The 136,407-nt window shown below is 39.2% G+C and overlaps 5 protein-coding genes across 6 annotated transcripts in view; 3 read left to right on the top strand and 2 right to left on the bottom strand.

Annotated features, from left to right (window-relative positions):
• castor2 (cytosolic arginine sensor for mTORC1 subunit 2) overlaps nucleotides 1–11,820 on the top strand; it is a 79,113-nt gene extending 67,293 nt beyond the window's left edge. Inside the window, exon 9 of the mRNA XM_039756902.1 lies at nucleotides 6,884–11,820. Within this exon, the coding sequence (XP_039612836.1) occupies nucleotides 6,884–6,949 (66 nt within the window). The 3' untranslated portion in view covers nucleotides 6,950–11,820. The remainder of the gene's footprint in view (nucleotides 1–6,883) is intronic.
• A 2,972-nt stretch (nucleotides 11,821–14,792) lies between these two features.
• On the bottom strand, nucleotides 14,793–30,631 carry rcc1l (RCC1 like). Its single transcript, XM_039756901.1, has 12 exons — nucleotides 30,521–30,631; nucleotides 27,674–27,991; nucleotides 27,438–27,567; nucleotides 25,488–25,616; nucleotides 24,677–24,743; nucleotides 21,203–21,254; nucleotides 20,898–20,982; nucleotides 19,970–20,151; nucleotides 19,701–19,788; nucleotides 19,181–19,354; nucleotides 18,655–18,740; nucleotides 14,793–15,016 (listed from the first exon to the last, which is right to left on the bottom strand). Exons 2-12 carry the CDS (start codon nucleotides 27,977–27,979, stop codon nucleotides 14,939–14,941), a joined length of 1,377 nt encoding a protein of 458 aa, XP_039612835.1. The 5' UTR covers nucleotides 27,980–27,991; nucleotides 30,521–30,631; the 3' UTR covers nucleotides 14,793–14,938.
• Nucleotides 30,632–37,962: 7,331 nt separating this feature from the next.
• mdh2 (malate dehydrogenase 2, NAD (mitochondrial)) lies at nucleotides 37,963–49,143 on the bottom strand. The gene is made up of 9 exons (XM_039756900.1): nucleotides 48,973–49,143; nucleotides 47,934–48,102; nucleotides 47,603–47,686; nucleotides 46,045–46,154; nucleotides 44,698–44,823; nucleotides 42,890–42,967; nucleotides 42,415–42,514; nucleotides 38,947–39,098; nucleotides 37,963–38,244 (listed from the first exon to the last, which is right to left on the bottom strand). Exons 1-9 carry the CDS (start codon nucleotides 49,033–49,035, stop codon nucleotides 38,113–38,115), a joined length of 1,014 nt encoding a protein of 337 aa, XP_039612834.1. The 5' UTR covers nucleotides 49,036–49,143; the 3' UTR covers nucleotides 37,963–38,112.
• A 236-nt stretch (nucleotides 49,144–49,379) lies between these two features.
• Nucleotides 49,380–73,305, top strand: LOC120531463 (serine/threonine/tyrosine-interacting-like protein 1). The gene is made up of 9 exons (XM_039756898.1): nucleotides 49,380–49,430; nucleotides 51,973–52,087; nucleotides 52,574–52,635; nucleotides 54,954–55,053; nucleotides 55,223–55,356; nucleotides 58,138–58,283; nucleotides 60,803–60,900; nucleotides 61,384–61,496; nucleotides 70,578–73,305. The coding sequence occupies exons 2-9, from the start codon at nucleotides 51,985–51,987 to the stop codon at nucleotides 70,707–70,709; spliced, it is 888 nt and encodes a 295-aa protein (XP_039612832.1). The 5' UTR covers nucleotides 49,380–49,430; nucleotides 51,973–51,984; the 3' UTR covers nucleotides 70,710–73,305.
• Nucleotides 73,306–81,389: 8,084 nt separating this feature from the next.
• Nucleotides 81,390–100,518, top strand: LOC120531462 (E3 ubiquitin-protein ligase TRIM39-like). Of its 2 annotated transcripts, none has more exons than XM_039756897.1 (5): nucleotides 81,390–81,501; nucleotides 93,749–93,835; nucleotides 93,921–94,028; nucleotides 98,667–98,741; nucleotides 100,103–100,518. In XM_039756897.1, the coding sequence occupies exons 1-5, from the start codon at nucleotides 81,423–81,425 to the stop codon at nucleotides 100,318–100,320; spliced, it is 567 nt and encodes a 188-aa protein (XP_039612831.1). In that variant the 5' UTR covers nucleotides 81,390–81,422; the 3' UTR covers nucleotides 100,321–100,518. The 2 variants fall into 2 exon arrangements, with proteins under 2 accessions (XP_039612831.1, XP_039612830.1); XM_039756896.1 differs by having other exon boundaries at nucleotides 99,791–100,518.
• The last annotated feature ends 35,889 nt before the right edge of the window (nucleotides 100,519–136,407 follow it).

Raw genomic sequence — 136,407 nt, 5'->3', positions numbered from 1 at the left:
AAACGCCAGCAGTAGCCTGTCTATGAACTTAATTTAAAGTTTAGGTTTACACCGTGCTTTCTTTCCGAGCTGGCAACACTCATGAATATATGGTAGTATATGTCACTCGCTCGCTTCTTATTGTTTCGCTGCCTTCTCAATTATATAATGCATGTTTTCTTGAGCGCTTTTTTGAGGTCTTCCTGGTTTTCTATGTACTGCGTGATTACGTGGGAGGCGTGATGATGTCACACGAAACTCCACCCCCACGGCGTTGAAGCTCATCTCCATTACAGTAAATGGAGAAAAACTGCTTCCAGTTATGACCATTACGCGTAGAATTTCGATATAAAACCTGCCCAACTTTTGTAAGGAAGCTGTAAGGAATGAACCTGCCAAATTTCAGCCTTCCACCCACACGGGAAGTTGGAGAATTAGTGATGAGTCAGTGAGTGAGTCAGTGAGTGAGTGAGTGAGTGAGGGCTTTGCCTTTTATTAGTGTATATATATATGTGTGTGTGTAGACTCAAACCGATTATAACAGCAGCAATCCAAGCTATGAGAAAACACTAAAAAGGAGGCGTGTCAGATGTCGTGGTACATTTTCTGATGCAGCTAGACGAAAACAACTTCGTGACGCTGCGGCCAAATACACAAAACAATTACTTTGACAATCATGTTACGCTATTTTCAAAATGTTTCCTTTTCTTTTCTTTACTTCTTTAACACACTACTCTCGCAAGCGGCTGGTATTTTGCTAGTTTTTAATAAACCCATCCTCGAACTGCCACCTTATCGTGGTGGAGGGGTTTGCGTGTCCCAATGATCCTAGGAGCTCTGTTGTCCGGGGCTTTATGCCCCTGGTAGGGCCACCCAAGGCAAACTGGTCCTAGGTGAGGGATGAGACAAAGAGCAGTTCAGTAGACCTTCTATGGTGAATAAAAAATTTGGACGGCATTTTCCCTTGCCCGGATGCGGGTCACTGGGGCCCCCCTCTGGAGCCAGGCCTGGAGGTGGGGCTGGATGGCGAGCGCCTGGTAGCCGGGCCTGAACCCTATGGGAGGGGCCAAGGAGGTCGGGTGCAGTGTGAGCTGGGTGATGGCCAAACGCGAGGACCTTGGCAGTATGATCCTCGGCTACAGAAGCTGGCTCTTGGGACGTGGAATGTCACCTCTCTGAAGGGGAAGGAGCCTGAGCTTAGTGCGCAAGGTCGAGAGGTTCCGGCTAGATATAGTCGGGCACACCTCAACGCACAACTTGGACTCTGGAACCAATCTCCTTGAGAGGGGCTGAACTCTCTACCACTCTGGAGTTGCCACCGGTGAGAGACGCCGTGCGGGTGTGGGCATACTTATTGCCCCCCGACTTGGAGCATGTACATTGGGGTTTACCCCTGTGGACGAGAGGGTAGCCTCCTTCCTTCAGGTGGGGGGACAGGTCCCTGACTGTTGTTTGTGTGTATGCGCTGAACAGCAGTTTGGAGTACTCACCCTTTTTGGAGACCCTGGAGGGGGTGCTAGAAGACATACCTTCAGGGGACTCCCTCATACTGCTGGGAGACTTCAATGCTCAAATGGGCAATGACAGCAAGACTTGGAAGGGCGTGATTGGGAGGAATGCCCACCCCCGATCTGAACCCAAGCAGTGTTTTGTTATTGGACTTCTGTGCTCGTCACGGATTTTCCATAACGAACACCATGTTCAAGCATAGGGGTGTTCATATGGGCACTTGGCACCAGGACACCCTAGGCCTCAGTTCAATGATCGACTTTGTGGTTGTGTTGTCGGACTTGCGGCCACATGTTTTGGACACTCAGGTGAAGAGAGGGGCGGAGCTGTCAACTGATCACCACCTGTTGGTGAGTTTGCTTCGATGGTTGGGGAGGATGCCGGTTAGGCCTGGTAGGCCCAAACGTGTTGTGAGGGTCTGCTGGGAACGTCTGGCAGAGTCCCCTGTCAGAAGTAGCTTCAACTCCCACCTCCACCAGAACTTCGACCACGTCCTGAGGGAGGTGGGGGACATTGAGTCCGAATGGGCCATGTTCCGTGCCTCTATTGTTGTGGCAGCTGACCGGAGCTGTGGCCGTAAGGTGGTCGGTGCCTGTCGTGGCGGCAATCTCCGAACCTGTTGGTGGACACCGGCGGTGAGGGATGCCATCAAGCAGAAGGAGTCTTACCGGACCATTTTGTCCTGTAGGATGCTGGAGGCAGCTAATAGGTACCGACAGGCCAAGTGGAATGCGGCTTCGGTGGTTGCTGAGGCAAAAACTTGGGCATGGGAGGAGTTTGGGGAGGCCATGGAGAACGACTTTCGGACGGCTTCGAGGAGATTTTGGTCCACCAATCGTCGTTGCAGGAGGGGAAAGCAGTGCAGTGTCAACAACGTATATGGTGGGGATAGTGTGCTGCTGACCTCGACTCGGGACGCATAGACATCAGGGACAGTGCCTCTGGATTGGCAGACCGGGGTGGTGGTCCCCCTTTTTAAGAATGGGGACTGGAGGGTGTGTTCCAACTACACTCCTCAGCCTCCCTGGAAAAGTCTATTCAGGGGTTCTGGAGAGGAGGGTCCGTTGGATAGTCGAACCTCAGATTCAGGAGGAACAGTGTGGCTTTTGTTCTGGTCGCGGAACAATGGACCAGCTCTACACCCTTAGCAGAGTCCTGGAGGGTGCATGGAAGTTTGCCCAACCAGTCTACATGTGTTTTGTGGACTTGGAAAAGGTGTTCGACCGTGTGCCTCGGGGAATCCTGTGGGGGGTGCTCTGGGAGTATGGGGTACCAGACACCCTGATAAGGGCTGTTCGGTCCCTGTACAACCGGTTTCAAAGCTTGGTCCACATTGCTGGCAGTAAGTTGAACCTGTTTCCAGTGAGAACTGGACTCTGCCAGGGCTGCCCTTTGTCACCGATTCTGTTCATAACTTTTATGGAAAGAATTCCTTGGCGCAGCCAGGCTTTTGAGGGGGTCCGGTTTGGTGGACTTAGGATTGCGTCACTGCTTTTTGCAGATGGTGTTGTCCTGTTTGCTTCATCAGGCCGTGATTTTCAGCGCTCTCTGAATTGGTTTGCAGCTGAGTGTGAAGTGTCTGGGATGGGAATCAGCACCTCCAAATCCAAGACCATGGTCCTCATCCGAAAAAGGGTGGAGTGCCCTTTCAGGGTTGGAGGCGAGATCCTGCCCCAAATGGAGGAGTTCAAATATCTCAAGGTCTTGTTCACGAGTGAGGGAAGAATGGAGCGTGAGATCGACAGGCGGATTGGTGCAGCATCCGCAGTGATGTGGGCTCTGCATCGGTCTGTTGTGGTGAAAAAGGAGCTGAGCCGTAAGGCAAAGCTCTCAATTTACCAGTCAATCTACGTTCCTACCCTCACCTATGGTCATGAGCTATGGGAAGTGACCTAAAAAACGAGATTGTGAATACAAGCAGCTGAAATGAGTTTCCTCTGCAGGGTATCTGGGCTTTCCCTTAAAGATAGGGTGAGAAGCTCAGTCATCCGGGTGGGGCTCAGAGTAGAGCCACTGCTCCTCCGCATCGAGAGGAGTCAGATGAGGTGGCTTGGGCATCTGATCAGGATGCCTTCTGGACGTCTCCCTGGTGAAGTGTTCCGGGCACGTCCAACCGGGAGGAGGCCCCGGGGAAGACCCAGGACACGCTGGAGGGACTGTGTCTCCCGGCTGGCCTGGGAACACCTTGGGATTCTCCCGGAAGAGCTAGAAGAAGTGGCTGGGAAAAGGGAAGTCTGGGCTTCTCTGCTCAAGCTGCTGCCTCCATGACCCAACCTCGGATATGCGGAAGAAGATGGATGGATGAATTTTGACTAAAATTGAAAAAACTTTATTAACATTAATAGTTAAGGAGCTCTACTTTGGTTTTGGCTGAAATAGAAGTGAATGAAATGAGTCACCTCTTGTAAGTGCCGTCTTGCTTGGTTTAGTGTTAATCATATTAGAATTTCACCTGTGTGTAGTGGATCTCAAACTCTGGTATTTTGAGGAGGTAAAAAATTGTTTTGGTGTGAGTAGTTAATAATTCATGCCCTGGCTCCACTATACAACAGTGCATAAAGACTACAGGTGTGATTAAAGTTTTGCAGTCTTTTGCCATTGCTATTTTTTCTGACTGGTTGCAAAACCTTTTGCAAAGTTGTATATTACACTCTTGAACCACCCCGTCTGTGTTTGTTTGATTAAATATTTTGTAGCAAAATCAATAATTAATGTAGAATCCATTAAACATACGTCTAAGGATAATTTGCAGAGTGAGTGGAGTGTTCAGTATAATGGTAGTGAGAATGGGAATTTAATCTAATAATCATTCTATGAAATGGGAGTTGGTTACAAGGGCAGTGTGAAACTGAAAAAAGACAATTATGAAAAAAAACCAAAGCAACACCCAGCTATGTGGATACAGCCCCCCCTTTTCTGGCAGTGTACAACCAAGTATAATTTTAGAGCAGCCAACTCCATTAAAAACTTTAACCAATCAGTAAACTACCATACACCCACTCACCCACCAGTTTACCGCACATAAATAATACACAGGAATACCTTACTCTCAGTCCCACACAATCATGCATAGGTGCTTGCATTACATATATTTTTGTAGGCTTCAAGCATACGAAAGAACTTGTAATCCTGATCCAAGTTAAATTCCTTTGCACCTCTCCATAAGCATCTTTTGTTTTTTAAGTGTGTCAATCAGCACAAGCAGCAAGCAGACTACTGTCTCATCCCCCCTACTGATGGAGCTCAACTCCGGCAAAAAGCTCTCCCAGCTCAAGCCTTGTTTATCTCTGTGTGAGGTGCCTGGAGTTGTATCGGATAAATATATTGTTATTTGGAACACATAAATTTCATGTGTGTTCCTTGTCTACAACGATCTATGAGTAGGATGACAGGAAATGTGAGAAATGCAAGAAATGTTCGACACATACCTAAAACACAAACTTTTTTTCATGTTTTACTACTAACAACAAAAGTTTGACATGAATTGTGTAATGTGTGAAGACTGAAGTCCAAATATGAAATAAACACTTTCACAAAAGGTACATGTATAACAAAACAAGTGTGTTTTTATTCAAGAATATAACCGAAGAAAAAGAAATCGAGTTAGATAGATACTTTATTAATCCCAAGTTAGGGTATGACGCTGACTCGACCGCTTCGGTGGTACAGCGGTAAGAACAGCTGACTCCTAATTGAGAAGGTTTGATCCTGGCAGCTTCCCAGAATTAACGATTTGAGTAGTGAGCTACTCTTATTGTTACTATTATACAATAAAAACATATATTTGATTTGAGTCTGTAACAGGCGGTGTAAGGTACTTGTAAAGGTTAGCGTTTTTTTATTATTTAATTTTATTCTCTGAGTCATGTTTATGCTCCCCTGATCTGACACTGCTGTTTTGAAATAAAGACATGCTATAACAAGATGAGCAAGGCATGCCACGCTTGCCAAGGTATTGTGCAAAGTTCTGTTTGTTCAACTAAAGGCACCTCACACCGAGATAAACAAGGCTTGAGCCTGGGAGTGCTTTTTTGATTTTTGCCTGAGGGACAGCAGTCTACTTGCTGCTTGTGCTGATCAACACATTTACAAACAAAAGACCCTTATAGCGAGGTGCAAAAGAATTTAAAGTGTGCCGGGATTACAAGTTTTTTTGCAGGCTTCAGGGATTCTAGTGTTAAAGCATATTAACAGTTGTGAGGCTCCAGTGTGTTTGGGGTCCAGCTGTCTGTGGGGTTTTCAAGAGTCAGGAAATGGTATTGCTTTTTGTTCCTTTTAAGGTAATATTGTTGTGGAACAAAGAACCAATCATTGTTTAATTAGGAGCTTACCAATTTTTACTAGAAATATCTGGAAACAAAACTTCCTTAGCATTTCTCCTGAAAGAATGCATGACAGTCTTTTTCTCACAGATTGATACAGCCTAATACTGAAAGTGGAAAACAACAATGTATAATATATAACATATAAAAAGGAAAGCATGCAGTGTACACAATAGCAATATTATGCAGAATTAAAATGTATATTATTATGAAAGAATAATATTTCATAAACAGTTATGCATATGAATGCCAGGCTTGTTGAATACATAGACCATAGTGACATTGAACATTGATTGAACTTCATTACTGCCTATGTTTGTATGTATGTATGTATGTATGTATGTATGTATGTATGTATGTATGTATGTATGTATGTATGTATGTATGTATGTATGTATGTATGTATGTATGTATGTATGTATGTATGTATGTATGTGTGTGTGTGTGTGTGTGTGTGTGTGTGTGTGTGTGTGTGTGTGTGTGTGCATGCATGCACACAAAATTTCTTTCAGTATCCTAAACAGTCAGAGGATTCTTAGAGGTACATCCTGAATCTGTGCAGAGCTATTCTGGAGAACAGATGTAAATGATTTTAAATGTGATGTTTTTTGCTTCAATGTAATCAATCTGTCAGCATGATCTAATAGCAGAATGCATGAAGACTGTAGGTTGAGTCCTTTACTGCAGTGCTCTATTGAATAGATTTGCAGACCTCATGTTTTGTTAGTATCAAACAGTGAAGATATTTGTGTCAGAGTTGACTGCTTGTTTAAAAGTGATTATGTACTGTTTGCTGTTTTAAAAATGTGCTTGGTTACAGAGATTATAATACAATAACAAAATATGCATATCAAAGAACTCTTAAGGGCAAGAATAACTTTTAAACCATTTTTTTCATGCATGTTAGCATTTTAATAAATACCATCTTCCAAACTACTTTTTCCTTAAATATTAAAAAATATAAACATGTTGATTACTGTTGTGTACACTCCAATTATTTATTAAAGTGAAACTGGAATATGACTTTGCTAGTTTAAATAGAATTTCCTATATGTTTCAATTTCATCCAACAGGTCCCTGAAGAAAACATTCAAAGTGTAATCAGCGCCTTGCAGACCAGCAGTGATCAACGGAAGTAATGAGAAGTGGTGGCAATTTAGGAGGGAAGGGTAGCCTTCTGATATACAGCTCTTTATCTATAAAAGACTGAACACTCTTAAAAGTGCCAAGAGGCTATGTGAACGAAGAAGGAAAAAAGGCCAAAACAGGCAAAAAGGCCTTATCTACCCAGCTCTGCACTCTCTTCCAAACTGTGCTAGTCTGCCACACTTGTCTGAGCCCAAAGCTAATATTACTGTAATGTTGCTCAATTCCCTCCACATCACCTTTGTTTTTGTAATAAGATGACCTTCCGTACCAACTTGCCTGTTTTGAAGAGCACGGAAAGATGGGCTGAGAGGGAGATTTGGAATGGAGGGAAAAAGCGCCTATTCTCTTTGTGTTTTGGTCTTATTTCTCCTCTCTACTTGGTGTTTTCTACATCTTGGTATTTCTGAAGGGGAGATCAGCCAAAGGAAACTGCTCAGGCCCTGGTCTGCACTTTATATCTGAGGCTTTGTTGCTGGATTACTGAATACACAGACTGACCAGCTGTCCCCAGAGAAAACCAGACAGTGTTGAATTATTTTTGTTTGGGGAGCCCTTAGATGTGGTTGAATTACGAGATTAATATTTTTAGAGTAAATCTAAAATATTCGATTTTTTTATGAAGCCATACAATAGGATAACAGATATTTGAATAAATAACGTGTTAGGCTCAGGCTCCTGGTGACATGTGAAAACTTGTGTACTTAAAGCTAACATGCAACTCTGGTGGTAAATTGAAGGTTATTTTCGAAACTGGAAATAGAACACAATAAGAAGGAAAAAAAAAACAACAAAGTGCTGGTACTGAATATTGTTTTTTGCAAATAAGACTCAACATATCAGTTCTCAGAGTTGAGTACGGTGCTGGTGTTTAGTCTAACAAAGCACGATTTACAAATGAATTGGGGTGTCAGTATGACTAATACTCAAGCCGTTTTCTAATGTGATTCAACACAAGTTGACAACCTTGTAGCCATGTACTGTGTGCTTTACTTTTCTGCATATTCTGCTTGTGCCATTGCTTCTCATCAGATTGCTTCAAGAATGAGGTTGTCGAGCAGAACAGAGACCAACATTAGCTTAGTTCTCATCTGATTTGGACAGTTTATACTATAGGTTGGTGTTTTAATAAGTAATCAAAGCTTCCCTATCACAGTGTGTTACTTGTAGAAGAGAGAAATATTGTTCAGGAGAGGATTCTTTTCAAAATGAGAGGAGTTAAAATACAGTGTACCTCCTCGGATAAACCTAAAAGCAAAAATTATAGATAATGCAGAGAAGATAAATTTACCTATCAGCCAACTTGAAAACATCATATAGTCCATTAAAATAGAAGAAATTCTGCACTTTTTAAATGGTGTCCAATGTTCTGATGTTTAGTAGTGTATTGTCCTGCCCTGATGGGGACAGAATGTAATTTATTATGGGGCTGCACTAGCACACATTATGATCAAAAAAGTCTTTGTGGATAGTATTGTCCGTTTTAGGTGCCAAAACAAGATCCTCCGTAAAAGCTGCTAGTTTTGTTCCAGTTTTCTAATCAGATTCCAGATCTATCCTTTAATTCTTGAATTAGGTTTCTTTAGCATCCTAACTGGTTTGGAAAAATGTTCATGTACATCTGTTTTGTTTTTTTACACATTATTTAACATTTTACCTTTTGTACTGCCCAGTTCCTTGGATGTTTAGAACATGTTTGAATCCTTCTAAAAATTATACATTAAGTACCTAAAATCGGTCCCCTTTTCATTAGTTACATTGGATAAGTATGTTCTTTACAGAATGGCTTGCTTCTCTTTAAAGTGCCTGACAATGTCTTATATCTTATAAATCTGCTCCAAAATATTGACATAAGAAATAATGCAAGTATTACTTTAAGAGGCATATAAAAGAAATGGGCATGGGGACAGTATTTTAAGTTGTCCATGTTGCTTTAACAGTAAGTAATACAACTAAAGAAAGCTTTTCATATACTGTACACAATATGTTGTAGTCTACTCATAGTAGCAAGAATGAAATGTGACCTTTTATATAAAACATTAATTAGATTAAATTAAACATCTGCAGAAACTGAACAGTTTTGAGAGTGTGAGTCAACATTTTCAGACCCCAAAAACCAGCTTTCATGCAGTTTAAAATTTCTAAATGTGAAGGAAACCTTTTTTCCTTTTAGCAGTAGTATATAGCTTTAACTATTAAGTGGTCTTTGGCCACAAGCCTCTTCTGCATCATCCAACCTAATATTCACTTTTCCCATTTGAAAAGGGGTTTCATTTTCTGTTAAAAGTCAATTTTATATACAGTGATCATATCAGTGATAAATAACTTGGTAATTCATTCTCATTTTTTTAACATTTGAAAGTTTTGTAATGCACACACATCATTCACTGAAGAAAGAATTCAAATATAAATTAATAAATCCAATTCTTTGTATAAAAAGCCATGGTAGCAATAATGAGCTTTTCAGGATATCTTAGAAGAGCTAGCACATACATGCCTTTGCACTTCATACAGACTGTGAACAGAAACAGGATACTTTTTGTTTTTCAGAATTCCTAGTTAATCTCTTGTGAAAAAAAAAAATAACCATCTCAATAAAAAAAACAGCAGCCTTTTAATATTTATATTTTAAAATTTATATTCTACTTAAAGAACAATTTATTGAACACAAAAACAACAGGTAATCTTGTTTGTGAGATCTCTGTAACAAAGCAATTATTGCTTTTTGAGATGCTAATGGAAATAAAATGTGAAGAGTTTATTGTTGCAAAAAATAAGGTACGGTGTTTACTTCCACTGCTATTTGCTTTTTTAAATTTTATTTTAAAACGGGGACATATTCAGACATATTCAAAATGTGAATATTAAATTTACACTGGTGACTGTTGGCACATAGAAGTTAGCTGAAAGGTTAGGTTTTAATAATTCCATAAATGAAACAAAAAAGAATCTTAAGTGTCAGTTGACCTCTAAAAAGTCTTTCTGTTCTTATTCACATTTAGGTATTGAACTAGAAATTTTGTATGTTACATTGAATATTCCATTAATTAAAAGCTGATGGTTGTCTGCTTTGCACAGCTCTAGTCCAGAATGAGGCGTGTGTGGTCAGGTCTGTGCTAACTCGAGTACAATAAAGTGGTCATCAGATTTGCAGAACACATTCTAAGAGAATATGCTCAGCATAGCGGGTGGCAGGCTGAACCAACAGTGGGCAAAGGATGGTTTCAAACAAACATTGTATGTGTTACATTTAAAATACAATATGATTTTAACATTCATTTAATGAATAGTTTACACTTGAAAGTTTCATTTTTTTTTTGTTTTACAAAAATTAACTTAAAAAAGGATTTTAAAATGCAGTACAAATCCTCCAGACTCTTTTCTTTTCATGTAGAGGCAATAATAAACTCAACAAATGAAGTATTAGACATGAATAAAAATAAATGCATTAGTGTGCCAAAAGCATCTTTCGTGATGTAAATTTATATCAACAGTACATGAAGTTAAAGAAATTCAAATTGGAGAATATTCATTTTTAGTCTATATAGAATTACAGTTTTAAAGATTATAAATATTAAACATCAGATGCAAAAGTTTAAACACACCATATTTATCATATTTCATGGTATGTTTGTGTCTTTGATTAATTTTTATTCATTCCAGATCGAAAGCCCTTTTTTCACCTGTTGTCTTCTAAGATACAGAACCTGCATTGTGTATCCACTTACAGTGTCCTTTATGCCCAGATCATGCCAAGCTGGTGCACAGTACCATTGTGATGGAGACATGCAGGCAGATTGACTCCCTTTACTTAGGGTGGTTTCCTGATGATCGTTTTCTGGTTACGTCAATTTGTCAGGTCTACCTCGATGCGTCTTATGGCGTTTTCAAGTAACATGGGTGTTATCCAGCAGTACATGAGAGTGAGGGCCACTCTTTTGACAAATGACATTTTTACTAGGTCACACTGAGCTGGGGTAATTGAATTGTAGTCACTTTAAGGTGGGTCCTGGTAGAAGTAACATTAATACCCTCTGCCTAGAATGCCCACGGGAAATTAATTAACGTTAAGACTTAAAGAATCCAAGAAAAGTAACAATTCAAACAGTTGACTAAAATGTCAGTTAATGACAGTAAAGCATGAATGTTCTGTTTTAGTCTTATTTTATTAAACAGGCAAAGGAAAAACTATAGATTTTGAATGATGAAAGGGAATCGGTGGAATCAAACATATCAAGAAAGGCTGCTTGACCAAGTCTGTCATCTGATAAAATGTAATGATGTAGACCGTGAGAACAAGTGTGATGTCCTCCTATCCTAGGTGTGCTCTTCTTTGCATTAGGTATTAAGGCATCCTGTAGTGGTGATAAACTTTCAAATGCTCTCTCTAGTTTAGAGGAGTGTTCTTAACAGTATTCTAGATCACAATCTTTTTATTTTTATTTTCCCACAATGCTAGAGAATTATTTATGTATTGTACACAAGTCCAAATTGAATGTGTTACCTTTTACAATAAGCTGTGTTTTGTGTTTTGGTTTAAGTTCGAATTAGAAGCCCCAGACATAAGGTTTTATAACTGAAAGTTAATGCATATATGCAGCACTTTAGATAAATGCAAAAATATAAGGAAGGTAAAACACTACTAACTGACCGGCTGGATACAAGTCACCATTACAGTTACATTTCCAAGAGAGAACATGTGAGTGAGAAATGAAAGAAACCTTTACCCGCTTGTCCAGGTATATGTGGATATGTATGTATTGGTTTCTCAAGGAAAAATGCTGGTGTGCTTTGATTTCTCTGATTTGCTTATTTTACCTTTTGGTGACAAATACAAAGAAAATAAAAACTGTATGAGTATAAACTAAAAGTATCTTGTTACTGCTTTTCTGGGGGTTATGCAGGTGCTGTTAACCATGAAACATCAGAAGAATGCATATCCAATGACCCTATGTACAACAAAGCATATGAGGAAAATGGATCAATGGATGCTTCATTGTGATTACATTAGTTTTTACAGCAGTTTTATGTAGCTTCACTTTAAAGAGGCAGTGGTTTACGTGAGAGGTGCTGTCAGTCAATGGAGCTTGCAGCAACTGAGATCTTGCATTTCAAGAGGTAAAGAAGTGAAGACTTCTAGCATGTCGTCAAAGTGACCACATAAATTCATTCGGAGCACAAGAAGGGAAGTGGAGTTCAAATTTTTTACCTGGTTACTGTTGGTGTGCCATCTGCGTGTTCTCTCCATATCTGTGTGGGTCTTCCTGCAGGTCCCAACAACACTTGAAGTAGCAATTCTAATGTGGCCTGGTATGGGTGAGTGTGGGCATGTGCATGATTATTGTGTTCTATTCAGTTTTGCTGGGAAGTTCCAATTCCCCATGTCTGCCGTTTGGAATAAGTGGGTCCCGTAAATAATTAGTATGTACAGACCCTATAAAAAGGTACTGACTTCTTGAAAAGTGTCCACATTTTATTGTGTTATAACATTGAGTAACACTGGATTTAATTGGGCTTTTTGACACTTAACAGAAAAAAGACTCTAATGTCAATGTGAAAACATCAGTGCAAAATGATCCAAATTAATGACATCTAAAACAAAAGAATTGATTGCACAAAAGTTCAAGTCAGTATCTACAGTAGCAGAGTTACCTTTGGCAGCCATGACAACCTTGATGCCTGTGGACACAGATGTCTGTCTCTCTGTTAGCTCTGCACATCTGGACACTACACGTTTTCTACCTTTTTCTTTGTAAAACTATTAAAGCTCTATCAAGTTGCATGGTGATTGTCAGCGAACAGCCTGTTTCAAGTCCAGCCACAAATTCTCAGCTGGATTGAGGTCTGGACTCTGACTTCAGCACTTCAGGATATTAAGATTGTTATCCCTGTGTAGCTTAGACATTATTCTTGTCATTCTCACTCAACTTTAGTTATAGTCTTAGTCCAGGGGTGTCAAACTCTGGTCCTGGAGGGCTGCAGGTTTTCATTCTGATTATCTTCATTAGTGACCAGTTTTTGCTGCGGATTAACTTTTTACCTTAGTTTTAATTGATGTGACTCAGGCCCCTTAGTTGTTTCTTTTTCCTTAATTAGCAGCCAAACAATAATGAGACACAAAACAAGACGCCACATGACCAGCTCACCTGTGCCCATCACACGATATCTGAAAATAAAGAAAGGTGGAGGTCTCAGTAAGGTTGATCTCCAAGGTCACGAAAACATTGGTGGTGTTCTTACAAAAAAAACGAAAATCAACAGTTTTGGAAAAGGTCTTCTGTAGCTGAATGAGAGCAGCAACAAGCTGAGGAATTAAATGAGTTTAGTTAACAGCAAGAAGTGGATTCTCATTAAGAAATTGGTTGGATTGCAACTGGTTGGACTTTGAAGCCCCAATTTAGCTGGTCATCTGTCAGCTTATGTCATGTCTCATTTCTGTTTGGCTACCATTTAATGATGGAAAGAATCAATTCAGAGGACTGAATCCTTACAAGCAGGGCAATTAAAATGAAGAGAAAAGAAGTTACGTAACAGTGAAACCTGGTCACCGAGTAGGAAAAGGGTTAGAATGCAGGCCTGCAGTTCAACGTCCATATCTTAGTCACACACAGCGTGTCTAATTATCCTGTAATTAAAAAAAAAAGTTAAATATTGCAACTCTTATTTGATACAAAAACTTAAAAATTTCCCCCCATTGTAAAGACAATTATTCTGTTGACAAGTATAAAAAATGCCAAATGAAATCCTCAATGATTCAATGTTTTATAATTAAAAATGTGAAAACTCAAAAGGGTAAATTATTTTTTGAAAACGTTTTCTTTTACAGTGTTCTGGGTAGGCCACGGCCCATCGAGACAGTATTGGGTGCAGTAGTGGACTGATGGCACAAAGGGTGCCAGCCACACTAAAGCACGCTCATTCATTCTGGGTGACAGAACACTTTAAAATGCACATCTTGTGGATGCAGGAGGAAATTAGTAACCACAGGAACAACGTGCAAACTCCAGAGAGTTTCTTTGTTAGCATTAATGACTGCATCACTACAAATGGTGTTGGATTATAACTTGCAGTATGTAAAACTTACTAAATCTGCCCTTTTCCTTTCCCATGTATAAAGCAAATTTCAATAATATAAAATCATGCATAGATAAAAAAAACTGTAGCAGATGACACAGTCTTCTCATAAATACTTCTAGTCTACTGGCTATTGAGACGGGTGAACATTTCACTATGAATTATCAGCTCTTCACTGCAGATCAACTTGATTTCTTCAACTAACTGCCTACATCTTTACGTGTTTAGTGAACTGCAGCAGACAAACTCAAAGTCCATGGAACTCTAAAGACAGAAGAACTTTACACTACTGTCTTCAAATCCGCAACCTGCGTGTCAAATCAAGGTAGTAGTTAATTAGTGGGCACAAGAGTGAAGGTTTGAAAATGAAATGTCATGTACAAAAGGAAATAAAAAAAGCTAATGACAATACAATCAAAATTAGAGTAAAGGCAAAAACTGACCGGAAAAAAATTCAAAAGTTTGAGAACAAGTGCCCCTTGTATCTAAGCGGCATCTATCTAATAATCAGTCAACTCTTGAGTTATTGTGTCATTTGGGTGGTTTACTACAGTTCAATTCAACTTTACTGTCATTGAAAAGCAGTTTTTAGATAAAAGGGCCAGCAATGCCGTGCCAGGCAATAAAAAACTGAAAACATAAAATAGAAAAAACTATAAATGTGCAAATATGGCAAAGAAAGTAATTAAGGAAAGAGAAACAAAAAATACAACAGCACTGGCAGACAAAAGAGGAAAAAATGGAACAAAATCAGGCATCTCATCCTTTTGTTTCAGCAGCATTTATTTTATAAAATAATATAACCAAACACATTTACAGATATTATCTTCATACAACATAAAAAGGCACACATAAGAGCTGGAGGTCTGGGAGCCGCTACTTCTTAGAACTCGCCTTCCTGTGGACTCTCAGACTAGTGACTGGACAATTGCCACCATATGGTCCACTCCACATGCGACATCCACCACCTCCCCTGGCAAAGTTACCTGAAACACATCAAACGTCTCCAAAGTCACACTTCATGAGCTTTGCATTTGTGACAATTAAAGTTAGTGAAGCGATTAAATGGCATGTATGTGTGTGTGTGTGTGTCTGAATGGAACAATACCTAAATTTGCAGGATCTTTTACCAAAACATTGCAAAGTTCATAAAACATCATAGGATTTCTTTTAATGCTGCTAAGGTGAACACTGGCATACTTTATGAAATTTACAGTACACAATATGAAGGAGTACAACCCCTCTGAAAGCGAACAAATCCAGCTGTCTCTCTCTCTTTATATACGATGGCAGTGTGTCAACACCACTGGTGCACCGGGTACCAGTAAGGCAAGTCAATTAGAATCAGGAAAGTTTTTGTTGATAAAAGGCCATGTTACAAAAATGAGTAACACCTTCTTAAAAACTACATAAGGAAGCTCCAAGCTATGTTTGCTGAGGCTAGGCAACAGCACCTGATCAGGACATGAGCCTGCTGAACCATCGAACTCACACTTATGATCTGTTAACGTTCGATTAAGAGTCGTGCTTCACCTACGTACTGTGGCCTGAAGTGTTTGGAGAGCGGCAGGGTTAAGTGAGATACTTTCAGGTTGAAGTTATTTCTTTACCTGAGTGGTATGTACTAATTTGCCACATAACATTACATTCTAAAGTGAAACATTTTTTATAAATTTTAAAAATACTTTGTTCTTGCAGTTTACAATGGAGCCGAATGGCAAACATTAAATGGGTTAAGCTTACCAAATGCATCCAATTTTTAAGGCAAGAATGTTTTGGATATTAATTTGCCGCTTTGTATTATACATGCGTTGTAAAACTATGTATCTGTGTAGCTTCAGAAAGGAAAGAAAAAAATTAAATATTTGAGAGAGTTGGCCATTTTAAAAGAAAACTGGACCTGCACCTCACCTTGCTGATTGTCTCTCCCCAACACCACAACCTCTCATTCCCCCGGGGGCACCGTTTCCTTTCACTTGTTTTGTGAATGCCAGACACGCCATTATCATTTTAAGAACCAGTTCCTTTCTGGTAAGTGTTCTTTCCTGATTTATACAAGTAAGCTAATATTTTAAATCAGCAATGTGGCAGACTATGAAGATGAGGATATGTTTAGCATAATCATTGAATCACATTTAAATGTGCCAGAATATATTGATAAGAACTCCAACAGATCCCAGAGGAAAGAACAGATGGAGAGCAGAATTAGGGAGGCAGAAAGAGCAAAACATGCAGCTGGAAGATATGGCAATGCAACAAACAAGTGGCGATTGGTGGTGGAAATATGAAGTAATGGCCACTGAGGAAGAGTGCCTCCGTTGCAAGGAATGGGACTTGCTGCTTTCCACCTTGCTGAGGGGATGAGGCCACCTTGTTAAGCTTGGCTGCACTGTGTTACTGATGAAGACAAATTTTCAGCTATCATCAGTCACAGAGTTCTGGAAGACTTTTTTGCATTTTCCAAAACTGAACTGAAAGAAACAATCAAGACCCGAAGGACCAAATGGGCTGCTCTCAGTAGAGTAAGTCTGCTTATTGATCTTACCTTTTGCATATTAAATGCTTATTTTACACACTGATGTATGAGGGATCCGTGTGACCGTAAGGAGATTCTTATTTATGGCAGGTCTGACTTCAGTAGCTCTTCACATTCAGCCAAAGGGCTGCAAGCCATAACTCTAAGAAGGAAGTTTTTGGAAACTATAAACACTTTGTTTTATAAGTGTGTTTATACCCTGGATATAAGTATTTTCAAACAATTTACTTTGAAAGAGAAAATTGCTCTAAACAACTTCAGACACTTTGGTTATTCGTGCTGATTAACTTCTGTATTTACGTCTAAACTCCGGCAACAGTAAACAGACAAGCACACAGATAGTGTATTCTTGCTATAAGAAACATAGTTCTAAGAATCAGGGATAAAATAATTGTTTCTAGTTTTCTTAAGTTAAACACCTTTTCTGCTTCAAAGTGGACATATTTAGTAAGTGTTAAGGCTTTTTAGCTCATCTATGGACGTCTGTAACCTTAAGCCCCCCTTACAACTGCAGGAAAAGACAAAGGTATTTTTAAAGTTCATTAAATAAAAAAAAGACTTCACTTTACAACTCAGTTTTATGTGGAAAGTTAATAAATACCATGATTGTGAAGAAATAACTTTGACTTGAAAAATGTTGAACTTATTATTTAAGAAGAATTATTTCATTATACAAAAGAGGCCAAGGTTACAAGCAGAACTCTTTATTACTGTTATTAGGTCAGCTACAGTATGGATTTGTGACAGTCGCCCTGAAATATTCAGGTCATTGTCATACGCTGCCACCTCATGATGAAAGTATTTTGCAGAGAGAAACACAGGAAATCTGCATGGGCCTCAGAGCTGGCAAAAGCTGTGGAAAGTCAAACTGGCACCATACATTCAAACGCAGCCTGCACAGAAGTGAAGTGCATGGTTGGTGTCCATGCAGGAAGCCACTGCTGAAGCAAAGCACAACAAAGCACTGTTTAGTCTTTGCCACGTTCCATAATAACAAAGGCAGAGACATTTGGGAATCCATTATTTGGTTTGAGGAGATCAAAATCAATCTTTTTGAAACAGAGAGCACCCAAAACGTATGGTGTCACAAGGGGGAAGGAGTATAATGAGAAGTGCATGGTTCCTGGATGGATGGATGGATGGATGGATGGATGGATGGATGGATGGATGGATGGATAGATAGATAGATAGATAGATAGATAGATACTTTATTAATCCCAAGGGGAAATTCACAATGGATTATGGACGGTTGTGGTAGAGCTCCCGTTTGGGGAAATGCTGAAGAAAGGGTTGGAGAAGTGTACTACATCACTGGCGCCATGAAGGCACAGATGTCCTGCAAAATTTCCACATGATAGCTGCTGCATTATTAAGGAAGAACAAGGGGAAAATGCTGGAGTGGCAAAGTTTGTCTCATGGCCTCAGTCCTACTGAGCACCTGTTGGGTACTCCCCATCAAACATCAAGGAGGTCACCCTGCAGTATTGGAACAAGGGAGACATGACGATACACCGTGAACGTGTACACTCAATGCCGAGAACGGTCACTGAATACTAGAATATTACATACAAGGATGCACTCACTGAGTTATGCAATGTTGTCTAATTTATTTAACAGGCATTGGGGTGACATATCTTTCTGAGCAGAGTATATGTTTAATAAATTTAAATTTATGTTTTTCTTTCTGTGAATTGTAATATTAATCATTTAGACCTTTATGTTGGGGTTGTACTCATTTATGCTGAATACTGGATGTATTTTTTTTTTTAAATAGTTGTGTTAGATGTACTAACATTTTCCTCAAGTCCTGGTCAGCTCAAAACAGATGTGGAGGCTTTACTGTCCATACCACACATGCCAACTATTGTACCAAATTTAAAAATATAAATATACCAATTCTGCAACCAAGGGTCAATGATCTGGGAATGATTGCCAGCCAAACCCTTTACCATGTTTAGCCAGTGGAATGCTGGAAAACCATATTAGAAAAATTATGGAGATGCACTGTATGTAACTGAAGGAATCGTAAGCTGAAAAATATCAAAAAAGTATCTTCACACCCAATTACCAAACGGTAAAATCTCTTACCCGCCATGGAAAATACTGGTCATCTTGCCTGCCAACACCCAGACAACCTCGGAGATTTTTGCCCCAAACGAATAGCTCACCTCGGCCTGTGAGAATAAAATATTAACATTTAGGAATAAGTGTATTTTTACATAAACACACTTGAGATGGTCAAAGCTGAATGGAATTATCGCATAAGTTGCAAAGAATTTTAGCAACAGCCAACTGTGGGTCTCCTCTGTTAGTTCTGCTCCTGTGGCACCAAGGTGTCGGAATCCTTTCAAAGACACCAAAGCTATCAGCTGGGGTCCTTTGACCAGGCATGAACCAACAGAATAGACTTGTGCACAGACATTACTGCTAGCTGTGACCCCTTAAGTAAATTTTACATGGACAGAAGGCACTCAGCAGAAACAATAAAACTTCTTTTTACTCCACAAACAAAAAAAAATATATTAGTGAAAAAAAATCTGAAACATGTCAGTGCTGGATTTCTAATACTAATATCAACATGTAACTTTATTTGTGCTATGTTTTTGCTCTGTACCTGTGATGGCTGCAAAGTGGTGGAGTCCACAGCGAATCTGAGTCACAAAAACATCCTGGTTGTGCTCAGAACCACCAAAGAGGCTTTGTGGAATAAGCTCAGGTGTTCTGGACTCTGACAGGTTGGGACCCTTACCCAGGATTCCATAACCCCACACAAACACATGACCATCTTCTGCAGGACAAACACAAATAATAAAATTCAGTTCATCCATAGAAGGTGTGGAAAACAGTAACAAACACCATTAATACACATCACATGAAAACATAAGATATAAATCTTACATTCATTTGAACTTTGTAACAATTTGAGCTAACAAGGCCTCACATGTAAATCACATTCAAGGAAGTTAAGGGACTTGTCTCTGAATTGAAAACAATGCAAATGTGAATTATAAATAAACTTCAACAAAAGGCTCAGAGATACAGAGCGCTGATGTTGACTGTTTTACTTTGCACTTTGGCTAGGACTGGCACCTCATCTGTAGATTAAACATTCAAGCAATGAAGAGGAGACTCACCGCTGAGCACTGCCACCTGGGTTCCTCCGCAGGCTACCTGCTTTACCCGCCCCATCTCTGTGAAAGGCAGCCTCCGTGGGATATTTACCTACAGGCACAAAGGTGACACGATTATTTCATATTAGACTTTGCATTTGCAGTCAGTCATGTAAAGATAAGAATTTGGCAAGGTCCTCAGGCCAAGACAGTACTAAAAGAAGTTCTGACAAAAACTCAGCCCCCTACGTTCACCACTCGGGTTAAACTTTTCAAATATTCCAGCACAGTACCTGAGTAGACTCTGTGATTGCAGAAAGCTGTAAGTACTCTGAATTTCCCCAGCCAAACAGCTCCCCCTCTTGGGAGATGGCCAAACTGCAGTCTCCATAAGTTGTCACTTGCTTTACTTGAACACCCTCCAGATCACCACCCAACTTCTGAGGCTGACTTGTCATATTGTGGTGCCCGAGACCTAACATATGAAACAATAACAGAAGTAAAAAACTAAACAAGTATAACATTTTTTCTTTGGCAGCTGCTACCTATGCTCAATTGACACCGGGAACGCAGGCAGCCCACCTCTTTGTTGAAAAACATCAGTGGCATAAAATTTTATGTCAGTTTCCAATTATGTACTGGCAGAAGACCATTTCAAACAATGATTTTTTGGGCATGAAAGTTGTTTTTATAATTGGATATACGATGTAAGCAGATATCCTCCTCCTGGGACATCCCATATCTTTAAATGTTCTTTTAATTTTCAATAATACATTATGCTATTTTCATAAACATTTTCTGAAGGTCCCTGTGACTAGAACAACATAACACCAATTAATAATGAATTTTAAAACAAACAGACTTTGCATTGCGTCATATACAATACTAACTACAACAAAACAAAACACACCACTCTCTGGCTAGCTCAATCCAAATCAGGGTGCTGGAGGGCTGGGATGTATTTAAGCAGCAGTGGAAAGCAATTCTAGAAGTAACACCAGTCCATTACAGGACGCTCACTCACACCCAGCAACACTCAGGCCACTTAGATTTGCTAAATAATCTGACAGACGTGACTGTGGAGAAAAATGAAAGAGGAATAACTTTTGCAGACAGTGATCAGATGTGGGATTTGAACCCAAAACACTGGATCTGTGAGGCAGCACAGCTAACCAATGGTCAACCTATAATACTAACAGAAGTTGCTTTAAAATAACGTACCAGTCTGACCATCGGCACCCCAGCCACAAGAGTATACTTTGCCAGTTTCAGTCAAGAAAAGGCTGTGGTCCTGCCCACAAGCCACCTACAAATTAGAGAGAAGAGGCAATATAATTTCAACCACATGGAAATAATTGCACTTTACTCTGTTCCATTTAGTAAATCTTTAAAAATACATTATTGAGTTCCTCTTCATACTTCATGCTGCCATTCTTCCTTCAGTCCATAACATTATTCATGTGGTTATAGTGCATCATAAATAAGCTAACATTCCTTACCAAATCTCCAGTGATTTCACGACTTACCTGAACTACTCTGCTGTCAAACCCCTGCACCTTATGGATTACATGGCTGCCGCTGTCCAAGGAGACAACAAAAATGACACACAGCACAATTAGGCATCTCACACATGGCCAATGAGAGAAGAATAAAATATCTCTCTCTATATCTATACTATATATATATATAAAAAAACATACCCGCCTCACACTGTATATCTATATTTATATATATATATATATATATATATATATATATATATATATATATATATACTGTATATATATACTGTATATATATATATATACACATCTGTATATATATATATATATATATTTATACACTGTACATACATATATATATACTAGGGGGTTCGCCCCCTGCTCGCTTTGCTTACCAACCCCACCGACCCGGCCTGCACTATGTGCCAGCCGCTTTGCATCTCTGCCGCTCGCATTGTGAAGAGAGTGGCTGAACGCACCCCAAGGAGACATGGTCGCTCCTCTGAAAACCCCTCTTAAACGGTGATACAATGGGAAACAAATACAGTTTTTTTTTTTTAACCTCCTCTTTGCTCGATTAGCTGCTGGCTTGCTGCTGCTGCTGCCATAAACATTTGCATCACGTGCGGTGCTTCAAACATTTAAAAGCCTGTACAGCAGCTGTCCTACTCTTTTTCTAACAACATCACAAAGTTCGATAAATTCTGAAAAGAATGACACCAAACATATACTATATATGTAGGTTTTAAAATAAGCTAGATTTAAAGCGTGACAAAAAATGTGACAGAAAAACGTTGCACAAAATTGTTGCACTTTTAGGGTTAGGATTTTATATATATATATATATATATATATATATATATATAATATAAAAAGTAGATATAAATGTATATATATATATACACTGTGTGCACAATTATTAGGCAAGTTGTATTTTTGAGGATTAATTTTAATATGGAACAAACACAGTGCTATCAGTCAATCCAAAATGTTAATAAACCTGAAACCTGAATGTTTCACAACGGAAATGTGAGTGTGAACATCATCAGGGGAATACATATGTCGCACAATTATTAGGCAACTATTAGTGTGCAGATTTATTATGCAACTAAAGGAAAAATGAAAATTTTCCCATCTCACTTGTTTATTTTCATCTGTTATAGTGAGAATAATAAACAAACACCTCAAAATTTACAAATAAACATCTCTGACATTTCAAAAAATAAATCAATCAATCAATGACCAATATAGCCACCTTTCTTTCCAATAACAGTCATAAGCCTTTCCATTCATGGAGTCTGTCAGTTTCTTGATCTGTTGACGATCAGCTTTTGTGGAGCAGTGACTACAGCCTCCCAGACACTCTTCAGAGAGGTGTATTGTTTTTCTCCCCGTAAATCTAGCGTTTAAAAGTGCCCACAAGTTCTCGATAGGGTTTAGGTCAGATGAGGAAGGGGCCATGTCATTATTCCTTCATCTTTAAGGCCTTTACTGGCTGGCCACGCAGTGGAGAACTTCGATGCAAGTGATGGAGCATTGGCCTGCATAAAAATCATGGTCTTTTCCTGTATCACTGTTTGAAGAAAGTGTCTTCAAAAACTGGCAGTAGGTTTGGGAGTTGATTTTGAGTTCATCTTCAATGCAAAAGGTCCAACTAGCTCATCTTTAAAAATACCAGCTCATACCAGTACCCCACCTCCACGTTGGAGTGGAGCTCTGTGCCCATTACTGATCCACAGGTCCATCCATCTGGTCCATCAAGAGTCACTCTCATCTCATCGGTCCATAAAACCTTTGAAAAAATCTGTCTTCAGATATTTCTTGGCCCAGTTTTGACGTTTCAACTTATGTTTCTTGTTCAGTGGTGGTTGGGTTTCAGCCCTCCTTACCTTGGCCATGTCTTTGAGCACTGAACACCTTGTACTTCTGGGCACTCCAGGTAGGTTGCAGCTCTGGAATATGAAAGTACTGGAGGATAATGGGTTCCTGGTAGCTTCACGTTTGATTCTTCTCAAATCTTTGGCAGCTAATTTACGTCTTTTGTTCTCAACACGTTTCTTGCGACCCTGTTGACTATTTGCAACAAAATGTTTGATGGTTCTGTGATCACACACCAATATCTTAGCAATTCCAAAAGTGCTGCATCCCTCTGAAAGACTTTTTACAATTTTTGACTTTTCAGAGTCAGTTAAATCTCTTTTTTGGCCCATTTTGCCCGAGGAAAACTAGCTGCCTAATAATTCTGCACACCTTGATATAGGGTGTTGATCTCCTTAGGCCACACCCTCCCTCATTACACAAATACACATCACCTGACGTGCTTAAATCCAATAAGCATTCAAGTTAATACAGCTTGGAGTTGGAATATACGCATTAAAAATGATGATATGGTCAAAATACTCACTTGCCTAATAATTGTGCACACAGTGTATATATATATATACATATATATATATATATACACTAGACATTAAGCCCGTTACAATAACAGGCGCTAGAACAGTAATGGATAAACATTAGTAGGAACAGTCTATATTAAATGGCAAGGGACCTTGTATGTGGCTGTAATATGCGTCACTGTATCGTGTGCCTTTAATTTTCTCTCTCAGTAATGCTGGTTTGTATTTCCGTAAAATGCCTGTAATTTTGTCAGACAGTAATACAGTGGAACCGAAGTAATTTCCCCCATAGGATTGTATGTAAATACAATTAATCCGTTCCAGACCGTATGAACTGTATGTAAATATATATATTTTTTAAGATTTTAAGTACAAATATAGTTAATTATACCACTGAATGCACCGCGTAATAGTAAACTAAATGTAAAAACATTGAATAACACTAAGAAAACCTTGAACAGCAGAGAAAACTAACACTGCAAGAGTTCGCGCTATAGCCTTATGACCAGCTCCCTAAAAACACCTTTTTTAATGAGTTTTAAGCACAGGGATTTGAAAAATCCGTAATCTAATAAAAAACCAAGAAAAGTAACATTGCAACAATGCACGCGTGCGCCTGTGTGTGTGTGTGTGTGACTCTGTCCCGTGTGTGCGTGCGGGCATACGTGTCCGTCTCTGTGGCGGGCCTGCCTGCGTGCGTGCGCGTGTGTGTGAGTGTGTGCGTGTCTGTCTCTGCCGCGGGCCTGCCTGTATGTGTGTGTGAGTGTATCTCTTGTGCGGGCGTGTGTACGTGCCTGCTTGCCTGCCTGCGTGCGTGTCTGTCTGTCTGTCTCTCAGGCGGGCCTGCGTGTCTGTCTGTCTGTCTCTCACGCGCACGCACCTGTGTGTGTCCCTCTCTCTCTCTCTCTGCACACACAGGGAATGCACAGGAAGAGACTGAACTAGTGCCGTGTGGCCCCGCGCATGCGCACTTCACCAAAAGACACACACACACGGACACCTGGACGCACACGGGGGTTTTATTAAAGAGGATATATATGTATACACACAGAAAAAAATATGTAAGAACTTGCTACTGCAAGTGAGGCTCCACACTTACCTGTACACTTCATCTTCCACAATCTTCCGTCCACACTGCCCATATGCATTGTTTCCCAGACTAAATACTAAAAGACAAAACAAAGAAGCTGAGAAAAATGAGCTCATAATAAAGTGAATCATCAGTTGCCCAACTTAAACAATGGCAATATGCAAGTTACGTTTTCAATTTGTAATGTATGCTTTTAGATGTCTGAACTACCTAGTACACTACTGTCCTTTATTAGATCACAAAATGTCTGCTGTACCTTACAGCTCCAATGAAACATGTTCATGCAGTGAAAATAAAACAGAAAGGCCCATAAAACTCTTTCACTTAAATGCTCTGATGTGTACTACCAAGGACCTGCAGTATATAAAGTGTTACATATACACTGGTGTAATACTTGGTTTTGCACCATTGCTTTATTTCATTAGTACAGACTTGGACACTCTGGAAGGTTTACTTGGGTCATGAAAACAAAAAAAAAAAAAAACAAAACACTCAGCTTTTACAATAATCTGTAAATCGTTTTGCTGATATTAACTCTTCACTAACCTCAAATAAAAGTGCATAAACATACACCATAATCTGTGGAACATGCAAAACTGAGAGGTTAGTAATTCACTTGGGGTGATGTTCTGGGGTGCACAACATGAAACCATTTTGTAAGACAAACAGATTACAAATGTTAAAAACACTAACAAATGGCAAGACTCGCAGTGAGACGCAGCAACAGCAGTATTAGGGGTCAGCAAAGGCCCAGTGTCCAGAGCACATTGATGCATGTATTGAAACAGTGCAGCAAAAAAGAAAGATACAAGCTACTTACCTCCTTCTGCGTCAGTGAGGACTAGTGAATGAGCTCGGCCACAGGCCACTTGAGTGACTTTGCTTTTCTGAGGTTTTTCCAAGGGAAGCGGGACAGGTGACGGCTCAAGGACGTACTCGTAACTTTGACCTAAAGGACAAAAAAGTACACGGAGATCAGCACCGCTTCAAGTGCTCGACACTTCAGTCTGACAGGCAGCACTTCTTTGCATGGGAAATCGGCAACATGTTGTACTTTAAAACTCATTTCTTATTACAATGCCACTAGTTATCAGGGCTGCACAGAAAAAGATTTTTAAAATTTTATCTCATAATGGCTTCTGAGACTTTGTGAATTAGCTAAAAGAAGGGGCAGGCAGATCTATTCCATTGTAAAAATGATCCATGATGTCCTGCTTAGTTAAAGGTAGAAAGAATATCACACTCTCCTGTACAGCATGGGCAACACTGGCAAAAAACAACTGAAGTACTGGGTGGGGCGGCCTTGCTCACCTCTGTCTTATGTGAACCAGCACAGCAGGCTTTCTCAGACTTCTTGTCCTGACCACAACAAATGAAAATCCAAGGTGATGACTGCCATGGATCTCATCCCACAGAAGGACCACTTTAAAGGATACCTGGGTGGCATTCAAATGCCTCAGACGTAAGAACCATACATCACTGTACTTCTTAATTCTCACACTGAACAGAACATGAAGGTGTAGGTGAATACCACAAATGTGAAGAAATGAAAGCTTCCAAAATAAACAACTCCATATTCAGCAGTAGCAAGGGGTTTCAGAACGACAGAGCATCGAAATGGGCCAAGAATGACCAAGGAAACACGAAAGCTCACGTTCTCTCCCTCGCCAACTTAAGACAGACTGGTACTTCATCCTGATGCAAATGTGCAATAACTTTTTTCACTTTTACCATGGAAAGGGGCGGGGGGGAGAGATGTTTTCATTTTATTCTCGCCACGAGAAAACATTTCTTACTTCAGTTCTTTGTGTTTCAGCCATCTCTAAACAGATACTCATCACTGCAGCTGGACAAAGTAAACTTTTAAAAAGCGACCTCAGGTTTCTAAACCAGTATTTTCAACTTTCATTCCACTAAGCAGGACTCCAAGATCTGAATGTGGTCAAATCTTTCTGGCTGTAGTCAGGGGTTATGAACAAAAAAAAAAAAAAAAAATATGTGCAGGAAGGGAGGTTTTGGGGAACCGATGGTAAAACAACACAACATTCTTAACCGAGCTGTCTCACTCCAGGAACGTGATCTGTGAGGTCTGAGCTAAGCTCAGTGAATGGCACACTTCTATGTGAGTATCATCACATTAGCCCTGTCCCAACCTCCAGCTCCTACAAATGCCTGGATTAATACACCGTGTTCATCCAATTCTGGGAGATAACAGCCCTGGGCTCCACCCTGAACTTGGCACCAGTCCATTATAAAGAGCAGGTTTAAAAGAGTTAAAGTCAGAACATTGGTTAGACAAGGAAATGATCAGAATCCAATTTCTTTGAAGTGCTCATTCAACCATCCATCCATTTTCTAACCCGCTGAATCCAAACACAGGGTCACGGGGGTCTGCTGGAGCAAATCCCAGCCAACACAGGGCACAAGGCAGGAACCAATCCCGGGCAGGGTGCCAACCCACCGCAGGACACACACACACACACCAAGCACACACCAGGGCCAATTTAGAATTGCCAATACACCTAACCTGCATGTGTTTGGATTGTGGGAGGAAACCGGAGCGCCCGGAGGAAACCCACGCAGACACGGGGAGAACATGCAAACTCCACACAGGGAGGACCCGGGAAGCGAACCCGGGTCTCCTAACAGCGAGGCAGCAGCACTACCACTGCGCCACCCGCTCATTCAACCAGATCGTGTTAATTACCAAATTGTGTTATTAGGCACAATCCAGAGATGGAGGTTTGTTATGGCGGGTCTCCATACTTACTACGATCTCGTTGGCTGCTTTGGAAGCCCAGTTGAGAGTCTTTGTTGAGTCCCATTCCCCACACTTTATTGAGGTCTTGTGTTTTAGAAGACAACAGTGTGAATCCATAGCCACAAGCAGCTGAAGAGATCTGAAGAACAAAAGGCCAAGATATACCGCAACACCACACATGAAGTTGTCCGCTGTTACTCGTCGTAACAACCAATGCAGGGTTCTGTCCTCTGCCTGATACTCACCTTAGCATCCATTTCCAGTCTGTAAGGGTTCAGCTGATACTTTCTGGGTTTTTTTCGGCCACTGTCAGGAACGACAAAGCTGGGAATCCCCAAAGCTCCTGTGTAACTGAATCCCCAGACAAATATGCGCTGCTTCTTTCTAACTCTTTCACCAACATACTTGTACACTGGTTCTTCACCTATATGTGGGTCTGCCAATTCTGATCTGCTCTGGGAGTAGCGCTGTTTGGTAGTCTTGCCTCTGATTTGGTTCACCACAGCTTTGAAAGTTTCCCGGTGAAGTACAGATAGCCTTGCCAGGGCCATGTTTGACACTCTCTGTTGAAGTGAAAAGGAGAAAAAAAGGGCAGAATGACTGTGTGATAGCAATAAAAAAATGAAAAGGTGAAAGCAGATTTGACCAGTACTCCGCAAACCTGTGAATGGGAATAATTGAATGTGTTTATGGTACAGCTTTCTTCATATATTTTAAGATAGATGTACCATACAAAAGAATAAAGAGATGTAGGAGATTGAAGACAGGACTCTTTACCAATGGATGAGGGGAAAAGACGGGTCTTCAATTCAAACCTGACTTCCATGGGGCTTAGGTTTCCGGTTTATGATGTGCATTGCTTACTCTACTTGTGTCTTTTTAACAAAAAAGCATGTCTTTTATTGTAAGTTTGGAGCACACGACTGGATAATTAGAATGTGAATTATGCCAGCGCTCAGACCCCCTGCCCCCAGTAGCTGCAGGATTTTGTTCCCAACCAGATCTCAATCAGGCAGTCATTGTCACCTTTAATGGATCTCATTGTTTAATTACCAGACCCATTTTTTCCTTTTATTTTGCATTTAGAAAAGTGCTGTAGTGTTAGATTTACACTTGAAGGAAATTAAGACACATTTATATTGTTTGTTTACTTTCTTTAATTCACTTTTTCTATGCAGTTTGCTTTCTTCATTGTATCTGCTTATCGACAGTTAATGAAGAGCAGAGCAGACACTACCAGAAATGACTCTGAAAGGAGCAGCTACTAAACAACTCTCTGAACATCCAGAACATTTAAACATATTTATTTAAAAAAGAAAAATAATGAATTCTTACCCGTTTAACACATTTAAATTCCTGTTTCATTCACTAACAATACAGCACAACCAGTTTGTAATTTGTGGATGGGTGCAAAAAATAAGAAAACTGTGGAATGGCAGCTTGTTTAATTGAAGTAGGATTTCAATTATGAGGAGAAATGGGTTGGCACAAAAACCAGCAGCCACAGTGGGGGCCCCCCAGGACTGAATTTGACAACCACTGGATTATCCGACACGAGTAACGTGGGATATTTTTCACATTGCTTGCCATTTTACAGCATTGGTCACTATTGGCTTCTTTATGTCAAAACTTCTTTCTAGCCATTCTGCATTAAAACAAGAGATTTCAGTTTCTTCTCGGTCATCACAACAAACCACATGGAATAAGTAATATTAAAAATGTAATGTTTGGATGGAGTATTCCTTTAATCCCACCCTGATGAAAGGTTGATGCTGGATTTATAGTGTGAGATGCAAACAAAGGGCTTAACTAATACCTCGAACTGAAGCTGAGAAGAGAGGAGCTCTGCCATGAAAGTTTGTGAAGGACTATTATTAACTTTTAAAAGAAGACCAGGTTTTATTCTGATAATGTCATAACATGGACGCTGTTCTTTAGTGGATATCATTGGTAAACAGTTTATATTTATATATTTAACATCTATAAAAAGTCAACAAGGTCGCATCAGAATATTTTTTCATTTTTAATTCAAGGGTGATTTTTTTCACAAATCATAATCATCATGTAATGAGAAAGATAAATCGATTATACATTTATAAAGTTGATGCGTCTTACAATGTGAAAATCGAGAATGCGTTATTTAATATAAAAGCATCAGCAGTTTAGCAATGAAAACTTTTAATGCTTAAGACAAATGGGCATATCCGATGGGCTAACTGATCAGTTTGTCAGAAATCCTTAACACTTGCAACGTACGTTTTGGTTAAATTGATTGTCAAGTCTGAAGTCTTTATTTGTAGAACTTCAATGGGGCGCAACGAAAGGAAGGAGAAGAACAGAGAACAAACCGGTCATGTACAGTACCATGCTCTTTCCTGATTTTCTCTATTTTTTGCTTATCCGTAACACTTAATTGTGTTTCTGATCTCCATGGGAGTTTAGCATAACGCAAAAAACAAACTGAGTAAACATAATGGACCGTTTGTAAATGATCATCTTATCTAATTAAGGCACTGTTTCATGAACCCAACTCCTCTGTTCAATTCGTGTCAGTACACAGACTCACACCGACACTAGTGTCTTAAAAAATGCGAACTTTCCCAGAAAGAATCAATGAGTGAAACAAACACCTTGAAAGGTCCTGGACCTTCAGTCGCCTTCCTGCTAAGTGCACAGACACCAACACTTGTGACCCAACACCTCAAGACCTGGCAGACATGATGACTGATGCAGGCTCTGGGACTACAAGGCTCAGGCCCGATTCAACCAGCACTGGGAGACCCAAAATCTTCTCAGTTCGTCTGACTCAGAACTATTACTTTTTCCATTTGTACCATGGGGTGCTTCGTTAAACACATATATGTAATTTAGTGTAAACATTTTTGGCAAAAAACATTACCTAAATTAAATAAGAAATTCACGGTACCGTTACTGCATCTCATACACGGACACTCGTACGCATGTCAAAATCTGTATCCAGAAGCAAAAGGGTTTCGAGTCATTCTACCTACATAATCTAATGCAGTCTACCTGTCAGCTGTTAAAATAAATCTTAACATTTAGATAGAATAGTTTACACACTCCAGCCTTACCGTTGGCTGCGGATTTATATCAGTTCTCTAAAGAAAACCCGTTTTAGCAGTAATCGAACACGGTACCGAAACGAGGCCGCCATGTTTGTGACCTGGAGTTACCCTCTGACCTTTCACATGACGCCATACGTACATACGTAACGAGCTCGAAGGAGGAGGAGATTTGGATCGATACGTTTGTTCGCCTGCCAAATCAGTACGGTTCAGATACGCCTTTAAATTCAGACAAACTGATGGAGACAGGTGAAGTTATTTTAATCAGTTATAACACTATTATTTGTCAAAGATTTTCACAAATTTAGTTTTGTTATAATCTGTAGTACTGGGGTAATGTACCGTGTTAGCCATTATGAATACAGTGAGAAGTCAAGCAAAATGACACCTTTTATTGGCTAACTAAAAAGATTACAATATGCAAGCTTTCGAGGCAACTCTGGCCCCAGGTGTCATTTTGCTTGACCTCTCACTATTTTGTTATAGTCGAAAGACATGTTAACATATTATATATATATATATATATATATATATATATATATATATATATATATATATATATATATATACAAAATTTTCTAATTTACGTGGTGTTTTATTTGTAACACCTTTGTTATTAATAACCGAAGGAAGCAGGGATTGAGCCACAATAAAATGATAATTAAATATCTAATATGTTCAGTTTTATCGAAAGGAACATACAGGTAATAATGTGACACTTTTACATCTTACAGCACAGGGAGATCTAATAACAATAATACAAAGCAAACGACAGGTCACGAAATAAATAAATAGGTATATAGATACTTTACTAATCCCAAGGGGAAATTCACACATACTCCAGCAGCAGCATACTGATAAAAAACAATATTAAATTAAAGATTGATAAAAATGCAGGTATATCAAACAATAACATTGTATAATGTTAACGTTTAACTCAGCCGGGCGGAATTGAAGAGTCGCATAGTGTGGGGGAGGAACGTTCTCCTCAGTCATTCATTGGAGCAGGACAATGACTACAATCTGTCGCTGAAGCGGCTCCTCTGTCTGGAGATGATACTGTTCAGTGGCTGCGGTGGATTCTCCATGATTGACAGGAGCCTGCTCTGCGCCCGTCGCTCTGCCACAGATGTCAAACTGTCCAGCTCCATGCCTACAATAGAGCCTGCCTTCCTCACCAGTTTGTCCAGGCGTGAGGCGTCCTTCTTCTTTATACTGCCTCCCCAGCACACCACCGCGTAGAAGAGGGCGCTCACCACAACCGTCTGATAGAACATCTGCAGCATCTTATACATACATTAAATCAACGTTGTTTGAAATAAAATTCTGAATTCCCCATGTGAAAAATAATTTTAATTCAACCACAACAACACATTAAAATACAAAGGAAAGTCTCTGCTTTGCAGATGTCTGGTGCTGTTCTGATTTTAAGCAACTTTTATTTTTTGTCCGTTTATTCATCCATTGCTAGCTGTGTATTTATTATTATTATTATTATTATTATTATTATTGTTGTTGTTGTTTTCTTTGAGGTTCCCTGGTATTCGAAGGGATTGCCTTATCCATGCTGTAACTTGCTGCATTCTGTACAGCTGGATTTTCATTTAGGATGGAAAGTCTTAATTCCATGAAGCAGTATGAAGTAACTAGAACACATCTTGTACAAGCTGTATGTCCTATAAATAAATACAAATGTGACATGTACAGTAAATCAGCAGTACAATATCACAATATTATACAAATTCACAATGAAATCTTTGTATTGGAAACTGGAGTATTAGATTAGTATGGCAGTGACATACTTGTATAAATAAAGCACTGAGTTGTTCTTGTTGTTCCCTCAGGAGGTATGGCAACTGTATAACTGGCACGGCAACAATATTTGTACCCTCATAATACCATGCAGCTTTTTTTTTTTAAATGGTGCAAATATTGTACCCATATTGGGGTACAGTTGTCATACCCCCTGACTGCACAGCCCACCAACAACTTTGTCTTTGTTTTCAATGACAGTGCATGGAAGAGGGAGGGAGAATATTCAAGGGGTTAGGGGGACTGCTTCTCAGTTTAGCATGCATAGAAGAGGGAACACTCTTCAACACACTGCTTCTGTAATGGCACTTTATTGGATCGCGTGGTTCATCACAGACCATAACCATTTCATTCTGGGAAACGTGAACTCAGCCTGTGCGACTGTATGCAGTAAGAGTGCTTTTAAAATCAGGAACCTAATGGTGTTTCAAAAATCTGTTAAAATCTAGTAATAACTATTTAGGGAATCTGACATGGATCTCCATAAAAGTTATTTCTGGATCCTTCAACTGGGAAGCAAAAAGAAATCCCTTATGGCATCACTGTGAAGAATCGCTTTGACACCTTTCTCTTTAAGAGTGAATGCAGGTGATGTGCAGAACTGCAGCCCACCACACCTCAGAAGGACCCCAAACACAACAGAGAACTTGGAACAGCGTTGTTGACAGCGATATTATAATATCCAGAATGCCTTAAATTTGCAAAACAATCACAAATGGTCAAAACCAGAAGCAGTGACAGCTCTCATAACAATGTAACTTGGTGACTTTGACGCCATAAGTCTTGAATCCCATCAGTAGGTGGCGTGCAGTCTGCCCATTGCCAAATCCATTAGAACGGCCGTTTCTTTATACCAAAGCAGCACAAGGGTTCAAAGTTCCCTTACAGCATTCTGCTGGCAAAACAAGACATCAGTTTATGTTACTTAACTTTTAAAATCCACATGGACCTTACTCTATGCTAATAATTCTTTTCTTGGTTGTCTACATTTTAGATGGCTGCGTCTTCCTTCCTGTATCTATGAGAAGTACATTTACAAAGAGAAAACCAAACAAGTACTGACATTTACCTCTTTTCATCCTCACAGTACCAAAAATCGCATTTTACTCATCAAATAAAAATTTTACATACGTACAGTATGTAGTGAAATGCTTAATAGTAATTGCTAAGGTCCAGGAAACTGTACCTTTAAGAAGAAAATAAAGAGACAACAACAATAATACATGCCTTTATTAGTATTCAAAAGTGATAAATAGCATGATAAATATGTAATAAATAATAAACAACTTTAATGTATGGAAGTGAGTTAACAACAGGGCACCATGTAGTTCTAGACACTTTCTTTACACAGTATGTTGTTGGACAGTGCGAAGAAGCTCCTTGTCAGTCTCTCTGAAGTGGGCTTTAGGCAGCAGTAGTGTTTACCTGACCGCAGCACAGAGTAGGGGCCGTTGTTGGGATGGCTGGTATCTCTGTTAGTTTTCTTTACCCTGATCAGACACCATTCTATGTAAGTGCCCTGAAGTTAAGAAGTGCTCACCCAGTGATACGCTCAGCCGACCGCACCACTCTCTATAGACCCTTACAGTTCTGCTGTATGTTGTTCCTAAACCAGATGGTACTGGCACTTTCCATAAAGTCTCCCCAATAACTCATTCTAATGTACATTCCCATTTATGAACTTTGAAGAGGGACCCCCACTCCTGCCTTCCTAAATGATTGACATCTACATTGGCATCAGTGGACATTTATCCCCCTACTGCTCCCCGATCATTTAAGAAGCCTCCAAAACACATGACTGATACTTATGTTCTTCAACTTTATCTGTAGACAAAACAACCCCAAAATTAAAAACATTTAATTTATTGCAATATGTGAAGCTTGTAAATTTCATTGCCATTTGTATCACCTTATTCCTAATTACCCATTTAAATTCAACAGAACCCAGTTTCCTGTAAAACTGTATTTTGCAATGACCATCAACAAAAGCCAAAGTCAGTCAGTAGGACAATCAGTAACTGATATACAGCAGAAATGTTTTACTCCTGAGCAATTGTGTACAACATGTTCAAGAGTAAGGAGCTCCAGTCAACTAATAATATTAGCCCCTGGTAAATTAAAAAAAAAATACACATCTCTATATATATAAAATTCAGCATATCTCTATCTGTCCGCTTTTCAAGAGAGAACTACTTATCAGATTTAGATCAGGTTTTTTTCTATACGTGTAATTTGCCTGAACATTCCGGTTGATTTAGCGACCTCTCTCATCGTGCCAAGAATCATAGTTCACTTGTGGTACCGATTTATTTGCATGAATCCAAGAGAGACAGGGTGGACTGAGGGGGTTTAGGCCCTCCTCACTCATACACCAGCCTTGGGCCGCATCTTACATCCTCTTAACTAGCGAACAATAGAACTACCTAACGGATTTAGATCGTTTTTTTTTCCCATAACACTGGTCTACAGTGCTACTGGGAACTGCAGACCAGCTCTCTATTAAGTTTTTTACACTGATTTCATATATGTAATCGGAATTAAGCTAGCACACCAGACTTTTCAGATACACATCATTACCGTTTAGACACTTTTGAATATTAATATAATATATAAACACAATATCTGGAGTTTGAACTCTGTCCCATCAAAATTGTTTAAATGTGTTTATTCTGAAATCAAACCAGAAGACGATACCAGAGAAGCTTTAAAACATGTTTATGTCAGTTTACCTCAATATAAAAGCGAGGTCAGTGTGCTCAAAATTGTCTGAGGCAATTGCTTTTGCACTTGTACTGCACATCCATCTCTCTTTGCATGTGCCAACAGTAGTCACCCATCATGCTCGGAATATATTTTCCCTGATATCGGTTTTCCATCACCTTGGTATATTGATGAAATCTTTCCCCATGCTTATCTCTGACATCGCTTAGATTTGGTGTAAAAAAGTCGAGCTGAGAATGTAAAAATGCGTCTTCAGTAACATTCTGGCTCCCGTAAGCTAATATACTTTCAGCATATTCTCCACAAGTTCAGCATAATTCTCTGCTCTGTGACGGTCAAGAAAATTCTGGACAACCTGCATGAATGAGGGTGCTGATTCAGTGGGCTTCAGTTTCCTTTTGAACTCATCGTCAAGCATCAGTTCATGGATGTCAGGGCCAACAAAAACACCTTCCTTAATTTTGGCTTCACTTTTCTTGACACCAAACTTATTTCTTAAATGCTGAAACGCGCTGCCTTTACTGTCCAGTCACCCTAGTTGTGCAGGATCTGGAACATCATAACTAAAAAATGGGGCGTGCTGGACAAAAATGTTTTTCAGATTTGGAGTCAGCAAGTGAAATTTGTTAAAGTACAGGTGAAAGAATGCCAGTAGCAAAATGCTTGTTGACCAGTGTAATTTGTTTGAACATTCCGGTTTATTTTGCGACTTCTCTCGTCGCGGTAAGAATTATAGTTTGCTTGCAGAAGAGATATATTCACACTAATCCGAGACAGAGGTTACAGGAGAAAGGGAGGGGCAAGCATGACGCCAGGAGTAGGGAGCCGGACAGGGTCCTCATCACTCACGCACAAGCCTCCATTCCAGTCGCTGTACCACTGCGCTCATCATTCTAGACATCTCCTCTGCCTGTGACAGTCAACCACCCTTTCTGACCTTGGCATCACTGGGACTTCCCTCAGATGGTTTGAGTCCTACCTCTTGGGCAGATCCTACCATGTGTCTTGGTGTGAAGAGTTGTCAAGGGTACACCACACAAGCACAGATGTGTCTGAAGAATCGGTGCTGGGCCCTGTCCTCTTCTCTCTCTACACCTCCTCGCTAGGTTCTATCATCCAGTCCTATGGTTTTTCCCATCTGTGCTATGCAGACGACATATAGCTACACCAGTCATTTCCTCTAGAGGATCACACGGTATCAACTAGTATAACTAGTAAGTCTCGCTTACATTGCAAACTGGGTGAAGGTACACCATCTCCAGCACAACATGGCAAAGATGGATCTTCTTGTTAATCTATTTAGCACCTCAAATTTGTTAAGTTTGGCTCCCTATCGCTAACTGGACCTTTGGGTTGTGATCGATGACCAGCTGCCCTTCAAGGACCATATTGCTACAGGCCCATGGACTTACAGATTTACTCTGCACAACACTAGTAAGTTTAAACCGTACCAGACAGAATATGTAGCAGAATTCCTGGTTCAGTCTTTGATACGGTCACGTCTGGACTACTGCAACCGTCTAGTGGCACAAACACTGGCAACTGTGTCACCAAACCTTTGTAGAGGATTCAAAATTCAATATTTCTGCTGTTCAACCAGCTAAGACATGTCACTCCTCTCTTCAGGTCACAACACTGGCTTCCTAAAGAGGTCCAAACTAAGTTCATATCCTTGATGCTTACCTACAGAGAAGTCCGTAGGTCTGCCTACACACACACACACACACACAGACAGACACAGTGAGGTCCTATGGTCCTTCTCAACCAGTCAGATCTGTTGTTGAACAGTATTTGATGATGCCACCTCTGCATAGTATCAAATCTCAGTCCAGACTCTTCTGAAGTGAAGCTCCTGGATGGTGGAACGAGTTGCTGACTCCTTCAAGGTCTTTGAAGACCCTCTTTTTTTGTGATTTTCTATCTAATGGATAGGTGTTAGGTTTTGTAACCAAGGAATTGTAACTCCCTTGTACTTTGTTCTGAACTCTTCATTTGTGATGATCAATTTTGTACCCTTGTCCTGCCACATTTGTTTCCCCAAACAGCCCCAAGACTGATGTTTACTTGATTATGTTGATCTCCTTTGTAAGTAGCCTTGGATAAAAGCATCTGCTATGCAAATAAATGTAAATGGAATCTGGATTGTAACTACTAAATCACAAATGAAGTAATTAAATGCAAGGCTTCAAGATGCAGACACCTTTCTTGGACTAGCATTCAGTATTTTCACTCACTTTGGTTACAGAATCAAAAATATTAAAATACATATACTACAATCTGAAATATAAAAGCACAGAAATGAGAAAATCTGACATCCTCAGCAATCCCTTAAATATCTGCCACCTACTGCTTTAGGTTATCTATCCATTTCAAGAGAGTGCCGAATCCTAATTATGGTCACACAGAGAAGCCCTGGACTAGTGAGCCAGACTATGGTATGATACACACAGGCACATTTCACAGCCACCATTCAGCGCTCTATGTATGTCTTTGACTTGCCAGATGAAAATTCATATGAACACAGCAAATGCCAGGCCCGGGCCTCTAACCCCGTTTTCTGGAGGTCTGAGGCGGTATTTGCCATGTCACTCTCTTTTATTTAACATTGTGCAAGCTTTTAAAGTTTGGTACACAAAGCAAGACTGGTCCCTTTACGTAAGTGACTGAGGTAGGGGGGATTGCTCAGTGGAAACAAAGTGAAAACGAGTGTGATTGTCATGTCATTTTTTTTTAAATAGAAAAGTACATAATTCAGTTAAATTGATTTAATACTTGGCAGGCTTACAACAAGAGATCAACTGCTTAATATGACTATGAATAAATAGTCAGCCATCCATTTTCTCATCCAAATTATTGAATTATTGGGTCACAGAATATTCACAATTCTGTGGGTTTTCACAACGAACAATCCATACTTTTTTTTTTTTTTTTTTATTAAGGACATAATTTATGTTCTGACAGGCATACACAAGACGTCAGTGGTAATTTGCTTGCTGTGGCAGGTGCATGTGACAAAAATATTGTCCCAATACCTCCATAAAGATTTGTTCGCTTGGAAGTGGCTGTTAGTTCATCTTCTTTGCAAACTCCTCTCCTTTCTTAATGGAGCCTTTCAGTTCAGACATCGCTTCTCCTACCAACTTTTCTTCAAATGGAGACAATTTTCCCAGTCCCAAGTTCTTTTCAATTCCATTTTTCTAGGGAACGGGAAAAAAAACCCCACATACATTATTTACTAAACAAATACAACAAAATTGCAACAGTACACGTACAATGGTCTTTGTGTAGTGCAAAAGGATTCTATCAATTTTCTCTATGACTTGAAGGAAAGTCATAATTGGGCAAACACAAGAACAGAATGTGCAGCGTCAACTGGTATCAACAGACAGCTGAACCACAGGAAGAGCTGCGTAAATAAAGCAGAAATTCTTAAAAAGGATAACAGTCTGCATTACATTACAGAATCCCACACTCCAGGCACACACTGTTCTTTTTTCCCCAGTCTAGAAAGATGGCTGCCATACCATCAAACCCCAGACCTTCCAATCCACAAACAGTTCATATACGATATTCATTGGTTTTCTATTTGTTGCTGATGGGTTTCTGTTTTTACCTCTAAAAGCATCATAATTAAAACATGAATCCCAGTAAATGTTTACATGGGGGTTTAACAATGCAGAGTGTTCTCTGCAAACCACAAGCATAAATCTGCAAAGTGTGCCCTTATATCATTAAGCATCTACATGAGGTTGTCTTTTTTTCTGTAAATTCTTTAAAAGATGGCAGAATCACTGCAATTAGTAAAGACAGCTAAAACAATCACAAAAGGATCACATTTGGCACTGCACAGCACATTCTTCAGTCTCTAACACACAGCAGTAAGCATCAATGTGGCGTACCCCAAGCAGGAGAGGTGTAGAGAAGTAAGGAGATTCCGTTTCTTCAGATCTCACAAATGAACACTCCACCACTCCTTCTTTTCCATTCATTGCGTCCAGTAAGGAGAAGGCAAACCGTGCTCCAGCATAGGCCATAGACAAGGTGGCAGATCCTGACAAAGGAGGGAAAACTACATGTTAGAATGAACATAAACACTGGCAACATCAGGAAGCCATTTGTAAGCTGGTGTGGACAACTTCAGTGTCTTCTGCACACAAAGCCAAAGGTCTGCGTATGCTTAATACACCAAAACACTGCTCAAGGCCAGCAATCAAGACTATAAACAGAAAACATTTACCTGCACCTCTGAAAAACGATCTTGAATCAAATCATGAATCCAACTGAATCGCGAGTCGAGTGAAGTATTACAACTCTAGTCGTCGCAATACTTCCAAGACCTCAAGACCACCAACACCCTGCCCCCAGGTCTATAATCCAGTTTGCTGTTTACTCCTCCATTTTCACTGCTGCCGAGTTTATAGACTTCTAACAACCATACTGATCTAAGCTCACTTTCATCATCTAACAACAAATAAATATCGGTACTTTTCTATTACCGTGACACAAATCGGTGGGGCCACCGTCCCCACGGTCTTCCACTGAGAGTCACGCATGCGCAGCACCTCATCTTGACAGTCATTTCCTTGCCACTAATCTTTTTGTGTTATCTCTTTGATGGTGCAGTGTAACCCAGAACAATGAAAATTTGGGAACTACAAACCAACAAGGAGACATCAGTGTCCTTTCTTCAGGACACAGGTATTCTTCCTATTGAAAAGCAGTGTTCCTGAAACCACCCTATGAAATTATATTTCTCTGACCGGATAAAGTGGAGGTACTCCAGGAAAACTTGCCATACAAGTGTCACCATCCGACAAAGGAACTGGCGGGAGAATTCCCGATTACCATTCACGACTGTGGTTTGGTCCATTTATTTGTAGTGTAAGGAGCCAACGCGAGTGTACTGGTGAGAAAACCAATTAAACATGGCGACGGGAACAATAGTTGACTGGAACAACTATATGTGGGAAGTTTGCTTGTGGGACGTCAAATTGGACACAAATTGGAGGCGAGGGACTATGTGTTGAAATTGACGAAGGTTTGTTTGACACGCTGGGTGAGGAGGGAGGCCCAACTGATTTGCGTCACGAGAATAGAAAAGTACCCAAATATTTGAAAGCTCAAATATGAGTATTTTGCTCATTGTTAAATGAAAACTGAAGAGCACAACAACTTTAATAATTAAGATACAGATACAAGCTAATTACTGTAAATGTAAAGGCAGCCTAAATACTGCAGAGAGTACTTCATTACAGTGCTCTCCATGGCTAAATACCACCCAAACTGCGGTTTCTCTGGCCATACAATGTTGAATTACAACCACATTAACATATGCATCTTCTATGCAGTGTCACAGCTAGGAAGAGATACATGAAGCAGAAAAACTTTGAGTCTATTGGCTGGAGTTTTCCACTTCTGCTGCTAATGGAAGAAGCTTTCTTTATCATGAGATGTAAGCAGTTCTATACAGACCTCCATTGGTGTTTGAGAAACACATCAGCCCCCTTCCTGAGGCAACGGTGCCTCCAACATGACTGCAAATTGTAATTGCTGATTTGCATAACCTTTCAAGATGTTATGCCAGATTATAAGAATATAAAGTCAGTTGAACATCCCTGCTCTAAAGCTTCATCCAGTGATCAGCTGACAATTGAGGAGCTTGTACTGTAAAGAAACAAATTTCACCGAGTGTGTCAAACAGAGTGAATATGTTTTTATTAAATTAATCTGTAAATAACATTTTCATTTGAATTCAGTTCTGTAAAGCCTTCTTATTCAAAAGAGGCCATGCAAATGTCAAGCATGTAGTGTGAGCAATCACGTGAAAAAATAAAAAGTTATTTTAAGGCAACAATAAGTTACAGTAAATCACACAATATATGCACTGATTTTACTGTAATGTCATCATGTGATATTGTGCAATATAATACTTTTGCCTCTTTTTGCATTCACATCCATTATGGGAGTGGGATAAGCTGAAGAGGTTTTCTTTTAAATAAAGAGACTTACAATTGCTTACCCAGGCAAGCATAATCCATTTCTGGGTTACAAGAGGCTGCAGTTTACTTTTGACAGCCCTGTAAAAGGCACCAGCCCATCAAAGGACCTACTCACACACACAACCAAATTCATCTTCAGCTCAATTTGGAATCGCCAATTAAACAAACTGATTGATGTGGGACACAAGCTGGAGAAGGTCCAGGAAAATGAGGAGAATGTGCAAACTCCACACAGACAATGTCCAGGTATGTGACTTAACCCTGGGTCAGGACTCTTATGTGGCAGCAGTGCAACCCATTATAACACCATGCAGCCAGAAGACAGATACAGAATTACTGGCACTTTAGTTAAGCTACACTACAATGGAAGTAATCAGAATGAGTGCACAGCAAATTTCACACTCTTGACGTGATCTGTGAAGTTCTGTGTAAAAGGAATAGTAAAATGACACTGAAAATGAATAATGCAGTTCCCCACACAATGAATTGTATTTTAAGGTCTGTCATGACTTCACTACCCACAGAAATGGAAAATGGTTTAAAGCCAATTAAAACACGGCCAAGAGGGTGACAGGAGACTCTGGGCAATATCTGCAAGGTCTTAAGAAAGGGGAGGTGGGGGCTGCGGTTTACCACTACTGGAGTATTTTTCCCGAGCGCTTCTGCTTTCTTTTTTAATCTCTACTCAGACAAATTAACACATTTTTAATGTATCTTCCCATTGTGTACCATTAAAATATCTGAAGCACTTTAAAGACTGATAAATGACAAACAGGAAGCACTTCCTTTCATTCAGATGAATTTTGCTAAATCAAGAATTAATACCTTATAATATTCTTTTACAGTAGTATTACGTGATCTGTATCATAACTTCATATGTTCATGAATACATAGAATAGTAGTAGTTAACTAAATTCCCAAATGCCATTTCAGCATTCATGGAAAGGGAAACAGGATCAAGTGCTGAAGATTAACAAGTGTTTCATTATGTTAATGGAATGAAAATCTGTCTTACAAAACGTATTAAACTATGCACTATTCTGCACTGCACAAAAAAAAAAAAATCCATGGTTGAACCTTTGCTAGAACGACTTAGCATGGGTTTTCATGTAGCTCTGGACCGGCAAATCCTTGTCTTGCCTGTCATGTACACTTCTGTTCTAACAGCTCCACTGGCCATGTTTGCTCCAATTTATTTTAAAATCTGTTAACTTGTGTTTATCAAGGCTGGCCACTGTTTCCATAATTAACTATAACATATTTATTTATAATTAATAACACACCAAAAATATCCAGTGTAGGAATCACTCACCCCAAACAATCCCCCAAAAAAATAAACCCCGGAAAAGGTTTTCCAATTGCACCGACCTGCTCCAGCCTTGGCCTTCACTACTTCTGTTCCAGCTTCCTGGATTCTGTTTGTTAAAGCTTCTAATGCGTCTTGAGGAAATTCAACTTTCGGAGTGCACTTAAAACCAAAAGCATTCATTTAATTGGTTAGCTGTATGAATATGGAAAATCAACAATTACCTCATTGGGTTATCTGTAGTGCTGGTCATAAGATTATCTTTTAACATGTACATTAATGTCTAATGATGAGACCTTTTTGACCAGTGACTATTACGTCAAACCAAGTGCAGTGGCTGAGTCAAACTAAAAGTACATCTTAGAACAAAAATTTAGAAAAATAAATTAAAAAAAAAAAAAAGAGGCCAAAATGAAAGGATATTGGACTGGGGGTCACTTTAGATCACAGTAGTTACGGCACATCTATTAGCATAAAGCAACAAGTTTATATATCAGAATATGAAAATATTGAGCAGGGAGTCTACTAACTACTCACCTGGGAAATCAGTGGGATGATTGTCTTCCCTGCATGCCCACCAACCACAGGTACATTCACTCGAGCTGGGTCAAGGCCCTGCAATGGAAGGACAATACATATGCTTTTTGGATTTAAAATATAAAAACTCCCAAATATCTTAAAAACCCCTGGCATGGTCAGTTTAGAAATATGCTTGTTTTAATCAAATAAACAGACACCTACAGTAATCCTATTATTACTTATTATTTTGTAACAAATCTTCAACTTGCCTTTGGCTGAATGAAACCTTTACGTTTGACACTGTACATACATCTCAAATTACATTACACAAAACAGTGCTAAATGGTTTCTGTAGAACATCTCTGTGCAATTACATATAATGGTACAATATGTACCTATTACATTCAAATATTTATCTTGTTTATTTATTAATGAGGCTAATTTCACACAGTCACCTTTATTTTACCTTTTTTTGGGCCATTTGAAAAATGGAAGCTTTGGATTGCAACACTGAAATATTTTAGTGAAGAAAAAAAAAAAAGGTATGGCACAAACTCAAGTGCTTCTTGGTGCAGAGGATATTTTAATGTTTCTTTTCAGTTATCAATAAAATGCAATTAGCATCATTCTAACTAGAGACTCTTAACTTACATTTCGTTACATCATATTATTTAGTATGCTGCCTCAAGAATATAAAAGAATTCAAACTCAGAAAATTCTGGACTTCAGGTAAGATTATATTTATAATATCCACTCAGAAATTCAAACATTACATGAACAAACTTTCAGTATTTAGTATCTTAAAGTATACAATAATATTATTTACAAAAGTTTTAGAAGTGGTGACATGTTGCATAAAAGCAAACAAACCTAGGTACATACAGCACAATTTTTCTTTATACACTGTTCCAATTTGGTGAAAAGTGAATCTGAAGCGACAGTTATGTTTTTGAAGAGGTCATCAGGACACAAATTACTAATTTGTTTTACCCTTTAGTAGTAAGGTACCATTCAACTAACAATTAAGTATCCACCCAGGACTATTCAAGCAATGCAAGCTGCAGAAGAAGAAACAATTGCAAGACAAAACTACTAGGACATGCAGTGTCAATGTATTGCTGTCTCTGGTTAAAGTAAAGAATATCCAATCTATATATAATTCAGACTAAAATTTTTAGACTGTGGTAGAATTTTTGCACTTTAAGATTGTAAAATGTATGGTTTTAAAAATATACATGTATCTGAGTAACAGACTTGGCAACCAGTTAAAGTAACCATAGCTCCCTTACCTTAACGAAACAGCATGTGACATTAGAGCATTTGGCATCAATCCAAATCTATTTTTGCTAGAGGTCATGCTTTCTCTTTATATCACTTATATCAGAGGCCAGGCTCATGATACATCCAAATGGATTTTAAATGAAAGGTACTACTGTTGTCTCTCTAAAGAGTAGTAAGGTTATTTTGGACATAACTTTCTATTTGTATCATTTCTATACTAATGCTCACACCATCTAAGTCACTGCATTTGGAAAGACATGTTGTAAATACCTTTAAAAGCAAATAATCTCTTCCACATTCTACAAATAAACCATTCAATTATGGGATCTTGCCATGCTGTAAAACTGTAATTATTAGCCTTGGGGTCTGTCTGATCATAGATAGCATTTTTATATGTACAGAATGTTACATTTAGTTTAAACAAAACACACTATAAGCATAAGCAAAATGAAAATGCTGACTGATAGCTCTTGCTTGCTGCCAGTAATTTAAAGTGTAGCTAAATTTGCTACATAACATTAAATTCTAAAAGGCCACATGCTTACTTTCAGGTCTGCGACAAAGGTGTTTGCTCTAACAATGTCCAGTGTGGTCACGCCAAAGATTCGGTTGGGGTTGTATACGCCATGCTTTTTGAAAATCTCTGATGTAATTGGAATGGTTGAATTCACCTGAAGGGATGCAAGGATGACATTATTAAGGAATCTTAAAAATACAGCAAACTACATTAAGAGACAGGAAACAATCTGCTCGAAAACAAGCAGCTACATCTTAATCTGCTGAACCAGTGTGTCAGCCAGAAGATCACTTTGAAATGCTTTAGAGAACAAGAAGTTAATCATACCCATAATGCACTGGTTTTGGAATGCATTTTAGAACTTGAGTAACACACACTAAGGGAAAAATCCAAGACCTAGCTGTCAATCTTTTGACCAGGCTTAGTATTATTGTAAGACATACAGAGTAAAATGAAATTGTTTCTGGCAAGTCTGACAAATGCAAGTAGGTCCAAAGGTGTAATTACTTTAGTTGAATGTTATAATAACTCCAATGATACTTGAAGCTAATTTCAACATTTAGCTAGTTAAGAAAGGAAAGGTTCCCAGGAAATGCTGTTCACTATCAGAACACCATACTTTTGGTAAGTATTAATTTTAACAATTTTATTGGTTTTATAGACATGCAAGGCTACATTTAGTCCAATTAAATCCAACATCCCATCACTTGCCCATTAGTAAGTATGCAATTACCTTTGGTGCCAGTGTTAAGATGAATTGTACATTTCATTTGGCGATTACCTTTTAAGACAATCTATCTTTCTGATATAGGCTTTGCATATCTCATGAGGTTGCTTAAATTACATCAATCTGCTAGAAGGTGAATCAAAAGTACCGTCTATTACAAGATTTACAAATAAAAAATTTAAATTTAGTGTGCATTACGCCCAACACTTTCTGTGTATAAAACTATTACAGCCAAAGGGGTACCTACCACCTTATCAAGACTGTTGAAGGATTCTTCATAGATTTTGATTCCCGACTGCTTAAGAATTTTTTTAAATATAAAAATATTTCCTTACTCATTGCTTTATTTTTAATGGTGCATATTGCATATAATCTTTTGGTTTTGACAACTTCACACTTTAAAGGTTGAACACCACAGGTCATAATTTGCTCATAACAATTTCAGAATGACAAACGTCAGTGCAAATATTGCAGACTACTTGCCATACTGTGAAACATGATGAGTTAGCACTGTTTAGCTCCTGTACTTACAAACAAAAGTCATCTCACAGTTAATCTACAAAACTAGCTGATCCTCCCCCAGATAATGAAGAGTCGGCTGTATACTGAACACACACACACCCTCATTCATACTTCCAAACTACTAACCGGGTTGGAAATAATGCAGATCATTGCTTCTGGGCAGTGACGAGCACAGGCATCAGACAGGTTGGCCACAATAGTGGCATTGGTGTTGAAAAGGTCATCACGGGTCATTCCTAAAATATTAGACATAGACAGAATCCAATATAGATGATCTTATATTAAAGAACAATTTGAGAAATACAAGTGAATTTTAAAAAGAAAGGCCTGGGAGATTTAATACTTTATAATACATCACAGTCAACTAATTTGGATGTACTGATTTACAACTATGCAGAGACATTTGTGCTATAGAACTAGTTATGTGTAGGTCTGGTCCAGAAGTGCCAGCAGGTATTAAGGGAAACTATAATTTCCAATACAATAGACACACAAAAATGAACAAACATCCAGTACAATTAGTGGTCATTGGACAGTAACAATATATATATATTTTAATCTGTTCTGTTGCAACTGGCAAAATATAATGACTTACTAACTTGTAGCCTGGAAAAGGTCCATCAGTCTTGGAGGAGAACAATAGCATTTATGATACATTTCTTTTAAAACAAATACTTTGTATCCTGTGTTGTACGTTAAACCACAGTTCTGAGAAACCTCATAATACTAGAATGAGGCCCTAAGCTAGAAAAATAACAGCGCACGTCAAAAACTGGGCTCTCTGCTAACAATTCCTGTTGAAAGGAGGGTGTCTCTCAAAAAAATGTCTTAAATGCCAACAAGATATGAAGTACTGCAAGCTTTCTGTAACACTACATCACCTGTAATATTGAATGGTAAAACCTTCAAAAAAACGTATACAGGGAGTCCTCGGGTTACAACATCTCAACATACAATGCTCACTCCCATGAAAGCTTAAAAAAAAAATTGAGGCATGAGTGTTTTAGCTTATGCCATTAGCGTTGTACTTACAGACTACGTGGGTGAACTAGTTTGGTTGTGCAGAGCGGAAGAATACGCAGTATATGAGTGAGGGAGTTGGCAAACTAGTTTTGTTGCACGCAGAGGAAGTGTTCCGTTTGTGTGACATTGTTTGGCGACTTTGTGGCCCTTATCATGACTCCTAAACGAAAATCAGGTCTTCAGATGGTAGTGCTTCGAAGAAGAGGAAAGCCATCAGGATGGAAGTGAAATTAGACATTGTAAAGAGATCAGTAGGAATAAAGGTAAGGAATTTTTTTATACTCATTTTTTCTGTCAGTACAGTACAGTACATTTATGTCCTTTTCCTTTTTCTGAGGCTTTCATGTTCTAGATTATGATTTTGCAAATGTGTTAGGATAGGTAAGTGACTTAGGCTAGGGTGTGTTTCAACTTACACCAAAATTCGGGTTACATCACTGTTGTACGAATAGAACTGTGTCATAACCCGAGGACCCCGTGTATTACATATGACCAGTGAGATTGTTATTTCAATATGAGTTTATACTCAATATTAAGAATGTAAATGAATCTGTGCACTGAATAATAACTACTGAGAGAGAAAGATACAATTCATTATAATAAAATTCGAGAGGAGGCAGGTGTCACACTTAAAAGAAACTTTGGCTTGACATAAGCTCACCTGGTTTTCTTGGGACACCTGCAGGAATCACAACCACCTCACAGCCTTTCAAAGCATCACCCAGCTGTTCAGGACCAATATAGCCTGCAGAATGAAAGACAGTGTATGGGAAAAAAAAAATGTAGTTGATTGCCATTCCATTCACTGTAAAAGCACAGACCACATAAGCACTTAAAAAAAAAAAATCAAGGCAAGGCTTTTGATGTAAATAGTCTATGAAAGTCAACAAGTTTTTTGTAAAAAAAATTTAATTAGAAAACATGATTTTCCACAGTAGAACATCTGTTAACAGCTCACTCATTCCAGTGTATATCAAAATCCCTTTTCTTACCTGTGACATGTGCTCTTGTCTCGATGTGACTAAGGTCTGCAGCTACACCAGGGGTGTGCGCAATATCATATAGAGACAACTGGCTCACCAGTGGGCTATTCTTCAGCAGTAAGGAAAGAGGCTGACCAATACCACCAGATGCCCCTAGAACTGCTACTTTTGCATCTTTCTGTAAAGAGAAAATCATAAAGGGATATAAAGCATTAAGCAGGTAAACTTCACCAACCAGAAGCTCTGCTAAATTACGTAAAGCTGTAGTTTCATCTTCAACATTATAAAAACTAATGACATTTCTTAAGCCAGGAAGAAATAATATGTCTGCAAAGGCATATTTCTGACAAGGCTATTTTGTCTTTAATAATTGCTAGGTGGGTTTCACTAAACTGTGGACAATTTCAAAAAAATTTAAACAACGAAAAGGATAAATTGGAAAGCCTATAACCCATATGCAATCCCTTTTAAGGATGTACGGTATGATCATAATACACGAGTAACTTTTATTCGATACAGGGCCAGTAGGTTTCGAACTGTTCAGCAGCTGACGACAGCGTCAAACACCCATGAAAACTCTTAAGACAAGTTCAATGGAATCTAGATTTTGGCAAATAAACAAGTTAAAATTGGCACAAGGAATTCACTACGATATGAGGTCATGACCTCACCTGGCGCCCCACATGGCAATAACACACCTACGGTTTAAAGGGTTAAAATTGCTGGTTAGATGCGACTGAGCACTGATGAGGTACATTATTTCATACCTATCCGTCTCTTACAATAATACTTGGTTATCAGCTAGATGCTAAGACGCCAGCACATTGCCTTTCATTTGACTGGATCAACCATGAGGCCCTTTGACATCCAGCAGGCGAATTCGTCTTCCGACCGTAGTATTACAGGTGTCGCTACTGGAGACTACTCTGGACTGGTAACATTCATCAGTTCAGATGGCAAAATTGCATAACGTGTTACTCTTCAAACACGCACCACTCCAAACACCGTCGGCCGGTGATATCACTATGAAGGTGACATCGTCACTTACCTGTGCAGACGTGGAGAAGCTTCTACTGAGAGAAAGGGCAGGTCTAGCAATTCGAGAAAACATCGTGCACTATTTTTTTATTTAAAACAACCCTAAAACTCAAGTCGCGTTTCCTGCCCCGCGGAGTGACTCCTACGTCCTTTAGCCCCAAATCCTGCCAAGTCAATCAAACATTTGGTGTTACAAGACTTGCTACAACACATCCCGCCTACATTCACGAATTCGTAATTTTATTGGGTGTTAACAGATAAACCTATGTTTTATTGGGAAACGCACACGTCAATCAATGTTGCATACCGCCAAACTCGTGCGTCACTGTTAACTTGACGTCATATTAAGCGACAATGCCTGGATTGGCTGGAAGCTCGCCTGTCAAGAAATACTAGGTACGGAAATTAGACGTCAGAGCCTGGATACGGAAAGCGTCCCTGGCAACAGTTAAATCTAAAATAAAAAAGGTTAGTTTTTTCGCTTAATTTCAAGTGTAAAACTTAAAGTTTATTGTTAGCTCGATATATTGCCAAATAGAAGTTAGAATCAATATTTATTCTCAAGGTGAGATGCGTTGAATGGTTGTTTTATCGACTGGAAAACAGTGTATTAGGTATCGCAGTTCATTTGATTGATAAGGTAACTTGTTATTTGGCTGCCATCCAAATAGACTGTCATATTCTCTCAAAGGCGTAGGTAATAGCACTATAAACAACTAAAACAATACAGTTTAGCTGTCTAAACAATATGTGTACTATTTAGTCGGATTCAATGTGCGTCTTGATTTTGTCGTTGCTTTTCTAATATTACTGCACTGCACCAGCGGTAGTCTTCCTGCTACCATGAGGGTTAATGACAATAGATAGGCTCGTGATATTGCAAGAAATCGCTTTCAGCTCTAAAACGAGTTTTTGGTCTTGAATAATAGACATGAGTTAATGTATTTTTGTGACTCATGATGGCACAATGAAAAATTAAGTTCACATGTCTGTTTTGTAACTGTAAAAATATATATACTGTATTTAAACAAATAAGCTCTTTTCATAAAGCACTCAAATGGATTCGCCTTGGGAAGTTGCTATATAAAATAAATGTGCTTTAATTATTAAGGCATCTTAAGGCATTTCTCCTACCACAGAACCACCCTTGATGTCTTATTTAATTTTAATCTACAGTGGGTAGTCTTACAATATACAACTATATTGGTTTTACTCTGTGGATGATCAATTTCCTACCCACTGTTTCTTTCTTAGGTTTGGGAAGAATCTGAACCTTCAAGGATAAGGCAAAGAACAACCCTGGTTCAATACTAATTTACTTATAAGTCATAATTCTGGCAGAATGCCTCCAGACTTAACAGAATCCCACATGATGAACCTTCACACTCCAATTAGATTCAAATCAAAGGCCTAAGTGGATGAGGCAGCGACATGAGTGTCATATTGCCACATAAAAGTTTGCCATGTTAAATAATTCTAATAGTCTCATTGCTATTAGTATAACTGTGGAAAACATGATCCTATTGAGAAAGTAAAATATTTTCATATCAATATAGTAGTACAAGTAAGCAGAACAGTGCTGCTGCAGCAAGTAGTGTTGCTTTCTTGACACACTTGGACTTCCAACTGGGTATGTTTTCAGGTTCATGGATGGCTGAAAATTGGCCTAGTGTACCCCACAGTGGACACCTGGGTCGGAGTTGGTGTGGTCTTTGTTCAGCTGCAACAGAGATACATGCCCAGAAAGCGGAAATATGTTATTTTAAATATTTTGCTAAAGTTGTTAACCATACCTACCTTTCAATTTTATTACTGTTCTGTAAATATTCATTCAGTAAAATATTTGTTGGTTTGCAATAGAAAAGAAATCCTATGCTAACCTCAATGCTCCAGTCAGCACTAATTATCTTCAGGCTGGCAACAATCCTGTAGTCTACCAAAGGTATGGAATCAGTGCAGGAATTATTTTAAGGAAAAGGCTCTCTTATCAGTTGCTCCTATACATAATAATCCCTTATTTCAGCGTTCTTTAACCTATGCAGTACTCCAGCTCTAGAAGAAGCTGAGGACTACAACACTAAGATCTCCATATTGATAATGTATATGTATGTTTTCAACAATCAAGCTTCAAATTTATTCCATGACCTATACCACTTTTCTTCTATATAGAAATTAAAAACACATTATTAAAAGCAGCTTACCCAGTAACCTGTATCTATTCCTTTGGTGATACTGGCTAGCATGGTCGATGATTCACACAGCATTTCCAGAGTACATAAAACATTTTAAGGATTTCTCTTTTATTGATATCGTGGAACAATGGGAAAGGGATCTTACAATTAAACTTTTAGAAAAGAATATTATTCTGCCACTCTTAAAATACGTTCTAGTTCAATATGCACCAAGCACGCTACAATTCAGACAAAAATTATTCATTGATTACACATGTCTTGTATAAAGTTGTCTTAAGTGTGCCCAGGTCAAGATCCAACCTGTGAGTGAAGATATAAAGCGCCTGCATCGTTAGGTCACGTGCCTTAGGACTGCCTTGCACATTTTGTGCAAAAAGCTTTGCATAGTTTTTACACAGAGTGGAATTTAACGTCATGTATTATGTCTTAATAACAGTATTTGTCCAAATAATAGATGTGTTAAAAGTGTATTACGAATTAAGCTGTACTGTAATATTGTATTCCAAATTACTTGGACAATGATTTATTTTGATTAACTGGAAGAATCTTAATTCATCTTCTATAACTCAGTGGGAAAACAATGCGCTATATTATCTTGACATGGAAAAAAACAAGCTCTCTTTATGAGGATCTGTTCCAGACTTTTTCAGAACTTCAGAATTCTTATTCGTTTGATTGGGTTGTATTTTGATATAAAGTTTTGTTTATAAAAATATCCACATTGAAGTGCAGATGATATTTTATCAAACTTATCTTGTGGTAAAATTAATATCTCTTCCTTTAGCACTTATTTCTTAATTTTATATATTTTTTACAAGGTCAAATACAGTATGGCTGGAATGGTTTTATGTGAGCCAACGGAGCTGTACAATATTCTAAACCAGTACACAACACTTACCAGGCTAGCAGATCCCACTTATCTGTGCTTACTTGGTGAGTACCTCTTGCTTTAATGTCTGCTGAAGGGTCCCATAACATAAGACTTATTTCCTAGAGCAGAATATGATTTTTTTTTTAAGTTTGTTTCAGTATAGAAAGATGTACTTGAATGGTTTATATTAAATTTGCATCTGATTATGTGCAGAGTACTCTGTTAATTTATGAATTTATAGTTTGACACAAATATATAATTTATTTACAGGGTTATTTTTATTGACCTAGGTGTAGCTTAATTTGTTTTTGAAATTCTTAATAGAGTTAAAAAAACGTGCAGAAACATTTTTGAACGTCCCTCGTATTTTATAAGTGCTATTTCATGAAGCAAATTAGTTGTTCACTGGTACAAGTGGTACAAAAATTTCAGAAAATAATGCCATTAGTATTGTATTTTAGAGTGAAAATTTAGTTTAGATGTAAGGGTAAATGTTAAATAATAAAAATATCTAATGATTTGAAAAACGCATTTTTATTCCCTTGTAGATGCACGTATAAAGGAAGAATACGAAAGAGATCATATCATTACAGCCCAAAGATCTAAAAAGGCAAGCATTTCTTTTTATTTTAGCTTGTTTCAAACTGACATTACTGGCAAAGCCAGATAGGAGACGACACCTATATGCATCCTGACAGGCCGTCACTACAAAAACAATGCTTAAAGCATGCCCCCAGGATTCAAGTTATTATAAGCAGCTTTGTGCCCTAAGAAGCTGTATATTCTTTATGAAATGTAAGTAACTAAAAGTAGAATAAAAATTGTTTAGCTAAACAAGTAGATTTTTAAATTGGGCTAGCTCAGCACTTTTAGTATCTTTCACCACTTCACGTTAATACCATTGAGCTAATTAGTGGAACGTCACTGATTTTCTTGATCTTCACAATGGTACGGCACTTCCAATGAACCTCTTTTTGATTTCAGGTAATCTTTGAATTTTTTTTTTAAGTAAGTCAACCTAAAACTATATTTTTTAGTTGCAAACAATGCCAGAAAAGTCCACATTTAGCTATCACATGCTGCATTATACTATATAAAATCTAGCTTTAAGAAAAATATTAAATAACGATGTTGAACAGGATATTACTACACAAAGAAATCAAAGTACTTTTGTTTACTTCTCAACTATTTGCCTACCTCAACTGCTGAATTGTTGATCCATGAGATTGAAGATCCCCAAGGAGTAGAATTTCAGAAGCAACGGACTGAATGGCATCCCACTTAATTCTCCACTGACCCTTTGTTGCCTGCTGCTTGTCTCTGATGAACACGTCAGTTTTTTTTTGTGTGTGTGTTTTTTTTTAATTTAATTAATTTTATTGTAATCATTCCATACAAATAGATCAATTTTTACAAAAAAATAGGATTGAAACAAATCGACTCCCACCCCTGAGAGAGGGAGCATGGCCAACAGGGTAAAACTTAAGGCTTGTAAACATAGCTAAACTGATGAGGTTTTAGAGGTGGATGGAGTAGAAAAAGAAATGTGGATATAATTGCTTCCTCGGTGCCTTAAGGGCTTATTCTAAATATATATCAATATTATTGATTAGATCCTGCCAGGTTTTGAAAAAATTATGTACAGATCCTCTAACTGAGTATTTGATTTTTTTTCAATTTCAAATAATATAACACATCGGTTTCCCACTGACTTAAAAAAGGAGAGTTAGGATTCTTCCAGTTTAGCAAAATAAGTACGTGCCAAAAGTGTAGTGAATGCAATCACAGTTTGTTTGTCTTTCTCCACTTTAATCCTGGAAGAACACCAAACACAGCTGTTAATGTGTTAGGAGGGATTGTGACACCAAGGCTGTCTGAAAGGCACTTACAAATTTTGGTCCAAAATGATGTTAGTTTGGTGCAGGCCCAAAACATGTGACCCAGTGAGGCTGGGACTTGATTGCAGCGTTCGCAGGTTGGATCTTGCCCTGGAAACATTTTGGAGAGTTTTAGGTGAGACAGATGTGCTCGATATATAATTTTGAGTTGAAAATTGTATGCTTGGCGCATATGGAGCTCGAGTGAAGTCTCTGCATTGCTACTTTTTTTTTTTATTGTGTTTTTTTTTTGAGATGTTTCTGGAAAACCACTATGGAGCTGATTGTGTTCCAGTCTTCCAAGTGCTTTATCCAATGTATGGCAGTACTGGCAGCTTTGTATGTACAGTATCTCCATGTACATTGAAGTAATGGGTGAACAGAAGGAAAAAGTATTTAATCTTTCACAAGAAATTCAATCACTAAATATTGCTAGGGTGACATAATCTTGTTAGCCATGAACATTATCTGAGAGCATGTGATTTAGGAAGATGACTTCGTTTCTTATTCAGTGTAATGAAATAAACTGAGCTTTTAGTTACCTTAACATACCTTTCAGTATTGTTGGGCATTCTTTAGGAATTCCATTATTCTCATTACGTTTTGCGCAATCCTTGTAAAAAACAAAAATAATAGTAATTGCAATTAGTAATTTATTCATTTTTATGAATCCACGTTATTTAAGCACTAGAAGCCGCATAAGGTGTAAATCAGGAACCAACCATTGATAAGGCGGCAGTACATCACAAGGCACGTTCATGGACACACTCAGACTTACTCACGCCGGACCCGTTCAGAACCTGCAAGCAGCGCTTTGGTATACGAGAGGAGAACAATGTGCCTAAGTAATGATGTTAAGTAAAGATGTTAAATCAATCAAATGAAAATAAGGTTAGAGAAAATTTTAGCACAACAGCTAGCAAATGTTGTTGTATAAGCAATTTCCACACCAACATCAGCCCAATCAACAAATTCTTGTGTCTCTTTTGAATGCAATCAATGCATAGTAAGAATGTTTTATCATATTTCACAATTGATTTTTCCTTTTCAGAATGAAAATGATGAATTCTTGCCTCCTGTGTCTATTGACTTGGAATGTGTGCAGCACTGTGTAGTGTATGATGGCTGCACTACTAGCTTACATGAGGATAGTGAGTGTACATTTTTTTTGTTTGTTGTGTTCCCCTTTGCTTTATATGTTGTCATCCAGTGGTGTTTCATTGACTGATTCAACTAAAATCCTTTTCTTGGCATAGGTGTTGTCGTTACAAAATTTTGATTTTTCTATTTTTTTGTTGTTTTTGAATATATTTATTCAAGCTCCTGCAATACGGTGTGCAGAAATCATGGAGCAAAAAAGCCAAAATCCTGTTCACATTCTAAAAGGTGGCTATGAGTCCTTCTCTGCCCTCTACCCTTTTCTCAGAACTATGAAGATAATGTACACACCTCAGGTAAAGAGTAATATTCATCATCATCACAATAAGGTAGAAATTAGATCTGGTACAAAAATGACATAAAACATCAATACAAAACAAACCAAATTAGTTATATAAAGTATATTTTATAGTGGGCGGCACATTGGCGCAGTGGGTAGCGCTGCTACCTTGCAGTTAGGAAACCTGGGTTTGCTTATCGGGTCCTTCTTGTGTGGAGTTTGCATGTTCTCCCCGTGTCTGCATGGGTTTCCTCCAGGTGCTCCGGTTTTCTCCCACAGTCCAAAGACATGCAGGTTAGGTGCATTGGCGATCCTAAATTGTCCCTAGTGTGTGCTTGGTGTGTGGGTGTGTGTGTGTGTGTGTCCTGCAGTAGGCTGGCACCCTGCCCGGGATTTGTTCCCTGCCTTGCGCCCTGTGTTGGCTAGGATTGGCTCCAGCAGACCCTGTGACCCTGTAGTTAGGATATAGTGGGTTGGACAATGGATGTATGGATGGATGGATATTTTATAGTAAACACTGTACCAAAACATTTTGCTTATATAGCACAGTAAAATCGTGGCTTAAGTGGACACTTAAAGTGTTAAAAAATAAAGCAAAAGAGTTTGGTGGATTAAACTCCACTTTTGTCAGTGGCAGAACCACTGTATGATCAGGATCAATGTAAATCAAGTGAGTTGCTGTAAGTTTGGGAAAAGCTAGTAGACATTTTCACTGTAGGTGAATCTTTAAAAGATGAAGCCATCTAAACATGTTGTATGGAAGAGGAGGGTATGGAAGAGGTGAATGAAGCTTGGTACACAGACGGCGGTTAGTATAGTAAAAGTACAATATCACAGTGATGTGTTCATGGTGTAAGTTAGTTATATCAAAATGTAATCATGTCAGAATGGCTTGTTTCTGTTTTATTGTTTCATTAATGCAGCATTATATAATTTCAGTTAAGGCATTTTTTGTGTTTCATAAATTGACTTCCTCTAAATAAGACTTTATCAATTACCGTAATTACATATCCTTTGCTTTTTACTATACCTGGGTCTTTAGAATTTTTATAATTGTGTCTGTAACTATTTATCAATTGTTAAAAAAGGCAAACTATTTTAATTTAATGTTCATATTCTGCAAAAATATGAGATGGGAAAGGGTATGGCATATGGATATGGCCAGGCATGGGCTGATAACCTTCTGTGCTTAGTGCCTTTTTAACACTTCTCCTTTGGTATCCATCCATCCATCCCGTTATATCCTAACACAGGGGTCTGCTGGAGCCAATCCCAGCCAACACATGGTGCAAGGCAGGAAACAAACCCTGGGCAGGGCACCAGCCCACCACAGAAAATACACACACACCAAGCACACACTAGGGGCAATTTTAGGATCGTCAATGCACCTAACCTGCATGTCTTTGGACTGTGGGAGGAAACCAGAGCACCCGGAGGAAACCCACACAGACACGGGAAGAACATGCAGACTCCACACAGGGAGGATCCGGGAAGCGAACCCAGGTCTCCTAACTGCGAGGTAGCAGCGCTACCCACTGTGCCATTGTGCCGCCCTTCCTTTGTTATCTGAAGCTATTAGTCTCAACTGACTGTTTATTTTGGATTGTGTTGTAAACTGTACTAAGTACTGCAGATATTCTGATTTTGTAAGTGAGTCTTAAGCAAAGCTGTTGAACACATAAATAATTATAATAACATATTTTTGTTTCAAGGAGATTGATCATGCCCTGTGCCATGCAATTAGCTGCTGCAACAATCTGACATAATGTTTATTTGCATGAGAAATTAAAAGTGTGGTGTATGAAGAAAAGCTGATTCATAGTCTTTGTTTGGTACATACTGCATAACTTTAACCTTCTGCATAATTTATGTATTATTATACTATTAAGAAATATGAAGGTGGCAAGAAAACTGGCACCTGTAAGTCCACTTAAGATATCACTGGGGCAGGGCATCTAATCTACTGGTTATTACGGGCCCTGCTGGGTATATTGGGAAAAGGATGCTAAGGATGGAGCTGCCAGGCAAGATGAAAAGAGGAAGCTCTAAGAGAAGGTTTATGGTTGTGCTGAGAGAGGACATGCAGGTGATGGGTGTGACAGAGCAAGATGCAGAGGACAGGAAGATATGGAAATAGATGATCCACTGTGGCAGCCGGAAGAAGAAGGCAGCAGGTGGATACAGGCAAAGCCTGTCTCTCAGCTTGGAACACTTCATCATATATATGTTTATTTCAGTTCAGGGTCTTGGGAGATTGGAGCCTATCTTAGCATCATCAGACACAAGGCATGAATCAACTCTGGGCAGGGCAGTAGTCCATTGCAGTGTCAACTAATGCACATATCTCTACATTTGCAGTTTAGAATGAATTAAATTAGCAAACACATTGTTGGAGATGTGGGAGGAAAATCAGAGTATCTGGAAAAAAAACCTACAGAGACACAGAGAGAACTTGCATACTTCACACAGATGACAAACAAAGATGGAATTTGAACCCAGGACACTGGATCAGTGAATCAGCAGTACTAATCGCTGTGCCACCATCCTGCCAATGATAAATCTAGCTCTGTATGTTACCTTCTATTAAAACTGCCATGACATTTGTGGTGTTAAGTGCAATGGTGTGTTTAGCATGATCTTTAGGAATTATGGAAAACTTTCACAAACATAAAACAGGCATCATTGAAATAATTTTTGTTTACATTTTGGGCACGTTATCTGACAATATCTTCTAAAGGGGGTTCTTATCCTTCAAGGTAATAGTAATTCTACCTTCCTTGATGTTGTTTTTATGTAGGAGTTAGAAAGTCTGCTTCCGTACCCAGTGGAAATACTGCCATGTCGGTTATACATGGGAGATCTGAAGCAAGCTGAAAATCCCCAGATGCTTAAGGATTTGAAAATAAAAGCTCAGGTGAATGTGTCGGGTACTACGCCAAATGTGTAAGGGTTCTTATTTTTAGAATTCATATCCTGTATATCATATTACAATTGGATTATTTAAACTTGTGAATAATGTTGTTTCATTTCTGTCAAATTTACTTAAATCCCATCTGAAATTTTAGTAGTAGAGTTTAAAGGCTTTTTTATCATTTCTGCACTGCTGGAATTGAGGTATTTTTATTCAAGTTTTGTCGTGGAAAAAGAAAAACTCTGTCTTCAAAGAAGGCAGTTACGGAGTTATGCACAAATGTCTCAGTCCATGGAGTGAGCAGAAAGTTAAACAATTCACCTCCTTTTATACTTTAATTACACAACCTTACCTAATACATAATGTCTCCTGACTCTTAATATGCAGAACTTTATTATCTCTTCCAATCCACTAAAGCCACCAGTAATTTCTGATCCCTGTCGATTTTCCCATTATTCTAAAAAAATGCTTTGTTAAGAGGTTTGTTTAGCGGATTGTCCTATTGATCTTTGCTCCGCTTCACAGGAGGGGTTGTGTGGGCTTTCCATTCAGTTTATCCCCACTTTCTGGAGGGATGTTCCTTACTCATTTACCTTTTCCTAACTCTGGAAAATTACATTGATAGTTTCTCGAAGACGAAGCAGAGGCCTCATTTGCTTAAACTTTAAGTTACATTTAGTTAGCCCTTGAGTTACATTTAATCCTTTTCCTTGCATTTAATGATTCATTCTGTTGTAGCTTTTTATACAGTATTTATAATTGTAATAGACTGTAAATGATTATTATATATTAACTACAAATTCCATACTTTTAGGATTCAACATTGTTACCTCAGACCATAAAAAATAAATGAATTAAAAAACAAAACTGGGTACTGACTCCTTATCCTATATTGTTTTCCAAATTCATACACTTTTCTTAAAAAATAATTGGAGACAAAATCTAATTCAAATGATTAATTATAGCATACATAAGTCTAGTTTACTGTTAAATAAATGTATAAATAAACAAATACAATTTGCAATTTATATTTGTGTACGAAAAACAATGTTCCTTTTTGGATTTGTTTACTTCAGAAGATGGTGAATTAACAGCTTATTTGTTAAGCCAGCAACAAGCTATATAGTTAACTATTATTATTATTATTTTAAAATTTTCTGAATAGATGTATTCATATACTCGGTAGTATTTGGGCTGGTGCCTATCCTGACAGAATAGGATACAAGTCAGGAATTAATACCAGATGGGACACCAGTCCATTGAAGGCAGATTCCTTGACACCCTCATACAAAGCCCATTTTTAGTCACCAATCAGGTTAACCTACACAAGCATTAAATGCGTGAGGAATTGTGGGACAACTTCTCAGACAGTATACTGTGCTTGTCCTGAGATTTGAACCCAGGAATCTGTAGCTGTCAGGCAGCAGTGGGAACAGCCATGCAACTTATTATTACTTCTGGTATTATCAAACCTTTTTGGCTTCAAATTTTTAGGAAATAAATACATTATTTAATTTATTAATTTGGGAAATGTTGTTGACCATGAATATTGATAGAGTTAACGATAAAAGTTCAAATTAGCTAATAAATTAGGTGCTATGCAATTTCTTTGTGACACATTATTTGTGAAGCACATATCTGCTACACTTCCTAAATTCAGTCAGTCAGTCAGAAAAACACGATGAGGAAATATTCACAAGGAAGAATTCCAGTTTCTTATCTTTCATAGACTAAAAATCCCCTCTTACTGCCATAGGAATGAATAAATACTAAGAAAAATGAAAATGCCCTGCTGGTAATTAGAACTTGAACCTCCGTTCAGTTCCTACGTCTACAGCAGTTTCCTGTTATTTTTTGTTTTTTGATGTGTCACTGTACAGTTCTCTGTTTTGAGTTTATTCAGGTCTGGTTTCTGTTTGTGCAAGTGCTGGAAGAACTTCTTCTAGCTAAAATGGCATTCTGCATAGTAAGCAGGGTGAGAAAATGAAAATAGTACATTTGAAATAAAAAAGCAAAAAATAAGCATTACTAGGTTGATATTGCTTCCTTAAATAATACACCAAAACAGCACTTTGCAGAGTTTCTTTTAACTCATTTTTAAAGTGTAAAAATTCAGTACAGTACTTTAAAAATGTAAAAACTTTCATGACTGACATACAGGGCTTCATTTTGTGCCTTGGTGATTTATTTTGTTTATTCTAATTTCCACTCCTGGAGTACAGGTCTTGTTCCTATATGGTATTAGGGGGCTGTTGCTTTATGCTAATGGAAAAGCAAATGCATTGTGTTTTATTTTACTAGTATTTTGGAAACATCAAGGTAAGACATAGGATCAACTTTCATATTGTAATCAGATTCTTAAAAAATAACCATCAGAGTAACGTAATTTGTTTAATGCCTCCACTAGTGATATTAAACATTTTTTTCTCTTTTTAATTGGATATCTCTATAATAATGGGAAAAAAACTAAAGATTTTTAGAACACCTGAAAGGTATACAAAAATTGTGGGTTCTGAAATATAATTAGAATTTTCCCTTCTCTTTTTAACAGGTCAGTTAAAGGTTCGTCTCATGTTTTAGACATAAAAGTTTCTGAGTCTACGGATTCTGATCTGTCTCTCTTTTTCCAGGAGGTGTGCGAATACATAGGCAAGTAGAGGCAAACATTTAAATGGATATATTTGTGTGAGGACACTTCATTTAAAAGTTATAATGTCATATGAAACATTCATAAGTGGACAGTTGGAGGTTTGCAATATTCACAGCACTTGATGCAGACTCTCATAAAAGTAGCCAACTGGCTCACCATCTGTGCCTTTGTGTTTGGCCTTGTGTATGTGTGTGTATAAAGGTAGCAAGTTCCAGAATTCAGCTCCAATGCAGTCAATAGCAGGAACTGCTTCAAGTTTGACTAGAATGAAAGCTGTTTCATTCAGTTTGAGCCCAGTCTGGCAACCGCATACCTAGTTGAAATAAATATATTTATTTGGCTAAAAACTGAAATCCTGCTTTTACATTAAAAGAGTACAGTGACATTTTCACTATAGTAGCTACTGTATATGTGGAATCAATCTAAAAATAATGATTTAACATCATATCCCTTCTGACAGTGAAATATTTTCACTTTTACAGATTCTCACCTTAACTCAAAACATGTTGTGCTGGTCTTCTCCCGTCTTGGCATCAGTCGCAGCAGCACTGTTATAATGGCTTTCCTCATCTATCATCTAAAATGCAGCCTGCAGGTAAAAATGACACTGTATTAACCAACAGCATTTCATTAATCTTATTAGGGAAAATAGCAATTGAGGCCTAAGGTAATATGAGTGGTTGTTTAAAAAAAGGTGGTATAATATTCCTCTATGTTTAATACAACAGTACAACTTGGTCAGACACCAATATTAGTTCATATTCCAATTTACTACTAATTAATAACATGGCGAGAGCATAGAAGTCATGAATTGTAATAGAGGTATTTTCAGGCATTGTTTATCCCCTTGAACCTTGCTTTCTATTATCTGTGCTTTCTTAAGAAATATTTTGTTTGTATGTCAATTATTCAGGTCACATTGGATAAAAGTATTGGTTAAATGTACAATAATAATAAGAAAAATTCCTGCAGTCAGCAACACATAAATGCCTTTTCAGTAAATCTAAAATATTCCTTGTATAGTTTTAAAAGGTGCGTCAAGTCTTATTGCTGCAGTCTGACTGAGATAAGGGACAACCTAGGTATCAGCTAACCAACCCAGTGTGATGGACTGAATGGTCCCCTCTTATGTCCTTCTGATCAGTCAGTCAGTCATTATCCAACCCGCTATATCCTATATACACGGGGTCACAGTGGGTCTGCTGGAGCCAATCCTAGCCAACACAGGGCGCAAGGCAGGAACAAATCCCCAGGCAGGGTGCCAGCCCGCTGCAGATGTCCTTATGGTTATATAATATTTTCACACAATCCAATATTAGCATGCCTAAAAAGTAATATGTTTTTGAATATGAAGAGAAAGTGCAGCTTGAGAATCTTTCTTTTATATTTAAAGTAATGCTAAGTTCAGTGCCCTAGCATAAGGGTTAGGGTTTTGACTTTTGAACCTTATGTTTGCTTGCTTTACCCCTCAGACTATGTGACTCCAAACAACCCCCTTAACCTGCTTGTGCTCCAGCTATAAAAGCGACATAACAACATGTGTGTTTTGATCACGTAAGCTACATTGGATAAAGCTGTCTGTGATATATGCAATAATTATAATAAATAATATATTCCTAAGGACTCAGATATTACAGACAGAACATGCAGATACTGGTACAAGAAACAACACATCACCTCAGGTTGTGAATGACTGACACAGACAGACAACATGCACAGACACGATCAGATGGCAAACATCGTACATCGAGAACTGGTGCTGCAACACAAACTAGTAGACGCATACAAACCATATTATAAGAGCACCCTCTCCACAACACTACAAAATCCCACACATTAACAACTTTAGAACAGAACTATACTGATAGAAAACACCATCCACCATAACAGACCGGACATAACACTGGTAGACAAACAAAATAAATGTACAGATATTATTGACATTGCCGTGCCAAACACACACACACACAGATATATAAAATACAGAAGTACACAAAACTGACTGAAGAAATAAGCTGCTTGTGGAGAATGGACAAGGTGATCATTGTGTCCACTGTTGTGTCCACCACTGGGTGCCATCCACATACACTACATAGAAGCCTACCAACATTAAATATGAATCAGTATGCACACACATAACTACAAGAACTAGCTATTTTAAATACATGTGAGGAAATGCTTTAACAAAATTGTTTTGTTGTGGTAGAGTATTATATTGCTCTACTTTTCTCTTTTGTATTATTAATATGTAGCTGTTGTCAGAACGGCTCAAATCTCACAGACTTACCACTGTTTATAAAGTACTGTACCATATAACTTCTCTCCACCTTCCTTTCTACATGTATAACCTCAGGCAATTAGGTGTAGTAAAAGACAAGCAGGAGTTAAGTTTCAATTTAAACAATGTATTATATATACTAATAAATGGCAAAGCCCTCACTGACTCACTCACTGACTCACTCACTGACTCACTCACTCACTCACTCACTGACTCACTCATCACTAATTCTCCAACTTCCTGTGTAGGTAGAAGGCTGAAATTTGGCAGGCTCATTCCTAACAGCTTACTTACAAAAGTTGGGCAGGTTTCATTTCGAAATTCTACGTGTAATGGTCATAACTGGAAGCTATTTTTCTCCATATACTGTAATGGAGTTGAGCGCGAAAGCCGTGGGGGGCGGAGTTTCGTGTGACATCATCATGCCTCCCACGTAATCACACAGTACGTAGAAAACAGGAAGAGCTCCAAAAACCGCTGAAGAAACCATGCATTATATAATTAAGAAGGCAGCGAAACAATTAGAAGTGAGCGAGTGACATATAAAACCATATTCAGCGGCTCACGTGAACTGACGCAGTGCGCAGACAAAAAGCAACAGTTCCAAAGAGTGCTGAACAAAAACCGAATTACACTGCTACGCTCAAATAGATAAACCACACGCCGTGGCGCAATAGTAGAGGCTTCACCTCTAGCGCCGGCGTCCGAGGTTCGATTCCCGAGAGGGGATGCACTGAGTATGTACGCGCGCTTTACGATTCATTTTAGCCTCGCATCCCCTTGGTTTGAGACGTATGAAAAAATATGCGGTTAACGCAGAAAGACAGATCACCAATTGAAGCTTTATGAATAATGGATACTTTATTCGCGATCAATGATTGTTTTGGTAAAGCCATACTCAGTGTATTCATTAGATGAACGGTAAAAAAGTAAGAGCGAGGGGAGGGTAACTTATTGAGGCACGCAGGCAAAACCACAATAGCACGCGGGCTCGATGTACTGTAGTGCGCGTCAACTCGATCTGAAATATCTTTTCAAGTTCTATTTAGTCCATATGTGTCAAACTCAAGGCCCAGAGCCACATCCGCCCGGTGTAATTATATCCGGCCCACGAGATCATTTTATATATTATTGTTATTAATGGATACTTTATTTGCCATCAATGATTGTTTTGGTAAAGCCATACTCAGTGTATTCATTAGATGAACGGTAAAAAAGTAAGAGCGAGGGGAGGATGACTTATTGAGGCATGCAGGCTGTAGTGCGCGTCAACTCTATCTGAATTGCGCGATCACATTTGAAAAAAATATATCTTTTCAAGTTCTATTTAGTCCATATGTGTCAAACTCAAGGGCCGCAGGCCACATCCGGCCTGGCGTGTAATTATATCCGGCCCGAGATCATTTTATATACTGTATTATTGTTATTAATGGCCCGGGTATATGAAGCACTGGTAACACAATAAACTACAGATCCCATAATGCAGCGCTTCAGCTGCCTTGCCGAACACTTACTGCGTTAATCAAGTGTAGCTTATGATGCTGCAAGTTATTGCGAAGCTAGCCCACACGATGCCGAAGAGAAAAGGTGATTCTGAACATAGAGCCTTTAAAAACCGATGGGAGGCTGAGTATATGTTTAAAATATTTAATTTTAAATATCCCAAAAGATTTTGCTCTCCATAAAAATATATCCTGTCAAAATTATACAAATTCAAATATGAACATGCTGCATAACAAAACCTGGAAATATAAATAAAATGTATTCCTTTCAGCAATAACAAATCAAATCATTCAGTTGTCTTTGCTCATATGTCATTTTAGAGCTGGACGCCTGGCATCTTTTTTTGGCCACAAGTTCGTTTCTGTTTGGTGTGAGGTTCTGTGTTGTGGAGATTCTCAGGATGGATTGCAGGTGCTCATCAGTGAGGCGACTCCTGTCTGCTGTTTTGTTAGTCTTTATCACTGAGAAGAGCTTCTCACACAGATATGTGCTACCAAACATGCACAAGGTTCGAGCCGCATGTAGACGGACTTTTTTTGTTCATCAAAGTAACCAAAGCGCCGTGCAAACTCAGTGCGCTCAGTTTATCAGCAAAGTGCGTATTTGGGAACACCGTAGTGACGACTTGGTTTAACATTACTTGGCAACAGGGAAAGTGGGGCAAGTTGCACTGGTGCATTTGTGTCTCCCATAAAAGTAGCTTCACTTGAAATCACTTTGTGATTGTGCACGGGTAAAAACGTCCGCTGAAGTGTCAGATTCTTATTTAATTCTTCTGCTTTCTGTATCTTCTGCATTGCATTCAGGTTACCCTGATGTTTTGTCTCATAGTGCCGTCTTAGATTAAATTCTGTAATTACAGCCACATTAGCTCCACAAATGAGACACACGGGTTCAGTAAACATATACTCAGCCTCCCACCGTGTTTTAAAGGCTCTATTTTCAGAATCAACTTTTCTCTTCAGCATCGTGTGAGCTAGCTTCGCAATAACTTGCAGCATCATAAGCTAGACTTGATTAACGGTAAGTGTTCGCAAGGCAGCTGAAGCGCTGCATTATGGGATCTGTAGTTTATTGTGTTACCAGCGCTTCATATACCCGGCCATTAATAACAATAATACAGTATATAAAATGATCTCGGGGCGGATATAATTACGCCGGGCCGGATGTGGCCCTGCCCTTGAGTTTGACACATATGGACTAAATAGAACTTGAAAAGATATATTTTTCAAATGTGATCGCAATTCAGATAGAGTTGACGCGACTACAGCCTGCATGCCTCAATAAGTCATCCTCCCTCGCTCTTACTTTTTACCGCTCATCTAATGAATACACTGAGTATGGCTTTACCAAAACAATCATTGATGGCAATAAAGTATCCATTATTCGAGTATGTAGATCGGGATATATATATACATATATATATACCAGCGATCGCAGCGGAGAAGTAGTGTGTTAAAAAGCTAGAAAAGAAAAGGGAACATTTTAAAAATAACGTAACATGACTGTCAATATACAGTATTTGTTTTGTGAGTGTTACTGAGTGTTGCTGTCATCAAGGATTTGATTATCATTATTTCTTTCAATCAGGTTCGTATTTGTAGGATGTGTTGTGTTCAAGTTACATTCCGTGTTTGTCAATCGCTGTAAAGATGACAGGTTTCATTCATCGATTCGTTTCTTACTGCATCAATAAACAGCTCGTCTTCTTCTTTATCTGAGACCTGACACACTGCATGCACGGGTTTTTTACACTGTCTTCCTTTAGCGGGACATTGACTTTTTCCAACGTGTGCTTTGTTTCCGCAGTAGTTGGATTTATGAATATGCTTGTATGTATCAGACGCTTCATATTTTTGCTGCCTTTTCAATTGTGTAATTCGGTTTTGTTCAGCTCTTTGGAACTGTTGCTTTTATCTGTGCACTGCGCCAGTTCACGTGAGCCGCTCGTGTACATGCATCGAAGGTTCCCAGCTGTGCTGGTGCCATCTCGTGCTATGTCCATGGCTGTATTTAATGTTACCTTAGTCCTGGCACTTAAAACTTTCTCTCGCAGTTTCGCTGAGTTTGTGTCAAACACCACCCTGACCATCTCATCTTCCTCTCCATAAGCACAGTCCTTCACCCGTGAATATTTAGTGGGAGTTTGCTATTGGATTGCCGCTGACGGACGGCCTTATATGGGCAGGCACTAAATTACAAACGCCAGCGCAGCCTGTCTATGAACTTAATTTAAAGTGTAGGTTTACATCGTGCTTTGTTTCCGAAGTAGCAGAACTCATGAATATGGTTGTATATGTCACTGCTCGCTTCTTATTGTTTCGCTGCCTTCTCAATTATATAATGCATGTTTTCTTCAGCGCTTTTTTGAGGTCTTCCTGGTTTTCTATGTACAGCGTGATTACGTGGGAGGTGTGATGATGTCACACAAAACTCTGCCCCCACGGCGTTCAAGCTCATCTCCATTACAGTAAATGGAGAAAAACAGCTTCCAGTTATGACCATTACGCGTAGAATTTCGATATAAAACCTGCCCAACTTTTGTAAGGAAGCTGTAAGGAATGAACCTGCCAAATTTCAGCCTTCCACCCACACGGGAAGTTGGAGAATTAGTGATGAGTCAGTGAGTGAGTGAGTGAGTGAGTGAGGGCTTTGCCTTTTATTAGTATAGATTTGGTCACTCAGACCATGTGCACAAACCCCAAAATCACAATCCTGGCCACAATATGCCTTTCTTCGGGCCGCCTCCACTCTCCTCTCTTGCCTTGTCCTGCCTCCACCCGACTCCAGCGCTGAATGAATGGAGACGGCCCCTTTTAAACAGTCCCCGGATGAGCCCCAGGTGTTCCCGGCAGCTCTCCGGATGCCGTCTTAAATCTTCCCCCCCAGCACTTCCTGGTGTGGCGGAAGTGCTGGGGTAACAGGTCCCCAAGGCATTGGGGCGCCTCCTGGCGGTGACCACAGGCCCCTACAGGGTGGAGCTTCCATGCCCTGTACCCATGGCCCCCAGAGCAACCAGGAAGGCGGCCCCCACGTGATCCAGAGTGGGCTCTGACCCTCTTCCGGTCCCTCACGGTGTCCCGGCCAGGTCGTTGCCCCTGGCATCCCTGACAATATATATATATATATATATATATATATATATATATATATATATATATATATATATGACAGCAACACTCATCACTCACAACAGTGACAAAACAATTACATTGACAATCATGTCACGTTATTTTCAAAATGTTTCCTTTTCTTTTTCATTGCTTCTTTAACACACTACTTCTCCGCTGCGAAGCGCGGGTATTTTGCTAGTCTATACTAATAAAAGGCAAAGCCCTCACTGACTCACTTGACTGACTGACTCACTCATCACTAATTCTCCAACTTCCCTTGTAGGTAGAAGGCTGAAATTTGGCAGGCTCATTCCTTACAGCTTACTTACAAAAGTTAAGCAGGTTTCATTTAGAAATTCTACACATAACGGTCATAACGGTTGACAACATCCGCCATGTTAAACTTTCTTATTTATGGCCCCATCTTCACGAAATATGGTAGGCAGCTTCCCTGCACTAACTGAAACCGATGTACGTACTTATTTCGGTGGTATGACGCCACTGTCGGCCGCCATATTGAACTTTCCAACGGTCTTTGTTACCTATGGGCCCATCTTCAAGAAATTTGGTACGCGGGTTCCCAACGCTAACTGAATCCTACTTACGTACATATATACATCCATAGCCTGCAGCTCGGTCACCGTGTGAGGCGGCGTTGGGTCCCCCATCCCCACACCTCCCACTTTGTTGGCTGCCTGCCTATATAAGGCTGTCCGTCACTCCAGTCTCTTCATTCCCTTCCGTGCTTCGCCACGGTATTCATGTCTCCCTGCTGATAACTGCAGCCTTTTTATTTAATCCACGGCATCTCCACTGTTTTATTGTTTGTTTATTACTATTATAGTTATTGTATAGGTATTTTAGACTTAGTTTACATTGTTCAGGTTCCCATTTCCTTTATCGTTCCAACCGTACCCCCATTAACATGTCTATCGAGGTGATCACCATCGATCAAAGAACTGTCACTTACCGAGTAGTTTCCATACCCGGAGATGGCACCTGCCTTTACCATTCTGTTTGTTACATATTGCACGGCCATATCAGGCTCACTCTTGATATCTGGAGGAACATTGTGTCTTATGTATTGAATGACTGGGGCAGGTTCAAGGTGTGGACTGATGACGGTACAGGAGATAATTATACTACACAGGAGCTCTATAAGAGTGAAATGCTTAAGCCCTTCACCTATGGTTCTGCATGTGAGTTGATGGCTGCCGCTGAATTGTTCGGTTGTCGCTTTCAAGTGTATTGAAATGTTCAAATATTTTACACCTTTGGACAACCGCCAATGCCTCTTAAACATCTTAGATTCACAGGTGGAACTTTGATGTTTATAAATGTTTAAACTCTCAAAAGCTGGATGTGAAGTTATCGATGAAACCGGTTGTATGCTTACAACACTTGACAGATTGCGAATATCACTTCAACACAAGTTCTGCAAATACTAACGTAATTGAAACAAACCATGAAACTCAAACCGATTTTGACAGCAGCAATCCAAGCTGTGAGATTTGAAACAAGATTACTGTTCACATGGCCAACTGCACGTTACATGCTCAAGAGTAAGCTCAGCGCACAGCTTGGTCATATTACAACCGGAGGGCCAAACTGACAACATGGTATACAAAGAGATCCTTAACAAATAATTATTGGTATATTTTCCCTCAGTTTAAAAAGGTTTACTTTTCTTCTTAATTAAAATTTTAAGGCAGTACTTCGCCGCTGCGAAGCGTGGGTATTTTGCTAGTTGATAATATTCATAAATAATAACAATGCAAAGTACATTTGAATATTGGCAACCATACAACGTGATAAATGTTGATGTGTAGTTTCAGGCAGCACACAGACTTGTTATCCGTCCGTCTATCCATTATCCAACCTGCTATATCCTAACTACAGGGTCACGGGGGTCTGCTGGAGCCAATCCCAGCCAACACAGGGTGCAAGGCAGGAAATAAACCCTGGGCAGGCGCCAGCCCACCGCAGGGCACACACACACACCCCCACACACCAAGCACACACTAGGGACAGTTTAGGATCGCTAGTCCACCTAACCTGCATGTGGAGGTGGAGTTGCTTTGGACTGTGGGATGAAAACCGGAGCACCCGGAGGAAACACAGACTTGTTAGTTACTTAAAATGTTTCTAGTTAAGGCATCTCCTCATTGTGTTGTCCTTTTCAGTTCATGATGTGTGATGGTCTTTCATCAGTTTGGTAAGAGAGAGAGAGTGAGGTAAAGCAAGCAAATTTATAGGTTTTCTGTCCAACCCCTAGAGCCAATTGGGCGTTGTGGTACTTAAAGGCTTTTGATACAAGCCAGTTCCAAACAGCCATACTTCAGACCAATGGAGGGACAGAAAACCCTCACACCTGCCACCCCCCAAAACCATATGTTAAGGTAAAGCTTGGCAGTTAGTCAGTCTGGCTTTCCTGTGGGGGTTGAGAGACATTAGCAGAGAAACACCAAACTTGTTTGAGGCACTTTCCCCCTCACTTTCCTAACTTAGTCTTAGGGGAGTAAACATAAATGCTTCTCACTAATGTAACACTAATATTACATTGCTTTGTCTAAGTTACAAATAAAGATATACAAAATATTTATCAACTTGTATGCAAAATTTCACATCACAACAAACAAAAACACAATCCCCTAAAAATATACCTGTATACACAGCTAGGTGATAAAAATAATAATACACATGTGGTGCAGCTACAAGAAGCAGGTCCAGGTAAAAGTAAAAAAATAAAGGCAAATTCCTTTCTTGATCTCTTCTGCTTTAGGATGCCTGGACACACGTGTTGAAGTGCAGGACCAGAGCCCGGCCGCACCGGGGGTTTGTTCAGCAGCTTTCCACCTGGGAGGAGCACATTCTTGGCAATAAAGTGACAGACATTTCCGATCCAAACTTCTAACATTTGAAAGGTTGTAAAGAAGCACAGCTACAAGAGGTGTGAGAAGTATGTTGGTCTAAGCTTCATTGACTACTGCAAATAGGCTTTGCTTCATTCATACCAAAATAAAATACATTTGGGGTAAAAAATAAACACACACAGCCAATAGAGAATGCATGAATGTTTTGATCAACAAACATGCCTTTTGTTCCAGTCTGAATGTATTCATATGTCATGGGGCTGGTATTTCATCCAGCACCAGGCCTTGTGTACATTGTTTTTGGGTTATGCTTCTGCTTTCTGCACCCCTGAATTGGATTTTTACGCATCAAAATGTCAGGTTATGATTGTTAGACATGGTAGACAGTGATTTTTATCCCATGTGATTTCCAACACTGTGAAAAAGAAGTTCAGGACAAGCAGCAGTTGCTTAGTCCTTTTTCAAGTCCCAATCCTTAATGTATTAAATCTACTCTAAAGAGTACATCCAAACATTTTTTTTTGCTTATTGAACTCAAATATTGGTTAATCCATACCAGTTTGTTACCAACTCACTTATTGAAGTTTAGTTCATTTCTGTTTTGCCAGCCTCCAAATCATCTCTCATGTTATAGAGTGGTAAATTGAGAAGGCATGTTGCAAGTCTTGAAGGGTGACCTCAAGCTGAGAGATGTCAAAGGACATGTGGGTCATTTTCTGTTGGTTGAAGATGGCTGCATTGAGGAACAAGTGGATAAACCTGTCCTAGAAGCCATGTTGAAACATGGTTTTACAGAAAGTGTTTATTAATATCAGAAACAATAAACATGTGCCCTCTGCTTTTCACAGGGTCAGCTAATTCCATCACTTCAGGACAGCTTTTATAGAGATGGGAGTAACCACTAACTATATGAACTGCTGGAATTAAAGTTATAAAAAAATGTGACTTCTTCTGTACTAAAAAGAGAGTGTGCGTCTAAACCAGTCCCAAGTGAAAGGAAAAGAGAGGCTTTAGACTTGGGATAAAAGGGAAATTCACATATTTGTGTTTAACAAATGACATTAAATTTACTTAGTGAATTGGTATTTTATCTTCTGCTATCTGCAGTTCACCAAAAAAGTGATGTTGGAAGATAAAAAGGACAATGATAAATTATGCAAACATTATGTAAGATTATAGGCCTTGCAGAGCAGTTACCAAATCTCGTCTAATGTCTGCTCTGCTTGGTTACCACATTTGCACTGTCATCATGAATCAGGACGAGGGTAAATTCCAGAATACAATTGTGCTGTGATTGATTGTCAAGTGGTCACTTGTGGCTTTGATAATTGTGGCCTTGCTGCTACGCTCTTCCTTCAATCAGACCACTGTAGTTTTGCTTATACCCTATTTTTAAAATTTCTGAAATGCAGTATTTTTAATTTTAAATTCGTAGAATACTATTGCGACATTGATAGGTCCCATGATTGACTGTCAATTAGTTACTTGCTGCTTTGCTCAGTGAGGCCATGCTACATGGTCCTTCCTTCAATCAAGCCACTTTATTTTTGCAGATACAATATTTTTTGGTGGATTTTATGTACAATAATCTTCTTTAATATTCTTTGTAGTTATTGTCTTTGGTTTTGCCAATAATGTAGAGGAAATGAGGAAGGTCCTTAGATGGAGAAAAGCAAAAAATGAAAATCTGCCTGCCCCCCTTGAGCTAGCTCACAATATAACTTTCTCCTTCAACTGCTCTACTTCAGCTCTCACTTTCCAGCTGCCTTCCTTTTGCCATTGAATTCCTACATCTTGCCCGCTGCCCTCTGGAAGCTGCTCAGCCATGATATGCCTTGAAAAGCAACCATCTCTGGTCTGCTCCATATCACATTACTATGAAACTGCAAGTGGTACACTCAAACTGAGGTCAGTTATCCTGTGACCCCCCAGTTCTCGCCTACCACCTCTTTTTTTTATAGAATTTGCTCCATTTCTCCATCAGAAAGGTCTAGATGTACAGCCCCTGACAGGAGCTTACTGGAGTTTTAATTGTAGGAGCGATTTATAAAAATAAACAGAACTGAGTAGTGAATAGAGAAGAATGTGTAGATATCAAGGTTTGAATGTAGACCCAGGACCAGAGATCCCTTACATTATTTACTGAGGGGATTTCTCATCATTCTGCGTAAGTTTGGGAAAACATCTGTTTAAACTTTATGAACCGGTGGTGACAATGACACTCCTGTAATGAAATTTATCAGTTAGTTAAATTTGCCTTTTTGAATTTTGGTTCACACTGTGGGGACTCATCTGGGTGTCTGCTGAGTAGTACAATAATGTAAGTGACCATCACAGCACTTTATTAAATGAACGCATAAACGACACACTGTAAGGATACGCTTGAATCAGATGCTATTGGGGACAACGTCTTGGATCAGCAATAGTTTTTTTTTTAATAAGTAAGCACAGCGTTAACCAGGAATGATGAAGAGCTCAATGGACTGTAAAACTGCAGTAACCTGAGAAGGTGGACATGGGGGAGAGGAAAAGTGTGGTGTGAGCTAAATGGTGTAACTGCATGGTCTAATGTCAAAACCAAGTTATTGAGTTTGTCATTTTATTTACATTAAACATGTGCCATACATGGCTAACTAATAAAAGGCAGTCTTTTTTTAATGTATTTGTTATTAGAATATTGTATTTAAATTAAATTAAGTGATTTTAACAGTATTCTTTAAAAAAATAGTGTGGTATAGTGAGGTCAACTTTGTGCACTTTGACAATTTCTTGTTTCTCATGTTCTATACTTTTTAATATATTCAGAGCAACCAGAATGAGCCAGCTTGGTTCATCCATCCAATAATTTTCAAACTCCTTTAGTTTCTTTTTTAAGTCATGGGTCAGGATCTGCTTCTGGCTACATTAAGTTCAATATAGAAAGCCACCCTAATTGGGGTACCAGTCCAACACAAGGCACACTCACCCACACACTCATTTTTCATTAACTCCAAGCCAATTTAGTGCCGTCAAGCAAACAAGGGTGTGATAGGACACCCCATAGAGACACAAACACCCTGGAGACTCTACAGAGGCAGCGACCATTATTCAGTGTCTCCACTTGCATACAATTTCAGCAAATATCCCATTCAAAACTATGCCTTTGAACTAGAAGTACCTCGACAGCTCTGTTCCTCAGCACCTTCACTCTCTGATCTCCACATATGTTTGATGATAGGTGGGGGGGCAAGACAGACTGTAGAAGTCAAGCAGAGAACTTTGTAGAACTTTCTACAAGTTAACATCAGCAAAACCAAGGAACTGGTTATTGACTTTCACCACACCAAAGAACCTCAACATCCTGTCAGGGAGTGGACGCAGGTGGTGGTGAATTCCATCACGTACTTGGGTGTCCACATCAATGACAGTTTAGACTGGCCTAGTTACACAGAGGAACTAAATAAGAAAGTGCAGAGCAGACTATTGTTTTTGAGGAGTCTGTATTCTTTTAATGTGGAAAGAGACACCCTTCACATCTTCTATAACTGTGCTGGCCAGTGTGATTTTCTATGCTGTGGTGCACTAGGACGAGAACATAACTTCAACAGAGGCCCACCAAATCAACAAGCTAATTTAAAGGGCAAGCTCAGTTACGGTGGTGCACTCTTTTCCCAGTGCACCACAGCATAGAAAATCACAGAGGAGGTCATAGCAAATGACAGAATTAAAATAAAACTGTGTGCCACTATGAACAATGCTGCACATCCTCTCTCGGGCACATTAACACTGAGGATTTTCAGCCAAAGTGTGACAAGCGAAGCTAGTGGGGTTCCTTTAAACCAACAGCCAATTGCCTCACTGTGACTGCTCTTTTTATCTTTACACAATTCATAAATGTTCTTTCTTTTTAGTATTTGTAGTGTTTGTTATAAAATGTAAATATTTATTGAGCTTCTGTAACAATCCACGTTTCCCCTTCCTTTCTTTCTTTCTTTCTTTCTTTCTTTCCTTCTTTCCTTCTTTCTTTCTTTCTTTCTTTCTTTCTTTCTTTCACGTTCCTACAGTAATGTTTGTACAATAACACTGGCCGCTCACAAAGCCTGTTCAAAGTCAACCTGTAGGCATCTTTCTTGCTTGATCTGGATCAGTGCAAACATATCAGGAGAGAATTGTTCATGTTAGGATAACCTGAACAGCATTGACCCTGAGCAGGCCTGCAGCCTATCCACAATCATTGTTGTGCTTTCTGTACTGTCGAAGATGGCTGGGGAGGGCGACCCAGCCGGGATGCCCAGGAGGACCGGAGGAGGGCTTGCACCTTCCCCAGACCATGTGGGGGAGACTGCCCTGGTACTTTTGGGGGCCACGGGTACAGAGCTTTGAAGCTCAACCCTGTAGGGGCCCATGGTCACCGCCAGGGGCGTCCCTATGCTTTTGGAGCCCTGGACCTCAGCACTTCCACCACACCCGGAAGTGCTGGGGGGAAGAAGAGCAGGGACACCCGGAGTGCTTCCAGGGATGCAGCTGGCACTTCCGCCACACTGCGGCGTGTCGATGGAAGATTGCCGGGAAACACCTGGAGCACATCTGGGTGATTATAAAAGTGGCCACCTCCCTTCATACAATGGTTAGAGTCTGGTGGAAGAGGACGAGGTCTCTGGAGGAGGCAAGCAGGCGGCCTGAAGAGAAAGTGAGGCATTATTGTGTTGGCCAGGACTTTGGGGACCTTTGGGGTTTTTGTGCATTATTGTATATAGAATATGTCCATTAAACATGTTGTGGGTGACATGAACGTGTCCGCTTGTTTGAGTCCGGGTCGGCTACCACAGTACAAAGCTTTACATCTTATGTGAGCTGTAAAACAGAATAATAATTAGGTCAAAACAAAAATGAAGTATGATCATTATTGCCTGCTCAACTTATATTGTCCAACTTGACACGTGTCCAATATCAAAAACAAATGTAGAAGACTAACCTGTCAATAGTCTGATCATTTCAAATTGCACAGATAATAAAACTTCCCACATCTTGCTTCCTGCAAGTGCCAGTGTGTTTGTTGCATTTTCACGCCGGAGTTTCAGTTTTCCACTGTAATCCAGTAGGTTCTGGAGATCAGAGGCAAACCGTAGCCTCGTATCCGATAGCCAAAAGACACCAAGTGAAGCTGTGGCAGTCACTGAACCAGCAATCCTGTGCTTTACAGGACAGCGCTTCAGCCATTAGTAAGGCTTACCAGGAGTGAAAAATAAGCCATTTCTGTTGTCATATTTGATTTTGAAGAATATGCTATCCTGACTTTGAGTGTATTTTTTGGATATGTGGCTTATTCATGGTAGATGAAACGTACAAATTAGTTTCAAACAAGTACATGCCAATACTCCTCACAATGCAATGTATTTAGTTCTGCTGCGCAGAAGGTATTGTAATGGAATCAAAATTCTGTATATTTATGCTTTAGACAGTCCTGTCAGTGTGTGTCTGTTCTTCTGCACCACATATATCTTGTGACCTGGTTAGCCAAATTTAATCAAATCTGATACATACTGTTTATACTGTATAATCCAACACTAGAATCCTATGTAATCACAGCAAAATCATTATGGAGTCACAGAAGAAATATTATGAAAATGGCCAGGGGAATGAGATGTGGTCAGAGATAATAAGGTCAAAACCAAAAGATCAAACAAATCTGTCAACAAATCCTAAATGCTATTAAGAAATCAAAGTCAAACGTTTCTAATGCTGAAAAATACCAAACAAAATGAATTGCGCTAATTTTTTTTACATCCAATCTTGGGTAATTTGAGTGAATATGTGACAGCTTAAATGCCATCTGGCAAATGACATCAAAGGTCGCACACTCCCAAAGCATCATGGGGTAAGTTCTCAACGCAATGGGGCACATCAAATCTTAAAAATGATAACAACCACAAATAAACAAACTGTTGTTGCGTAATAATGGGATAAATTAATAACTTTTAAACAATGAGAAATAAAAATAAATTGGTATCAAAAATGACTTCTCCAAGTTAGAAAACCCCTAGAATGAACATAAACATCAACCCAAATGGCCACAGAAAATGAATAAAAAAATTAACAAAAACTGCCAGTCGTGACTGCAAATTTCAGCTCATTGAATAACATGCACATTCTTTTTATGAGAAAACACCCTTTGTAAAAATTAGTCTCAAACGTTATAGAAATGAGCGGGTTTAAAAAAATAATTTCTGTACTTCAAGAAATGTTTTGTCATCTTTGACACCTTCATGTTTTTAAAAAAAGTGGTTGGGAATGAAATATATCTTCAGCATTGCTTTGAAACAGAAGAAATGATCGAACCAAGCAAAACAGTCTGTGGTGCCCCCTTGGCAACACGGCGTCCATCACCAGCCAATTCTTCACAAGGAGAAGCATTGCTGCCACCTACTGTCCGGGTGGGTGAAGCAAAAATGTCCAAAATGAAATTATCTATCAGCGCTCTTTTTATTCTTGAATTGGCTTCCACTGATTAAAAAGAAATGTATTTCACTTCTGTCAAAAATGTTAGGTGTTTCTTTTAGAATTGATGGCACTGAATCCAAATCTGTCAGCAGAATCGCTCTATCATATCCAGATTTTGAGGGATAAATGTTTAAAATGGAAAACACTATTTTAGAGAAAATAACATATTTGAAAATTAATTAGTTATATTTAAAAAATTATAAATTTCACATATAATTGTTTTTCATATAATTATCCCTTACAAAATGTAATCACTCGGTAGATGTTTTTCTTCTTGTAATCCCCTGAGGGTGTTTTTACAGTGGAATAACCAACAGACCTCTGCTATCATAGACTCACTCCAGACCATACAATATGAAGTAAACCTTTATCCATGGATGACATGACAGCCACAGGATGAACAACCCAGAAGTGACTCGACCACTTTCTGAAACCTCACAACTGTCTGCATACACTTGCAAAAATGAATGATATTGTTGCCACAGTTATTTACACATCTCCTTCTTCTTTCTCTCACCACATGTCTACTCCATATTCCCATAAGTAAAAAAAATCCTAGGTCAGAAAACCTCCATGAATACATGACTAAGCTGCAACTGATCTAATCTTTAAACCATCACGGCCATATTCCAAAAAAGATTTTTTATTATCTAGATTAAACGTTCTCTAACAATATATGGATAACACATAAGGCATAATAAAGTTGGGTCTTTCAAAACCTAACAAATCCAGGGTTTCTCCTTACAAGAAATTCCAAATGTTAAATAGAACTTTTCCTAAATCAACTGAAGAAACATGCTTCTCTAATCTGAATCTTCAGAGAATTTGAAGGCGAAGTCCATAGTGTACCACAACACATTTGTCTCACATTCAAACCCTTCTGTTTTCTTCCTTTTATTAAGACTTGATAAGTCAATAAAGTACCGCAAACATATCCAGCCACAGATCATGTGAAGTCAATGTTCCCCTCGTGTCTCCCCTCCAAAAGTGTTGATATGATCTCCATGTTCATGTTATGGCAAACCACAGACACTTCAGCACTTCAAAAGTGAAACTGTAGATCGAGGTGTTCAAATCCAGTCCTGGACAATCACAGGGGTTGCACATCTTTAATCCAATTCAATTTCCTACTTTGAAGCCAATTCATGCTGCCGAACCCTAACCCTAACCCTAACCCTTTTTGTGCTTCATTTTAACTTGCATATTATTCCCTGTTTCCTGCCTTGCCTTTTGTGATCTTTTTCCTTATAAAAATTATTTTGATTATAAAAGAACTTTTGGTTAATGATTTCCGATTCCGAGTTTTTCTCCTTTATATGTTTGTGATCTTCTGGTTAATTTAGAACTTTAACAGCCTCTGTGCCATTACTGGGTCTGTGCAGGCCTGCCTTTTTACATGTAAGTTAGGCTGCCTTGGGTGAGGCTAAATCCAGCAGCACAGGCCTGAATTAAGGGCAGGTCCAGAGTTTAATGGTGTGGGTTTTGAGGCTCAGAAATGTATACTTCATAAAGTAGGTGCAGTAGATAATTCACACAGTGCAGCACCATAGGGTGCTTAACCAATAAATACCAGGCTAAGGATCAAGAACAGAATAAACACAGGGTTTATTCACTCCTTCCATCTTCATAGGATTTGATTAAATTGATATGAAAAACTTGGACTACTCAAGTCTACCTTCACTCAATTGTCCAGAGCCTATAAATAAATTGTGAAAATGGGTCATTGGATATTCTATTAAAATAAAACAGTAAAAACAAAGCTGCCGGATGGCATGGGGTACCTGTTAGGCTCTTGATGATGTGTGCCATGATAATCATGCCATCTGCATTATTATAATTGACTATCTAACTATAGTCTCATGGCACTAATGCCATAATTTAACTGCACTTTATTTTATTCACAGTAGCACCATTAACATCAACGTAAAATTACAGATTTTATTAATGTAGATACTGAAAGCAAGAAAAATCATATGAAATTTTTGTCACTTTTAATAAGAGTTTATAACCAACAATGTTTAACTAAGAAGAAAATCCATCATTTCTAGAAAAAATTGATATATATTTGAGAAGGGCAATTGAGCTTATAAGGCAAGAATGAAGAAGGAATTGTCTTCTCAATACAGATTAGTATCAGGCTACAGGAATCATGGGAGGAACACAAGATGAGAATCAACTCTAAACTAGGTTCCTGTCAACCAATGACACAAAATACACGTGGGAGAATTGTAAAAGTGTTAAATACGTAATAGGAATAGTGGCCTGAACAGGGGGCTCATTTATAAAATTGTACATAGAATTGAGATTGAAAATATGTGTACACTGAAAAATCGGGAAATGAGTATAGCAAAAAAAAAAAATTGATTTACTGTATAAAAAAAATGGCATATGCACATTTGTGCTCAATTTACTCTTTATATATCAGAATCATCTTGTACATGTGCGGACATGAATGCGCTGTGAACCCCACCTTGTTGCCACACTGAAACAACCATACATGGAATGTGCTAACGAACCTCACACACATGCAATAACGGTACTACAGATCTTCATTGGCTGGTGGAGCCGCCTCCCACCTAATGGAACAAGACCCCACTACCTGTATTCGAAGGAGTCCTGCGGTGGGATCTGCATGGCATTATAGTCATCCTCCTCCTCCTCTAGGCCCTGGTGGCATGGAAAGGCATAAGGTACTGGCATCTGAGTGGGTACCCATTATCAAGTGGCATGTGGGATAACATGACTGCTGTTACAACGTATAGTGTAGGCCATGTGAAGCACTGAGGCTTCAGCCAGTTACAACTAATGAGCCAGCCATCATGTACAGCACAATCAGCAAGTCGTCTTCCAATGCTAGTTTGCCTTAAAAGAAATGGATCACTGGTTTTACCAAGCCGCTGAGCCACAGTGCTTGTCGGTCTCATCTTGGCATCACAGATGACTTATACATTAATGGAATGTAACTGCTTATGGCTGTCATTCTCGCTAGATGCCCTTATTGCAATATGAGTCAACTGCAATCGCTACATTAGGAAAATTGGCTGTAAATGCTTGCATGCATAACCAAGCCATATGAAAACAGAATGTCAAGCCTCGTCAGTCCGTTCAAGGCTTCCAGCACAGCAGACATGATGGAGCTGAAGTTTGGCCGAGATATTCCTGACCTGTTGGCCAGCTCCCACTGATAGATGCTGCTTCCAAAAAGTCAAGTGTTGTTAAAACCCAGATATGAGTGGGTGTAGTCTGATTTCAACTAGTCTGTCCTTGTAATGATGGTCCCATCTCAGCACATAGTTCCATTAGAAAAGCTTTTGAAAGTCTAAATCCACTCATAAGCCAGTTGTCATTACAGGCAAAAAATCCAACTAGCCCCTAAAAGCTCATTCCCTACGCATATGAACATTTGTATAGTCTTCAGGCAAGCCAAGCAGGCCATGTTGTGTCAAACCAGGCTATGAAAAAGCTGTAGGGGATGAGACTTATAGCTTTATGTACTGCTGGGTTTTTACAATACTTCAGTTTCTAATCCTTAGAATTGACAAAAGGAAGGTTATATAAACTGACCAAAAACCACAAAAGTTGTTCAGTGCAAATACGCAGCGTTGGCCCACTTGAAAGGGAACTAAAATAGAGTCTATATGTCATATGAGGTTTAATATGTTTTTCAAATCAATGTACATTATAATAATGACTTGGTGATAAGAATTATTATACTCAGGAATCACAATTTAGCTGGTTTGGATACATTTCCCTACTTGATAAATAGTGTTGTTGTTTCCCACTTTCTCCAAAATATGGCGTATGGATGCATCATCAATGTTTTCTTTTATATTTTATGAAATTGCTGCATATACACAATTCAAGTCTCTCTTTATGCATATACAAGTTTTATATATCTGACCCCAGGAATTGGCCCCTACATTATCACAATTAACTTAAAACTGAAGTAAGCTGTACTGAACACAGACATATTTAATACATGATCTCTCCGGCAAACCATTTTGCATGTTGATTAGCACATGCAAGTAAGAATTTCTCTGTACTCTGTTCATGTGACAACAGTGACCCCAAAAACCTGCATGTTTTTGTATCACTTATTTGTCTTAAAGGGAGTGTGTCATCTGCAAGTCTCATCATCAATCCTTGCTATCCTTGTAAAGCTCTGACTTCCTCATCCATCAATTGTTTCATCACGTCTGAGGCAATCGAGGAAGGAAGTATGTCATTTGATGAATTCTGTCTAGAATGATCATTTTCGTCTAGACACTCCACCAATGACCATGGCTGGCGAAGTCACCTATTCAACTTTAGACTTTTCCCAGGCTGGAGCCAACACAGCTGCCAAACCTCCAGGTGAGACTTTAAACTTTCAGAGGGTCCTCTTTTGGTTTTTCAAGCAGCAGAAAAATGTGCAATCAAGGAATGTAGGCTTTGGGATTAGGGCTGTAAAAAGGAGAAGAGATATGTGGAAGTCTGCCAGCGTCACGTTAAGGCTGGCCTGTTTCAGTGTCCTGCTCTGTGACCTGTGTGATCTAAGCCAGGATAGAACCTGAAGACGTTAGAAGGCAAACTTTTCATCATCGATGGAGGCAGAAAATAGAAAAAAAAAAACAACCCACAAATGACAGACAGGCAGGAAGCCAAAGCCACTATTTCACACAGAGCAGTTGAGGCACTGTCATTGTCACTTAACGTCCCCCTTTTTAGTGAAAATAACTAAAAATAAAATGAAGACAAAGTAAAGCAGTCATCATAGAGTTAGACTCAGGAGAGACCTGAGGACCTGCCTACTGACTATTGCTTATGTTTTCAGGTTAGTGAAGCTTTTTGCTTTGCAGACTTCGATATGGTAATACATATCGTAATTGTTTTACTTTGTTTTGTTTTACCCAACCATAACTTAGATAATAGCCATGTCCAGTTTCCAGCAATTTACAGTTGTAGACTTCATTTATATCATCTTAGCGAGTCAGAGGCAGTCGTGACGTGCTCCAGTGACTGCCAGTCACACACTGTGCCATACCCCGTAACAAAGTCCAACTAGTCTGTGACTTGTTCTGAACAAAATCAAACAGGTCTTATTTTGTCTTTAGTCATGGGGCAGTTTCTGTGCAGATGAGAGCTGATAACCAATGGATGCTAATCCAGAAGTACAATGCCTATAAAGCAGTGACAAAAAACGAGGAATACTAGTGTTTCGTATGTTGCAAACAGAAGTGGGGCTTATCTGTCTGAAGTCTCATGCTTTATTCACTACTAAAAAATGGTAAAAAAGAGGCCTTAAAATGAGCAGACATAGAAAGCATTCATACAGCAATGGCTACATCAGGCAGCATGTTATTGGCCGTCAGAGAATGAGGCCAGCTCGTGATACTTTGGAAATGTGACACCGCACTGGAAAGTTGTCACAGGATTGTGTAATTTGACATTCCTTTTGACTAGAAGTTGTGTAATGTGACATCGGCTTTAGTTAATGTTGAAAAAAACAAAAGTATTAAATGTAATGCTAGCAGCAGTCTGACTTTGGGTGGATTAAATAAAATATATTAAATCTGTCTCAAGGTGCCTCATTTGGAACTACAGAAAGAAATATGCAGACACAGGAGTGTAAATGAATATTCACTACAGATAAGTGAATGGGATTAAACAGACGTTATACTAGTAAAGTGTAGCACGTGTAGCAAGGCTGATAGAGACGCCATACAGGAAAGCCACATCACAAGATAAAAGGCAAATCTGCGGCTGGCTAATGTAGTTTTCATTTACCTGAGTGCTATAAGTGGTGGTTTTGATTCACAGGGTCATAAACTTTCATTCTAGGGAGGACAGCTGTTAGGACAGGATGAACAAGAAAATGGTATCACCAAGCTAGCTGCCAGATCCACAGCTGGTTAAATGGCATTCCTTAGAAATCACAGCTCCGACTCCATCTGATTCCCACTGTTGGCATCTTAAAGATTAGCTAAATAAGAAAGCTTGATGGACTGGATAGTCTCCTCTTGTTTGTCAAATTGTGTATTTGTTCCTGTGTTTTGCTGAGAAGGGTTAATAGCTGAGAGGGAGCCATCATCCAATAACTTGTATAACACTCACACACATAAGCAGATCAAGGTTCATTAGGCCTTTTATTACTCCTAAATTAATTAAAGTACAATTCACATAGTCATCTTTAAATGAACAGGGTGTATTTACACAAATAACAAACATATTCATTTTATATTGTATACATTGTCCCATCCAGCACTTTATAAGCATCATTGTTTACAGAAATAAAGAAATCAACAGCAAATAGCAGGAAGGCAAAGTTAAATAAACCATAAACTGGAAGGTAAATTTCAAAGCAGAAACGTCACGAGTATGTGTTGCCAAATTTGAAGGCTTTTTAATTTAATGACACAAGAATTACTGATGAAGGTTTTAGAATTTTGAAAGCTACATGACATACCATTCTGTAGCTCACTGCAAGACTAGAACCCATCCTGGACATGATGCCATGCCCACTTGGAGTGTGGTGGTGGGGATTTAAATCCATGATGCTTGATCGGTGAGGAAGAAGGAGTAACCACTGTACGACCATGCTGCACCATACTGACTCTTAAATACAGAAGGCACACTGAGGTTTCACATTTCTGTCATCCATATGCATTGTATTTCCTGAAAATTAATAATAATATGGAAGGTGGGTTAAGAATTCTTCAAATAAGCAGAATGAGGTAGCTAGCCAATGGGACATTCATTAAGTGGTGGTGCTCCACATCTCTCAGCTATAAGAAGTGCAGCTACAACTCATAACCCTAAAATATTCAAACCAGTGAGATGTTTGGGGCGCCCCAGAACAATGAACACCAGACAGAGCTCAGCGGAACACAATTTCAGGTACTTGCCCAGGGTTTAAGTCAGTCCAGCACAGTATAACACATAAATAAGCACCATCCACCTCCTTCCACTACTTCTCTGTAAGCGTTGGACTCTTTATCTCAACTCTGATTCTATGATGCAAATGAGTCAACTTCCTTTTATAGTGGACCAGGGACAGATTCTGGAGTCACGGCATTGCATGATGGGAGCCCTTTAGGGTCATAGAGAAGTTCCCCACGATAGGTAGGTCCAACCCTCACAGCACCTTCCCCAGAAAACCTGACATGGTTGCCCTTCCACACTACAACTCACAGGCAACCCTAGGGGCATCCACACTAGGAGTACTGCAGTCCCTCTTGTTGGAAGATCTCATTTATCAATGAATTGTTTTCCCTCACTGGGATAGAAAATGAGGATCCTCCCATTTGTGCTTCCAATCTAGTGTGATTCTTCCATTAATACTTTTAACTATCTTAAATACACAAATCACTCTTCAAGGGAGAGAGGGCAACTGTACTTACCATAAATGACTCGCACTTCACAACAATCTTGAGATGATGTACTGCAACCATCTCCTCATCCTCAGCGTAAAGGCTGTGGGTGGTTATGATCTGGATTTTGTATTATATTTTTTCAACTTTTCCTTGGCCTCTAAAATTTATGTATGTATCATTTTTGGGGGTTTTAGATTTCAAGGAATTTCATGGTCAGGTTTTCAGATTTAGAAAGTTTCTGAAGGCGTTATTTTTGAAAAACCACCTTGTTTTATTATGGATACCGCCATTGTTGGCTGTTTATGATGCAGGTCTGCCAGACTGCCTGACTGCTAGTCAGGTCAACAAGGAGTGTGTGACACGTGTGTGCGACTGTATAAAGGTCAGTGTGAAACAATTTATGAAATGTCAAAGTTAGTGGATAAATGAAAACTAAAGAAACCCTTGCGTTATTATTATTTAAAGCTCTCACTAGTTATGAATTACTGTCTGATATTTGACTTTAGTCTACGTCTCATGTTTTGGCTTTGCCTGCATTAAACATTTTGGTAACTGACTCTTTCACTACATTTCTTGATCTTTGATTTTATCTCACGTCAAGATTCTTTGTTGATTCCTGAATCTTGGTTATGACATTGGTTAGATATTACATGTACAATCCATCTTCCGATTCCATCTTAATAATAAGAACTGATTACATTGATATAGCACTTTTCTCTCTACTCAGAGCACTTAGAAAGAGGGAAAACATTTCAACTGCCCCCAATTTCTAGTACCCACCTGGATAATGCAACGGCAGCCATTTTTGCATCAGTACTCTCACCACACATTAACTATTAGGAGGAGAAGGGGTGAGAGAGATGGCCAACTAGAGACAGGGGATGATTAAGGGCCAGAATGGACAGGATCATGATGGACAGTTTAGCCAGGACATTGGGATGCACCATACTGTTTTTGAAAGATATCCAGGGATCTTTCATGTCCACAGAAAGTCAGGACGTCAGTTTTATGTCACATCCAAAGGACGGCGCCATATTTACGGCACGGTGTCTCCATCACTGTACTGAGGTATTGTGATCCACAGACAGACCACAAGGTAAGTGCCTCCTGTTGGTCTCACCAGCACCTCTTCCAGCAGTAACCCGAGTTTTTCCTAGATGGTCTCCCGTCCAAGTACTAGCCTGGTCCAAACATGCTTATCTTCAGATGGCCTGTGCATGTGGTATGGCTGCTTGCTTTAAACTGCTGCCGCCCTGTTCAGCCAGTACAGTGGCGTCATAGTGGCCTGGGATCCATGATATCATTGGAATATACAGTGGGATGCAAAAGTTTGGGCAACCTTGTTAATAGTCATTATTTTCCTGTATAAATCGTTGGTTGTTACGATAAAAAATGTCAGTTAAATATATCATATAGGAGACACACACAGTGATATCTGAGAAGTGAAATGAAGTTTATTGGATTTACAGAAAGTGTGCAATAATTGTTCAAACAATCAGGCAGGTGCATAAATTTGGGCACCGTTGTCATTTTATTGATTCCAAAACTTTTAGAACTAATTATTGGAACTCAAATTGGCTTGATAAGCTCAGTGACCCCTGACCTACATACACAGGTGAATCCTATAATGAGAGAGAGTATTTAAGGGGGTCAATTGTAAGTTTCCCTCCTCCTTTAATTTTCTCTGAAGAGTAGCAACATGGGGGTCACAAAACAACTCTCAAATGACCTGAAGACAAAGATTGTTCACCATCATGGTTTAGGTGGAAGGATACAGAAAGCTGTCCCAGAGATTTAAGCTGTCTGTTTCCACAGTTAGGAACATATTGAGGAAATGGAAGACCACAGGCTCAGTTCAAGTTAAGGCTCAAAGTGGCAGACCAAGAAAGATTTCGGACAGAAGCGACGAATGGTGAGAACAGTCAGAGTCAACCCACAGACCAGCACCAAAGACCTACACCATCATCTTGCAACAGATGGAGTCACTGTGCATCGTTCAACCATTCGGCACACTTTACACAAGGAGATGCTGTATGCGAGAGTGATGCAGAGGAAGTCTTTTCTCCGCCCACAGCACAAACAGAGCCTCTTGAGGTATGCTCAAGCACATTTGGACAAGCCAGCTTCATTTTGGAATAAGGTGCTGTGGACTGATGAAACTAAAATTGAGTTATTTGGGCATAACAAGGGGCGTTATGCATGGAGGAAAAAGAACACAGCATTCCAAGAAAAACACCTGCTACCTACAATAAAATATGGTGGTGGTTCCATCATGCTGTGTGGCCAGTGCAGGGACTGGGAATCTTGTCAAAGTTGAGGGACGCATGGATTCCACTCAGTATCGGCAGATTCTGGAGACCAATGCCCAGGAATCAGTGACAAAGCTGAAGCTGCGCCGGGGCTGGATCTTTCAACAAGACAACGACCCGAAACACAGCTCAAAATCCACTAAGGCATTCATGCAGAGGAACAAGTACAACGTTCTGGAATGGCCATCTCAGTCCCCAGACCTGAATATAATTGAAAATCTGTGGTGTGAGTTAAAGAGAGCTGTCCATGCTCGGAAGCCATCAAACCTGAATGAACTAGAGATGTTTTGTAAAGAGGAATGGTCCAAAATAACTTCAACCACAATCCAGACTCTCATTGGAACTTACAGGAAGCGTTTAGAGGCTGTAATTTCTGCAAAAGGCGGATCTACTAAATATTGATTTCATTTCTTTTTTGTGGTGCCCAAATTTGTGCACCTGCCTGATTTTGTTTGAACAATTATTACACACTTTCTGTAAATCCAATAAACTTCATTTCACTTCTGAAATATCACTGTGTGTGTCTCCTATATGATATATTTAACTGACATTTTTTATCGTAGCAACCAACAATTTATACAGGAAAATAATGACTATTAACAAGCTTGCCCAAACTTTTGCATCCCACTGTACCTTTGAAGCACATATACACAGTACATAATAATAAAAGAATATTTACATTTTACACAAGAAAAATAATAAATAATAATTTAAAAACAACAAAAAATGACACAAAAAATGAAAATAAACATAAGCTAGGGAGTAACCCCTGGCTGTAACATAACAGTGCTAGAATTGAGGGTGGTCTTTACTGGTCATTCAAGTTCACATGAGACTCACTACATGCAAAGCAAGAAGAAGATGTGAGGCAGAATTCAAATTCATACCATATCACTTAGAGATTTTAAGAAAATATAGAAAATTCTTGGCAATTACCATTTTTTTTCCTTACCTCCAAAAAAATCTATTTAGAAAGGCTTTACAAAAGAAAACATCTTTGTACCATCTCTTTCACTTATAATTGTAACTATAAACCACATTGTTCTACTCACCATCCTACATGCTAATGTTCTGGTAAAAATATTAGAAAAATTAAAATCGAGGACTTGAAGATGAAGTGCAAAGTCAGGAAACACACTAAGATCATAAATGAGGAATTTAAGTCGATCTTTCATCAAACCAAACCAAAACCCAAAACTGCAGTCAAAATAACGCTGCCAAAGAACTGAATAAAAGAAAAAGAGAGTGCTAAATAGATAGATAGATAGATAGATAGATAGATAGATAAATAGATAGATAGATAGATAGATAGATAGATAGATAGATAGATAGATAGATAGACAGATAGATAGATAGATAGACAGATAGATAGATAGATAGATAGATACTTTATTAATCCCAAGGGGAAATTCACATAATCCAGCAGCAGTATACTGATACAAAGAAACAATATTAAATTAAATAGTAATAAAAATGAAAAGAATTAAAATAAAATTAATGTTCGCATTTACTCCCCCGGGTGGAATTGAAGAGTCGCATAGTGTGGGGGAGGAACGATCTCCTCAGTCTGTCAGTGGAGCAGGACGGTAACAAAAGTCTGTCACTGAAGCTACTCCTCTGCCTGGAGATGACACTGTTACGTGGATGCAGTGGATTCTTCATGATTGACAGGAGTTTGCTTAGTGCCCGTCGCTCTGCCACAGATGTTAAAATGTCCATTTTTAATCCTACAATAGAGCCTGCCTTCTTAACAAGTTTGTCCAGGCGTGAGGTGTCTTTCATCGTTATGCTGCCACTCCAGCACACCACCGCGTAGAAGAGGGCACTCGCCACAACCGTCTGGTAGAACATCTGCAGCATCTAAGGATATCTGCTTGAGGTTTAACTGACAGGAAGATGTGTTACACGCAATTCGTTTTACAATACTGATACCAAGCAAAAATACTTTTATTGTGCCAGTCTATTTCAGAGATATGCAATGTTAACCAAGGATACCTTAATATTATTTGAAGGAATAATAAAAAAATGAGAGATCTTCCACATGAAGAACCCTCAATGTGAATCTTAATTGGATATGCAATGAATTCCAGTACACCTGAACCGATCGGGTTACCATCCACTGACAAAATGTAGCACCCCTGAGTCAGTAAGTGCTTTGTAGTTTTTCCCTTTGATTTTTAAAGGCACATACAAACGATTTTTAAAATCCCAGACAAACATAATATTTATTAAGAAATATGCCTTCAAAAGCAATTAAAAGATTAAATAATAACATAATCACATCAGCTAAATCCCTATACATACAGTATGTGTTTAAACAGAGTTACAGCACTTTGGTCGATTTATGTTGTTTTAAATGTGCTCTATTTATAAAATTGACTTGACTTGAGAATAAATATATATATAATTATATAGAGCAAAAAACAAATGCAGTATGTCTGTAATGCAATTTAAAGTCTGAATTACAATGAATATTACTTATTGATTTTTTTGAAAACTTGCTACAGCCCTCAGCGCTAATTTCCAATATTCTAATGTGAATATTTTATAGCATTTATACTTTTATTTTTACTGAGCTTTCTCAGAAATGCCTCTATACAACAAATAAATTATCAATCCTGAAAAAGGGGCACTCCTGTCTGACTTGAAGTGCAATGTTATGATGATAGGAACCAAAAATGAGCGCTGTGCAGAAAATATGATGGCTGTCCCTTAGAGATCAGATAAATGTGGCCTCTGTTTAAAAATGGCTTCTTTTTAGATTCTGTGAGATATACATGGAGGGTGACTGACGCCAATGGGCTAAAGAAAGCTTTGTCAAATTTCAAGGTCATTGATTGGGAACTTCATTTATTGTAAATTCAGCTAGTCTTAACCACAAGTAAATGTTAGTAAACATGAGAATGTCTGCAGAAGACAAGCTTCCAAAGAAGGGACTTTCCACTGCACATAGGCAGTCCAGCAAAATTATCCAGTATTTTGAGAAGGGTCAAGTTCTACCAGTCATTTTCTGGACTTTTCACATGCACAAAAAAGTCCTGGAACTGTTGGATACCTCATCTCATCATCCAGGCCCAGCAGGTCAGCCCAGTCTTCAATGATCCTAGCTCAGATTCCAGCTCTTCCTGGAAAATCTCTTCAAACTGCTGCCATACTTGAGCTTTTGCTTCCCCAATCACTTTTGCAGCAGTCCAATTAGCCTGTCGGTACCTTTGAACTGATTCAAGAGATCCCAAAGAGAACTCTTCCCCGAACACCACCTTCTTGCAAACTTTCTTCACCTTTAGTGTCCACCATCAGGTCTTAGAGTTGACACCATGAGATGCCCTAACTTCCTTATGACCACATCTTTTAGCAGCTGCTTCCACAACTGAGATGTTGAATAAGGTTCATTTGGACTCATTGTCCTCGACTTCACTCTGCACATGTGATATGTTTTCTTAGAGATAGGAGCTGAACTTATCATGAATAGAGGCCACTATCAGATGTTCCCAGGACACCCTAACTGCTCATCTAGACTTCTTAGATCTATCCGGCCTAAGCTACATCTCTAATTTTTGAATCTCTAACTCACTACCAAGTGGTGATCAATTGACAGCTCTGTCCCTCTGCTCATCCGTGTGTCTAAGACATATGGACTCATGTTGGATAACACAACTACAAAATCTATCATCGACCCTGGGCCCAAGGTGTTCTTGTACCAGATACACTTCTGAGTCTCCCTCTGTCCAGACATGGTATTTGTGATGGACAATCCATGACTAGCACAGAAATCTAAGATCAACTCACTGGTTCAGATCCAGCAGGCAGTTCCTCCCAATCAAGCCTCTTCAGATATCTCCATTATTCCTGACATGAGTATTGAAGTAATTTTATAAAACTACTGATCCTAATGTTACAAAAAGTGTTACCACAACCATTTAATCCTAATCACATCAGAGCATCACTGCTGCTGATCTGCTTGATCCTTGGATTTTTAAATTGCTGCCCTCCATAACCATCCACACTCCAAACTTCTGCACACTCTTACAACATCTGGAGAAGATAACAGTGTGAGCACCAAGAGTGCCTGAGCTGATCACTACAACCATCTCTATCGACTTTTATGTTGGGACTCATAATAGAACCTGCTTCTGGATTTGTGCACTGGTGGATTCTTTAATAAAAGTCAGTCAGTCATCATCCAACCCACTATATCCTAACACAGAGTCACGGGGGTCAGCTGGAGCCATTCCCAGCCAGCACAGGGTATAAATTATTATTTGTGTCATGATTGATTTGTGGTGTTGAAGTGGTTATATTGTCATCGTTGTGACTTTGAGGAGGCACTGTAAACAGAACAACCTTTCTGCAATGAAAATCCCAGCATTAATGCTGGTCCATCAGTTAGGCATTAGCTCCACAGGTGGACCAGTTTCATTGCTGGGGAATGCACTGTGGAAAATTTGTTAAAATCACAAACGACAACACAAATTAACAATGGCACAAATAATAATTTTATACTTAACTTGTATTAAATAATGTTTCATTATACATACATTTAGTACTGCCCTGCTGGAAGACCCCTGATAGAACTTCCATCCATCCATTTTCCAACCCGTTGAATCTGAACACAGGGTCATGGGGGTCTGCTGGAGCCAATCCCAGCCAACAAGGCAGGAACCAATCCTGGGCAGGGCACCAACCCACCACAGGACACACACCCAGCACACACTAGGGACAATTTAGAATCACCAATTCACCCAACCTGCATGTCTTTGGACTGTGGGAGGCAACCCACGCAGACATGGGGAGAACATGCAAACTCCACACAGGAAGCATCCGGGAAGCGAACCTAGGTCTCCTAACTGCGAGGCAGCAGCGCTACCCACTGTGCCACCGTGCCGCTCCTGATAGAACTTAACTGACATTAAGGCAGTGTTAGCTGAAGTGATCTCGGTGCTCAGGCTGTTGTCTTGCTCAGGTGCTGTTGGAGTCTGCTTACATTTCAAGGGTGGAATTTTACGGATATCCACAATTTAGAAGTCCTAGGGTCAGCAGCTGTTGTGCTTCAGTGCATCTGGGGCTCAGCTGTTTTCAGGTCTGAAATGCCAGTTTGTGGTAACACTCTTTGTAACTTTTAGATAATATTGTTTTAGTACAATAAACCAATCATTGTCTAACCAGGCCAGCTTTGCTATCACCTGCTAGAAAATCTCTGGGAACGAAAGGACTTTATCAACATTTCTCCTGGAAGATCTTAATAAATATTTTCTCAAAGTGTAAAAATAAAAATAAAACCAAGTATGAAAAAAGTGAAAACAAGCAGTGTAAAATAATAATGATAAGAAAAAATGGATATGAAAGAATAATATTTAATAACTAGGGGGCATTCTACTTGGTCATCTAGTCTTTGTCTTGCGGGACGTGAAAGTGTCTCTCTGAAAAAGTCTCGTCTCATCCCAAGATTTTTTTATATAATTGAGAAAAGGCAATATGACTGAAAAACGTATTGAATACATACACCACAGTGATGTCTTGAATATTACCTGGACTTCAAGGCCACCTACACCTGTCCAATGCTTAGTGAGTGTGTTTACATGCACACATAATCTTTGGAGTTCTCCATTGTCAAAACAATCTTTTGTAATTAAACTTCACCAAAGAGAGTTAAGTGTCATCATCAGCCACCGTAAATCTGACAATAAGCATGACGCCCGTGATAATGTATCTTTATTTTTAACTTTATTAATAGCTTGCTGTTAACCAGATTGCACACAACTCACTTTTTTCTGGTTGGCTGTGCCATTGAGCCCTGTAATGATCAGTACATGTGCGTCTTGCCTTACAATCAGTGCTATTGTGATAATAATAACAACGCAGGTATTTTTATTTCAATAAGATGTGTATTTCCTTGAGTTGCTTGTTACTTTAAAAATTAATTGGTCTACTTTATACATATTACTTTCAACATGTCACTGGTCTCAAGATTGTGTCGCTGAGTTTAGCACTGTACCTTCAGCTCACCAACACACATTTAGCGATTTCTGAAATATGGAGATAGATTATTTAGGCTAGGAGAAGGAATAAAGCATTTGTCCGGACATTTGCCTTTGGAAATGTATTTTGTGGACATTTCGTCCGGCAACTGCTAAGCGTGTGTGTGAAGCAAATACATGTGCAGACCAACAGAGTACAAGAGTCACACACAGACTACAAATTCCTTCACAGTAATCCCAGTTAAGGGTTTACATGGCCACATAATCAGGTTATTTGCAGAGAAATCTACCTCTGTTAACCAGGTTTCTCTGAGGCCAATAGCCCAGTTTCTCTTTACTTGGCATTTTAGGAACCAGGTTTCTGTGAATAAATGGGTTATTGAGGCGCTTATAAACACGTTCAATGACTAATTAGTGGGCTGCTGAATTTTGTGAATCTCTCGTGAGATGTTTGATATATCCATCCATCCATTTTCCAACCCACTGAATCCGAACACAGGGTCAATCCCAGCCAACACAGGGCACAAGACAGGAACCAATTCCAGGCAGGGTGCCAGCCCACCGCAGGACACACACAAACACACCCACACACCAAGCACACACACTAGGGCCAATTTAGAATCGCCAGTCCACCTAACCTGCATGTCTTTGGACGGCAGGAGGAAACCCACGCAGACACGGGGAGAACATGCAAACTCCATGCAGGGAGGACCCGGGAAGTGAACCCAGGTCTCCTAACTGCGAGGCAGCAGCGCTACCACTGCGCCACCGTGCACCACATATTTTTATAAAATCCATTGTTCCTTGAAGGATAAAAGTACAGACCAGAACTATGAATCTGAAAGTGCTTCAGACTTACCGTACATAAATCTAAATGGCTTTGGGCTTGAGTGGCAGAAGCAGAAAGTTGTGAAAATGACATGTTCTGTGAGTGAGTTATGGATGTTTATTTCTTCTACAGGTAACTGTGAGGATGTCACCTATTCACATGTGAACTTCAAGACCTCCACTATCAACCAAGATGGTACACCTGCAGCCCCTTCTAATGGTGAGATTCGTGTTGACCTTAACAACTGCTGCCATATCTAAGCATGCCTTGCGACACTAATTATATACTGCATGGTCTCTTCCAGGGTTAAAAATCTCAGAAACAGAAAGCAAAGAACATCAATTCAGAAAGAAGATTTTGCTAATGATCTGCCTCCTATTTTTGGGCACTGTGCTCACAACTATTATTTATAGTGAGTATTTAGCATCATTTCTATTTTGGTTAAGGGTGCGGTGGAAAGGTGGCTTAGAGTATAACAAACACAGACTTGCAAGTTAATGCTGAAACCTTCAAATGTAAGTAAAACCAAGAGACTATGGGGTCTCCAGAAACAAACAGAAAAACAACAAATGAAAATATAAGCAAATACCTGAGGAAATGTTGGGTAATCATCAGTAGGCAAAAGAAGGCACCTCATATACTTATTATTGTAAGAAGACAATATTGGATGAGAGGAGCATTAACCTAGAGAATGCAAATAAACTAAAGCAAAAGAGACCAATTACAAAAATAAATTCCAGACAGAAATCAACGATCACTTGATCAGTCATTTTGTTCGCCCTACTCTTTCAGTTGTTCCATTGTGAATTTCCCTAAATAAGAAGATTGCAGAAGTGTGAAAATTGAACAAAATGCATATAATACATGAAACTTTACTGGCATACACAATCAGAGACCTGCAACGTTCTAAGGATGTAAGGATACTTCGGTCATTTTCCCTACTAAGATGAGTGAATGCCTGTGTCGCTGACAGTCACTTTTTGATATAATCTTCGATTTTCTTAATTTACTCTTAGTGAGATTGTCTGCTTTCTGTAGTGTGTAGCTATTCTTTCATTTGATTTTGGAATCACAAGATCTGGCTGACGTTTTGCTTGGTCATGCAATGACGCCTGATTTGTTTTTGTACGCAGATGAATTCCTGTCATATGAGAGTTAGAGGGGATCAGGCAGCCTTCCTTAGGGCGTCAATGTTTGGTTACCGTGGTTACCACACCTTACCATGATTTAATTTAGAGTGTTCTGCCACCTTTACTGTTATCTATTAAAAGAAATCATCTTTGTATTTATTATAAAAAAAAGACTGATGGCAGACAAAGCTTTGAAAATGATTTTTTGTGAGGCTGGCAATGACTCCTAGAGTCATTTCCATTCACAAAATCAAATCACAATTGGTGTTGCAATAAATTCTCACTAGTGACTACAAGACAAATACATTTTTATTTTTGGTATTCAGCCAGTCCCTTTTGTATTCCTATTATTTATTTGCTCTTATTATTGTTTGATAACTTTTATGTAGTAACATTAAGGGTGTCATTCTTCTGAGACCTAACCGCACCAAAAAGCCTCTATCTAGACAGTGGATGTGGAGGTGGTGCCCTCCTACAAATACCTGGGGGTCCACATCAATGACAGGGTGGATTGGCCTTTTAACACAGAGGAACTATATAAGAAAGTACAGAGCAGGCTCCATTTTCTTATGAGACTGTAATCCTTTAATGCGGGTAGTGACGTCCTTTACAACGTCTACAATGCTGTGATGCCCAGTGTCATTTTATATGGTGTGGAGTGCTGGGACAGCAACATCACTTCAAGAGAGGCCCACCGAGTCAACAAGTTAATGAAAAGGCCAAGCACAGTTAAGGAACACAGTCTCTACTTGATGGTGTGACTGCTATTTGTATCTTTAGCCAAGTCACAAGTTTTTATTTTTTTTTAGTTTTTGTTCCTTTTAAACATTCTGTTGTGTATTTGAGAGGAGGGCTGTTATTTATTTATTTATTGAACTTCTGTAAAAAAGAAAAATTTCCTCCTGGGGACAAACAAACGTCTATCTACCTAATTATTAAACTCTAACTGTTATTGGGCCAGTGATTTCAAGTTTCCCCTCTCCTGGGTCTGATTCTTTTCATGATTGCTGCTCTGACCTGCTTTATTTTTCTGGGCCTACTTGTTCTGTGACAACTTTCATGAGTTTGCCTATTTTGGAGCTTTGTGATCCTAGCACCCATAATGCAAAAAATAATTCTAAACCATTAAAGATCCTGATAAACAGTGTTCCTTTTTCACTTGATTACTACTCTCTTGCAAGTCATTTCTGCATTCTCACAGAGTTCTGACATTTGCCCAATGCAAACGGCCATCTTAACAATCATGGCCTCCTTGAAGCACACGTCACATACGTAGCAACTGCACAGCATCATCATAATAAAAAAAAAAAAACACAATAAATCGGCTCCCATGGAGAAAAACAAATACACAAAATAGCAACACAATAATATAACCAAAATTATAATTCAACCATTTAAAAACAAAATTAACAATTACTATTGTTAAAAAAATCAAACAAAGCAAAAAGGGTTTTAACAAATTTGTAACAAGAGTATCCACAGCAATACGACCCAAAAGATGTCACTTAAATGTGTTCACATTTAATAATAGATAAAATGCCTCTTGTACAGAAGATGAAAATTATTCAAATGGTGAACTAGAACAGTATAAAGTGTACAGATAATCAGATGAGTACACCAGGTGCCATATTTTGACATTTCTGTCCACTCAGAATGAAAAGCAGATGCATAAGGTACAAAAACATTCAATGTCAATGACCATAATATTAATATAAGGTGCTAAATGATGTGGGATATTCAGTTTCTATTATTCTAAAGTTGCCAGCCTGAGGGACTGTCATCAGCGTACTTGCCCAGAGTATCCAAGAGTTAATTTTATGTAGAATTCATAGAGAAAAAAAATGTAAAAAAAGAAAAACACAACAAAACTGTAATTGCATTGCATATAACTTGTCTGCGTATTCCTGTGGTTCCTCCTGTCACTGGCTCTGCCAGACTCCTTCTTTCAGTTTCCTTGCCTGTCCCATCAAATGTCTGCTCCCTAACTAATTTATATGGTAACAGTCACTAACAGGAGCGGCCATTTCAGAAAGACATGGAGCACCCCAGCCAAATCCTGAAAACAATGATGTGTGACTTGAACATTTTCTGATCAGAGAGTCAAAGCCTAACATTGCACCGGCCCATAAAATCTAGCTGCATGGAGTTCAACTGCAGCCATGAGAAATAAGCAGACCAAAATGGACAAAAATTACTCTGGTAGAGACACTGGTGCAGCGCAAAATGCAATGGCCGCAGATGGGGACTCCTCCCTAAAATAAGCTTTTACAATGGAAGCCCAATTTAGCATTCCCATATTTAGAATGTTCACACATTTAACACTTTATTAATGCCGTTCTTGGACATAAAGCAGCCATTGTCTGAAGATGGCAACATTCACACTGCAACTAAAAGTGACTCTTATCCTGATTTTTTTCCTGATAGTTTGTTTCGTTTTTGGCTGCCAAGAAGAGTTTTGTGACTAATTCAAATCTGACATAAGTACAGATGTCTCTCCTGAAGACGCCCCACATGCACAAAATGAATAAAACTCTTCTGTCAGACAGATGCTGATTGCTGCGCCACTTCAAGTTGTTTCAGTGCAGAACATCTGTACATTTGTCATTTGGTAACTGCAAGGAAGAGAAGCAGGAAACAAAAGATCAGAGCTGTTGGTTTGTATGCATTTATTACTGCTGGTGTTTTGCTCATTGGAAAAAACAGGTTTGGATGAAAAACTGTTGTTATGAGAGCAGTGTAAATCCCTTCTGGAAAATTTTGATTCCATGTCTTTTTTTTGCTGGTCACACTTCTCTAAAAACATCAGATCTTTGTCACATATGACTGAAAAAATGGGGAAGGAGCTGCAGTGTGAATGGAGTCTATTTCTGACTTCAAAACAATGGCACACTTGCAATACCCATGATTTTATGGAAAGGAACAACCATCTGAAAAGAGCAAAAATGTCAATAATAATTGCACTTCAATCTTAATCTTAACTATTAATCATAAAAATTGTAGTGAAAATGTAAAAAAAAAAACTTAAACACAATGAACCCAGTCCTGTACTAATGGACTTCTGAGAAATTCTCGACAATTTTCTACATTTAATGCTTTTTTTTGGTCATTAGTCCCTAGAAAAACGCTACCTGGGTGTTCTACCTTATTTCAAACTGAAGTCAATTAAAAATTAATCCCATGTTGTGTCAGGCTAGATTGTTGCAATTTGGGGGAAAACTGCTGTGGAGTTAAAATATGAAATAATATGAGAAGCCAATGTTATTTTTTTACCTATTTCTATTTAAACACTGAATATTGGTATTTCTTCCTCGGTCTTGAGTTGTCATGTTGTTCTGCACATCTTGATTAGTAGGCTCATGGCCATCTACAATGGGAAGAGGTGGGCATGGAGGACAAGGACGAGCAGCCTCTTCTGTCACACTTGCCATGATGCTCGACTTGTGTGACGTACAGTAATCTCCAGGGGTAGCATTTCGCCAGTTACATCCTCCACTGATGATTTAAACATAGATGTTCTCTGAGGCATAGTTTGGCAATGGATTGTTGTACCAACTGCTTTCTTTAATCAGCGCTTAATTATTTTCTTATCTTGATGCAACTCTTTGTTGTCTGCTCCCTAACTTTTGCCGATTTCAAGTACTACTGTGCCCACCCGTCAATCCATCTGTTGCCTGTAACGTCACACGATGTGACACAGCAGCAACTTACTGTTTTGTTTAATCTAAAGCACACAGATACTTTTTTTCCGATTCTAAAAGTCATATACATTTTGTCGTTGTGTTTGTGGAGGTCTGATGAAGGGGCCCTTTGGTTCTGGGGGTCCTCTTGACTCACAGGGGCTTCAGGAGCACTGGTTAGAGAAAGAGAGACCAAGACAGAGAAAGAAAGATGTGATGTGTGTTATGTTACTGTTGTTTCAGTTTTCACTAAGAAAGCGATGACTTCCACGAATGACACATCGTGCAAAATGGTGACAGAACTACAGGACTGTCAAAGTAAGTAACCACCTCAACCTTCTCACCATCTTGGGGCAGTTCAGAGTGTACAATGAAACGTTTATCGTGTCATTCAAAGTCTGAAAGCAGTAAATGCAGTACAGGGGGTCCTTGGGTTACGACACAGTTCCGTTTCTACAACAGTGATGTAACCCGAATTTTGGTGTAAGTCGAAACACACTCTAGTCACTTACCTATCTTAATACATTTGCAAAATCATAATCTAGAACATAAAAACACAAAATCTAAGCCTGAGAAAAAAGAAAAGGACATAAATATATTGTACTGTACTCTGTACTTTTTTAACAGAAAAAATGAATGTAAAAAAATGCTTACCTTTATTCCTTCTCATGTCTCAAGTTTTTATGGGAGTGAGTGTTGTAAACTCGAAACGTTGTATGTCGAAACGTTGTAACCCGAGGACCCCCTGTATTTTGCTTTCCTGTGCTGACTTAATTTATTTAAAATGTCAGGGGTGAGATCAGAATCCAGGCTAGTAATAAATAAAGACACTTACTATTATTATTATTATCATTGTTTAGAGAAAAAAAATAGCAACTCTTTCAGGTTTGGTTTCTGTCCTGCAACTGTCGACACCACAACAGGCTATAGCCTCCCACTGATTGTGTAATGGAAAATGCAGGTTTTAGAAAAGAGCTGGATAGTTTAAGGATAAAAGAGAATATGAACGCAGCAATCTGAAGATGTTTTAAATCATTAGAGAGAAATGACCAATTTAAAACAGAGAAGAAGATCAGATTAAGAGGTGTTTAGTAAGCACCTTTAGGAAAAACAGGAACAAAGCAAGGAAGAAAGAGAAAGGATTTAGTATAACTAAGGGAAGAAAGATCAATCGCGTTACTAAAGGGTTTGAGGAGAAAGTTACAGGGTCACAAAAATGCGAACTAGGTAGACACAAAGATCGGTTTCCTTCATTGATTGTTTTGCCAGTATAGAGCTTTAGCCACACTGACCTATCTGTATGCTGACACTAAGTAGGTTTTTATGAATCCTTCAGCCCAGTCTTCTTTCTGTCTCATTTTCCACAGGCACAGTGACTCTAAATAGCGCCTTATCACACTGTAAGCTTATCTTGTCTATAAACCTGACACGAGTGCAGAACAATCATTCCAATACTTGCCAAGCTGGCGCACAGAATTTTGATTATTTTGGCTGCGCCCCGGGTAATGAAGGCTTTACTTCAGGGAAACACTACTGGGATGTGCATGTTGGGAACAGCAACCTGTGGAGAATAGGAGTCATCACGAAGTCTGCTGAGAGGAGAAATGAATTCCTAATGACAAATAAGAGGGGATACTGGGTTATTAGAAAGATGAACAACAATTACACTTTTTTTACAGATAAAGAGAACAAGCTGAATCTAAACTATCAGCCTAATAAGATCAGACTTTACCTTGACCATGAGAAAAAGCAACTGTCCCTATGCGCCATGGACAATAACTCTATAAATGCTCACATTTATACTTTTGAAGACATCAATACGTCTGAGAAGCTGTTTCCCATCATCTGCACTGGTGACACAAAAGTAATCACCATCAACCCTTCCTCCAAGACTTGAAGAGAAACTCTCCTGCGTGTCGGTCTGTCCGCTGAACACGGGGACAACCTGTCCATCCCTCAAATTATATACCTCTAAAGGTTGTCTATATCATGCTGTGTGTAATTTCATGATGGTGTAACTTGGTTTGTGGTTCATGTATTAAAGCCTCATGTCTACTGACTGTATTTGACTCATTAAAAGGAAATGTGAGTGACACTGCTGATTCACCTCTTAGTTAAGTCTTAAAAGTGAAGATCCTGCTTCAAAATTTGCAATCTATCAGCATCAAGGTCTCTCAAAACATTATAATCAAAAAGGTTAAGCAACCTTAGCTTGTTCCTGTTTAAATAAAAACCAAACTGTGTGGTGGCTCAGAAATAAACTCCCATAACTCTATTCTTAATAACATTTGGCAGCTGGGTTCATTAGACTTCCCTATCAACTTACCAGTAAAGACAACACAGACTGTTGCATCTTACATGGTGAGAAGTTTACATTTCCTATACACACTGGAAGCCGTTGTGGAGAAGAGGATCATGGCTAAATTGGATGCCATGATGAAAAGTCCCCTGCATGAGGTGCTCCCTTGATGTACTTCTAGCCACAGGCTTATTCCACCAGTGTGCTAAGAAGACCTCTGGGGGTCGTTTCCGCCCACTGCTACCAGGCAATTCAATGTTTCAAACCAAAGTACTCATTAAGTTTATTTTTATTTACTTATTGATTGTTTATTGCTTGACTGATTGGTGGTTGTGTCATCTGTCATGGGAGTCTGTATTCTTGTATATAATGTTTGTGCTGCTGTATGTATCTGAATATCACCATGGGATTAACTATGTTTACCTAATTTAATTCTAAGCAGGAAAGTGCCGTGTTTAAATCTCAGACCTCGTCCTTTGGTCTAACTCCCGAAAACTTGCTTACGTCATTGAGCTGGCGGTACCATGGAAGGATGCAATTGAGGAAGCATTTGAACGTAAGAAGCTGCGGTATGCCAACTTGGCAGCTGAGGTGGAGGACAGAGGCTGGAAGTTCAAGGTGTGCCCGGTGGAGGTGGGGTGTAGGGGCTTTGTTGCCAGTACAACAGCGAAACTACTTAGAGAGGTTGGAGTCAGGGGACAGGCCCAACGACAGGCTATCAGAGAATTGGTTAACACTGCTGAGAGGACCAGTCACTGGCTATGGCTGAAGAGGGCTGACATCACTTGGGTGGCTAAGGCGATCAGCTAACCGCGTGACACACGCCCAGGCTTGATCAACCTGTGGTGGGCCTGCCTCAACAGAGGGTGTCTTGTGATAAAAGGCCTGTGAAGTTGAGGCACACAACTGATGATGTGTCCCGCTGGTAAAGCTTCCAGGCTGCCTTTCCTCATGGCAGCCATCCCTCAAAAGACTTTCCCCATTAGAAGTGATGCAAATATCAGGGATTGTAACATCTAGTCCTTTCATTGAATCTGAATTATGATTAGAAGAGAGGTCAAAGACAGTTAGTATGTACATTCTTTGCAGATGTAGCAAAGCTAATACTCAAATTCTGTAAGATTGGAAATGCCAGTGCTGCATTGCTGTTGGCAAATGTCCATCCACTTTTTGCAACTTCTGCTTTTTCTAAGTTTAGAGACACATTTCAACTATTAATGAACGAAACCATAGGGAAAACATATAACTACAATATAACATATTTATAACTACAGCTGTGTTCCATTACCATATAAGATAAAATCATTAGTATGTTTCCAAATGAGAGGCAACATGCAGGTATAATAACAAAATAACATAATACAACTGCCACATGTGACAACATACGTCTTTAACTTCTTGAAACCAGAAAAAATGACAATAAACAGGAAGTAAACTATCTAACAACAGTACCAGTCAGTTAGGCATAATTTATTTTCTATGGTCAATTGTTTCAAAAGCTGCTCTTAAGCCTAAATGCTTAAATGAATGTGGGATTTCCTGCATTGGTAAATAGAGGAATATCATTTAATGCAAGAACCGAGGCTGCTTCTGAGCCATGATGGTCTCACTAGAGGGCATTCTGATTAGTTTCTTCCAATTGTTAATTATTTTTGAACACCCTGATTGCTTTTAGTTCATTTTGTGAATTATCACTATTGTTTTATTTGTTTTTTTTTTTGTTTTTGTTTTTTTACACTTGGAAAATGGTTTAATGATGTTTACAACAAAAATGTACTGTACTTTATATATATATATATATATATATATATATATATATATATATATATATATATATATATATATATATATAAAACAAAAACAAAAAAAATTACAGCAGACAAATACATCTAAACAAATCTACCATTTATCCCGATTCACATACGTAATTTCTACACAGTCTTTCAGAGCTAAGCTACCTGTGGTAGCTATTAACTGGCAGCCACAAAGAAATGGATCCCCCTTTTCTGTACATGAGTTAAACATAACAGGAATGCTAAAATGTTGGTTAACTGGTCCTGAAAGAAGTGCTTCTTAAAAATATATAAAAAAAGCACAGATGTCATTTTATGTTATTTTATTTTGCCATTAAATTATGTCTTTAAACAGCAGTAGTATTTTGCAAAAATGCTATGGAATTGGGGGGAAAAGAAAAAACACACAAAAGGGGATACAGTTCTTTAGCTGGTATTTGTCAGTGAAAATGCAATTATACAGAATGCACATCCTGTGAAATCTACAACTGAATCAATATGTACACTTTATTTAATTATGAATATCCGGGCAGTGAAAACTGTTATCACATACATTTAAACACACCCAAAACATTACAAAAATACTATTATTTTTAAACTACTAAGAGTAAGACAGTTCAGTATTTTTTCTCCATGCTATGACTGAAGAGAGCAATACATCAAAACGAACAAGAATTTTAAAACGACACAAAACCTTTTAATTATTCCAGAAATATACCAAAATATACATCTAAGCTTTGGAATTACTGAGGTTAGACTAATGCAAGTACTGGGTAACTGCATTTAATACACAAGCCTAAGGTTTTGCAAGAAGAAACAAATCTTTGGTATCTGCATCAGGCGAACATTTAATATTTGGATTTTTGCTTTGGGATAGAGCTTTTAAGATTCTACAACCCCCACTACATTAAAAAAATCTGTTAAAACTCCTTCATTTCTGCACAAGAATGTTTACAGATATCTAGCGCAAGGTTGAGGACTACAATGCATAGTTGCACAGTGGAACAGTGTAGAAGAAAAAGGAAAAACTCCAGAAAAGCTAGCAGTTAAAAAACAGCATCTCCTAAGCTTTTGCAGTGCGCTTAGAAGAACACCTCAGTGTGTATTAATTCACATCACCCAGCCCAAAAAGGGTTAATATAAGCACCCATCAGAGTAGCCAATTAAATCACACTTCTTCAGTCCATCAACCAATCACTAAGCACTTGAGGGTTCACTTTTTATGCAGACAGCCCTCTACTTGATCTTTTGAAATTAAATAACTTTCCACAATTGTCTCACAGTTTACAGTAGTCTAAATGGTATCACAGGTAAGAAAAAAAATGGAAAAACTAAACCTGAAAGACAAGAAATGTTATAAAAATTGCAAAAATATCCACGTAGTCATTTAGGTAACAAAAGGCTGTCTGCCATAAAAGTCGCATAGCTTTCCTGTTACTGAAGGCCAGGTGAGGAGGGAAAAATCTCAAGTCTGCTGATATGAACAGCACTTATGCAGTGCCTTTATTTGCAGTTAAAAAAATCCAAAATTAATCTTACTTTTTCAAACAGGCTGATAGTGGACTGAAGACAGTTTAGTTCATACAATCATTAAGAAGTCTTTGGTTTTCACTGCAGTACAAATCTGGGTAATATCTGCTAGTAAGCCACACGGCAGTACAGTCTTGCAAACATCTACATTCAAGGAATCAATTTGGAGCTATATAAAGGATTGTCAAAATAAAAATGGAAGAATTTTGGTAAAAAATGCTAAGGATTTTTATCTTCTGGTAGGTGCAATAAAGATGACCTATAAACTAAATTAACAATAATAATAATAATAATATTAATACAAATATTAGCAAAAGTAACATAATAGAAAGTGTCAATAGTGTACATTTGGTCAAAGATACATTTAATAAATATAATTTAGGCTTGTCATGCTATACAAAACATATTAGTATAGCATTTTAGTTTTGGAATAATCTGTAACACAAACAACTTTCATTCCGTTAAAAAATTACATATACATACATACACGGACACACACACACTATTTTATATATATACATATATACACACACACACACACATATATTTACACTGTGTGCACAATTATTAGGCAAGTGAGTATTTTGACCATATCATCATTTTTAATGCGTATATTCCAACTCCAAGCTGTATTAACTTGAATGCTTATTGGATTTAAGTACGTCAGGTGATGTGTATTTGTGTAATGAGGGAGGGTGTGGCCTAAGGAGATCAACACCCTATATCAAGGTGTGCAGAATTATTAGGCAGCTAGTTTTCCTCAGGCAAAATGGGCCAAAAAAGAGATTTAACTGACTCTGAAAAGTCAAAAATTGTAAAAAGTCTTTCAGAGGGATGGGATGAACTCAAAATCAACTCCCAAACCTACTGCCAGTTTTTCGAAGACACTTTCTTCAAACAGTGATACAGGAACAAGACTATGATTTTTATGCAGGCCAATGCTCCATCACTTGCATCGAAGTTCTCCACTGTGTGGCCAGCCAGTAAAGGCCTTAAAGATGAAGGAATAATGACATGGTCCCCCTTCCTCATCTGACCTAAACCCTATCGAGAACTTGTGGGCACTTTTTAAACGCTAGATTTACGGGGGAGAAAAACAATACACCTCTCTGAAGAGTGTCTGGGAGGCTGTAGTCACTGCTCCACAAAAAGCTGATCGTCAACAGATCAAGAAACTGACAGACTCCATGAATGGAAAGGCTTATGACTGTTATTGGAAAGAAGGGTGGCTATATTGGTCATTGATTGATTGATTTATTTTTTTGGAAATGTCAGAGATGTTTATTTGTAAATTTTGAGGTGTTTGTTTATTATTCTCACTATAACAGATGAAAATAAACAAGTGAGATGGGAAAATTTTCATTTTTCCTTTAGTTGCATAATAAATCTGCACACTAATAGTTGCCTAATAATTGTGCGCACATATGTATTCCCCTGATGATGTTCACACTCACATTTCCGTTGTGAAACATTCAGGTAATTGTTCCATATTAAAATTAATCCTCAAAAATACAACTTGCCTAATAATTGTGCACACAGTGTATATACACATATATATACATATACACATATACAGTATATATATACATATACACATATATACATACATACACACTGTGGTCCCCGGCCAGGGCTGGAGCCCGGCCGGGACGCCCAGGAGGACGTGAGGAGGGCTTGTGCCTCCTCCAGACCGCGAGGGGGCGTCCGTCCTGGTTCTGTTGGGAACCACGGGTCGAGGGCATGGAAGCCCTACCCTGTAGGGGCCCGTGGTCACCGGTTTATCCCGTGTGGTCCTCGGCTGGGGCTGAAGCCCGGCCGGGACGCCTTAGAGGACCAGAGGAGGGCGTATGCCTCCTCCAGACCGAGTGGGGGCGTCCGTCCTGGTTATGCAGGAGGCCTCGGGTAAAGGGCTTGGAAGCCCAGCCCTGTAGGGACCCGTGGCCACCGCCAGGCAGTGCCCCAGTGCCTCATTATTCCAGGGGCCCGGCATTTCCGCCACACCAGGAAGTGCCGGGGGGAAGACGACAGGGGACACCCGGACGGCTTCCGGGTGCGCAGCCAGCACTTCCGCCACACGGGGGTGTGTCCGCGGGAGATTGCCGGAAGCAGCTGGAGCCCATCCGGGTTCCTATAGAGCCGCCTCCTCCAGTCATTGACAAGAGTCGGGTGGAAGAGTGGCAACGTCTGGAGGAGGAAGGAGGCGGTGGGAAGAAAAGAGAGAGAGAGAAAGAGAGAGAGAAAAGGAAAAGGAGAAAAGAGAAGGCATTGGATTGGCCTGGACTAAGGAGTTGGGGCTGGTGAGCGGAATTGTAAAAGAATAATGGAAAATAAACCAGTGATTGTGGGTGACATGAACGTGTCTGCCTGTCTGTGTCCGGGGCGAGGTTCACAACACACACACACACACATTATACATACATACATACATATATATATATATAAACAGATAAACATACACACATGCATAAACATACTGGATGTGGGGATAAATAAGGTGTCTTCTAGGTTATATATTAAAAAAAAAAAAGTATTAAACTCAAATTGCAATTTTCCCCTTTTAAATAAGACATTCATGTGTTTCGTATGTTTGATGAACTGTACTGCCATACGGAACAGGTATAGACCAGATTTAGAAGTATATACTAATCATACTAACAATAATATTGTTTTATTTGTTATTATATATTTTTATTGTCCTTTTTGCATTGTTCTTGCAGCGCCAATTTGTTTGTGTATTTTTAAAAGATACTGCCCTTTATGTTTTTTTCACGGGCAGCACAATTGACAGCAGTGCCACTTAATAAGTGACAGCAGTGCCACTTATTGCTATCTGCATAGGCTGAAAGTGCTGGTACATGTGACGTCATCACGGCACCACCTTACCAGAGTGTAACACACGGACACACTTAAATTGAAACTTTAGATTAGTGGTGTTGTGACCCTTGGTATCTTAACACTATAGCGAATCAAAAATAAAGCTAAAAGAAATTATAAGTTTAGGTTTGTGTTTTTTTGGCCGAGAATTGAATGCAATATTTTGGTTAAAAGCTTGAAAAATCAAAAGTGACTTTGTCATGATTTAACTTCTGTTTTAATTTTTTGCAGACATTTTTTGTCTTCAAAAAATCATTAAGCAATCGCTTTGGTTGTTTTTGATGTCAAGGGATTAAGCAGTCACATTTATGTTTTGTGTTGATGTGTTTTTAAGATGTTTAAATTAGAATACGTTCTCTGGCACCGCCATTTTGTTTTTGATTGTGGCACCGCCATTTTGTGCAGTTGCTCTGTGCAGATGCCAGCCTTTTGCATGGCAGGATGACCAGATGTGTGATGTGTGATGCTCTGATGGTATAAAGGTTGACACTGTACATATTCTGGTTGTTCAAGTTTAGAGATTCTTCATTGAAACGTAGTGTGCAGCTTGTTATAATCATTCTTGGTCTACTAGTTATGTTGATTGATTTACGTGAAAATCTCCTTGCTTTCAACCCATTTGCTATCCTCTTTTTACTCTCTCTGTATGATAGAGTTTACTTTACATGAGATGGGTGGTACGCAATCACACCTTCACAAGTCCATTTTTTTACAGAGCTTTGTAGTACGGGCTCTTAGAACAACAGCCAGTCATTCCATGAGGCAGCAGAGGCAGCGGAGGGGAGCCATTTATGAAAGATTAGAAGCGTGTGGTCCAGTAACTGAGGATTGCTGTTCTGGTAACTCAAGGGGCATGTGCTCTGGAGGGGGATCCCTCCACTGCCTAGAGCGCCACATGGACTTCAACTGGCACTGTTTAGAACTTTTTTTTAGGGTTGTCAGGTAGGCACTTCCTTTTCAGATGTTTTGTTAATTTAAGCCCACAACACCTCTGGAGTGTTTGACAAAGAATTCCAGTGTTCTGAGGTAGCCCCTTTGGCACAGACAGATCTCACTGAGCGAGTTGTTATAGAGTTCATTGCACTTCATCCACAGACAATTCAATGCTGACTCTGCTTGCTTGGTGATGTTAACCAAAAGCTTGCTTGGGTTAAACCTCTAATGCCCAAAATAGAAATGGCTCTCCATAATGACAGGTAGCCTATTTCCACAAGGAGATTTCTTGCCTGTCATCCCCTCTGTTGGCATTCAAGGATAAGTGCTTGTTCTTCCCATGCTTTCTTTCATGGGCTTCCAAGATGTTCTCTGTCCATGGCATAGTCAGCTCAGGGAGCACCACCTGTTTTGCTGCATTCGACCTTAGAACTACAGTACATCTGGCCTGAGCACTGAGCTAACAACCTACCATGGGAATTGTACTGGTCTATTAAAATTCACTCTCATCTCCCAGTCAGCAGCCAATGCCAGACCTCCAGTGCTGGTTTATGTTCTGCAAGAACTTTCTCCTGGTTTGACTGATCTGATGAAGCAGAGCCTTTTGGTTTTGGTATTATTTCTCCTCTTCATCCATGCCTATGTCAAGTTTCGCCAAGGACTCTCTTGTCACACATCTGATAAATCTGATGATACTGCACACAGTGACCTCTATATGCTTCATATAAAATGTTGTCTGTTGTTCCAATTATTCATAAATGCTTTATTTTTTAGATGCAATACTTGCTCTCTAAACAGCAGTTTAATGAGTGTGGCATACTAAATACTACAATTTCTCTGTAAAATCGTTGAAAATTCTACAGTTTCCTTTTCAGATTTTTACACAACCAGATGACTATACTCTTTTAATTAATGTAATTCATGAAAAATGAATGTCATTGCTGCTGACTTCTTGGACAGGGTAGGGACTACAACATTGACTGTTGTGTTCAATAAAGACCCAGAATGTCACTCTGATGTCAGAAGCCCTGGCTTTAGAGTGGTTTATACTTGCTCAGCTTGAATTTTTCACATTCCAGACAAAATATGATAAAGCACATTTTTTCAGCATCAATATATGATCTTCACAGAGATATTAAGCCATTCCAAAATGTATTTAGTCACCTAAATGGCAACAGTGTATTTTTTTATGCCATCTTAGAAGCTCATCCCTGGGTAACCTAATGTAACCTTACAGTTTACAAATCCTGCCAACTGTAAATTACTTGGTAGAAAAGTCTGTAAGGTCAGCATGTGAGCTTGAGCGTAATATATGGTAAGACTCGGAAAACATATGTTCTTCTTCAGATGCAAGAGGGCTGCAAGATGCCTATTCCACACACCTTTCTGTCAATATTATGCTAGGCAAGTGTGACAGATAGGGGGCGCTCTCGCTCCCTTGAACCCCTGTCCACGACTCCAGACACCAAGTAAAAGTCCAACAGTTGACTTTATTTAAATGCCACAGTGCACAAAGCACCCTCTCCGCCACAATACTCATAAACCAACAATAATAATAATACAAACAATCCTCCAACTCCCAGACGCGTTGCCACCCTTCCACCCAGTACAGCTCGCCGTCTGGGAGCTCCTGTAGTCCTTTTATATAGCCTGACCCGGAAGTGTTCCCAATCCCCAGTCCATGTGACTCTCAATCACTTCCGGGTCAGGTACAAGTCCTTTTCTTCACCTCGGAAGCACGTCATTCCTCTTGTCCACGTGTGCTTCCGGGGTGTAGGGAAAATACCCATTATTCCTCCCTGCAGCATCCCCTAGTGGCCCCCATGGCATCCAGCAGGGCTGCGTATACAAACTACAATGTCCATGATGCCCTGCTGGTCTTCTGGGGACCTCCATACTGCAAGGAGGGCTCCATCTGGCGGCTTGGGGGTATTGGCCAGGATAAACGGCCGGCCATCCATCACACAAGCTTACAAGAATATCTGACAAATAACTGAAGTCAAAATTGAAAAAGTAATTGAAAACTGAGAAGTCAGCCATACTGTTACCAAGGCCATATTGCAAGACAAAAACCAAAGTCAAAAATTAGAACAAACATAATAGAATTAATGGTAAAAAAGAAATGCTTTTGAATCTAAAAACTCAGACAGGAACTGAACTTTTCAAAGACATATTTAAATGCATTGCATTATTGAGAAAGGTCATGACCACCAAGGGCACAACCCTAACAACCTGAGACATTTTCCCAGCAATGGGAGCACAGAAATGTGGTGAGTGTTGTGCGTAGCGGCTCGGACAAGGTTTCAACGGTTGAGGTACCTGTAGGTAAATTCAATTTAATTCTGGAATGAAAAGGAAACAAAGCAAGCAGATTGCAATTGCCAAGGACCAAGTGCACCTTCTTTGGCTGCAGGATGTGTGTTTATATTTAGCATCTTCCCCAGAAGGGGTTGGGTTTCCAGAATTTTCCTAAAAGAGAGGTCTGAGAGCTGGGGATGGAAAAGAAGAGGTAGTTGGTGGTAGGAGTGCTTATCTCGCAGAAGCTTTGTAGGTGTCCCCTAAATGCACATGTGTGATGGTATAAAGAAATGAAATGGCAGTGAAAACAGTCCAAAAAAATTTAGAATTACAATTAACCCACCAATTGCAAAATTAATGGTAAATTCAGATTCTAAAGGTATAAAAAAAACCAAAATGAGTCCAACATTTCACAAAACGCTGAAGAAAATTTTAAATAAAGAACACCTGACACACTGGCTACTACTGTGGAAAGGATGATGAAAGTCCACCATGCACAATTCCAATCATGTTCAGGCTGCGTCAGGTTAAAACCTGCAATCTACATAACCCTACATTTTATCACCGTCAGAAGATTCAAGAAAACACTGTGAGATCATGCAAACTGCACATAGAGCGTACTCCAACTGTGAAATAAATCAGTGTTCAACGGCTATTAACAAGAAAAACTGAAAGGTGAAATCAGATGCAGTTGTGGCTTTTTCCAAATCCATAGTGGGCTCTTCATCACATGAATCTTCCTTCAGTGCTCTACTTTGGAAACACAAATGACCTTAAAAAATCAGTATCCAATTTGATTTATAAAGCAGCCCGGGGCAAAGTGCCAACCAAGCTGCATTCCCAGCTCACATCCATGACTACACTCACGCATGACCAGAGACTTTGAGGATGTTGGACAAAGTCTTATAGAACTTTTATGGAATGGAGTGACGATGCAGGTTCTGCTCTATGCTCCTATCCAGCTTCTGGGCGCTCTTGAACCCGACACCGTCGGTAAGGTCACCGATGGGCTAGGCAGTGAAGACATCAACCATGAAGCAAGGAGATGGTGCAAAAAGTGCAAAGTGTTTTTATTAAAAAACAAAACCAAAACAAAGTGTCCAAATACATAGTGCAGTGCCTCAAATAAGTCATTAAATAAATAATCCATAAAAACAAGTGAACTGTGGAGGCTAGAAACACACTAGAAAAAATCCTTTAAAAACCGAGGTTAAAATAACGGCTGGAGCAGTCTTTTTTTAAAACTAAAGCCAGGTGCGTTCTTCTACTGGCAGCTCCCCAGCTTCTCCCATTCGGGCCCCGCAACAGGGGAGTTGCCCTACCAGCAAATGCAGCTCCTTCATTTCTGGTCCGGTAGCCCTCCGATCCCCGGCTACATCGGGCTCCAGCTGGACCGAGACTTGGATTCCTTCCACAGCGGCCATGGTGCTCACCCGGGGGCTCAACACGCCCAAAGCCTCCACGACTCCGCTTCCTTCAACAGCCAGTCGACCCCTCTGCTGGTCACTCCAGCTCCTCAAAACTGCTCAACTGGAGCGACCACTTTCAACAGCCCCCCTCCGAGACTTGGCCAAACACTCCTTTGGGGCTCTCCTACCCTCTGCATTCCACCTTAACAGAGCCTGTTCTTGTTCGCACTCTTACTCGTCTGCACCGGCTTTCTCCTTCCTGCTGCCTTCTTCTCCATTAACCTCCATTCTTTCTCACTCTTCTTTCCTTCCTCTTCTCCTTTCCCTCCGCCTCGCGCTTCTATTAAATATTATGGGGATGTGGATCAGGTGTGGGAATTAGCAGCTCCTGGCATCAATTATGGGTGCAGACAACTCCTCACCTGTGCACTTAAGTGAGGACCATCCGCATCACGAATCACCCGGGAACTGCTCCGGCCACACTACCACGCCCCCTCTCTAAGCCACGAGTGCGGCGACTATTTATTTAAAAAGTGTCCTTTTTGACTTGAGCTGTGGACCCGCTACACCACAAATGGTCACCGAGCATCAGCACTGTGGACTTTGCATTAGTGCCCTAAACTTAAGGTAATATGATCTAAAATCCCCCTAAACATCAAAGAGCTACCTACCCTTGCTGTACTGCTGTTTCTATAATAGTGTCAGTTGTCCTCTTGGTAGGACCAACAGTGTCATTTTGAGTAACAGGCTGGGTAGAATGTAGCAGGACTGCAAACACCTTTACCTCTTATTTGTAAAATATGTAGTGACTGAAGGACTTCTTTTTCAATGGTATAAACGTTATGTGTTTCTATCCAGTGCTCTGTCACTACACCCTTGCTAGTCTCCTTCAGGCGTTGCAATCTCACTTATCGTCATTAATTTACAAACAAGTGGCACAAGTTATCTGCAAGTGAGTAAGCAGCAATCCAGGTGTAAGCTTTTGTTATCCCGAAATAGCAATCTTCTGAGTGAACTACAAGTTATTAGTCATCTCTCTCTTGTGTGTAGATACCTTTGTCATATGACGTTCTGTAGGCAGTTTCTGTTTCAAATAAAAGTTGCTAATTGCTCTGACAATTATGTAGGAATGTCAGGTCCTAGAAAATGATAAAACTTCACTAGGCTAGGCTGGTGCTCTGATGCACTTAATGAATGTAAAAATAAATTAATGAATCAGTGTTAGTCATATTTTATTATGATACATGGGTCACCTTAGCTACGGTGCATACAAATAGATTACTAAATTACTGAAACTAAAGAAAGGCATCTGAATTTCCCACTAGCGGCATTACCATACATAACATTCTCAACTTTGCTTAACCAAAATCAAGGTATTTGGAGAACCAAACTCTATCCCAGCAACACTGGACACAAGGACAGAACCAGCCCTAGACATGGTTTCAGTCCATTATAGTATCTCACTTCAGTACCTACACTCATCCTTGGCCACAGTCATTGGGGATATGTGGCAGAAAAGCTCATCCAGACAACATGCAAAGTCCATACAGACAGAACCCAGGACAACGGATCTGTGAGGGAGCCACACTAATCAGTTTGCCCCCATTAGTCAGATTAGGTGCTCATTTATTCATATATTCATTTATTTATGTACAGTAAGCAACCACGTACCAAGCCCACCTGCCTAAGAGAATGTTAGTTAGTACTCCCTTTACTCTCCGAATAGTCTGATTGAATGGGATGTAGACTGAGCTAAGTTTCAAAGGCAGGGCCCAGTGTTGATGGCCTATAGAAAGCTTACTTTGTCCCATTACTGTTCCAAACTATTTGGTACATTACTACCTTGAGAAGCTTAAATAATCAGATGATGGCATGTTTATTTATCTAGAACCATTCTAGGACTTTTTTTAGCTTTGTAGCATACAGAATATTCCTACTGGAAAAGGCCATTTACAGAGATAGACAATGCTATTGTGAAGGGATGTCCTTAATTGGCAACAATGTCCAAATATCTAGTGACACGTAACTGTTGCTCTGCTTAGATCAAATGACAGCACACCTATACTATTATTCACATTTGATCTTACATATCCATGAACTCATGGGTATACTGTCATACCCATCGACTAGAAAGTAATATGTTTTGGACTTCACCAATAGTTGTGTCACTAAGCCCACTGTAATTTCACCTTATTTCTTTCCCTGCAATCAGGAAGGGGAATTTGTTGGGTTGTGCTGAGTCTTATGGCCTCTTGCAGTTGAAGCTTTGACATGTTTTCAGTCTTGTCTGGCTGACAGAAGTTTCTGTCTTATGGTAGCCACAGACCCAGACCTTGATATTTTTGCCCTAGTACATCTGCAGAGACCAGGGCTATTGGTCCACTTTTAGTCAATTTTTACCATCTGCTTCTGGTAGAGTGGATGTAACAGAATGGCCTGAGATTCAATACTTGTATTTATGTCCTTATCACACAATTTATCATGCATTGATTAATGTTTGACTGAATCACAACTCTCTGAAATGTAATAGAAATAAAGCTGATATGTTGCTTATAGATAACGAAACCAATGCTTAGGTCAGCAGGCGTTTCAGCACAGACATCATCAGTTACACAATTTCTGCCTTTTTATGAGTGTCACTTTTGATCCAAACCTGTCACTAGAAACACACTTCAAGAATGTCACTTGATCTAGTTTAATTCAGTTTAGAGCTTCACTCTCCTAGTGTCGAAACACTCCATTACACTTTTGTCACTTCCTTCTTATACTATTGTACTGTGCATCAAACACAGTAATACACAACATGCTGAAAGCTTGTTTAGCAAGAGGCTTAGTTCCACATTTTAAATTGGCACTCTATTTACTGCCTTGCTCACTACTGTTCAATGGTTACCATTTAAATATTGTATCTCTCTGACGAGATGAGAATTTTTAGCCTGGGACAAGACAAGACTTTTTCAGAGAGATCATTTCAAGTCCCGCGAGACGAGGCTTTGTGTCAAGAAATTTAACCATGCCCGGGGCCAGAAATAAAAGACAAAGAGTAGATGACAAAGTAGAACGTCATAAAGAGGTTAAAAAATGTTGGTGTGATACACATGCAGAGCAGGTTAGAGATTATGAAAGTACTAAAATTCGAAAGTCTCAAAAAAATGATAGTAAAGATTGCATTAGCGCAAACTAACGGAAATTATTACTCTGTGAAATAATGCAACAGTGAAAAGAGATCGAATATATGACAGAAGTATGCAGATTTTGTTCGGATTTAAAGTTTAAATCGGAGACATGCAGATTGTCTAATTTGTGTTGCCATCAGGGAAAAGTAGTGAATGTTCCCACCAAAAACGGTTTTGTAATCACACGAATTTGTTGGACGATATTTACTGTACTGTTATGTCAGTATTTTCATCAACGATAAGCGTGTGGAATGATGCAGCTCGAAGTTCCATAAATATGTTGTTTGCAGCCACTTCGTTGATTGCTTCAACAAACTCAAAGGCGTAGTTCTTACTTCGCCAACTGTCTGGTATAGAAACATATTTTCCCGTATGGTCGTGAATCATTTGCACTGACAGCATCGACGAGTTCATCCTGATGGCAAGAAGGACATAATCCATTAAGATTCGAACTTGCTCCTCGTTTGATTGCTGGCGCTCGTTATGTTCAAATCGTTCTTCTCGCGCAGTACTTGTTTCAGCCAGAAGACGTTTCAGATCGATTCCATGCGAGCGATTGTACAAAATTTCAACATTTTCTAAGTGAATACGCGACGATAAATGTCGTTTACAGTAGTCAAGCTTCCACGTATCCCAACGCTTTTCAGTGGCATATTCGTTGTCTTTGTTAGCCTTATTACTTGAACTAGCAGCACAGAACTTACACTTAAGTCCATTCTCGTCTGCGTATTCATATATGCAGCCTAATTCAATCGCAGCATTCCTTGAATCTGGTATATATGTGGTTACTTTTACTTTTAACCATTCAGGCTTAAATGAATCTCGTGCTTTCTTATTTTGCATTTCTTTACCACTTGTACATGTTTTTCTCTTCAACATTTTAAAAATATCGACACAAAGACTGTTAATTTAATGAAATCGACACAAAAACTGTTAATTTAACGCACTACTGTATATCTAGAGAAAGCGAACTGAGTGAAGTACAGTAGACAGTGCAGCGACTGGTCACTCAACAAAATAAAATGTGCTAACTAATGAAGCTCGCTGGTTATTTACACACTAAATGACAGTTTACCGCCTTTATCTCACTTCACAGGGTGACGTCGTGACGATCAGTGCGCAGGGTTACAAAATGACTCCGCGGCGCAGCTTACAGGGAACATTGGCTGTGAGCCAGAGCACTTCGGCTGTATGCCTGAGCAGAGTCACTGTACAATGTCACCTGGCTCTAGTGCAGGTCTGTTGGCAGTCTTATTGATGTTCAAAGCATCTCCGCTATTTTGGGCCCTCACCTTCCCCTCTTGTTCACAAGACTGGCTCACAGTGGGACTCTAAATTGTTACTTAACTCACTTATGCCCGGCTCTAGTGTACCGTCACATAAACCACCTCACTGTGGCTTGACACATTGAATGATCTGTTTCATCCTTGAAGGTGACTCCTATTACCATGCACTGTGACTCCCTACAGTATGATGCCTTTATCGGACACATTTTTTGAGTTAAAAACAAAAAATGTATTTTGTCTGTTTCCCCTTGGGGACAAATAAATTATATCTATCTATGTTGTTGTCTGACTCAACTAAATGCTGTTGTTTAAAAAGCACCTCTATAAAATTGTAGCAAAATTTAAACTTGCAACAACCTGCTCATGAACTTAGCAGGTACTACACAGGGTAACCCTACGCACTTTAGAGTTATGCTATTCAGTGGCTGAATACAACAGCACATACAAAGTGAATTTGAATACCACAATGCCCATTATTTTAGGTAAAGTATGATCAAACCAATGTCTGTGGTTCCCAGTGCTCTGTAACATTCCTCTTCCTGCATTACATAGAAATGCAGCAAAATATCATTTGTTAAACAAAGTCAAACAGCAGCAACAATGGCTGCTTTACAATTATATGAAAAAAAAAACTGCCACTGACAATGCCTTATATATCGTCATCCTCTATGGACGGATACAAAACCTACTGCTGCACTGGAGCAATGCAGGGAGAAATGTCGACTTGCAGCCATGATTATCTACTATTTAGTGAATGACCGCACACTCTGAGTGCCAGGCTTTGATTTCCTAAATGGCTAATGGACTCACAATGAACAAGGTCTGTTTAACACAAATTGTTTTTGCTAGCAACTCAGTACTACTGATAAATGGCGATGTGGGGAAATTCAACTAATGAACTGCATTTTTGATTCTTGTCCTATACTGAAGCTGACTGGTGGCATAATGTGTGGCCCACGTAATGTTGGTAAAAGATGCACAAGAGTGGTTAAAAAAAAAAAGGCAACAAATACACAACAAAATAACAATAAAAATAAAATGTACTTGGCTTTACCTTATCGAGTATTCATTTAGGCCCCGGCAAGGGCGGCCTTAGGTATGTGCAAACAAATCCCAGGGGCCACCACAACAACATATATTGAATATAAAACAGAAAGAGAAAATAACAACACAGCTAAAAACGGAGTTTCAAATTTCGGCAAAAGTTAAACGCTTGTGTCATGAGCACGAGGCGGCTATGTAGTGTCCGCAACGGACCTGGCCATCCACCGTGCATAAGATACCATATTGACATTGGCAGACAAAGGGGCCACCAATTCTACCTCTGCCCAGGGCCGCCACAAGCCTAGAGCCGCCCCTGGCCCCGGTGTCTTTTGACATAGCCAGGACAGGTTTGGGCTTTCAGATATATTTGTTCCAATGGATGGACTACACAGTGCATTTGACAGAGAGGCTTCTGAGACATTGGTGTGAAGAAGGATTAAAGGAGATGCAGGTTAATAAGAATGAAAAAGCAGAGTGGAACCCAAACATTTGTGTGTAAGTACAAAAGACTTGCTCATGTGGTCACACACATATGCATAAGCGCACACTAAGAGCCAAAGGAAGAGATAAATGGATGAAACAACCTTGGGGAAGTCATCAACATCCCTAGCTATGTGAACAAAGGCTGGCCCAATGCCATGCAGATCCTCTGGTTGAGGCAACACCCATACAGTCTTGCCTTTGGACTATGTAATGCTTGTTTTATTAAATCTAACCATCAGATAAGAACAGAAGGTCTGTTTTAGCCTGGTATTTTTTTTTTTTGATTATGTAAATTCAAATTCAGCTACCCTGAACATCTTAACTGAGGAACTACAACAATGTCTGTGTGGAACAACAAAGAGCACTGCAGGCTTACCGACACAATGCTCAAGAATGCAAACCTTGACACAAACACTGCTCTGTTTGCTTCTGCCGGTTACCATCTACAGCTTTACATTTCATGTCCTCTGTTGGCTCTCCCATTAGTCAGGGTTCTGCCTTGCACTTGAGGCTGGCCGGATGCGTTCTGGTCTCCAGTGATGATGGAGGGTGTGTTATTTTTGTCAAGTTAGTTTTCTATGCTAGTCTATATCGACTGTTTGCTGCACTGATAACACTGGTCGACAAAGATTTTGTCACAGACCAACATATGTGTGATTTAAAAGTTCTTTATCATGCTGGTTTCATAAATGTACTCAGATTTTATTCTACCACCCATAGTTTTTGCGTTATGTTTAGATATTTAGTAAACCCTTACTAAGGTATACGATTTTTAAAGTTAAATTTGGGATTCAAATGTTTTATTACAGTTTGTGAACATTTTATAACTTCATAGAAGGGCATAACATAAGTGTTGGGCCAGAGTTTGTAGGCTGTAACCCATTTTGACACATTGAGACAGGAGCCTGCTCCATGCCAGTCGATGATCAGATGTCAAAGTGAAAAAAACATCTGCACGTTCACATCTTTAAAAATTCATTTCTTGGATTCTCATCTGGACTTTTCTGAAATGGAAAAACGACACCAAGGCAAGTGGAGTCCTAGTAAGCTTGCTGACCTCCGCTGATAGAGAGAGTCTGATTAGATATTTGAATTACACACAAAACAATACTGTTGGCTTCCCCCATAGTCGCTCATGTAGCAAAAAAGTTCTATTTTACCATGCTGTGTTATGCAAGCTAACCGAAAGACTTATTCTCACCTACAGTATGTGGCTCACGGCCTTCTGCTGTTCTAGAATCCTCTGATTGCTCACAACTAGTCTGCTTTTACCTGGTCTTTCTACTTTGGTTGCAATCGTGTCACTCTGATAATGTTCTTTACAATCCCCTGACGATTCAGTGCTCATAGTTGATGATATAATTATGATCAAAATGATTCAAAACAAAAGAAGCACACATAAAACTACTACGAATTGTATTAGTGAGGAAATACATACTTTTTTTAGATAACTAGGGGGCTTTACCCCTTTCTCACTTTGCTCGCCAACCCCCCGTCCTGTGCTTTGTGCCAGCCACTTCGCGTCTCTGCTGCTGACGTATGTTGATACACCTCTTCATTGGGAAGAAACGCTACTTTTCCCTGATGGCAACATGAATCAGACGATCTACAAGTCTCTGACTTAAAGTTTAAAGCCAAACAATATCTACATACTTCTGTCATATCACCTATGTCCATATATTTGATCTCTTTTCGCTGTTCCATTATTTTACCGAGTAATAATTTCAGTTTGTTAGCGCTAATGTGATCTTTACTATCAGTTTTTTGAGACTTTCGAATTTTAGTACTTTCATAATCTCAAATCTGCTCTGCATGTGTGTCACGCCAACATTTTTGAACCTCTTTAGGACGTTGTACTTTGTCTTCTACTCTTTGTCTTTTATTTCCGACCCCGCTTGGAGCTGAGAACGCAGGAACTGTGTCTGACAATGGCATTCACAAATGAGTGGACCTTGGGTGTTGTTCTAAATGTTTGAGAGGAGAGCGGGACTTCTCAAAATCTCTTGGCAAAAAGAAATTCTCTCTGAAAATGTCTTGTCCCAACATTTCCTTTTATAATTGAAAGATCTGCTAAAAGCATACAATACATACATCTAAATAGTAGCAAATCACGATCCACTGTTGGCACCATGCAGAAGTTGTCCGAAAATCAAATGTAAAGGTCATGCTGTATGAAGGTTTAGTAATTAAATATTACTACCCTATATAAATAAATAAACCTGTCACAAATATTTCTTTTTAGAAAAAATAGTTTCAGAACTAACTGCATTAATCTTTTTAGCAAATTTATAAAAGATTACAGACTAAAATTACATTTCAGCAAGAAAACACTCTTTAGCCCAACATGGCTTGTATATCCTTCATCAGTGACATTTTTGCCAAACATACTAAGATTTCAAGATCTCCACCACTAGATAACTTAAACATGCTGCTCATCATATTTGGTATATAATTATCAAACAATTTCTGCAAAATGCATTATAGTTCTCCCTACAGAGTCATTTATATTTTTGTTGCATCAAGAAATTTCAGATTGCATCCTTGGTACTGGGGAATATTTATTTAAAAAAAGCTATTCATATTGGGGGCAGCAGGGTGGCGCAGTGGGTAGTGCTGCTGCCTCGCAGTTACGTGACCCGGGTTCGCCTCCCAGGTTCTCCGTGCGTGGACTTTGCATGTTCTCTCCGTGTCTGCGTGGGTTTCCTCCCACAGTCCAAAGACATGCAGGTTTGGTGCATTGGCGATTCTAAATTGTCCTTGGTGTGTGCCCTGCAGTGGGCTGGCGTCCTGCCCGGGGATTGTTTCCTGCCTTGCGCCCTGTGTTGGCCTAATCTACTGTATGTATGTATATATATATATATATATATATATATATATATATATATATTGTGAACGATAGGGGGCGCTCGCTCCCTTGAACCCCTGTCCACGACTCCAGACACCAGGTAAAAGTCCTCAAGTTGACTTTATTTTCTTGCCACAGTGCACAAAGCACACTCTCCTCCACAATACTCATAAATTACAATAAACCACAATAATAAACAAATAAACCAATCCTCCAGCTCCCAGATGCGTTGCCACCCTTCCACCCAGCTCAGCTCGTTGTCTGGGAGTTCCCATAGTCCTTTTATACCTCCTGACCCGGAAGTGTTTCTGCCCAATAGTCCACAAGTCCTTATTCCTTCCGGGTCAGGGTAAATAGTCCCTTTCTTCAACCCGGAAGTCCGTCGCTCTTCCTGTGACGAACCTCCGGGTCACAGGGCACGAAGAAGCCCTCGGTCCTCCCTGCAGCTCCTCCTGTGGCCCCCACGGCATCCAGCAGGGCTTTGCATAAAAACTCCAATGTCCATGATGCCCTGCTGGTCTTCTGGGGACCTCCACGCTGCAAGGAGGGCTCCACCTGGCGGCTTGGGGGTATTGGCCAGGATAAATGGCCGGCCATCCATTACAATATATATATATAGATGATTTTACCATAACTAGCATATTTATTGTGTGAAGCCAAATGATGGTCAAAATGAGTTAAGACTGGAAAACACTCTTTCAAAAGAAATGCCAAAAAAGGAACACCAAGAAAAGACAGTTATGGGCATAATAGGTGAAATTTTATAAGGTTGTTAAAGACAAAGCTTGCAAAGTATGCGTCAGATGGGGCGGATTAACTAACTTGGGAGGCCTATAGGCTGATGCCAACTTTGGGCGACCCACACGACCATCTTGTTGATATAAATGGCCCACCTCCTTATACCTTACCTTCTGGTGGGGACCGCAAGCATGAAATGCAAATCACTGTGTGGCACTCAATGCATGCAACATTACTTTTAACTTAGGAAGGTAACAATACATTATGGGCCAAAGCAATGTGCACTATGAATTACCAATCTGGCTTTGAAACCAAACTATATTATATCAGCAACACTGGCTGAAAGGCCAAGCAATGTCAATCAGTTGCAAAAAAAAATGAAAAAAATGAGCAACAAGGTCACTTCCACCAGTCTACATAGCGTTTTAATGCTGTCTGGCCAGTCAACTAACAACATCCACAAAACCGTAGGGGAATACGCAACACAAAATAGCATAACAGCAAAATCTGTGTGCCTACCTTCATAAGCTTTCAGATTCTGGTGTTCTTTGTAGCAAACTCCTTTTTGTACATTTGATTGACCTCATTGTTTAATTATCTGACCTTTATCCCTTCTCATTTTACATTAAGAAAAGAGTATTATTGTCATAGTTACATGTATGTGCACTTAAGAAACATCTGCATTCCTTGTCATATGTTTAAATGCGTAACTTTTTTTTTTTAACTTTGTGAGTTTGCTGTCCTAATGGTATCAAAATACCGATAACGCATGATAAGGTCAGCGGACACGGTTTAAAGTTCCTAAACGTTTATAGAAAAACTGTTAAAGAAATTAATTTCAAATGCATTGTGAGGAAGAATCTGATAAGACACTGAGGTCCATGTAGTTATAAACAACACAACAACAACATTTATTTATATAGCACATTTTCATACAAACAGTAGCTCAAAGTGCTTTACATATTAAAGAATAGAAAAATGAAAGACACAATAAGAAAACAAAATAAATCAACATTAATTAACATAGAATAAGAGTAAGGTCCAATGGCCAGGGGGGACAGGAAAAACAAAAAAAAACTCCAGACGGCTGGAGAAAAAATAAAATCTGCAGGGATTCCAGACCATTTCCAGTCCACTGCATCTTGCTGCTGTCCACCCAGTGCTGCTGGATTAATCACTGGCTCCCTGTGACCCTAAACTGGGCCAATCAAATGTACTCTTCAGCAAATGAAGGATTAAACATATCCTTAAAATGTTTTCATCCATCCATTTTCCAACCTGTTGAATCCGAACACAGGGTCACGGGGGTCTGCTGGAGCCAATCCCAGCCAACACAGGGCACAAGGCAGGAACCAATCCTGGGCAGGGTGCCAACCCACCGCAGGACCTTAAAATATTTTGTTCAATTCTTTTCACTTGATTGCACGCTACACATATGCCAATCCTTTTTTTTTGGGGTGTCCGGTGTTGAGAATAGGCTTTGGTAGTAATATATATATATATATATATATATATATATATATATATATATATATATATATATATATATATATATATATATATATATATATATAGGTGGTGCAGGTAATTTGTCTTCAGAAACATAAGTGTAGTATTGCGTTAGGTTACTTGTTACTTTTAAAAGTAATCTGATTAAGTAACGCCTATTATGTTTTGATCCCAACACTGCTTGCTGTTAACCACAAAACCACACACTTCTGATTACATTAAAAAGCAAGGAGGGCAGAGTCAGAACAATAATATTTACAGATGTCTACTATCCTCATTGTTGCTATGCACAAGTTGTACAAATTTTAGTTTTCTTGGTATTCCTGTGTGATTCGCTTTGCAATGCACGCTTGAACCCTCAGGCACCCGGAGCGCTTTCCCTTCTGTGTAACTCGTAGATCCATAAAAGATAAACATTTCAGTTTGGAACACCTTGTACAAAACATCAGACAACAGGGACATTTATTGTTGATAACATTGAGGAAATGAAACTTGACACGACAGCAATAAAAGAACATGAGGGCATATCAACAGTGCTGGAGCTGCAAACTGAACACAAGTAGCAGCAATAACTAAATACTTCTATTGTGTCTTTCCTAAGCCAGTGCCATTAAGTAGTAAAGAAATGTTAGTCAGACTTTATGATTACAATATCAAGAAAATCATTTTTATTTAGATACAGTTATCAATAATTAAAGTGTTGAAATCATAATTCATTGTATTTGCTACACAGTGCAGATCAAATGGGAATTAACTAAAGATTTCATGATTTTGGAGCAGTACCAAAAACTCAGAACATCAAAAAAATTAAAAAATAGACAAGCAAAATCAAAAAATGGCACTTCATAAGTAACAAAAATGGAAAGTATTTTATCATATACACCAAGAAACCAAATATATCATTTAAAAGAAAAGTGATTGAGGAAATATTGCATTAATGATTAATTTGGACAATCTTTGCATCACTTGGCTTCTATGGTAATGGTAGAGTTTCTGAAACAGCAGAAAGAATGAGAAATCAAGATTGTCATTTACAAATGTCTCCTCCTGGCAACTGAACTAACAGGGAGTCAACACCTTAGTCAGGTAGGCTTCTTCAATGCAAATTCACATCTAGTACACAGATGAACAGATGAATTGTTAAATGATGGGTGAGGTGCTGCACCTCTGCTTTGATCCTGCAGCAGCAGTGATGGTAAAGTGCTTCTTCACAGAATAAGAAAGCACTGATCTCATTCTGGCAAATTGAAATGTTAATCGGGCTGTGTAGATTATTGTATGTACAGCCCATTTCTTCCAATTGCCATTCTGTCCCACAGCAAAAAGAAACAAAGCCCTAGAGGTTTGATGTTGACAAGGCTGACATCAGAAAATGAGCAGCATCTTGGCAGGCAGCTGGATACATCAGTTGTAGGGATCATTGATCTAAAGAGGCAAAGAACAAATTTTCTAATTGGCTTCTTATATTCTTCTAGTATTCCAAGAACACACCAAGCAGGTTCTGCTACATGATTACTAATATTTAGAGGGATTTTAAATTTGCCTCATGAAGTGCAGTACATTCCGAATGAGGTCACTTTTATGAGCTTGATGATCTAATGCGTTACCTGTTTTGTGCAAGTACTCTTCAAGAACTTCTTTAGTGATGCACCTCTTATTAAGCAGCCACTCCACTGAAGGCAGAGAGTTCAGGATGTCATTTATTATATCAGAATGTGAATTCATTCCATAGCATGGCTTTAGCTTTATCCAGATATCAGTGATAGCTGAAGGATTGAGAAGCATAAGGATTTTCCTGCACTCACTGTTTTCAATAGGTGTGATGCGTGAGAAAGGCACTGTGGCTCGCATGCTCCAAATCCGGATGATCTCCTCCACAATCTGTTTCTTGGTCTGTGCAAGTGAGACATGCAGTTTCAGGTAGTTACTTGCAAAGTTGTACAAAATCCGTTTGGACAGTGCAGTCCGTGTTAACAGTTCTCGGGATGTCAAGGTGAATTTGATGACAGACTGGATTTTCTCATTATTACACATTTTTTTTTGCTCCTTTGTATTTCCTATAACAGCAACCAGCAGTTTTGACAAATTTTCCCTGCTCAAAGTCTGCAGCAGTTCTTTCCATAACAGCTCCTCCATGACAGTAATAAGAGTCAACCTTCTTGGTTCAGTGTTCAGTTAAGAATAATGAAATACCACAAGTCCTATTGTTTATGAAGTGTAGGAGGAGGAAGCAATAAAGCAAAACTCAAACTATCCCTGAGGCGCTGGGTGTGACCAAGAGGTATACCTTTAATTTACTCATTCTTGGCAATCTTTTAAGGTAGTTATTCAGAAGTTTTGTCAAATTAAAGAATATGAAACAGAATTGTGTGTGGAATAACATTTATGGATGAGCACTTACGTATCTGACTTATTAAACACACCAATAACATGTTGGCAGTTTGTACTACCTGTACTACCTGTATAACCGTACTATTGCCCTCAAACTACCCTTACTTGCTTTCTTGTAGGGGCCTAGATGTATTTTCCAAGGATAAGTGAATTCACCAGGTTTGTTACCAAATTGGTTTACTCTCATACCTTAAGATTAACACACACATACATAGATATACACAAACACACAGAACCTAACCAGATAAGTGCACATGAATGATGCATGCACAGCCCATCAGTCTCTAGCATTTTAATAGACTTCCTGATCATTGGCAAGAACAATGAACAAGAACTTTGATCTCCAAACATATATTTAAACATATAAAGGCTCTACATTCTTGGCTATCGGCCATTTTATCAACCAATGATGTCTTACTTTACTCAAACTGTCCCATCCATTGGATGGAGCTCACCTCCTCAGCCTAATAAACCCTACAGATCAGAGTATATGACAACTTCCGACTGCTCTGGGTGCTCTTAATATTTACTTTATTACTTCAATAACTCTAGATATAAAGACAAGGTATAGAAAGTTAAAAGTAAAATGGTATTTATTAAAGAATAATAATACCAGTAAAAGAACATATAACAGAAAATATAATTAGCAAAGTCTGGATATATAGTTTTTAGAAAAAGCTTACAATGAATGTCTAGGATTGGAAGTAGTCCTCGGGTGCCTTTTGATCCAGCAATCTGTGTTATTCATTAGATGCTATCACTGATGATCAGTTGAAACGGTCACACATCTCTCAGTCTCATCTTCTGACATCGCCTTCACCCTCTACTGTCTTTTTTTGTTGTCGCTACTGTTGCTATTTTTGGTCTCTAATTCCACATGGGACTTCATACCATGTGACATTAAACACATTTGATTGGCTGGCTGTCCCTATGATGGATGACTTCTCGTTTGATCTTTTTCGTACCTCTGCACTCCTTTCTTTCCCAAGCTGCAAAGTAATTTGGTAATTCCTAGTTCTACAGCATCTATCTGTTCGCAGTTTATAAAGTATTTCCTAGCCTTCTGCTTTGTTTACACAGATGTTTTAAGGTGATAAATTACTGGTACAACTCAGGAAGAGAAGATGCTTTGATGTAAAATGCCCCTGTGAGTGTTTATCTTGTTTGTTTGTGCAAAAAATATAATCTATAATTTAAAAAATGTGAAGAGCTGGTACGGAAGGACACTACTTATAAGTCCAAGAAGCTCAGTGAAGTGATATTCTGATTATAAGAGTGAATCAATGAGAGAAGTGTACGCATAGCACAGTGATGACAATCTGATTTGATATCCCTTAAGCTGTGGAGGGTGTCAGTTATATAAAAAAAATAAATAAATAAAAGATGGCCAGAATATTGTTGAACAGTTTACAGACCAAGGAATACATCCAGACCTTCAAAGAGCAGACTCAGCGTATGTTATTGTTTTGTGAAAACTGTAAAATAATAAATTACTAAAACAGATCCAACTGTCACTGTCTGTGGGTTCTCATCCTACATCCCAAAGATGTGTAGTCTAGGTTAACTGGTGACTCAGCTGGACCAGTGTGAGTAAGGATGCCAAAGAAGGGACTGTCTTGGCATGGATCTAGACTGCTCAGGTTGAGGGAGGGGGAAATAAGAAATTTTAATAGGGCACCTTTGCACACAATTGACTGTACAACAGCACAGTAGCATCTTTTGACGAGAGTGTGGGGCACAAGGATATGTTTATTTTTAATGTTTTATTTTGAGATTTTTAACCCTGCATTATGCTCTCATTGTCACCTCTCCAATCAGGAAAGACATATTATTATTATTACTGTTATTATTTGTGATTTCTTTAAGGTGCTTTGGATAGATAGATAGATAGATATTCTGTTCAGTCAACAAATCAGGAATTAGGAAACTGACAAGAGAAGAAAGAAATGTGATTGGCATTTTCAAATAGTGCATAATATAGTTGACCAATGGGTGGACAGAGCATAAATTAGGGTGGGTATTACCAAACCCTGCCTCTTTCTAGATCCAACCGTGGACATAATACAGTTGACCAATTGGATGGGCATTATTCATCACTGCCCCTTTCTAGAGCCAGCCGTCCCTAATTCCAGGGCACCAATCCCCGTGCCACTGAGTTGTTCTAAGTAGGTATAAATAATGGGTGTCTTGGTTTATAGTACAGATCTCTTAATTTCCTCCATAGTGGAGGAAGGTTATACGGTTCTACCACTGGTTATACCAGTAAGAAGTTTGGTTTAAGGTACAATGTAAAGATAATTCCCATGCTAACGAAAAGAAACAAAGTGGAAGACACAACTTTTCATCTGCTTAGCCTTCATGAGGCGGGTACCTAAAAAGGAAAAAGCAGGTTAAACATATAGTGGGAGGAGTGAACAAAGCCAGTAGAGATGAAAGATAAGAGCAGGTGTGAAAGTAGCCATTAGTGGAGGAGAAGAAAGAAGAGATTAAAAGCTTAGTCAGGCATTTAATTCCTGATAAGTTCATGAACCAGAACTGAGAAAGAGTTTAGCTTCTACTGATTTTTCTTTGAACATTTTTATGGACACCTACCAAAGAACAGAAAAAGAAAGTTCAGTGTGGTTATCAATTGAAGTAAGATATAGGCTTAACCTTAACCTTAATGATTTTAATTTCCCTGTTTCACTTATGTTGATGGCTGGACACGTTTTTCCTAGAAATACAGTAAGTAAGGTTTTTAAAACAGCAGCAGACCTGATGTTTAACATTAAATTGTCAAGGGCGTCCAGATAAAACTGTATAGTTGGAGACATTCTGTAATTGTATGTAATACAATGGTTTTTGTAGAAAATGCTCTACAGGAGGGTGACTCTGCTTCATGAAATGAGCTACAGATTAGACATCTCCTGTGTTATGTGGTTGACGAAAAGATATTTGGGTGGAATGGCAAGACAAGGCTACTGTGGAAGAATCCATCTGTAATTGTTTTAATGATTAATGAGAGAGATAGAATGCTAGGGTGTACAGGAGGTCTAGTGAGATGCTGGTTTAATTTTTGGTGTTCATCTCTGGGTAGATAATATGTGGTCTACCCCTGGCTTGTTTGAGCATACTGTCCATAAACAGACTCCTCATTCTTAGGGCCTCATTATCTGTGTCCACTTCAGCTCTGCAGAGGCGGCAGTATCTGAGGAACTGTGGAAAAGAGTCAGAGATTTTAGTGCGCTGAGGACAGAAGGAGTCATTGAGAAGGTAACAGTGTGAGTCAGTTGGCTTGTGATGAAAAGAGGTTTGTATGTATTGGAAAGATGATAGAAAGACTGTCTTCTACTTATTCTTTCGGCTGCTCCAGTTAGGGGCTGCCACAGTGGATCATTTGTCCGCATATGGATTTGGCAAAATTTTACACCGGATTCCCTTCCTGATGTAACCCTCCCCATTTATCCGGGCTTGGGACCGGCACGAAGAAACACACTGGTTTGTGCATCCTCTGTGGCTGGGTTATACAAAGACTGTCAATAATGGCTATAAACTTAAGAGATGGACAGAATCTAGTAAATGGGTTAATTAATTCCTGAAGCTGGCATCCAGAGTAGGGGGCTTACACAAAACAATCATTTGTATAGGTAGGAAGAAAGATTCTTTTTCCCAGTTAACAAAGATGTTGACAAAAGCAGGTCTTGTTCTAGTACCCATTGTGAGTACAATGACCTGGTGAACAAAGTGGCTGTCAAAGGAGAAATAATTGAGGTTAAGAATAAACCAAGCTAACCTGATGTGGGTGTGTGAGGGAGGGTCCTGGACCGAATGAACATGGGCCTCATTGTAAGGAACGACAGTGTAAACGGAAATGATATTCATGGTAAAAATGACATTAGAACGTTTTAGCTAAAAGCAGTCAAGCCACTGTATACAGGCTTGGTACATTTTAAATATGAAAAATGATCTTTAAGCAGTGGCAAACTGAAATATAAGTAGTGGGCCGAGTACATGTGGAAACAAAAGAGCTTCTTGCATTGTCTGTTTTGTATTTTATTTGGGAAGAAGACAGCCCTATATCTGTGGGTTTTCAGTAATGAGAGAGAGTTAACATTAGGAGGTAATCCTTTTTTTTTGCTAGAGAGAAGAGAAATAGCAGATATAATTCTCTGATGGTAATCGTCTGTAGGGTACTTTGTGAAGAGAAGGTAAGCAGCTATGTTTTAGAATTCTTTTAAAACCACCACAGTATGAAGGTCCTTACTAAAGCAGTAAGTAAATATACAGTCAGATTCGAGTCTTCAGTTAGCTTTGTTCATCAATGTCAAGTTTAGTGCAACCCCTTTTACAGTACTTATGTGATTTCTCTTAATGTTTAACATGCCAATCTCTCCTATGACAAGACTATTCCTCCAATAAGATCCAAAAGGATTAGGGACTATTTTAATCTCTGCCACTCTCAAAATATAACTGAGAGGAATTACACTGAAAGTTCTCATCAGTCATGACATACTACTGTATACAAACAGTTAAAGAGTATTACAAATACAATATCCTAAACAGACACTTTACTTAGACATTTTACTCAAAGCATTGCTCATTCTCTATATCTTACGTACCTGCTATCCAACTGGGAGTTCTAATAGCTGCCACACTTCCCTGCACCAATGCTGGCTGACTTACTCATGGCACCAAAAAGCAGGTAGCTTAGGCTTAAACATATTTGTGATCACACTGGAAAAGACTTCATTGAGCCTCTAAGGACAGAAAACATCACAGATTATTTCTATTGTCATTTTAATTGGGAGGATTTAATTGTTTTAAAATTATTAAAAAGTTTGCATAAACTATTCGTCTTGTTGAGCAATTCAAACCATTTTTAAGGGATATCACAGTCAGCTTGTGCTAGAACATCCAAAGACATACCTGGTTAAAAAGTAAAGAGATTTTGATGCCTCAGAGTGTGATTGTCTCCGTCCTCAGAGAGGAGCCAGAAGCTAATATTTCAAGCCACACCATACATGAGACACCACTTTTCCAGAGAGCTCATCTTCACCTAAGAATGACAAAAGGGCCTTTAAAAGGAATAGCTCAGAAAAGCTGTGAAAGGAGACCACTGGAGAGGAAAGAAGGTCTTTTTCTGGGCTGTAACATGAACAGGATCTCTAATTTAGGTACACTTGAAGGTGAGCAAACAAGGCTAGAAGCAAGTGAACCCCTCACTTACACAGTCACCAGCTCCTGGTACGAGTCTGTAAAGGGCAGCAGAAAGTGTACATGCATCTAAACTAAGGGGCAATCAAACTGAATAAAGCTCACCCCACTGAAAATGATTCTAATTTTGCTTAGTTTATTCCTTCTTCCTATGTTGTCAAGAGGCCGAATGGCAATTGAAAGCAAAAAGAAACTGAAAGGATCTGCAGGGTGCTGCAGGCACTTTCACAGTCCATTCTTTATCACCATTGCTCATTTAAAAGTATTCAAATTCAGGTCCTGGAGGGCCGGAATGGCTGCACACTTTCATTTCTGTCTCTTTCTTAATTAGATGCTAGTTACTGCAGCAAATAGAACATACATTGTACTGTCAAGCCAAAAACTTACTGTACGTTAATAAACTGACATGCATCATTAACAGGATGAATTGGCTTCTATTTATAAAATTAATTTTAGGTAATACTTTAAGCCATGGCAACCCTCCAGGAAAGGAGTTTCAGATATCTGCATTAAAGCTTGGCAGTGCACTTGCTCGGACATGTCAGACATTTCTAATATGGCTTAGTGCCTACCTAATCATCTTTATCAGCACTTATTGTTAACCGGCAGCTGGTTAAGAAGGAAAACAAAGCAACCAAAAACACAATTTAGTGGTGTGAATCTGTAAAAAAAAAATAGTCAATTAAAATAAAGACGACTAAATATGTTCTATTAGCAGCAGTAACTGACTATTAAGAAAGCAGCTGAAATGAAAGCCTGCAGCCATTGTAGGAATTAAGGTAAGACACACCTGGTGTTTATTCCAGGATGGAGTATTTGCATGAAATCCAAGCAAACCTGTGCTTCTGGAACAGACAAAGCCAGACTTCAATGATATATGAGGCCATTGACGCCAATCCTTCTTTTTGGAATGGGTTCTGGTTTTGTCGATTCCAGAAACAAAGATTTCCCAAAATCTAGCATAGTTATGGTGAAACCAATGCCCTAAAACTAACATGCAAAATAGTAGGTTTAGGGTGAGGAATTGCAGGAGCAGAGGATCTAATCATGCAATCACATAGTAAAATTGTCATGTCAGAAATGCTGCACTATATAAGGAGTATGGAAGCTGAAGAAACTATCGTTTAATGTGTTCCTTCATGGAATGATCAATCGACAGCACAATACCTTTTCCAAATAGTGTGCTGAGAAAGGGTGATCGGACCCCAAACAAGTATTCTGGCATACCCAAAGGGATGTCTGCAAGATAATAGGAGGTCTTATCAAGTCTGAAAAATCTTCCAACAACATCGATACAAACTCTATGCTAAAGATGGCGAACATATTAGCAAAACAACAGGGGACCGTACACATATCCTCTTCTCTATTCTTAAGAAAATATGCGATATCGTGCACATAATTACAAATGTAGAGGCCAGAAATCCAGGTTCTGTAGGTCACTCAGCATTGTTCTGTGAACCTTGTGGCTCAAGTTTGAACAGACTAAGTTATCATGCAAAGAGTAGGTAATGTCCCCAGTCTACCCGCTGCAGATTTGTGTTTCAAAGTAATCAACCATTGATCTCTTTTTGCATGTAATTACATAACAACTTGGGGTTTAGTGTAGGCAGAATAATCTTTTAGACTCACAGTACTACTTTACCAACAAGGGCAACTCCTTGAAAACTGAGCATTTAATTTCATGCGTCTTATACTTTTGTCATTGTATTTATATTGCAAAAACAGAATACAATGCTTACGTGAGTGCATATAATATTTCAGCTAAGGTAACAACACTGTCAGGGGTACATTGTACACAATACAGAGATTTTCAACACATCTTTAATACGGATTTCAGTGATTAACCATCTTACACATGCAGCCCATCAGCAGCATTCTTCCATGTCATCTCCCTTTCTTTTTCGGTCACTGCTGTATTGCACCTCTTTTAGAGGATGTGCTGATAATCTTCATACACTGCCACCAGCATGTCTTGCTCAGCTGGCATGAAGGTTTTTACCCTCTGTTTTTCAGAATAATACTCCATGGGTGATTAGCTATTCAGTGCTCAATTCATGAGGGCTTTTAACATTTGCCAGAATCACATGTAATTCTGTATTTGCCTGTTTGGGACCACGTGAGACAACTGGAATCAACTATTACAAGTCTGCATTAGTTCTAAGATTCAGGATTTTTCAGTCTCTCTTTCTGGAACAGACCTCAGCATAGAGTGCAAAATATTCTGTGGTAAGCAGGGGTTCATTGCCTGAAAGCTGTAATCTTACTCTGGTAATACAGAATATGGAACATTCGCTGGCTCTACCTACAAGAAAAACTCTGCTCATGTATCCACTGACTGTCAGAAGAGAAGAAGCCAGGAGGAGCGTTGTGGCTCAGGGGGCTGGAGGACGAGCACATATCTATTAATGCTTCTTCCCAGCTGCTAAACTCTCTGGACTTGGGTGCATGATTTCCGAGTGAGCCTTGGGATAATCACGACTTGGATCAGCATGTGACGCTGGGTTAAAGAGTGGCAGATTGTGTTCCCACCAACCCCAAGTAAGCAGTGTGAGACTGAGCCCATAGCATGAATACACAAGCTGAGGATGAGGTAGATCAGACCATGGTTGAAGAAGAGCTGAAGATGTGGAGAGCAGTCTTGGCCACAGAACAACCAACAGCCTTTTTAAGGGCTACCTACTACCAGTGTTGTCAGGAATGTAAAGTCCAATCCTCCATCCTTCATCTGCTGTACACAAGGCCCTTGGGTCATTACAACACAATAAATTAGATATGAATATTCTAACTGATAATATTCTTGATGTCTTAAGTATAGAAATTACATTATACATGGAAACACCATCTGTAAACAAAAAACTGGAAACTGAAGTCCCTTTTTATGAATACATTTATATTGTCATTGGAATGGTTGCTTACTACTACATTCAAAATCATTTTTAAATTTAAATACAGGAGGTTTTATTCAAAAAATAAAAAATGAAAACTTTTTTTTATCATCTTCCAAAACGTATATAGCAGTTCAAACACTTTTGATAGCTTAAAAAATCATTATACATTTGTCTTCCTTAATTTGAATTCTGTAAAACTATATATATATATATATATATATAGAGAAACAGACACAGACACAGACATATATTGTGGAGCCGACCCGGACACAGACAGGCGGACATGTTGTTCTTCACCACCACATGTTTATTATTTACAAAATATATACAATAAATGGTCACTCAGACCCAGAATAGTCCAAATAGTGCACAAACCCCAAACACACACAGTCCTGGCCACAATATGCCTTTCTTCGGGCCGCCTCCACTCTCTTTTCTCTTGCCTTGTCCTGCCTCCACCCGACTCCAGCGCTGAATGAATGGAGACGGCCCCTTTTATACAGTCCCGGATGAGCCCCAGGTGTTCCCGGCATTCCTCCCTTGGCCACGCCCCAGCTCTCCGGGTGCCGTCCTTAAGTCTTCCCCCCAGCACTTCCGCCACACCAGGTAACAGGTCCCCAAGGCATTGGGGCGCCTCCTGGCGGTGACCACAGGCCCCTACAGGGTGGAGCTTCCATGCCCTGTACCCGTGGCCCCCAGAGCAACCAGGAAGGCGGCCCCCACGTGATCCAGGGTGGGCTTTGACCCTCTTCCGGTCCCTCACAGCGTCCCAGCTGGGTAGTTGCCCCTGGCATCCCTGACAATATATATATATATACAGTATATATATATACAGTATATATAAATATATATATATACTGTGTATATATATATATATATATATATATATATATATATATATATATATATATATATAGGTGCAAGCTATAAAGTAAATGAAAACAAAGTTTTTACAAAGTTCACAGCAATATGTTTTTTGTATCATTCTCAAAACCAAAGTAGTTTTAGTGTTTGCAAAGAAATAATTAATAATGAATAATGAATAATAAAGACATGCTCACACAAAAACAACAGAATTTCAGTTCCTGACCAAATACAGTACTTGACTATGGAGATGATAAGAGTTTTAAATTGCAATGCAAATATGTTAGCTTATCTACATGCCTGTGCCAAGTCCATCTCTCAGTAATGTTTTTATGGAGATGGGTGCAAAATGGTTGTCTGGTATTGTACTAAATTGAAATTAATTCATTATTCTTTATTTAGGAAAAATCATAGCAAGTGGTGTTATTCACCATTAAATATGCTGCTACTAGTAATTTTACACTGTTGTGTTCAAAGAAGTACACATAGCTTTTCTGACACTGAACCACACATCCTCTAATAAAGTTAATATTTAATGAATGTGTTTCACAGCAAATCATTTTAGGTTTTGGAGTTAACACTTATTTGCTGGACATCATTTAGGTTGACTTTTTTGTTGCAGGTATGAAGAGAATGGTGGTCATGGGAATGGGACTTTATTTTACCATTAACAGCAGCAGCTTGCTCTACTGAGGGATTGGTCTTGCATAAGGAGATCACCAGCTGTGTTCCTTTCTTCTTCATTCCTGGCTTTTACCTTTCAAACAGCCCTCACATCTGCATCCTCCCTCTTTTGCTTCCTCTTCTTTTATTGCACTTGTTGTGAAGAAAACATTTTCAGAAAAAACATGCAGAGTGTCTGGATAGGCAGTCAGACAGACAACTTGGGTCATAACTTAACTGCTCTATAGTCCGCCTCCGCTATTCACTGGAATGTGTTCATCTTGTTAAAGTGATGTAAATGTAACATAACTAACCAATATTTTTTTTTAAATATCCATGCTAGCAATATCATCTATTAGTCACTGCAACTCTACTGCACATACTGCACATGGAATTGTGCTTTATACTCTGCACCTGTCTAGCACCCCGGTGATAACAGAGTTTTCAGTTGTTTACAGAAGGGAGTGAATGAAGAAGAATTCAAATCAAACTGACAAAGTATAAAACAGTCAGGGCTGGTAGTGTTTTGTTACAAAAGAAAAGCTTATTTATCCAGAGCTATTTCAAATATTTTCTCAATGGAAAAATCAGTTTATAATGTCAAGTAATGCCTTCTGGACTTCGGTGAAAAGAGAAGACTTGTGATAGTATTTGATTTAATGGAGAGGGTAACAGATTCCCCTTTTCAGTATAAACACATAATCCATGTTAGTTAATTTGTATTCTTTCAATATAAAGAACACCTTACACGTTGTAGCACAATTTCACCAAGACAGATACAGTACTCTGTGATGGCAGCTGCTCTCAGATCAGTTTACTAGCTGATTTAAATGGCCTTCACTGGCCTGTTTAGGTCACATGCAGAAGTCATAGTGTTTATAACTTTGATTAAGCAACATGATAAACTCTTTTTAAATAAATTCCAGCAAAGTGAAGAAGGAACACCAAGAAATAGCTCAGAAAAATAAGACAGTCACAGTAGATGAGGGTCCCAGGAAGGGATAGTCTAGTGATAGCAGTCTATGGCCACCCCAGAAAATAGCTCGGCCCACTGAATCCCATTAAATGCACTAGGTAATGGTACCCAAGAGAGGCAATTTACCCAGATGTTCTGGTTTTCATTTCTTGCTGAACTAGATAAAGTTGTTGTGGATAACTCTCGTGCATCTGTGCAAGTTGCAGGCGACAAGTGATGCTTCTACAATCTTTATATACAGTAGTTTGAGCAAAGGCAGGCTCAGACACTAACAAAGTACAGAATTACATCTTGTGTATTGTCCAATGCATTAACTTCAAATTCTCCTGCTCTAATTAAATTAATGAAGTCATTAGTAATCATTTTGAATGAAGGCATGTACAGACACAATTGTACCAGTGCCCGTTTCCTTGGTGTCTCTCGGTGGTACACTTTGCAATACGTATTTCAAACTTCGGGCCGAGTGCTTTCCTCTGTTTAGAACAAGAGTTCCCAAACTTTTTTCAGCCGCAGACCCTTTTACCAAAAACTTTTAAAACCATTGACCCCCTAGTCACATGCAACGGTTTTTCATGTCTGCACTTGCTTTGATACGTTTGATAAGACAGTGCACAGACATGTTTGTGCTACGTGTATTTTCATGCATTCTTATGTGTGACTCTTTTAATGACACATTTTACCTTTTCGTTCGCAAGTTTGAATTATTTTACTTCTTAATGAGGTACCTATTGGAATCATAGATGTTTTGAAGTAACAAACAAATAGCAGTAGTAAGTAAGGGGGTCTATTTTT

This window comes from Polypterus senegalus, chromosome 6 (genome assembly GCF_016835505.1).
Source record: "Polypterus senegalus isolate Bchr_013 chromosome 6, ASM1683550v1, whole genome shotgun sequence".
In the NCBI taxonomy this organism is placed as follows: domain Eukaryota; kingdom Metazoa; phylum Chordata; class Cladistia; order Polypteriformes; family Polypteridae; genus Polypterus; species Polypterus senegalus.
This window is presented reverse-complemented; position numbering and strand designations above follow the sequence as displayed.

Coding starts and splice junctions, on each gene's coding strand:
- rcc1l (XM_039756901.1), bottom strand. CDS start 27,979: ATGGCCCTGGCAAGGCTATCTGTACTTCACCGGGAAACTTTCAAAGCT. Junction 25,617..27,437: donor AAGCAGCCAACGAGATCGTA/GTAAGTATGGAG, acceptor TTTGTCCTTTAG/GTCAAAGTTACGAGTACGTC. Junction 20,152..20,897: donor GGGTGCCGATGGTCAGACTG/GTACGTTATTTT, acceptor TTCATATGTTAG/GTCTCGGGCACCACAATATG.
- mdh2 (XM_039756900.1), bottom strand. CDS start 49,035: ATGTTTTCTCGAATTGCTAGACCTGCCCTTTCTCTCAGTAGAAGCTTC. Junction 47,687..47,933: donor GACAAGAGCACATGTCACAG/GTAAGAAAAGGG, acceptor TTCATTCTGCAG/GCTATATTGGTCCTGAACAG. Junction 38,245..38,946: donor CTACACCTCTCCTGCTTGGG/GTACGCCACATT, acceptor CCCGTTCCCTAG/AAAAATGGAATTGAAAAGAA.
- LOC120531463 (XM_039756898.1), top strand. CDS start 51,985: ATGGCTGGAATGGTTTTATGTGAGCCAACGGAGCTGTACAATATTCTA. Junction 52,088..52,573: donor CACTTATCTGTGCTTACTTG/GTGAGTACCTCT, acceptor ATTCCCTTGTAG/ATGCACGTATAAAGGAAGAA. Junction 55,357..58,137: donor AGATAATGTACACACCTCAG/GTAAAGAGTAAT, acceptor GTTTTTATGTAG/GAGTTAGAAAGTCTGCTTCC.
- LOC120531462 (XM_039756896.1), top strand. CDS start 81,423: ATGACCATGGCTGGCGAAGTCACCTATTCAACTTTAGACTTTTCCCAG. Junction 94,029..98,666: donor GCTCACAACTATTATTTATA/GTGAGTATTTAG, acceptor CTGTTGTTTCAG/TTTTCACTAAGAAAGCGATG. Junction 98,742..99,790: donor AGAACTACAGGACTGTCAAA/GTAAGTAACCAC, acceptor CATTTTCCACAG/GCACAGTGACTCTAAATAGC.